This window comes from Salvia hispanica, chromosome 2 (assembly GCF_029641045.1).
Source record: "Salvia hispanica isolate PSC_SH4W2 chromosome 2, Shi_PSC_v1, whole genome shotgun sequence".
NCBI classification, from domain to species: Eukaryota; Viridiplantae; Streptophyta; class Magnoliopsida; order Lamiales; family Lamiaceae; genus Salvia; species Salvia hispanica.
Genome location: NC_142693.1, coordinates 57,289,503 through 57,405,688, shown reverse-complemented (window position 1 = coordinate 57,405,688; position 116,186 = coordinate 57,289,503). Strand labels below are relative to the sequence as shown.

At 39.2% G+C, this 116,186-nt stretch overlaps 6 protein-coding genes, 1 long non-coding RNA gene, 1 other non-coding gene and 1 pseudogene across 13 annotated transcripts; 3 read left to right on the top strand and 6 right to left on the bottom strand.

Annotated features, from left to right (window-relative positions):
- Positions 1–6,327: 6,327 nt before the first annotated feature.
- LOC148932739 (TOM1-like protein 1) lies at positions 6,328–9,089 on the bottom strand. The gene is made up of 4 exons (XM_089065917.1): positions 8,951–9,089; positions 8,014–8,558; positions 7,585–7,830; positions 6,328–6,999 (listed from the first exon to the last, which is right to left on the bottom strand). Exons 2-4 carry the CDS (start codon positions 8,530–8,532, stop codon positions 6,583–6,585), a joined length of 1,182 nt encoding a protein of 393 aa, XP_088922043.1. The 5' UTR covers positions 8,533–8,558; positions 8,951–9,089; the 3' UTR covers positions 6,328–6,582.
- A 5,063-nt stretch (positions 9,090–14,152) lies between these two features.
- LOC148932738 (binding partner of ACD11 1-like) lies at positions 14,153–16,687 on the bottom strand. The gene is made up of 5 exons (XM_089063679.1): positions 16,528–16,687; positions 15,715–15,818; positions 15,527–15,602; positions 14,929–15,006; positions 14,153–14,856 (listed from the first exon to the last, which is right to left on the bottom strand). The coding sequence occupies exons 1-5, from the start codon at positions 16,531–16,533 to the stop codon at positions 14,290–14,292; spliced, it is 831 nt and encodes a 276-aa protein (XP_088919805.1). The 5' UTR covers positions 16,534–16,687; the 3' UTR covers positions 14,153–14,289.
- A 3,075-nt stretch (positions 16,688–19,762) lies between these two features.
- Positions 19,763–22,201, top strand: OTP81 (Tetratricopeptide repeat (TPR)-like superfamily protein). Its single transcript, XM_089064720.1, has one exon. It carries the CDS (start codon positions 19,870–19,872, stop codon positions 22,069–22,071), a length of 2,202 nt encoding a protein of 733 aa, XP_088920846.1. The 5' UTR covers positions 19,763–19,869; the 3' UTR covers positions 22,072–22,201.
- Positions 22,202–22,814: 613 nt separating this feature from the next.
- Positions 22,815–26,504, bottom strand: LOC148932736 (heat stress transcription factor A-1-like). 4 transcript variants are annotated; one of them, XR_016135519.1, is made up of 4 exons: positions 26,126–26,504; positions 24,031–25,365; positions 23,641–23,704; positions 22,815–23,106 (listed from the first exon to the last, which is right to left on the bottom strand). XR_016135519.1 is itself a non-coding variant. In XM_089064721.1 (3 exons), exons 1-2 carry the CDS (start codon positions 26,351–26,353, stop codon positions 24,067–24,069), a joined length of 1,527 nt encoding a protein of 508 aa, XP_088920847.1. In that variant the 5' UTR covers positions 26,354–26,504; the 3' UTR covers positions 23,451–23,704; positions 24,031–24,066. The 4 variants fall into 4 exon arrangements, 2 of the variants coding, with proteins under 2 accessions (XP_088920847.1, XP_088920848.1); XR_016135518.1 differs by having other exon boundaries at positions 22,815–23,090; XM_089064721.1 differs by lacking the exon at positions 22,815–23,106 and having other exon boundaries at positions 23,451–23,704.
- Positions 26,505–55,899: 29,395 nt separating this feature from the next.
- On the bottom strand, positions 55,900–57,069 carry LOC148932735 (uncharacterized). The gene has a single exon (XM_089065215.1). It carries the CDS (start codon positions 57,067–57,069, stop codon positions 55,900–55,902), a length of 1,170 nt encoding a protein of 389 aa, XP_088921341.1.
- Positions 57,070–58,238: 1,169 nt separating this feature from the next.
- LOC125194660 (uncharacterized) lies at positions 58,239–60,653 on the bottom strand (annotated as a pseudogene).
- On the top strand, positions 60,154–60,260 carry LOC148932734 (small nucleolar RNA R71). The gene has a single exon (XR_016136097.1). It is a non-coding gene; the product is annotated as a small nucleolar RNA R71 (small nucleolar RNA).
- A 41,750-nt stretch (positions 60,654–102,403) lies between the features above and the next one.
- LOC125197831 (uncharacterized) lies at positions 102,404–107,945 on the bottom strand. 3 transcript variants are annotated; one of them, XR_016135313.1, is made up of 8 exons: positions 107,826–107,945; positions 107,648–107,747; positions 106,330–106,412; positions 105,871–105,970; positions 105,679–105,778; positions 103,832–104,084; positions 103,009–103,715; positions 102,404–102,709 (listed from the first exon to the last, which is right to left on the bottom strand). It is a non-coding gene; the product is annotated as an uncharacterized LOC125197831 (long non-coding RNA). The 3 variants fall into 3 exon arrangements; XR_016135312.1 differs by having other exon boundaries at positions 102,404–103,715; XR_016135314.1 differs by having other exon boundaries at positions 102,404–103,715; positions 103,832–103,892.
- A 2,443-nt stretch (positions 107,946–110,388) lies between these two features.
- On the top strand, positions 110,389–114,132 carry LOC125219266 (histone acetyltransferase MCC1). The gene is made up of 6 exons (XM_089063776.1): positions 110,389–110,570; positions 112,180–112,402; positions 112,531–112,675; positions 112,822–112,921; positions 112,999–113,227; positions 113,637–114,132. Exons 2-6 carry the CDS (start codon positions 112,281–112,283, stop codon positions 113,821–113,823), a joined length of 783 nt encoding a protein of 260 aa, XP_088919902.1. The 5' UTR covers positions 110,389–110,570; positions 112,180–112,280; the 3' UTR covers positions 113,824–114,132.
- Positions 114,133–116,186: the final 2,054 nt, after the last annotated feature.

Below are 116,186 nucleotides of genomic sequence, written 5' to 3'. Positions count from 1 at the left end.
ATTAGTCTCTGTAAAGTTGCTACGAATAAATACAGAAATTATTTAGTAATCATTACCAGGACGATTGCTTCCCATTGATCGTCATCGCATTCAATCCGGTATTCATTATCAGAATTGAACCCCACTCCACTCCTTCCGAGTATAGCTCTCATGCTACCGTAGTTCTTCTTCCAAGCTTGTAGTTTAGAAGTTACATGAGGATTGCCTTTGATGTCGGTGTTTGGAAATTCCTTCCGGATAGCATCCTCGATCTTTCCTAAATACCCAGTCCGGAAGCCATTGTCACTTTTCCATCCCCTAGAGACCAGATCCAGCAAACATGTAGCGAGGATTTCTTCCTCTCGAACGGTCCAAATCCTACGAGATCGGTCACCTTTACGATATTTCCTTCGAGAAGGTAGAGGGATACCTAACTCCGAAGTTACAAGTCAACCAAAATACAACAAGGTTCATGTCAAACTTTCAGATACAATTCCTTGAAACCATGTATATCTCTGGATTAATGCAGCAACTTACCTTCTGAGGGATTTCCGGTTGAGCGAACAGAATGTTCTCTTCCACTCTCGGCCATAACTCCTACAGCAAACAAACAGCACAAATCGTTTCAAGCTCAAAAACATCATTGTAATAACTAACCGTACAGTCTATTCCACTGTCGATTCGAAGACATAAAACCCAAACTACACCAAAACACATCGTGCATCTTATTCAACCAACAAATATTTGGAAAACATCGATTCACGGCACAAGTATGACTAAACGTCGCCTAGGAAGAGTATTTACCTCCTCTTGCAGCTCCTTTTTATTGAAGGGTGTGGGTATAGTGCTTTACGCAGTCGTGAATTTGAATAGCCAAATTTCCCCAATTTGCCGCCCATAAATTGAAGAGGCCGAGGAGTCCAATTGATTTGAATTTGTAGAGGGCATAAAAGTCATTTCGTAATATACATTGTTTATTTGTTTATACACAAAATGAATTAATGGACCAATTCTGGGCCCAAAATGAAGAAAGCGAACGCCAGAACACATTTCGGTAGTTGTGGGCCCTACACATTTAATTCTGCTCAAGAAATATATCTGCCAAACCCATATTTGAAGAACCGAACGAATCCTAATAATGCATTGATCACAACTTCCAATTCAAGGATCCAAAGGATCCAAGGGCGTGATTTGTTTGAAGCTTAACACCAAAGAGCTGTGAAGGACCCTAATACACCCCTGCAATATGTATAACACACTTATATATTTTGTGACCAAATTAGTTGTCAATAAGAATGCAGACGAGTATTTAATATAACAAAATTAAGGTCATTTGTCACCTTTATGTTTAATAGTATAATTGTTCATACATGTGTAATGGTAAAATAATATAAAAATGAAACTATATAATTATTCCTAATTTTGCATAGTTAATATAATGCCACTTGAATTTTATTTATAATTTAACTTATAGTTACATTTTTTATTTGTGATTTTTCCCACGGTTAATGTAATGATAACTTAAATTTGTTGTTTACTTTATTTCTTATTTTATATGTATGCAAAAAATTACAAATAATTACCATTACCTTAAACTAAATCATAAACAAAATTTGTTAGCATTATATTAAACGATTATATTAAACGTATGTAACTATGATTGATTATATAGTTTCATTTTTATACTTATTTTACTATTGTTAAAGACTATATGAATAATTATATTAAATATATAAGTGGCTAATAATAAGAAAATGACATAAAAGTTAATTTTATTATATTAAATTATCATTGACATACCATAAAAAACTCTAAAAATCAAAATATAATAAGATAATTACTATATATGTTTTTCTTATTAAATTATTCTTAGAATTAGAAATATAAAAGGACAAAATAATTTTTACTAGTTCATAGTGGAAGTATTTTGGTCAAATATAAATGCATTCATTATATTAAATATAAGTGCTCTTAATTTTTGGATAGTTTCCAAATTTTATAATAATGTCCATTTTTAGAAAAGGATGAAAGTATTTAGTTGGACTTCTGTAAATCCATTTGTCAAAGTATTATTATTAGTGGGACATACCACATCACATTGTCATGTGGTATGTCTTGACCACTAAATTTTTGCTCCTAATTCTAGGTCTTAAAAACATGCAAAAAATGTTTATCAACTTGTCATGTGTCCACATGACCAATTGGCATATGAGCTACAAATATATAAGTCTAATTTAATTGTTGAATACCTACCGGTGAATTGACCTAAAAATTTATAACATTTTGACCCAACACAAGTTTAAGAAATGTAATAGAAAATGTGTTACAAAAGTTAATGGAATGTGGGGTACAAAAGATATCAATCCGATTGAAAGTCATTGTCAAAGATATCAACTGATCAACATTATCAAGCTTCCATACAAAAGATAAAGACGTTTAAAATAATGTATTCACACATATTGAAACTTCTACTCAATCCGATTGAAAGTCATTGTTAAAGATTGATATTAATCAAGCTTCCATACAAAAGATATCATCTTATGCTGTTTATTTTCTTCTTTGGTACGAAGCTTCCCGCGTTGATAATAAAGTCTTTAAGTGCTGCACCCTTTAACGGGTCCTCCTGTACCTCTTCCTCGCTCGCCCCTAGATCTTCGGGGTCCTTGCCGCCCTTTCTTGGGCAACCCTTATGTTGGGGAAAATTTTACATGCGAGATTCTCATCATTGATACAATTGCCGCAAATATTACAAAATTTCTTACTCATATTTATGAACTTTTTCCCAGTGACCTCTCATTTCTTTTGGTTTAGACAAGGCATTTGCCTTATCTCAATTATCACAATCACGGTGGTTGCAATAAAGAGCTTTAATCATTGCTTTCTTATATTCATCATCACGAGACAAATACAATCTAGAGCCTAAATAAAAAAACATCATACAACTCCAATAAGAAGTTTGACAAGCATATATCGAGAGCATACAACAGTAATGATGGAAACATGATATATAATTGACAAGCATAAATCGCGGGCATACAACAGTAATGAACAAGTGTCCATGTGACCAAGTGGCATATGAACTACAAATATATAAGTCTAATTCAATTGTTGAATACGTACCGGTGAATTGACCTAAAAAATTGTAACATTTTGACCCAACACAAGTTTTAAGAAATGTAATAGAAAGTGTGTTGCAAAAGTTAATGGAATGTGGGGTCGACTACCAAAAATGATAAAAGTGAAAGGTGACAAATTTTTAGGAACGAAAGAAAACGGAAATAGGTGACAAATTTTAGGGACAGAAGGAGTAACATTTCTCGTAATCTCAAATATCTCTATTACATTGTGTTTAGGGATAATAGTTACGCACTTCTAGATAGAGGCAATAGCGTGAAAAATGGTATTAATCCGAAGTCAACAAATGAACTTCAACATTTTTATTTAAGTTTAAATTTAGTAAAAATTAGACAAACTACAAGTTATATGTTTTATTTTAAAAACAAAAAATTATAAGTATATTTTATTTTTGCATATAATATTTTAGAATCTCTTTGATATATATAAATAAAAAAAATTCAAACAAAGTTTGGCCCAACCCACTTGGCACCCACTTGTCAAGTGGGTTTAGGTTGGGCCAAGCTTCCCAACCCACCTCAAACATGGGTCTGGCCCGGGATGGGCTGTATAGCCCAACCCACTTGACAACTCTAACTCTGTCCACCAAATGTTGTCCGCTTTGTCATTTCAGTTCGGCCACATTTATCTTTTTTCATTTTTGGTAAGTGGACTGTGGACCCCACTTTTCACTAACTCATTGCACTCACATTTTATTATAAAACTAACATTTATATAAAAGTGAGACTCATTCCACTAGCGTTTTCCACCCTCTTTTCTTCATATTTCTTCAAATCCACACCAAGTCAGATGTAGGCAACGTTTAGTGGACGGATGAAGTAAGTATTTTCTCTTTTATTTCCCTTAGTGTATTCTCTTTTCTTTCCCTTTCTTTCTTTTTTGTCTATTCTTTATTTTAGTGAAAAATATCATTTTGAACATTATTAAAAGATTAACATTTTGTATATAGATGGGACAATGGAGAAAAATTAAAACTTCATAATTTCATTTTTCAATTTCAAAGTTCATGGACAAACCCAAATTTAACCTAACGAAAAATTATGAAATAACCAAAAAAAAATCAATTTACACGAAACATGTTATTTAGGAATATAAACTAAGATACTTAATTTACAAGATAAAAAGTTTCGACACTATATTCATGTTGGTACAAAAAAATTTAAAGTTATATGCGAATTTTGTTTATTTTAAATCCAATCACCACAATATCTTGGAATAGTTGTACTAAAATAACAAAATTAAGAATGAAAGAAGTCAATAAATTTAGTCACAAAGAAGTGAACAATAAATGGTGATATTAGAATTGAAGTATCTTTAATACCTCCTACTACATTTGTTTGATCTTTCACATACATACATAAATTTAAACATATTTGGAGGAAAACTGAAGTTGTAATTTCAGCTCAATGTAGTACAACATACCTGCCTTGATAGGTGATAAGGATAATCCCAACTTTTCCTAGGAATTGCCCAAAAAGTTTTGTTTATGAGCATTTAGAGTTTATAACTACAAACTTGTTTTTTCTGTCTCAGCTATTCAGATCCCCTCCGCTTGCTAATCCTACTCTAGTTCTTGGTGTTTTCTGCAGCATTGGAGTCCGATGTACTTCCTCATCTATTGCACAACTTGGCTCCGAAACCTCCATTAAGAGATGGCTGCATCTAGACAGTATATGCGCAAAGCAAGAGCTGAAGAGTTGTGATTCTAGCCGCAGTTGCTGTTGAATTTTCTTGTGCATACATTTGAAACAACCACTTCCCAATCAATCTAGAGACAAACAAAAGTAAGCTTTAAGATTTGAAAAATAAGAAATGACATCAGTAAAACTCAACATGTAAAATATTAGCGATTTCAAGCTGATCTTCGAGTGCCAGCATGCCATAAAAAGGGTACCTTTTATTTTGTATAGAGAGAAATAGCCTAAGTAAGGATGTGTGATATACGTCACAATCGACAATGCTGTCATGAGCCTTTCCATTCAAATGGAAGTGTCTGAAAGATGGCAGATTTAGTACAGCGACATGGCAGGAAGAATCTATGAGCCTTTTCTGCAATGACAAAAGGTAAGTTCCTAAAGAAACTGCAACCGCATAAATTTGGTGATATGATCGACAAAATATTCTGTCCTGTCCTGATACTTTTGGTCTTTTAAAAGGTCATCAGTTATTGCATATATGAACAAATTTATAGTATAGAGCATGCTACAAACATTCAGAAAGAGAAAGAAGAACCACTATGTTTATACATATATATTTTTCAAACTAAGAAGAATATATTCTTTGGGATGGTCTACACGACACAAGCAAAGGTGTGTGTTGTGAAATCCAATTCGATTACAAGAGTTGACACGCGAGATATGGGTGTGTTCAAACTTCTTCATAAAGAATGGACTGAGTACGCGCGTCTTGGGCGGTGCTCTGAGACGCAGCTATGTCACCTTCGAAGGCAGAGTGTGTGGGGCTGGCCTGCGACATGGTTGCAACAGAGTCAAGAGGGGCATGTTCGTGGCCCTCTTTTGCCCTAGACAGGTCGCAATTGTGCTTTTGCTTCTTTTATATTGGGTTGAACATATGAGCTTTAATCCTACTTTCTGCCATTTAGTAGACCTGTAGCCGATGCATTGAGGACATCATCCGTAGCCATCACCAATACTTGCTCACGATCGTGAACATGGTCCAAGCTCGTGGGATTGTGAAAGTGAGGACGTAATTCGGCATACATACTCCACCAAAGCAATTGGACAAACACTAACCTTGACTTTCCAAAAAACAACTCGTCGATCTCTTTCCGGTGCAGGTGCTGACTTGTACACCACAAGTCGGCTTATATGGCGGGAGAATAGAATTGAAATTAGAATTGGAATTGTTTCAAGAGATTTAGAACATGGTGTTTGACATTGACATTTCCATTCGTAAGAGTCAGTTTGCCATTATTTTCATAACCACACCTCAACCAAACAATGCTTTAGATTTTTTCATTCCTAAAATAACATCTACCAAACTCTCAAACCATGGGAAAAACAAATTATCCATACAACTATGAAAAGCCCCAATGCATGTTTACAAATTTTCTGTTAAATGCATGTTTACAAATTTTCTGTTAACTGTCGGTTAGGTTCTAGTAGAAATTGTTGCAACACACTCGGAACATTTCGAAAATGAGTTTGAAATGCCAAAACAGACCAAAACTAATGATTATGTAACAATCAACTCTTAAAAATAACCTCTTCATATAAATCATAAAAGATCAATGATAGGCAAATTACATCCAGTGTAGCTCCACTACAAATAACTAGCGTGGATACCAATAAAGTAGACTCCCAGCTTTCAAAATATAAAAGATTAAGATTTAGAAAAAGAAAAAGAAAATAGAGTGCACAGTGGTATATCGTTCAAGGTGAGTCCAGTATATCAGATGTCAAAAGTATCAACAAACCCAATATCAATCATGTTTTTAAGTAATCCAACTTAGAAGGAGATTAGATCGTCTTTGGGTGGCTGCTGTTTCTTTGCATCTTGCGCCCCGGCCTCCGACGTGCCGCCAGACTTCTTGCCGAAGATCATCTCATCTAGATCGTCCATCATCTCGTCGTTGTTCCCGCCGTTGCTGCCCGACCGAGGCTTTCTGACGAGGGATTCTTCTTTGCCGGCTGACGGTGAATCATCGGGCTCAGCAGCGACCGGGATCATGGCAGGCTCCGGCCCCTTTGGCGACCCTGAGGGCGTCTTCATCTCTTCAAATTTGGATAGAACTTTTTGAATCTCGTCGTTAACATTCAGCGCTTCGAAGAGCACTGCCTCGTTGTCGCCACCTGTTTCGATTATTTTCTGAACCGTGTAACGGGACTCGCGGCATTGGTGTAAAAGGGTGGTGGTCAATTCATCCTACATAGAGTTTGTACATTTGAAAATCAAGTAGAAATATGAGCACTGATCAATAACCATTAAAACTAAAAGATAGAAGAATATTAGAGACGAAATACAGCAAACCCCAACTTTCTATAAGCTCATGCGCCTCTTTCAGCATTGTGATCTACTCATTTTTGTATTTTATCAAGCAAATCATGCCGAAATTGCCAAAACTATGATATGATGTACTGATAAACAGCTTGAAGTTGGCTTTACAGATTAAACTAATCTTTGAACAAAATTGTAAGAAGATAATGCCATCACTAATTAAGTCCCTAAACAGTGAAATGATGTAAATTTAAGCCCCCCGAACATTTTACTGATGGTCCAATAGAATGGAGAACGCGAGGAAGGCTATTAATCAAATTCTGCACTTATATCCAAAAATTTCTAGAGAATCTAAAGACATGATGATTATGACCCGAAAAAGAATTAAGATAATGGTAATTGGAATGAAAGGAAAGCTAAATCAGAAGCAAATGCACTCCTGTACATGGCATCAAGAGTGAGGCACAGTCGAAATGACAATTATGATATGCAAATATAAAAGTGGTTTGCTACCTCGAGAACATCTTGCTGTGGGGAAGAGGATAAAACGGTGCTTAGAAGCTCAATACTGTTTCTTGCCACATCAAATGCTTCCTTTATCTGTTCAGCAGAAAAGCTCTGCACAGGGATATCATAATGGAGTTGCTGTCCAGCTGTGGCATTAGGTGCTGTTGCTTCCACAGATCTTGCAGGAGTAAATATTGGAGCCAGACTCTCTTCATCACGAGCAGGAAATCGAACTCCTCTTGATTTCAAACTCTAAAAGAGAGTAGGAACACAAATAGGAAGTTGGTTAACGATTTCTCAAGACAAGGAATAATTTAAAGGAGATGATAATAAAACACAAAAGGCTAACTTAATACCAGTTCTTAATTTCAACAACAAGCAGCAATGAACAAAACAATATTGGAAATTCGGACCTATTCAGAGAAGCAATTGTACCTTATATGTTTCTTCAAAAACAGGCAGGTAACGAAGTTCATTACTGGACTCTCCCCACGATTCAATCAATATCAGAGCCTTATTCCGATTGTTGACCACAGTCTGCGGATCATCAATCAGCTTCACCATCTCATCCAGTACCCTCTCCGCCGCAATCTCAGAGAACGCCTTCTCACAATTCTTCGCAACAGTTTCAAGCAACACAAGGGCCAAATACTGAATCCTAGGGCTTTTCAGCACAATCCTTTTCTTTATTCCCCTGATCAACTCAACACTGCTGACCCTCTCATGATTGATCATATCACAAAGTTCGAGATTTGTGGCCCAATCAGGCTCGTCAAGAGTCTCGGCAGTTGCTTCTTCGACAAGCTTATCAGCCTGATTCGGACCGTTGAAGAACTCCTTCATCTTGAAACTAACAGAGCTCACGCCAGCAGTAATCTTCTGCCCCACCTCAGATCCCCCAATTTTCAAGCGCTCACCAAAGGCGCTGACTTTCTCCATCAAATTGTCACTCATATTTTCACAGAACGATCTAGAAAACCCTGAAACGGTTTTGATATTCTTAAGCAATGGCAATTTGGATCTAAAATGAAGTCTAGTTTGCCAAATCTTTTCAATGAAATGCTCAAAAATATCAGATAAACCCAAACCCTAGTCAACAAACTATTTGATCGAATAATTCAGTTCAAATTCAAAATCCTATACTATCCAGCCACAGACCACATAACAAAACCCAAATCCTTTACAACTTAAAACTCAAACTCCAATATTCAAAAGGAAACAACACTAAACCCTAAATTGTACAAGACATAGAAATGATACAAATTAACAGCAAAAAAAAAAAGGCAAAAACAACCAATTAAATACAAATTTCAACAGATCATGAATCAAAGCATAAGTGGTAGATCGAGAAAAAAGGGGCTAAACAGGATACCTTAGAATTGAAGGAGAAAAATCTTGGAGAAGAAGACTTGGTTAAAGTGAAGGTTATTCCGTTTGAAGTGTGACGACTCTTTGGGTTTTAATATATAGACTTTTTTGGAGGCTTATTTCCACAGCGGAATCTTCTGAGCTGCAGGCTACCGTCAAAGTTATATACTCCATATAATCTGAATTAATTAATAATTGTAAATACATTAATATTAGTTTTATCAAAATAGATTAATAGCTCAGGTAGTTGAGTTTATCCTTATCTCAACTTAATTGGGAAATATTAGTATTATGTTGCACGTGTACCGACGCTCCAATCAGATCGTAAAAACAATTATGTTTTCACCAAAACAAATTATGTCTTTTAATCTATACGTATATAAAAGGCGAGTTTTGACCATTATTTTGAATAATAAAAAAATTTAGATAAGACTTTAAATATTCAATAGTTATGGGCGTTTAGAAAATAATAATGCACAATTAAAGCAATTTAATATTGTCACCACACCACAATCGGTTACATAATTTATTGGTGCATTTGATTTGAAATTTTAATAGAGAAATGAACGTTAAAATAAATGTCAATTGACCATAATTGATTGATATTATTGCAGTATGAAATACAACATAAAACAAGTCTCTATAAATACTCATTCACAAGACGTCTTCTTTCAACGAAATTCCAACAATAAAAGTAAGAAGAAATGAATGTTGGCGAGTGCTCCAAAGTCCAAACTAACATGGAATGCAAATTGCTGAATTTGATTTTGAAATACACTATTTTGTGAAATTTTACTGTCCATGATTTTTTATAATATTGTGATTTTCAATAGTGGACTTCTTGCATAATTTTATATCATGGAACTCTTGTGGTCACACAAAGTTACAATATAATATATGTGATTGATTTTTGTTTGGAGTTCTTACCAGCGAATGGAAGCAAACTGACTGGATGAAAAAAATGACGCTAACGTATGACAATGGAAGTGCTAGAAAAGATTACCAAAGAAGATGAAGGTTAATCAAATAATGGAGGCGGAAAGAAAATATTGGAAGAGAAGATAAATAGAAACGTATTAGAGCATATATAAGAGAAGATAGAGGGGAATTCTTTAGCCTAATTAAATATATTTTTTTCTTTGTTTTTTGATTAATGGTTTATTGTTGATTGATTTTAAGTGATGGAATCATGGAACTAATTGAATATTAGTAGCATGGAAAGTCTACCATCATTTATAATATTTTAATTTTCACTTAATAATATTGATATCATTGGGGTAAATATATACCAATTGGAAGAATTAGATTATTCCACTTCCAAAATTAACCAAATATTAGATGTATATTAAAATATTATTATATTATATGAAATTGATTTTTTTTTTCAACCAGTTGAGCATACAATCATGGGGAATACGTTTTTTTGGGTAATTAAGATGAAGTGCTGAGATGTGTAATCAGTTTAAAGATGAATAGAAAGTATAATTTTTAAAAGTGCTAAAAATAATCAACAACAAAATTCACTCATGGAAAGCTAAATTTTCGAAATTACCAAAATAATAAACATAATCAATTATAGAATTGATTGGTCATTAATGAGATTATTGATATGAATTGCTGAGTGAGATTAATGAGATCATTTTGTTAAAATGCTTTTTATATTTTTGTCATTTATTTATTCTGAATAATTAATTAACTTTTGTTAATATTTTATTTAATTGGATAGTTAAAAAAGTGATTCAAAAATTATTATAATATTTGTAATGAAAATTTTGATCCATCAACCAAGCATTTCAAATTAAGATTATCCTAAATATAACGTAAGCAATCAAACAATTTATATAATTCAATACTATTAATTTAGTCATACAAAAAGTTCATTACCGTACAAAACTCTAACTGAATTCTTAATTAGCAATAGACTGTGTAACTCTAAATGAATTCCTAATTAGCAATAGACGGTGTAACTCTAAATGTATTCTCAATTAGCAATAGACTGTGTAACTGATTCTAATTAGTTGGTCCAATTATTTAATTAAGAGTTTAGATCCATGCTCATAAAAGATAGTTACATTTGTGGGACGACACGAGATTTTACGAGGTTTTGTTTTCTGTATAAAGTAGAGAAAGAAAATATAATATTTATATTAATGCGAAAAAACTTTTTCTAAAAATGAAAATGAACATCTTTAAGAACAAAGTGAAAAGGAAAGTGAGACATCTTATATTAAGGTGATCATACTAAGTAAAATATATATTTATATTAAATATATTTTACAAAAAGAAAATTTGCAGCATCGTGAATTGTAAAGTAGCATAAAAAATAGTATAGATGTTTCATATTTCAATAAGCCACGTTTAAAAGTACAATAAATAAAGATAAACGTTACAACATTCAAAAGGGCTATATTATTCATAGTGTTAATTCAATCAATTAATGTAATATTTTGTGTAGTTTATCATTTGAATTTTTTTATGGTCATAATTTTGACGTTTTGAATATTATGAGTTATCGATTTATTATTTTGTTAAAAGTGTGATTTACATTATTTTTAGTTGAGATATATGAAGGATTGTTTTAAACATATTTTTAAATGTGTCTAACACTTGATATAGTCTCTTCGTCGTTGTCCAAATAATTGTATCTGCCTTGATTCCATTTCAAATATGTTTAACTTTATGTCTCTAGGTGTAAAATGAACCGAGGAGCATATATTTATTGGATTGTTATTATATAGTATATTTTTCTTTTTTTTTAAATTTTATATAGTTATATTTTCGTTTTTTAATTAATCAATTAACAATTTAAACATTTATGATAAAAAAATATTATGTCGTGCATCGCACGTGGGCTAACACTAGTTTCATTTTAACACCCACATTTCAATATATTATTATCTAAAACTAAAACAGAAATTTTAAACTTTTTTGTTGTTATTCTAAAATAGAAGTTTAATACTCTTGATCCACTAAAAATAATACTCTTTCACATTTTAATCCATATAATACATTATTCAAATAGTAATATAGTAATTTATATTTACATTATTTAAGTTTATTTTTAACTACAAACTTATAATCATTTTATAATACTGATCTATAACACAAAACTTCCAACATCTAAAAAAGAATAGCAGTAATTCATTTTTCGTTTATGCATTTAAAGAAACTTTTTCATCACTTCTTTTCATTCTTCAACTATTCTTTTTCTTTCTTATTCTACCTCATAAATTGTGCATTAAATGCACGAGATGCACAAATAAGACTATTTTTATTGACGGAGTGAGTATTTGATAGCTTCAGATCCTAAGTACTACGAATTAATACATTTTGTCTCTAAATTGATAGTGTCGTTAAATGAACCGTTAAAATTAAGTATGTCTAGACAGATATCGGGTATTGAATACCCAATATTCACCCGAAAAATTGAGTAATTGGATACCCAAAATTCAATTTTCGGATTTCTAATCAGGATCGGGTAGTGAGATTTTTGGATTATTGGCTATTGGCTATTGGGTTATCCGATACCCAATCGGGTATATCCGAATTATTCAATTTTTTAAAAATTAAATATAACCCGATACACACACAATTGGATATATCTGAATCATTCAATTTTTTTAAATTAATAAACTATAACTATTTATCATGATTTTTAAAAATTTAATTAATTAAATAATATAATTTCTTTCTTTATGAGACCTAAGTAGTAAGTCACATTTAGTTGGGTAACCCCAGAAATCAAGCGCTCATGCGTAATTAAATGTAATTTCTTTCCTTACGAGACTTATAAATTTTGATAGTTATTGACTTATTTTAAATGGATGAAAAATGTTACTAATATTTTATTACTATAACTTATAAATTTTATATTTCTAATTTCTCTTAAATTTGAACTACTTATTTCTAAAAGTTTGTAGTAATTTTCTCTTAAATACTACTTCAAGTTTGTAATAAATTCAAACTACATGTTTGAATTTTTAAGAGTTTATAGTTATTTTTTTAATAAAGAAATTAAAATTAAAATCGAGACTAGATACCCGATTTTCCGGGACAGGATACCCGAATCGGGTAATTGGGTACCCAAAATCAAATTCGGATCGGCTATCGGGTATTAGGTTTTGGGAAATTCGGAATTTGGTAGCAGAAATTTTCTGATCGGGTATCCGCGGGTACCCAATTTGACAAGCCTTAAAATGATTTTAACTCAATGGGAAATTTTTTGTCATTTTGGTTCATTCCTTAAAATTAGTCCACTTTTATTTTTTGACAAGTTTTTGTTTCTTATGAGATGACTTATTTTCCACTAATAAGACTTCATCCTTTTCTATTTCTATCTCATACTTTACTAATTTTGCACACTTTTTGCTCCTTACATAATACTTACTCCCTCCATCCGCCATTAGGAGTCCTGATCACTTTTGCGCACTCGTTTTATAAAAATGATAATAAATAGTTAAAGTGGAGAAATGATAAAATAAGAGAGAGAATAATGTTGAGCATGGCGCACACACACAATAGACGTCTAAGCATATTCAAGTTCTAATGCAATGACCATATAGTATTTCATCTGCATTTTTTTTGGTCTCTTCAAAAATTTCAGCAATTGAACTGAACACCTGATGTTACCTCTTATATGTAATTACCCAACCCAACAAGCATTTTATTCTCTGTCGACACAAGGCAGAGTTGTAAATTCAAAATACTGTACTTAGCTAAATAGAAATATTATTTCTCATTTAGTTATGCGCCTGAGAATGTGCCACCACAACTAATTTAAAATTATTACTCTCTAGTACATAATTTTATTATATAGATATGTAATCAATTGGCCGACGCTGACGAAACAACCAATTAAAAAAGCAAACTTCGAATGGAAGATTTGGTAATTACAATTATAATTTAAAATATTCTCAAAATTTCTTGTCTTAGATGATGAGTGAAAATAAAATGAGTAAAACTTTTCTTATAATCGATACGTAAATCAGACTAGCAATACGTCATTTGAAATAAATACCTATATATGTTAATCCAACCACAAGTCCTTTTAACTTTGCAAATCAATGGTGCATAAAAATGAGATTGGTCAAGTGCACCCTAAATACAAACATTACCTTAGTATAAAGCTATAATGCTACATAAACGTACTCTATTGATCTGCTGTTAAACAAAAGATGTTAAATGCATGTCAACGGCTCAGTATATATAAAGTTATAATTACACATCTTATTCAAAAGACAAGCACCAAATATTCAAACGGGGAGCTAGTATCTAGCTAAATGATTCGAGCTTCGCAAAGCATGGAGTATAATATATACACAAATTACTCTCACCTCATATAATTTATAGAATCACGCCCTTTGGAGAGTCGGATTTTTTGTCGCTTGGAGTTGGAGCATCTTTTGGTGAATCAAATGAGTGAAGCTGAGTGTAACCTTGAGCTTCATTTCTTCCCTGCTCTTCCTCAGCAACTTTCTCCATTGTTTTCTGTCCAACATCCCCGGCTGCCTTTTGAACCCGGCTGAAAGCACCGGCAACCCATGAAGTGCCAGTTAGGATGTATCGGTTTTTCATGATGGCAGTTCCTGCGCTACTCACAGTCTGTTCTGCAGCAGCAAAAGCTGTTTTAGTCTTCTCAGAAACCTGGAACTTCTGGTCTACTTCCTTCACTTTGTCGTTGACTATGGTCGCTCCAACAGTGATTTTCTCACTCAGTCCAATCTTTTGATCCAGCGATGCTACTTTGGCTGAAGCAGTTGATATGAGTTGGTGCCTCTCATCGAAAGACTTTGCCCTGTTAAGTGCGTCCTTCCCTAAAATAAAACCCTTGGCCAACATGCCGCTAACAACATCCTCTGCCTTCTGTGCAGCAGCTGCAACACTACCGCCTGCATTATCGCTTTGTGATGCCTGTAAAAGAAAGCTGTTAAATAACTCCCCACGAGAGGTATTTCAAAAGTGAAAAAACAAAAGCTTCCATACGGTAGCTGCTGCTGTTGCTGGCAGTGTATAGTTTGGTTCAAGAGCAATGGTTACTGACTGGTCCACTATTGTAGCTCCCTGCAAAATAAGATTGCTTAAAATTTTGCCTTCTACGACAAACCAAGATTTTGTTCCTTTATTTCGCCTTTCTATAGTTCAACCAGAATAATAATTAGACAGAAATAAACCAACATTCAACTGGAAAACAGACCTCAGTAACGAGTAGAAAAAAAGGAAAGCAACAAAAGGGGGAATTGTGATGCACTTTCCTATGGAAATCACTTATCGACCTAAACAATTAAGGATCAAGGAAAGGAAAGATATTCAACTTTAAGGAGAAAAAGATACTAAAATTTTTACTGTATGGAATTGATCAACTTCTGCCTCAGCCAAAACCATATGTCAATTATCATGGCAAAACAAAAATGTAAGCAGTTAGTACAAAGTTTGGATTTGTGAGCAGTTACAAACTAAATGGTATGGATTTGACAGAAATATAACAAACACATCTCATTTTCCAAAAACTGAACAACACCCCACTCCCAAAAATAGGGTGCAAGCCCAACAACAGATAGAGAGAGAGTATTGAGAAGGATACCGAAAGAAGAACAGCAGTTTCTGCACCCTGAGCATCGTTGAAAGTGACATACGCAGATTGAGATCTCTCACTTTCACTGAAAACAAGCAAGCAATAGATGAGTCCAAATAACATTGCTAACCACCATAGAGCAATCATCCGAGACTTGAATCATAAAGGAGAAACAATCTAAGGGTCAGTGACCGAACCTTTTCATTTCAACATATTGGATCACCCCAGAAAAGGAAAAGAACTCCTGGATGTCCCGCTCTGTTGCACTGAGTGAGACATTGCTCACTTTCACAGTCCTGGTCTGCCATGAACAAAGAGTGAGAGGATTTTCAAATATACAGTTTCAGCACAAAGTTAAACGGATTTATCCTTGATAAATGATCTCATCCAACTTAAATAACTGAATAGAATAACATCCAAATATTGGTCCAAATCCAAACCCCCCCTAATTGAAACATTCTTATTCAAAAACAACAAATTGAATCTTAGCTCGAACAATCATGTTACTTTCCATAATTGTCAATAATCCAGGAGAAACAAAGAATAACTCTAGGTCTTGAGCCACAGTACAAATTCAGCTTAGTAGCTCTTGTTCCAGATATAATCATCATCTCATCTATTACGTTATAGGCGATCAAACGTTTTACTATATTATATCCATCAACACACTCACATACAAATAATAGACATATAAATTCCTCAATTCAGTTTAGTTATTGACATCCTCATTTGGAAAAACCAAAAAAAGCTCAACAAATCGAAAATCAATCAGGAAAAATAGCTATAATCTGCATCTCAATCCACTAAAGCAGCGATATCACAAAATCGAAACCAAACTTATTCACGGAAACCTAAGTTTTTAACAAATCTTGTTCGAGGTAAAATACTGCGAAAAGCCAACAGGGGAGAAGAAAATTGAAAAATATCTAACGCTACTAAATAAATTTGTGTCTAACAACACTGAAAATGAAAAAAAAAAACAGTGAAAACTAAACCATGGATATACTTACAGTCATTGCCTACGAGTGCGCGTGATTACAGGAGAGATGCGAGAGAAATTTGAATCTGTGAATAAACTGGAGTAGTTTGTGTGAGATAGAGAATTGGATATTTGATGATCAATTTATGAGTCTTGGAAGTTAAGGAAGAAGTGTGTGGACCCGTGGGGTATGCAGTTTGCGGTTACATTAAAATTGCAGATGCGACTCTTAAATTTTAGGCGGATCACAGCGAATTGGACTGAACCGCACTGGAGAGTACCCGCGTTTTTAGGCGTCACACGATTCGCATCGGCGTGGAATATCAAATTTTCAGGTGACAGTTTATTAAAATCTGCCCATTCATGAAACAAGGCAAATTATTTTTGGAAAATATGGTAATATAAATATGAAAGGTTCGATTTTAATTTAACTATTTTCACAACAATTAAACATACTTACAAAAATTGATAGTTAAAATAATACTATACGAAAACTAATATTATGTGAAATACTTGGTATAAATAATATTGTAGTACTAAGAATTATAGTTTGCGACTAAGTTTCATGGTGTTTTTTAAACTACTTAATTATATTATTGATTATTTTTAAAATATTTTGAACTTAATACTTCCTCGGTCCTAGCTCTAAAGAAAATAAAGTCGTATCCTTATCGAGTCGTCTCAAATCAGTTGAATCATTTTTTTTTTATAAAAGCCTTTAGTTTGTTTGGTATGGGCTATATGGATTGTCCCATAAAAAAATAATCTGACTCATAATTATTAAATTTCTGTGTTTGACTGATAACAAGAATAGACAGGCAAGTCATTTTATTCCTAAATTTTAAATTATTATGTTTGGTTTGATTTTTATAAAGATATGGAACGTAATCATATTCCTAATATCAAGAACTTTGATGTAAAATTGGGGATTCTTTTTCCTCCCTCTAACCTAGGAATTCTTTTCTCCTGAAGTAAAACTTTAGAACGACGCTTTTTTCATTCTAACTTTTCTTCATCATTCTCAAACTTTTCTTCCTCCATATCATTCTCAAATTTTCTTCATCATTTCTTCATATCATTCATAAGGAAAATTATTCTCATGCAATTTCATATTTTGGGTGTTTGTAGACAGTCTTCCTAACGCCAGTTCGATGCCTATTACTCCCTCCAACACTATTAATTGGCACCAATTTCATTTTTCGACTGTCCCTAATTAATTGACACTTTTTTTTATTAATTTTTGTAATGATTTCATATTTCATTGACTCATTTCATTCACATTTTATTATAAAATTAATATATAAAAATAAGACTCATATTCCAATTAAGAAAGGACGGAGGGATTATATTTGTATACACAAAAATTACTAGTATTCAATGTATAAACTTTTCTAAAACTTCTTCAATTATATTCATAATCTGTTATTAAGATTGTAGAAATTAAGTTTTCCAAGTCATGAACTCGCAATCGATATTGTTTAATTCATTTCAAATTCAGTGTTAATTTCCTTTTGTTTCTTTTTTTTTTGGTAAAAAAAAAATAGACAGAGCTGATTACAAACTAGCGAACGTAAGAAACACCTAATCTATCATGCATCAACCAAATGCTAAGACTCAAAAGAGAGGACTCTAAAACACGGTCTGAAAGTTGTATTTGTAATGTGACTAGCAGCAAAATTCCCTTCCCTATGCACGTGACGGAGCACCACTGAATCAAACTCATGTAATAAACTCTGCACTTTCTGTACTTTAAATCTGCAATTGATATTGATGGTCACTTCAAAGTTCCCCACAATCATGGACACACCAGTAAAACTATCACTCTCCACCTCCAACTTTCGAATACCCATATTCTTTGCCAACTGTAATTCATGAAATAAGCACCAAATTTCGGCAGTCAAAATAGAACAGACTCCAATATTAGCAACAAAACAATACCTCCAAGTTCATGCAGTATCACAGATGAGACCACCACCAAAAGCATATCCTGATCCCCCCTCTAGCGATGCATCAGTATTGAGCTTAAGGATATCCGGCAAAGGGGGCTGCCAACTGACAAAAGTGGGTAGTCGAGCTACACCAGAGGCTGTATTGTTTGCCATTTTTGCCTCTTCTACCGTCTTTGCTATACTAACAATCCAAGTCATGCTCTATATCAAATTCTCTCTCCCTTAAAGATGAAGCTACATCGTCTTTTCCTAATTTGCCAGCACCCTACTCCATATATCGTGCACCGTTTGACTCCACTTCCTAACAAAAATTTTTAGCTAATATATTGAATAATCCAATCTGACATATTTAAAGCCATATCAAATAAACCATCCTCTCGGCCTCTCCATATCTCATAAGTCCTTGCCATATTCTTTTCGCGTGGATGCAATCCCGTAGCATATGTAGGGTAGTCTCCTCTTCACAACCACATATGCTACGCATAGCTGATGGAGAAATATGTCTTCTTGCTCTCTCCGCATTTGTTAGGATCCCATTATTCAGGAGCAGCCAAAAAATAAGTTTTAATCCTTGTGGCTTGTACCAGCTCCAAATTCTCTTACATGGTAAGAAAATCTGTGACCTATGTCCTTCCATCAGAACTTCATAAGCAAATTTGATAGAAAACATCCCAGATGATGAAAGGCCCCAATACACTTCGTCTTTCTTATGCTCTGCTCCCGGCAGCATAATAGCAGCTATCATATCAAGCACCGATTGAGGCAACAAGTAACTGAATTTAGACCGTGCCCAAACTGGAATCTTAAAAAGAAAATTCACTGTACTTTTGTTTCTTAGTTTGAACTATTAGCCATCCATTCATTGTTGTCAATATAATATGTCAATTAATTGATACAATTTTTTTTTCAATTTAAAGGAAAAAAAGTACAGATTTTAGAATTTTGCAAAGATTAGGGTTCTAGCTACAGACACGATATCTTATTTGAGCTATTATCAATTTATTAGATTATTGCAAATAAATAAATAAATAAAAAATTATAGTTTCAGAATTTCCAAACACTGTATTTCGGAATTCATATTTCTAATAATCATATTCATAGGAATGATAATCTTAAAAATTATAATCCCAGAAATCATATTTCTAGAAATCATATCCGAGAATTCATTTTTCCTAACAACTTTTCTTTCCTATCTTATATTTTTCTTTTAAATTTTATTATATTTTCTATTTTATTTTATCTTTATTCTAACTTCTAAATATCAATTCTTAAATTTTATGATAAAGAATTTCCCAACAAAGTTAGGAGAGAGGGATAGTGGAAAATTTAGTTACGAAGAAATTCACTTTGCGTAGTTATGATTTATTAATTAAAACACCTAAGTAAAAACTTAACCAAATAGCAAAGCGAAATTCGTGGGAAGCATGGCGGCGCCAAACATCCCACTCATCAATTTCCCAACCGTCAATACCGACCGCCACTTGGCAAACCACCCCACCATCGCCCTCATCGAAAAATGCTCAAATCCGCACCACCTCAAGCAGCTCCACGCCCAAATGCTCCGCGCCGGCCTCTTCTTCGACCCCTTCTCTGCCAGCAAGCTCATCCAGTCCTGCGCCTTCTCCCAATTCTCCAGCATCGACTACGCCCACAAGGTGTTCGACCAAATTCCCCAACCAAATCTCTACTCTTGGAACGCCCTCATCCGCGCCTACGCCACCCGCTCTCAGCCCCTCACCTGCCTCTCCATGTTCTCCCGTTTGCTCCGAGACTGCGCCGAGAAGCCCAACAAATTCACCTACCCTTTCGTCATCAAGGCGTTGGCTAAGCTCAGGGACTTGGAGCTCGGGAAAGGCATCCATGGCATGGCGATTAAAGAGGGCTTCTCCTCCGATTTGTACGTGGCCAACTGCTTGATTCATTTCTACGCTGAATGCGGCTGCTTGGACTTGGCGTCGCGAGTCTTCTCTAAAATGCCTGAGAGGGATGTCATTTCTTGGAACTCGATCATTGATGGGCTCGCTAATAGTGGCCGCGAGGATGAGGCCATGGAGATTTTCCGCGCTATGGATGAGGAAGGCGTGAAGCCGAACGATGTCACAATGGTGGGGGTCTTGACTGCTTGCAGGAGAATGAAGGTGGATGTGAAGTTTGGGAAGATGGTTCATTCCTACATTGAGAAGAATGGGATAAAACAGAGCTTGATCCTCTGCAACGCGATTCTTGACATGTACACAAGGTGTGGAGGCATGGACGAGGCCAAGATGTTCTTCGACAAGATGGTGGAGAAGGATATCATCTCATGGACCACAATGCTTGTAGGGTATGGCAGTTTGGGGGATTTTGATGCGGCTAGAGGACTCTTTGACTCATTGCCTAGCAAAGACATTGCAGCGTGGAATGCTCTGATCTCGGCCTATGAGCAGAATGGTAGCCCTAAGGAGGCCGTGGCCATTTTCAATGAGCTGCAGCGGAGTAAGACGGCGAAACCAGATGAAGTCACTCTTGTTAGCACTTTATCAGCCTGTTCTGAGCTTGGGGCAATAGAGTTAGGTGGTTGGATCCATGTGTATATAAAAAAGGAAAGAATGAGGTTGAATTGTCACCTTGCAACTGCCTTGATCGATATGTACTCCAAGTGCGGCGATTTGGAGAAGGCGCTCGACGTCTTCCACTCAGTCGAGTGCGCCAAGGACGTCTTCGTGTGGAGCGCGATGATTGCAGGGCTAGGAATGCACGGGTGTGGCGTATACGCAATGGAGATGTTCGAGAAGATGTTGGAGGATGGTGTGAAACCTACAGCTATTACCTTCACTAACTTGCTATCCGCCTGCAGCCACTCAGGCCTGGTCGAGGAGGGGAGGGCGTTCCTCGACCAGATGGAGCGAGTGTACAACATTCCGCCCGGGGTGGAGCACTACGCGTGCATGATCGACATCCTGGGCCGGGCGGGGCTGCTGGATGAGGCGATGGCGTTGATCAAGGCCATGCCGATGGCACCCGGCGCCTCAGTGTGGGGGGCTCTCCTCGGGGCGTGCAGGCTCCACAAGAACGTCGAGCTGGCGGAGGAGGCGTGGGCGCGGCTCCACGAGATCGAGCCACGGAACCACGGGGCGTACGTGCTGTTGTCGAACGTGTATGCGAATTCGGGGCTGTGGGAGAAGGTTTCGGAGATGAGGAAGCGGATGAGAGAGGTCGGGCTGAGGAAGGAGCCAGGGTGTAGCTGTGTTGAGGTGAATGGCAGTGTTCATGAGTTTCTAGTGGGAGATAACACGCATCCTATGTCGAAGAAGATATACTCGAAACTGGGGGAAATCGCGGAGAGAGTGAAGAGTGAAGGGTATGAAACGAAGAAATCGGAGGTGCTGCAAATGGTGGAGGAAGAAGAGATGCAGGAGAAGGCTCTAAGTCTTCACAGTGAGAGGCTGGCTCTTGCGTATGGGCTCATTGCGCTCGAGCAGCCGAAGCAGCGGATTCGGATCGTGAAGAACCTTCGTGTCTGCGAGGATTGTCACTCTGTGTTCAAGGTTGTGTCAAAGGTTTATGGGAGGGAGATTGTGTTGAGGGATAGGTATAGGTTTCACCACTTCAAGGAGGGGTCTTGCTCTTGTAATGACTATTGGTGAAGACCTATTATGCCTTACGTTCGTTTTGTTATGGAGTACATGATAAAGATGTGATAGATATTTATTTGTTTTGAACACTAAACAAGAGTCTGGTATTTAGTATCGAAATAAACGTGATTCTGTAGCTCAATGCCTTGCGAGACGTGTTACAAAAGTATAAGCCATAATTCATCCATACATTCCTTCACTACACTAGTGAAAGTTTTGCTTCACTTTAATAAACAACACCACGACTCTATATTCTTTAACTATTTATGGATTCCACTTGTTTTTATCTTTTTCTATTTCTTTTGCTATTTCTTTTTTACTCCAAAATACAAAAATTCATTAAAATCCTATAACTACATTTTACATGTGCACAAAGAAGTAACTTTGCGGCTGATTTTTTGTTGCATGATGCATATAGCTTTTCTAGAGCGGTTCATGTTTTAGAAAATCCACCGATGGGTATTAACAATTGGTTGCTTCATGATAGATTAAGTGTTTCTTATATTCGTTAGTATTAGGTGTTTCTTATATTCGTTAGTTTCTCTTTTTAGGCATTTGCTCGCATTTATGTACCAAAAAGTTACATAAAAATCTAAGAATTACAAAGCAATAAAATACATCATCTAAATTCGAATCACTAATTATTGTGACCAAATTTCTATTTCACCAAAATCTGTTTAATTTGATAGAGTTTTTGAGTGAAAAATTTGTGGATAAAATGAAGTATTTATAGATGAATTTGTAAAGTATTGGAAGATAAAAAGAAACAAATCCACTTGATAACGGATAAATTTTGAATTTTGAGATATATTTTCAAATTAATAATAATTTTTTGTAATTTTTTAAATAAAAAAAATCTCAAATGAAGCTCGCGAGTGTGCTTCACGGCGCACATTGATTGAGTGAGGGGGGCAGGACGCGTGGAGGAACAACTCACATTCGTCCCTCGGCCAAGCAACACTGGGGGGACAGGACACTTGCAACACGTCCCTCCCTTGTCTAGTCGTCCCCCCCGGGAAGTGACGAAATGCCTGCGTTGTAGATGCCCTAACATACGTCAGTTTTCATGATTTGACTAAACTACCACTATTATCATCCTTTCACTTGTAGACAATGTTTACTTTGGAACCGCAATTTAGTAAGAAGATTTTGATGCATCAAATCAAATACTACTAATGTTGCAAATACATTCAAACAAATATGAAATCATACGGTATATAAAATCTTATCTCATATTGCCTAGCAAACGATTTCTTTGATATAATATTTTCTACTTATCGTGAGCACATTATAACTCAATTCACCTTGACTCAACACAGTCAACAAGGCAGACTCTATTTACCACAGGGAATGCAGTTAGTATAGAGAAATCAAAAGAAAAATGGTCCCAATTTTGCAAGTACACGCATTATTAAGATGAATAAAGAGCATAATCAAGTTTCGAAGACATTATTTCGAGACTCAATGATGCTGCAGGCGTGGTATAGCAGCAGTTCACACATTTTGCATCGAAACATAGTCTCTACATAAAAGTTTCAAAAAACAGGATATCAGACGAGTGCAGCAGAAAAGGCTTCTCACCGCAACAATTCGTCCACACTATTTGATAGAGTATCTTTGTATCCAAGCCTGATGGTACACCCACCTGAAGAAAGACAAAAACTTCAATTTTCCACATTATTTTTCACAAATCCGACACTGAAAATTCTTATATACATGTACTGCACTAATCCGTTGATTTTCCAACACATGACAATTGGACCATATTCGTCAACTTATACCATCTTCCATAAAAATGATGGGTCCAACTGCCACATGTTGTACAATCAATGGACTCGTTTGTCAAAAACATTGGCGTTGTGTATGTTTGTAGTCATGCAATTATATTAGGCATATATAATACATACACACTGAAGAAGGTGGTAAAATGGGCTAAAACTAATCTCTAGTAAACTGAAGATAAATTATTACCTCTGTAAGGGGTGGTTTCTATGGACTGATGCTTTGTTAACCGATCTTCGCAGATGATGTAAGAAGCCCCATCTGTTCAGTAAGATTATTCAAACTCTTCAGCCTGTCCCATTCGCTTTCTAGTTCAATCAATTGATCCGTGTTCATCTCATGTCCAAAATCAACAGTATTTATCTCGTCTGTTATCTCAGTATTGGGGGTCTCAGGAAGAAACTGTTCCCAGAATACATCGTTTATACTCGGAAGCCTATGAATATTGTCACTAATACCCGGCAACTTATGGATATCATCACTTATACCCAACCGCTTATGAGTATCATCATCCATACCTACCAGCTTATGAATGTCATCGAGCAAGATGTCAACGTCATAATCTTCCAAAGGCTCATCTGACGGAGGAGGTATAGGGGCATCAACAAACCCCGGAAGTGCATCAACAGAACTGAAATTTATAGGCTCCGGCCCGAACGGTCTATTAGGAAGGTCGGCACTATTTCCTGGACTGATTACTTGTGTTGGAATAAAATCAGGTACCCCTGTGCTTGCCTCTGGAAAGTGGGTATTGCAAGCACTAGCATGCGTCAGACAAGAGGGAGATTGGACCTCAGACAGGGATGAGGTATTGGGTACAACCTCTGAAAGAGTCACTCCTGATATTCTACTGGATGAACTACTAGTACTATCTAACAAATCAGGGGGAGAATGTGCACTATCAATCAAGAGACCATTAGGACTGCTCAGTTTAGACTCGGACCTATTTGATGCATCCATTTTCATGATTTGTGTTAGCATTGCCTTCGCAGCTTCATTCATCAAAGGCTGGTATTTGACAATCTGTCCATCGGGCGATGTAATACTCAACTTGCGAGCTAAAATTTCTTCATCCTGATTCGGTAGCCTCCTTTTCTTGTTAGCACTAGAAATATGTCTACTGCTGTCGTTCTGCTGATGCACCAGCTGTGAAACAAAGCCAGGACTTTGCATAGCTTTTGCAAGGAAGGACATCATTTGTGTCTGTCGTTGCTCCATTACATGAACACGCTGACCAACAGTCTGCAATTGACTGTCGGTGGTTTGTTGCTGCTGCCTCAACCTAACAAGTTCCTGCATGAGAAGATTCTTATCTCTCTTCAACCTCTCAACCTCTTCCTCCATCCCAAATTTACCGACCTCAATGCAAGACGGGATAGGGGGATTCTGAACTTGAACATTTTGTTGCTGGCTTTGTGCATGGGATGTTTTACGCCTGTTTATGGTTTTCAGTAAATGCTTGTGACCTTTAAGAAAACCCTCATTAGCAAACTCCCAACGATCAGAATCCACTTTTCTGAAGCCCTGTTTGACAACAGAAGAGGGCAAACTATAAAGGAATTACTGAGGCTCGACATACACAAAAACGCAAGATGGTAGGAGCCTAAATCCTTAAGCACCAAATCCTATAGCTTTATATAAACAAAATAATAGCCCTCTTCAAATGCTTCCACAGCAGTTTCAAAAACATTTTGCAAACTGGAATCTAAAATAGCCACTAAAATTCTTTGTTCGACTATACATGATGCAACCTTAACCAACATGTATGTTAATGCATCTACAGACTACAATAAACCGCCAAAAAGGGGGATCTGCTTGGTCACAAAGTCGAAAGCAGAGCTAACAATCTGATACTATGATATTCTAATCACTGAGCTTAAACAAAAAATATCATTATCAATTTCCAAATTTTTATATTTGTTGCAATTCTAGAAGATGCTTATCTAAATAAGTTTTGCAAAAGCAAACCTAATCATCCCTATCTCGCAATCTAGCAAGAAATACTCCGTAAATAGTCACTTTTTGTTTATACATCAGGCAACCTCAATCAACATAAAAATACTAGCTCAACACTAAACCGCAAAAAACACAGCAGAAAGCAGAACTCACACTCTAATGTCTTTAACACAATGAGCTCAAACACCCAAAATCATCATCAATTTCCAAAACCTGGATCAAATTTCAGAATTCTCGTAATTATAAATGCAAAATACGCATTTTCTACGCATCTAACTTTAATCTAAAACACTAGAAGCCAGGTAAAACAGTAGAGAAAGAAACTAACATAAGTATTGAGCTGGCGAACGAAGCTGGAGAAATTATTATGCTTGAAATACTTAGGCAAAAGGTCTCTGGCGAACTCCGGCACATTCCAGACGACGAAGCTGTTGTTGTTCTTGCTCCACGATACCACCGCATCCGTCGCCGGATCATCCACCATGTCGTAAGTCTTACTCAGAAACGGCGGAGGAGACGCCGCCGCTGTTGAAATTCCTCCGCCTCCAGCCTCCATTTCTACCGAATCACAAACTAGAGAGAGGGGGGAGGGATTGTACGGGATAGAAGAGAGAAGAAAGCGCTAGAGATGTGTGTGTGTGTGTGTGAGAGAGAGAGAGAGAGCCCAGGAGACTCCATAAACTGTTCATTTGCGCCACTAATTATCATAATTATCTAACTAAAATTAAATACTCCATTTATATATAGTACTATATGGATTTCGACTACTGTTACCAAATTCCCTGCATACATTAAGTTTCATTTCATGATCAAATTCAAAGATGCTGATATCTAGATAATTAAATTGTTATTATAGACTATAGTTAGATTATGATATAAAATTGGACACCATCAATCAATTTTTTGTATGTTTCAAAATCATTATACACGATAATAAATCTGTGAGTAATGTTGGTTGAATAGTTACAGTTTTTCTGAGTAATGAATTATTGTTAACTTGGGAAATAAGATAAATAAACCTATTGTTAAAATTTAAAAATTAGAAACGCCCGTGTTTAGATTAGCTGATCTTATTATTAATAAATCAAATTAAGATCTTGTTAATAATAAATCAAATTGCAATGACGAGAACCAATAATTAATAATATCGTGAATGGATAGAGTTACAAAATAATACTATAAAAAATAGTATCAGGTGTACATTTTAAGAATGGTCAGAAATTGTATTATCGATATGTCAGTCATTTTCGATTATTAACCCAGAAAAGAAAACAAAAAAACAAGATTAATCTTCCATGCATTAAAATATATCCAAAAGGCCCCCTCAAAAGAAATATTTTAATCCACTGGAGCAAGATAGTGATAAACTTTTGAGTTCTACCTCAAAATGCTAAAATAAAATCAGAGCATTGAATTTTATATTAGTCGTAACTTGTAAGACTAGAAGGCCAACAAGTAATCAATAGATAGATAATTTCAATAAATTAATCATTTTTAGCAAAGGATTAACGCTACATATGATTGAGTATTCCAAGGATTACTAATGGAATCATTTTTGTAACAATTTTTTTTTAGAGTAATGGCAAGGGGCAGGGGCAAGGGCAAATGCAAGGGCAAGGGGAAAGACCCGGCCTCTTCCTCGCGTACGGGGGCCGAGGAGGATGTGGAGGAGAGGGGAAGTAGGACCATCTGGACCGTGGCGGAAAACGTCGCGCTTGCGAAGGTCTGGATCGGTGTACTCGAGGATCTCTACATCGGGAATAACCAACATATCGATAGAATGTGGTTTCGCATTAGTCAAGGCTACCTCAAATGGAAACCGACTGAAGGGAAGCCTCACGGTCCCGAGCAATGCCGGAAACAGTGGGAGCGGTTGAGGCCTAAGCTTAGTCGATTTGCCGGTCTCTACCAAGACAACCTCCACCAGCAACTAGCGGTATGTCCGAGCAGGATATGAAGATCCGTGCCATGCAGCAGTACCCGACAGGTCGTTGAAGTTCCGTGAATTCGAGCATTGAGAGGTCTTTCTCGTGGTGAAAATTTTCCAAAAGTTTTGTGCGGGGGTAGAAGCGAGCTGGCCGAAGCGGACGAAGATCAGCGTTTCCGGCGAGTACAGCAACAGTGCCGGTTCGCACGAGCTCCCCGAAGCCGAGACAATGATCCCGACCCCTCAATCATCTTCCCGCCGCCGTCCTTGCCCGATTGGGCAAAAGACTGTGCAGCGGATGGCAAGGGGAAGCGCCAGCAGGTCCGACGAGGTCCAATCGGAGGCCCCTCCCGAGTACAACAATCTCGCCCACGCGCAGCAAATGGCTAGCCGGGTACAGACCATGCATAGGTGGCATAACACGACCGATCTTGTCTACAAAAGGATGTTGAAGAATGTCATCGACACATGCCGACGTGATTTGGGGATGCCACCCATTGGAGATGATGGTGCCGAGACTGGCGGCGGGGACGACGGCAGCGGCACTGGCGACGGGGGCGACGCGGAGGACAAGTAGTGAGCCGGGGGTCACATTTGTTGAAGCTTGGTTTTTTTTTTTATAACTATGTAATTTTTTTAATTTAATTATGTAAGTTTTTTTTTTTTTTTTTTTAATGAAGTTGTTGCATTTTCCCCGTCCGTATTCGTGTTGAAATTTTAATTTCGTAACGTAAATTGAATATTTGTGATTTTTTTTTTATTACGGGAAGTCCGCGCGGGAAGGGCGACGGGAAGGGCGGATTGTTTAGTGGGAAGTCCTTATGACGTGGCAGGAGGTGTTTTTGGAAAGGGCGACGGGAAGGGCAGAGGGACATCCGCACAATTGAAGATGGTCTAAATGAGAAATAATATTTCTATTTAGCAAACTATAGTATTTTGAATTTGCTGTAATCTTCCACATAGAAAACTGGTATTGTTGAGGTGGTACATTCTCGCTTAACTTTAACATCATGTGTTCAGTTCAATTGCTGAAATTTTTGAAGAGACGAAAAAAATACAGATGAAATATATGGTCATTGCATTAGAACTCGGATATGCCTAGAGAGGTAGAGAAAGACGCTAATCTAGGAGCTAGGACTGCGATTACAGTTCTTGAATCTGGTAAACAAGAAGAGCTGAATGCCGTTAGCCAGCAAAGTTAAATCCGAAACATGGAGAGACGTTTGAGCATCCTAATTTGTGTTCTTCTATAAAAGCATGGATGTGGATTTGGACCACTCCTATTCCTTTTTAATTCCCTATTATTCCGTAATAGCACAATAATCATAATATTAAAATGCAATAATAATATTCGAAATACTATTACAAATTCCTAAAAATAAAAAAAAATGTAGATAATTAAAATCCTTTGAGAATTTGACAGAAAATGAGATTAAGAGAGAGTTGTTAGGTGTGGTATAGATATTTTGGGATGAAATGAGAGGTATTTATAGATTAAAATGTGAAATATTGGGTAAAAAAATGAAAAAATAAATTAATAGTAGGGAAAAATGGATATATTGGGAAGTGGAAAAAATATTTTTTTATCTAAATCTGAGTTTTTAGATTTTTTGAATTAAAAATAAATTAACAACGGCCAGGCGTCACCGCCCAACCAAAAGCCACCACGTGTCCGCCTGTCGCCAAGGACAGAGCTTTCAGCGTAGAGCTCGTCCGTGCCGACGGCACTAACGCAACAACGAGCACTTCGCTCGCCGTGCCTACGGCATGTCTCTGCTGGCCAGAAGAGCATCCCGCTGCGGATGCTATTATATAGCAAACATAATATTCTTGATCAAAATCATAAAATATTATGTTTAGGAGCAAAAATAGACTTTAGTGTTACTTCCTTTGTGCAAAATTAGTAAAGTACTCCGAGATATATAAATAGAAAATATGACTGATGTATTGTTAGTGGAAAATGAGTCATCTCATGTCAGACAAAAATTGGCAAAAAATGAAAATGGACTAATATTGTGGAACAAACCAAAATGACAAAAAGTTACTAATCGAGTCAAAATCATTTTAACTAGGCCTATCAAATCGAGTACCCGCGGATATCCGATTCAAAATTTTCTGGTACCCGATTCCAAATTTCCCAAAAACTAATACTACTAGATACCTGATCCAAATTTAATTTCGGATACCCAATTACCCGACTCGGGTATCCAGTCCCGATTTTTATTTCTTTATTTTTTTTATAAAAAATTAGCTACAAACTTTTAAAAATACAAATATGTAGTTCGAATTTAATAAAAACTTGAATTACTAGTATTTATGTAAGAGAAAATAACTATAAACTTTTAGAAATACAAAAATTTGAAGTAGTTCGAATTTAAGAAAAAATTACTACAAACTTTTAAAAATACAAAATTTATAAACTATAACATATTGACATATTTCATCCTATAATCATCACAATTCTGTACATTTAATTACGCTTGGGCGCTTGATTTTTGGGGTTACTCTAACTAAATGCGACCTACTGACTTAGTCTCATACAGAAAGAAAGAAATAAATATATTTAATAGCATAAACTTTTAAAAATCAGAATAAATATATAAAATTTTAAGTAATTAAAAAAATCAGATAATTCAGGTATATTCAATCGGGTAACCGACAATCCAAAAATCTCACTACTCGACCTTGATTCGAAACCCAAAAAACTAGGTTTCAATATCCAATCACCTGATATTTTTTGGATTTAGATATCGGATATCCAATACGATATTCATTTTGATAGGCCTAATTTTAACGGTTCATTTAACGACACTACCAATTTAGAGACAAAATGAATCACTTCGTAATATTTAGGAGCTGAAGCTATAAAATACTTGCTCTAGTCAATAAAAATAGTCTTTTTTGTGCATGTCATGTATTTTAATGCACAATTGATGAAGCAAGAATAAGAAAGAAAAAAAATTGGTGAAGAAGGAAGGAGAAGTGGTGAAAAAGTTTCTTTAAATGAATTACTCCACTTCTTTTCTTTTAGAGATGAAATGTCTTACCAAAATGAAAAATGAATTACTCAACTTATTTTCTTTTAGAGATGTGTTATAGATCAATATTATAAATTAATTATATTTTTGTAAATAAAAATAAACTTAAATAATATAAATATAAATTATATTATTTGAATAATGTATTATATGGATTATATTGTGAAAGAGTATTATTTTTAGGGGATCACGAGTATTAACCTTCTATTTTAGAATAAAAACAAAAAAGTTTAAAATGTCTGCTTTAGTTTTAGATAATAATATATTGAAATGTGGGCGTTAAAATGAAATTAAAAAATTTATTCAAATGATGACTAATTTGTTTTGGTGAAAACATAATTGTTTTTACTATCTGATTGAGCGTCGGTACACGTGCAACATATACTAATATCTCCATTCTCAATAGATTATCTTGAGATAAGGATAAACTCAACTACCTGAGCTATTGAACTATTTTGATAAAACTATCCGCTTTACTTTGTGACGTTTCTCTTCAACCACTACGTCACGTTGTTTCTCGTCTTAAACGCGATCGTGGTGCTGCTGCTTGTGCTCTACCGCCACAGCGACGGCGGCGCCTCCGCCGCTGATCTCTATGACGATCTCTATAATTAGCTACTATCTCTATAATTAGCTACTGCTAATCCCTTCAAAACCGTGAATTTTGTCATTTTTCTTTTGTTATTTCATAATATTTTATTAGGTTAACTTCAGGTTTGTGTCATGAACTTTAAAATTGAAAAAATGCAATTATGAAATTTTAGTTTTATCAATTGTCTCATCTATATACAAAATGTTAATCTTTTATTAATGTTCAAAATAATTTTTTTCATTAAAATAAAAGAATAGAAAAAGAGAAAGATTGGGAAATAAAAGAGAATATACTAAGGGAAATAAAAGAGAAAATACTTACTTCATCCGTTTACTAAATGTTACCTATATCTGACTTGGTGTGGATTTTAAGAAATATGAAGAAAAGAGGGTGGAAAACGCTAGTGGAATAAGTCTCACTTTTATATAAGTGTTAGTTTTAAAATAGAATGTGAGTGTCATGAGTTAGTAAAAAGTGGGGTTCATACTCAACTTACCAAAAATGGAAAAAGATAAAAGTGGACGAACTGAAATGACAAAGCGTACGACATTTGGTGGGCGGAGTTAGAGTTGTCAAGTGGGCTGGGCCAGACAGCCCATCCTGGCCCAGGCCCATGTCTGAGGTGGGTTGGGAAGCTTGACCCAACCTAAACCTACTTGGCAAATGGGTTGGGCCAATGAAGAGCCTTTTTTGAGTGCAGTGTGTGCTGTGTGATATTCACTCGATCTAACAGGTCCAGAGGATTCGACTAGACTTCAGAGGCTAGAAGATCATGAAACTATCAGAAAGGGGTCGTTGGATGCACTCTATTCCTTCAAAAACCTCAACCCACTACACTACAACTTAGCACAGGGAAATAAAGGATCGATCTCACGAGGACGAAGGTGTTACGAAACTGCATTTGAGGATGTTTTGGGAAAAAGGGGGCCTGGCTGCTGCCACGCAATTTTGTGGGTCGAGAACTTAAAACTACTGGATCTGAGAGACAGGAAAAACTTTACTCTACCTATTGGGTCTAAGAAACGAGAGCGTACGGAACATGCATGACTTAGAAAAACTGAGATATTTTAAAGTTCTAAAACAACTGGAGTAAACTTAACTAGACAGACTTTCCTAATTTGGACAGACAAGCATAAAGCGAAAAGTAAAGACAAGTTTCCTTAAACTACCAGGGTCTGGAAAAGCATGCAGAAAAGTAAAAGGACAAAGCAGATCGTACTGACAGGGTCTAGGGGACAATGCAGAAAAGTAAAGTATATGCTGAAAAGTACTGACATAAAGCAGATCTGGTTCTAACTACCAACAACTTCATCTTCTTCGGGAATCAAACGAGAATAGCAAATAAAACAGAGTATTAAACACCATGAAAACAGAGCAAACCTTATATCTAAACTTAAAACAAGAAATTAAAGCCTAAACTAACAGATCTACACTACTGGACCTAAAGGATGCAGAAACAGAAAGTGAACAGCCATAATCATGCACAACGTAAACAGCAAACACCAAATACGCGAAACTCCAACTCAAATACACCACGTTTCAACAAATCCAGACATCTCCATACGAAAATCCCCAACCTCCATCAACAAACCAACAGATTTCAGCTCCAAACATCCAACAATAAACAAGAACGAAAGCTAAAAAGCAAGAAATAAAGATCAACTCAACGAGATCCAACAAAAACCAACATAAACTTCCATAATAAAGAGAAATAGGTTCAAATCCAGCAGATCAAAGTCAGAAACTAGAGTTGCGAACTTAAAACCAACAAGTACTAAACGAAAGCAAGTAAAAATTGTTTCTTTGCCTTCACAAGGCGGTGTTGCACAGCAGCAAAATAACAATGATGAGAACCACGGTGGCCAGAATCCTCCATCTCCAAGTGCGCAGTGGACGAAATGAGAAATTTGAAGTGTGGAACTAAAGCATGGAACGAAAGCTAGAGCTAAGAAAGTGTAGAAGTGGCCGTCTTGTTCTTCAAGGTTGAGCTCCTTATATATGTGAGGCTCTGATCCCTAGGGTATCCCTCTGGTGATTTGACGCTCTTGCCCTTGAGTAAGACTCTTTAATATAATCTGCTCTCGCTCCATTCTGCTCCTGTCGCCAACTTTTGATTCTCCCAGGTCCGAACGACGACTTCTGATTTTTACTTCAATTCCATCTCTTTTACATCTGCCAGGTCCGGTAACAGCAACTCCTAGGTCCGGCAGATTTACTACGCACCTGAACTCATAAACGCACATTAGCGCCCCAAATGCACAAAATTTTAACCCTAAACCAATGCATGAAACGAGCCTTATCAAACTGCTCACACTTAAACCATACTTGTCCTCAAGTATAAAGACAAGAAAAAGGAACAAGGCAAGTTTCGATGCATGGTTTCCCCTTAACCGACTCTACTAACAAAGAAAAAGACTCAAACTACTAGACCTAGACGCTAAAGGACTTAGACAAAGAAAACAGACAAAGATATATAATAAAACACATTGACACATAAATGCATAAACTGGTTTATTTTCTAGCAGCCATCCCCACAAGATTAAGGTCAATCCAAGAAACTACAGTCTCCGAATCTTCCCCCTCCCTTCTTCTATCTAATCGGCTTGTCAGTTTGTCAAGATAGCCTCTAACTTCACTAACTGTTGAACTCGCTCGATCACTCATTCCTCACCAGGGATGTTAGGATCGTTCGCTCTTATATTTCCATACCACTGATGCCTCGGGTCAGAGAGTTCCCATGTCTTTGCTCTTATTATAATTTTTTTTCTCCTTTCTTCTCTGGACTTCGTCCAGCTTATTCCTCCCTGGACTTTGTCCAGCTTATAAATCCATTTTTTTTTATTTTTTATTTTTTTTAATCTGGATCTTGTCCAGTTTATTCCTCCTTTTTAGACCTTGGACTTCGTCCAGCTTATACCTCCAGTACCCTTTCCCTAGGCCCGAGAGGTTATTTCTATCACCCAAAACTTTTCTCCTTCTAAGTTCTCTCCCTAAGCATCAAGTGGCAGCCCTCTCATTTTGTGTTAGTATGAAGTGTTTAAGGCTTATAACTCACTTTTATGGAGGGCTTCACAACTAGATCATTCGAGGCATCTTCTATCGTCCTTACTTCATCCAAATCGATTTTGATTTATTAAGGAAAAGGGCATCAAAGTTGACATGCATTCTCTCTTCAATTACTCTCACTAAGGGGCTTTTGCTTTCCATTTACCAGTTATGCATAAATACATAATTTCCTACTAAACGACTTACTACTAACTCCTAGACCTAGCAAACAGACTCACATGCTTGACACTAACTTGCACTAACTCCCTCCCCCCTCCCACTTCACCATGCTTGTCCCCAAGCATTTTCGGTGAAGTGGAAAACAGGGCTAAGTTAGTGCGACACTTAACAGACTCACAAAACACGTATTATATAAAAACAAACTTCTCACACTTAGACCGAGCATCGGGCTAAGTGGGAGAAGATACACAATTTAACAGACACCAAAGCATGCTATATAAAAACAAACTTCTCACACTTAGACCGAGCATCGGGCTAAGTGGGAGAAGATAGCTAACACATATATACATAAAGATAACACAAATATTCAAAGACACATATAAACAGGCATGCTTTGTAAAAAGAACTAAATCATAAATAGACATAAAAAAAAAACTGAAACTGAAATTTAAAATTACTTGGTTATGGGGGGGTCAATTCTGGCTCTGGTCCCCCGTGGGACCAGACTTCTTGGGCACCGTCTTCACTTTCTTCTGGCTTGGTTTGGGTTCATCATCTTTCTTGGCCTTCTGTTCTCCTGGCCTAGGGTTATCCTTCTTCACTGGTACACTGGTGGTGGTCTCACTGTCCTTCTTCTTCCTTTCCGACGGCATTCCCTGGACGCTGGAGGCTGGCTTCTCTGGGGTCACTCCCGGGGTCAGTTGCTAAGTTCTGTGGGCAACTTCGGGGGCATGCGCAACTGCTGGGCCCGAAGGATCTTTTGGTCAACCACGGTGACCATTCTCATCTTTGTCTCCACAGCCTGGGCCATCTTGTCAACTTGCGCAGCCATCATCCCCCTATGAGTTACCGCCTCCTAGTGCAGCTTCAGCAAAATCTCCTGTTGCTGCACCGTATTTGCGCCCAGCTTCAACATCGTCTCCTCCATTCTTGTCTGCCACCCTTCATTCGCCATTCTGTCACCACCTTCTTCTTCTGCCTTCTCGGTCTTTATCTTCACTCCATCAGCTTTCCCTACTTCGTAAAATCTCAACACGTCATCCTTCATTATCGTCAACCCTTTGTTGAAGAAGAACGGGAGATCGAAGTATCCTGGGGCGCTACACATTGGCAGGTTAGCAACTGAGTCGGCTATCTTCATTGACACATTCCTCTGGAGGTACGCTCCCAGCAAGTTGCACGTGTAGAGATGGCGGTCGGAGTGAGTTCTGACTCTCTGGCATGCATAGGCAGTCTAGTACCCGAGATGGACCTTCACATTGTTCAGCATACACCACATGAAATACAGCTCTAGAGTAGTGAGAGTTGCACCTACTTGACCCAGGAGATTGTACCCAATGTACACTTGTGCTAGGCGGAGCACTGGATCAGTAATGTGTACCCCCTTCGATGTGCTTGTCTTGAATTTGGCCACCTTTTTGTGGGCAATCATCCTCCAGGCCTCCTCAGCATCGAAGCCTGCTGTATTCTTGGGTGCGCCGATCTCTCTCTCGTTCCACGTTCCTTCTTCGTCCTCCTCGGGTGTGAGCAGCCCCATTCTCAAAACGACCACTCCCTGATACTCATCTCCATCTCCTCATTGAACAACCTGAAGGAGATTGTGTCTGCATCGAGATCTGTAGATTGTTTGAATTTGAAGGATGTGAAGAACTCCTTCGCCAGAGCCACCGGTACTTCCTCTTCGATGTGGTTGAGAAGCCTCTTGAACCCGATGCTTTTGAAGTAGGAGATGAACTTCTTCTCCACTCCCAGATCCCTCAGGTCCGAGAGGCACAACTTCTTTCCGGATTTTGCCGACTTCCCATTCGTGGCGCGGCCATCACATGCCTTCTGCAACTTTGGGTCCTCAAACTGGACCATCGCTTCCAACAACCTTTTGGTTACAAGGACCTCAATTGTTTCAAACGGGCTCTTTCCACTTCCTTCCCAACATCCTCCTCATAAATTTCCTCTCCTTCCTCTGTCTCCTTCTCAGCAACTTTCTCATCAACATCCCCACCATCCTTTTCAGCCTTCTCATCATCAATTTCCTCACCTTCTTCACCCTCTCTACCCTCACTACCTTTCTCACCATCTCTAGTTTCCTCTACACCCTTGTCCTCCGTCTCTTCCACATCCCCAGTTTCTTCTTGCTCCACTTCCCCTGCTTTATCTTGCTCTACTTCCCCTGCTTTATCACCCTCCCCACCATCTTTACCATCTCCCTTGTCTTCCTCATCCCCTGACCCAGTGGCCTCTTCCTCCAATATTTCCACTCGCTTAACCCGTTCACCCTCCTCCTCTCTGTCGGATTCCTCAGTATCCATCCTATCACCCTCCTCCTCTCCAGTTTCTTCTTTATTTACAGAGGGTTCGGCATGGGGTTCAGTTTCTGTCCGAGGAATAGTGTGTAGGGAATTCTTTTCTTGTGTTAGGGTTTCGGGTAAAATTTGGAGGTTTTCTGAGTGTGTGGGTAAGGCTTGTGCAGTGGGTGTTTCGATTAAGGTTTTGGGCCTTGGTGGAATTGTAAGTGGGGTTAGGGCAGGAATTACGTCTTCTTGTTTCCGGCATGCCTCCGACATTTTGGCGAAGAACTTGCTCGCCTTTGGCTTCTTTCCATACTTCTTCTTGAATTCCTGTATGACCTCCTCTTCGTCTAGATCTTTGTCGTTGGATTCCGCCTCGGTGGGGATAATTTCGGCGGTGGGGTTGTCTTGGCCGATGTCTGGTTGTGGTTGAACTTCAGTCGGCATGGACTACGGTGGAACTTCTGGTGGTGTGGGATTTTCTTTTGGTGGCGGTGTGGGTGTTTTCTCGGCCGTGGGAGTCGAACTCGTCGCCTCCGTTGCCTTCTTTTTGGTCATTTCTTTCGGGGGTTCTTCCCGCGGGCTGAGCGCGCCATCGGATTTCTCTGCATCTTTGTTTACGGCGGTGGTTTACGGCGGTGGTTAACAACGGTGGTTTTGATGGTTCTCGGATCTGCAGAGAGAGAAAAACAAGTTTGTGAATTCGGAGTTGTGAGAGAATAATTTTAGGTGAGGGAAGTTAATTAGTTTTTTTAGGGAAGTTATTTTTAGGAAAAAGAAAATAAAAGGAAAATAAAATAAAAGAAAATAAAAGGAAAAGAAAAAGAAAAAGGAATATCATGATTGGCTGCAAGCGAACGGTCGCGTCTCTGACGCAAACAACCGTACGCCTCGCCAGCTTTTTGAATTTCAAATTTCAAACTTCCTCCTGATTTTTCTCACTTCCCTCTGACCGGGTAATCTTAAACACTTGGTAAAAAAACGAAATTTGCTGAACGTCTGGGTCAAAGAGATAAGCTTTTCAAATTTGTGCATTTTCTCAGACGCTCAGAATTTTAAAAATCTTTTTGAGTTTTTGAACTATATATATTTTTTTGTATTTTTGGGAACTAACTGGTTCAGTCAGCTGATCGAAAATTTTACCCTATCTACCTGACCCAGTAATTCCCGAAGAATATTTAAACATGGCTTACTAGGCAATAGCAGAAGGTGTGTGGAGTGGAATTTCTTCCACTTCACACAACTCCAAGCTATCCCTAAACACCTTCACTCTATGACCATTAACAAAGAAAGGAACAGAGTTAGCATTGACTCCCTGAATTTCCACTGCTTCATGTGCTCGAATGCCAGCGATTGTGTAAGGCCCTATCCACTTGGACTTCAGCTTTCCAGGCATGAACTTGAGCTTTGACTGAAAAAGGAGTACTTTCTGCCCGACCTGCAGCTCCTTGACCCGAAGGTTTTTGTCGTGCCAGAGTTTGGTCCTCTCCTTATACCACATGGCCGAATCATATGACTCCATCCTCAATTCCTCTAGCTCCTGCAGTTGCATCTTCCTCTCTTCCTCACAGGCATGAGCCTTCATATTCATTTCCTTGACTGCCCAATATGCTTTGTGCTCTATCTCCACGGGCAGGTGGCACATTTTTCCAAATACCAATCTGTAGGGTGACATTCCTATTGGTGTCTTGTAAGCGGTTCTATAGGCCCAGAGAGCATCATCTAGACGCTTGCTCCAGTCCTTCCTCGAGGTATTCACCGTCTTCTCTAAGATGCCCTTGATTTCTCGATTTGAGATTTCAGCCTGCCCGTTTGACTGGGGATGATACGGAGTAGATAACCGATGGTGGACTCCATATTTTCTCATCAGTGCTTCAATCGTCCTATTACAGAAGTGAGTCCCTTGGTCTGAGATGATCGCTCGGGGCACGCCATATCGGTTGAATATATTGGCCTTTAGAAACTTTGAAACTTCCTTCGCGTCGCTTGAACTTGTAGCCTTGGCCTCTATCCATTTGGACACGTAATCCACAACAACCAATATATACGTATTTCCATATGAAGATGGGAATGGGACCATGAAGTCCATGCCCCAAACATCAAAGATCTCGCAGACTATTATTGGAGTCTGTGACATCTCATCTCTCATAGAAATCCCTCCGGTCAGTTGGCACCTATTACAATTCTGGCAGAACTCATAAGCATCCCTATTCAGCGAAGGCTAGTAGAAACCGCTATCCATAACTTTCCTTGCTGTTTTCCTTGGGCCGAAGTGGCCACCACACGCTAGTGCATGGCAATGATTTAGTACGTCTTTTTGCTCCCACTCTGGAATACACCTTCTTATCACTTGATCTGAACCCATCTTCCAGAGGTATGGGTCATCCCAAATGTAGTACTTGGATTCACTTTTAATTTTCATCCTCTGGGCTCTAGTGATTTCTTGTGCGGCAGGTAGTTCTCCCGTAACTAAATAATTCGCCAGGTCTGCGAACCAAGGCTCGTCATTCGGCTTGCCTTTCCGTTTCTCTGACTCCTCGGGCCTAGTTAATGCTAACACTGCTACCCATCTGATTGGTCTAGCGGATCCCCCTAAGTAATACAAGTGCTCTTCTGGAAAAGCATCGGGTACGGCTTCCTCATCTTCTCCTTGGGTAATTCTGCTTAAGTGGTCAGCCACTCTATTCTCGGTCCCTCTCTTATCTCTGACTTCCCAGTCGAACTCTTGCAATAGCAGCACCCATCGGATTAGCCTTGGCTTGGATTCCTTCTTGGCTAGGAGATATTTAATGGCTGCATGGTCAGTGAATACTATTGCCCTCGACCCCAGTAGATATGGTCAGAATTTTTCAAATGAGTACACCACAGCCAGCATCTCCTTCTCGGTGGTGTCATAGTTCTTCTGGGCCTGGTTGAGAGTCTTTGAGGCATAAAATATGACATAACTTTTTCCTTCGATCCTCTGGCCCAAAACCGCTCCTATTGCAAAGTCACTTGCGTCGCACATTACCTCGAATGGGTAATCCCAGTTGGGCGAGCGGATTATCGGAGCCGTGACCAGACGATCCTTGAGTAACTGGAAGGCTTTTTTACACTTATCATCAAACTCAAACTCCACATCATTCTGGAGAAGTCTTGTCAGGGGCTGGGCGACTTTTGCGAAGTCTTTAATGAACCTTCGGTAGAACCCTGCATGCCCCAAGAATCCTCGAATTTCCTTCTGATTCGTTGGGTGTGGAAGCTTAGAGATTACCTCCACCTTTGCTTGATCTACCTCGATGCCCCCTCTCAAAAACAACATGTCCCAGTACTATCCCTTCCTTGACCATAAAGTGGCATTTCTCATAGTTCAGCACCAGGTTCTTCTTCCTGCATCTCTCCAAAACAATATCCAGGTGCCTCAGGCAAGTCTCGAAAGAATCTCCATAAACGGTGAAATCATCCATAAAAATTTCTATGCAGTCCTCCAGTAGATCCGAGAAAATGCTCATCATGCATCACTGAAATGTCCCAGGTGCGTTGCACAGACCAAAAGGCATTCTCCGGTAGGCGTATGTTCCAAAGGGGCAGGTAAATGTGGTTTTCTCCTAGTCCTCCGGATTGACATAGATTTGGAAGTATCCACTGTAGTCATCTAGAAAGCAGAAGTATTGCTTTCCCGCCAACCTTTCCAGCATTTGGTCGATGAAGGGTAGCGGGAAATGATCCTTGCGTGTGGCCGCATTAAGTTTCCTGTAGTCTATGCACATTCTCCACCCCGTGACTAACCTTGTGGGCACAAGCTCGTTACGGTCATTCTTGACTACTTGTATTCCTGATTTCTTCCGCACCATGTGGACAGGACTCACCCACTCACTATCGGGAATGGAGTATATGATTCCTAGGGCCAACAGCTTCAATACTTCTTTTAAGACTTCCTCTCTCATGTTGGGATCGAGTTTCTTCTGGAGATTTTGATTCCTATTGTTCCAGTTGGTTTGATTTCCTTGACCTCCTTGACTCCAATTACCTTGTGCTCCTTGATTCCAGTTGCCCTGTCCCTCTTGATTCCTTCCGGACCAGTTGGATTGGTTCCCTTGGTTTCGTTCTGAGTTAGTAATCTGGAATTGAGGGTTTTGATTTCCATCGGACCACCTGAAGCATGGATTGTCCCTCCATGGAGCGTCTTTAATTTTTCACTGGTTCCAATTACTGCCCTGATTATTTTGGTTCCAATTTCCTACAACATTTATATGGGCTGGACAATCCATCCCTCCTTGAGATCCGCAATAACTGTAACCTGGACCCAGTGCTTGTTTATCTTTTTCTGTTGGATCCGGTGAATCGTTCTTCCCTAGGGCAGTTAGAATAGTCTTCTCCAGCTGCTCCATTCTAACATCCATCCTTGCATCCACTCGGGCATCCACTCTTTCTTCACTTTACACTGTTACTGCATCTGCACTCCCTCTCCTTAGGATGGTACGAGGTGAATGGTATGCCTTTTTTGCATCAATTAATCTTCCCAGTATCACTCGGCCCTCGCTCACCTTCCTCTTGGTGAAATTTCCTCCACTAGCGGTGTTCATTAAGTCTTTGGACTCAGGTTTTGCCCCTTTATGGAATAGATAGTAGGTTTCGGCTTCCATCATCCTGTGGTTTGGGCAAGCATCGAGCAACCCCTTAAATCTAGACCAGTATTGACTCAACGATTCATCATATTCTTGCTCACATTCCTGGATCTCCTTCTTAAGAGCATTCGTTTTGTTAGAAGGGAAAAAGTAATCCAGGAATATCGTCGCTCTCCAAACTCAGGTGAACTGGATCCCCTGTTGTAAGCCCCGATCTGGTGGTAACTGGGAATATCGCAACCTTGACCCGCCAACTAATCTGGGCGCTTCTCCAACCAGGTGAGTTGTTCCAGTGTCCGAACTGGTAGCTCCTGTTCATAAACTGAAAAAAGAAACAAAAGAACACATAGTAAATAAACTATTTACACCAAAACATTCGCAAACACACAAATAACACCATGCATCCCCGACAACGGCGCCATTTTGAAGAGTCAGGCTTTTTTGAGTGCAGTGTGTGCTGTGTGATATTCACTCGATCTAACATGTCCAGAGGATTCGACTAGACTTCACAGGCTAGAAGATCATGAAACAATCAGAAAGGGGTCGTTGGGTGCACTCTATTCCTTCAAAAACCTCAACCCACTACACTACAACTTAGCACAGGGAAGTAAAGGATCGATCTCACGAGGACGAAGGTGTTACGAAACTGCATTTGAGGATGTTTTGGGAAAAAGGGGGGCTGGCTGCTGCCACGTAATTTTGTGGGTCGAGAACTTAAAACTACCGGGTCTGAGAGACAGGAAAAACTTTACTCTACCTATTGGGTCTAAGAAACGAGAGCGTATGGAACATGCATGACTTAGAAAAACTGAGATATTTTAAAGTTCTAAAACAACTGGAGTAAACTTAACTAGACAGACTTTCCTAATTTTGACAGACAAGCATAAAGCGAAAAGTAAAGACAAGTTTCCTTAAACTACCAGGGTCTGGAAAAGCATGCAGAAAACTAAAAGGACAAAGCAGATCGTACTGACAGGGTCTAGGGGACAATGCAGAAAAGTAAAGTACATGCTGAAAAGTACTGACATAAAGCAGATCTGGTTCTAACTACCAACAACTTCATCTTCTTCGGGAATCAAACGAGAATAGCAAATAAAACAGAGTATTAAACACCATGAAAACAGAGCAAACCTTAGATCTAAACTTAAAACAAGAAATTAAAGCCTAAACTAACAGATCTACACTACTGGACCTAAAGGATGCAGAAACAGAAAGTGAATAGCCATAATCATGCACAACGTAAACAGCAAACACCAAATACGCGAAACTCCAACTCAAATACACCGCGTTTCAACAAATCCAGACATCTCCATACGAAAATCCCCAACCTCCATCAACAAACCAACAGATTTCAGCTCCAAACATCCAACAATAAACAAGAACGAAAGCTAAAAAGCAAGAAATAAAGATCAACTCAACGAGATCCAACAAAAACCAACATAAACTTCCATAATAAAGAGAAATAGGTTCAAATCCAGCAGATCAAAGTCGGAAACTAGAGTTGCGAACTTAAAACCAACAAGTACTAAACGAAAGCAAGTAAAAATTGTTTCTTCGCCTTCACAAGGCGGTGTTACACAGCAGCAAAATAACAATGATGAGAACCAGGGTGGCCAGAATCCTCCATCTCCAAGTGCGCAGTAGATGAAATGAGAAATTTGAAGTGTGGAACTAAAGCATGGAACGAAAGCTAGAGCTATGAAAGTGTAGAAGTGGCCGTCTTGTTCTTCAAGGTTGAGCTCCTTATATATGTGATGCTCTGATCCCTAGGGTATCCTGAAAGTACGATTTTGTGTTCACGGTGCGCACAGAAGGAAATAAACAGGTTCCCTTGGTCCAGCAAATCCACTAGATCACGCGGTCTAGGAACTCGTTGGTCGTAGGAAATCCTGGTCGTCGGACACACAGAGCACTCTTTCAAAAACCCTCAACCGCTTTACTAAACCTAGTATAGGGAAGTAGGGATCGATTCCACAGAGAAGGATGCGTAATAATCATGTTCAAGGATTTGGACTTGTTTTTGGTGTTGGCTGCTGTCATGCATTTTTCTTGGGTTGAGGAAAACAAATTAAACTTGACTTGAGAATTTTAAGACTACTACGCTAATAGCTAGACTTAGGTGAAATAACAAGAGAACGTTGCAAAGAAAATTAACTACTCAATTACCTGATCTAAGAAAACTACTCTAATTACCTAGACCTAGGAAACAAACTGACTGTGGGGACCATGACTGAAAAAGCAGGGTACGGACGAAAAGCTGGCAGAATAACTAACTCGGGTACTAACTAACAGCGACATCATCTTCTTCAACCAAATTGCGTAAAAACTCATAAGAAAAACAACATGAACGAAATCAGAGCAGAGCAAACTAAATCTAAATCAAATTGATGCATAACAACGAAGAACTAAACGGATCTACAGATGCTAGACGAAGTAAAACAGGAAACAAGCATAAAACTCAAATCCATCCAACAACTTCCTTTTCTCACTTCGGATCCAACCTCAGACGCTAAATCCACTCCGGATCCAACCTCAGACGCTAAATCCACTCCGGATCCAAGCATCCGACACAAACTCCACCTAACAGAAACACTTCATCACTTCAGATTTAAACAACAACCTCCAATCAGTCAACAAACCACAGATCTATCACCAAATTCCCATCGAGTACCACAACATCAAAATAAAACAGAGATCGACATAAAACTTGTTAAAATAAACTCTCAGCAGCAAGATCTACGTAAATCAACTTGAAATATCACAACTAAACGCAAACCAACAGAAGCGAAAAGATAACAAGTAACATCAACAGCCAAGTCGACTCCCGAAAGTGAAGTTCGACCGCAAAAGTGCAAAACAACTGAAATTAAAAGAGATTGTATCTTCGTCCACACGCGGACGGTGTTGCAACTGAGACTTTCTAAAGAAATGAACCCTTTCGTAACCCGAACTACCCCAGATCTCTCATTCCCAAGTGTGTGTTATGTGTGTGAGCTAAAAGAGAGTAAAAAAGTGATGATTTGTGCGTTGCATGCTCTTCTATATATAGGCGTTGGAGTGGGGCCCAACGAGGTATAGATAGACTTTGTTGCCCTCAGCTACTGACTCCCTCCGTCACGCCTTCTTTTCCTTTGAATTCTGCTCACTTCACTTCATTCCTTTGCTAGACCGTTTCCTTCAGCATTCCCTCGATCTAGCGATTTTATCACACACCTGGCTTAGGAAACATGTTAGACCCAGCAAATTATAACGCTTTTCACCATATAACCGATGCATGAAATTAGCCTTATCATATCCCTCTGGTGATTTGACGCTCTTGCCCTTGAGTAAGACTCTTTAAAATAATCTGCTCTCGCTCCATTCTGCTCATGTCGCCAACTTTTGATTCTCCCAGGTCCGAACGACGACTTCTGATTTTTACTTCAATTCCATCTCTTTTACATCTGCCAGGTCCGGTAACAGCAACTCCTAGGTCCGGCAGATTTACTACGCACCTGAACTCATAAACGCACATTAGCGCCCCAAATGCACAGAATTTTAACCCTAAACCAATGCATGAAACGAGCCTTATGATGACGAATATAAGAAAGCAATGATTAAAGCTCTCTATTGTAACCATTAACTTTTGCGACACACTTTCCATTAACTTTTGCAACACACTTTCTATTACATTTCTTAAAACTTGTGTTGGGTCAAAATGTTATAATTTTTTAGGTCAATTCACCGGTAGGTATTCAACAATTGAATTAGACTTATATATTTGTAGTTCATATGTCACTTGGTCACATGGACACATTACTCAATTAAATATCACGTTTCCATCGTTACTGTTGTATGCTCTCAATTTATGCTTGTCAAACTTCTTATTGGAGTTGTATGATGTTGTTTTTTTATTATTTAGGCTCTAGATTGTATTTGTCTCATGATGACGAATATAAGAAAGCAATGATTAAAGCTCTCTATTGTAACCTTCGTGATTGTGATAATTGAGATAAGACAAATGTCTTGTCTAAATGATGCACTTTTTATTAACACTAAATAAACCTGCAAGTATACAGATTATATATAGTATAACTAAAGGTTAGTACCGGATATCGAACACGGGGAAGACGAACACAAAGTGTCTATCCTCTACTAAGACTCAAATACTATCTGGAAAACAATTGGGTTTTGAAAACTTTTGAAAAACTAAAAACAATAGAAAGCATAGACCAACTAAAAAGCGAATAAAACACAGTGAAAGACGATAGAGATAAGGGAATCCCAGGGATGTGTGTTCACAGTTATGGTTATATAAAATTCCAACTACAATACCCTAGCACAGTTTATACTTTGAAAGGACGAGTCACCTAGCTTATGCTCATGCGAAACAAATGTTGATTACAAGATTAGGGTTGTCAATCCTAACACTTAACTCCAAAAAGCTCCTAAGACCCTTGAAAAGTCCTCACTCTCAATTAACAGTGCCGTTTTAAGGGAAACTAATTGTAGTGTCTACTAAGTGAATCTAACTCGCTAGAACTCTGTCACAGTTATGAAGCGAGTTATATTAAATCATACACGATTGTGTCACTCAATCATGCAGCATTGAAACTACTTAGGGAAGAAACAAAGTAAAAACAAAACGGATATTAGATAGAAAAAGGAATTTGTATAACCAAAGTCGTTACTAACACATCCCTAGAATCCTATGAGTTTAGTTACACATAATTGAATAAGCTAAAAACATAGATTGAAGGGAAGACAATTTGAACATAAAACTAAAGCAAATAAAACCCGTGGGTTGAATCCTTGTCGTTCTTGATGTTCTTGAAATCCTTCTCCAACTCCTTGCACCAATGAAGTACTCTAGGTCTTGATCTCTATGAAGTATTTTGCAAGTAGAAGTTCTCTCTCTTTGATGAAGCTTGAGGTCTTATTTATAGGGGAAAGCCATGCCTTGTTGTAGAAGGAAAATATCTCCAAAATATGGTAAAACTGGGCGCAAATCTAGGGCTTCTCGGATTCGCCGCCTTTCTCCGGCGGGCCGCCGCACCTTGGCCGGCGGTCGCCGCGTTGGAGTCCAGAGAGTCCGTTCCCTCGGCAGCGGACCGCTGCACATCTTTCGGCGGTCGCCGGACGAGACTTCTCTTCCAAGCACATTTTTCCGAGGCGACCGCTGCATTGATCTGCCCGCCGGGCGCCGGCGGTTGCCGCACACATCCGCGACGGTCGCCGGTCGCCGTCTGACTCCAGATTCCCAAACTTGGCGTTTTGGCTCCCTTTTTCGGCTCATTTATGCACATTTCTCACAAAACACGTCAAAATACCGAAATAGACAAAATATGCAAATAATGGATGTGTAGAGTGACTTTGACACAAAAAACGGACCAAATAATGGTCTTAAAACAGTGCAAAATCCGAGCGTATCAACTCCCCCAAACTTACATTTTTGTTTGTCCTCGAACAAAACAATAAAGACACAAGAATAGACGCACGGAATGCACAAGGACTAGATGTCATAATTGCCTCAAAAGATGGAAGAACAGTTTAAACATGTATTAACACAATGAAATCAAGCAAAACTTATTAGTGCACTTTCATTACTAACTCGTGGAACACCTTGAATTCAAGCCCTCGCACGTGGCTAACTTCCAAAGATGGGAAGTGTTCTCTCACTCTCAAAGTGTATAAGGATTATGTGTACATAAGCACTCAAATCATACATCATGCAAAGTTTACCATAGGCTTGCTCAAAGTCTACTCCCTCCTCTACTAAATGTGATTAAGCTTCAAAAGTCCGAAAGGTCTTTATCTTTGGTTGTAATGTAGGCTCTTTGTTAGGTGAGGAATATTTGGCTAAAAAGTGACTAAAAATAAAAATATCCCAAGTAGAGTAAAGATAACTCCACTTTTCTAAACCCAAGGCACTTTTAACACTTTATTTATCTCCTTCAACTCACTTTCCAAACCTTTGATTTTCTTTTCTTTTCACAACCTTTCACACATTTTTTCTCTTTTTTTTTTCTTTCTTACACATCCTTTCTTTTTTTTTTCTAAGATCAAGCACATATTTGGAATTTTTCTCAATTTCACAACTTGTACTTTCTTTATATTAAGCACACTACTTTTTATACTTTTCTCCTTATCTCTCCAATTCCTTTACAAAATAAGATAGCAAAAACTAACTAACCCAAGGAATTGCCCCCATTATTTTGGCTTCCAAAGAATAGGCTTAAAGGCTCAAACTTGGCTCCAAAGGGAAAATTTTTGAATTTTTGAGACGGTCAAAATTTTGGATAAAAATAGGCTAAGAAAAGATGGCCAATCATCCTCCTAAATCAACTTAAACACTATGTAAACTTAGGCAAGACTAGGAGCAAGTTCTAGAAACAAATACATGAATGCAGATAAATCACACAAGAATGAAATAATAAGCTCAAATCCTCACAAGGTATAAGCATGATTCAAGGCGAACAAGCAATTCACTAATTATGCACCTTTTCACCAAACCATCAAATCAAAACGTTAAGCCACACTTAAACATAGATGGAATGTAATATCATCGGCAACTCAATCTAAAGTGTGTCCCTAAGCATGCGTGTTTCTAAGTTCTTCATGTTAAGTTCACGACATGGATTCAAGAAAATATTTTTTAGAACACAAAATTCACCTACGGGGTTATTGAAACAAAAACAAAAACTTTAAAACAAAAAGGAAAATCCTAAACTCACGGTCCACCACTTCATCCCCCCAAACTTATTTACAACACAGTGTAAAATAAGTTTGCAGAGTCGGTAGGGACGTGAGTGAACTACTGAAAAAAAAGTACCTTGAAAATTCTTGTGGCGAGGCTTGACCTGGTGAAAGTTGAGAAACTTTGGAAAAATCGCGCTGGAAAAATACGCCCAGGTGGCGGTCCGCCGCGGTCTGTCCGGTGTAGTGATCGATAGCATCGAAGGCGGAGTCCTCATCGGCCTCAAAGATGGGGATGCGAGCCGGGATGTTCCTCTTCCTAAATTCCCCATTGACGGGGTTAGCCTCAATGGCTATTCGGTGCGCCGGGGTGTTGAGCTTCCAATTGACTTGGTTCGCCCAAACGTCGACCTTAGTCAACTTCGGGATGGGAACGGGGAAGTGATCCCCCGCCATTTGTAGGAAAATCCTTGCCCCCAATAATCGGTCTTGAAGAGCCCCACTGAAAATAGCACCTCATAAGTGATGAAGCGCTCCCCGCCATCTTCCGTCAAACCCGCGAAAGACACCTCCAAATGCTCGGCGATTGCCGTGATCAAACCACCACAACATATGACGCCGCCATCCTTCTTCGTGATCCGATCCACATAGATAGTAAAGAGGGTTCCATATTCGAATCCCTTCTTGTTGAGGAGACACCAAATCACATTTAACTCCGTTTGGGAGACACTTCCCCCGTCGACCCTAGCAAACATAAGTTGGGTCATGGCTCGGTGGAGGTACCGCAAAACCGGGTTGCGGATTGAGGAAGACTTTGCATAGCCCGCGGCATGCTGAAGAACGACACAACTAGTGTGTGGGTAGTCACTGTGTGCACAGAAAGAAAATAACAGGTTTCCTAGGTCCAGCAAATCCGCTAGATCACACGGTCTAGGAACTCACTGGTCGTCGGAAAATCCTGGTCGTCGGACACACAGAGCACTTCTTCAAAAACCCTCAACCACTTTACTAAAAAGTGGAAGTAGGGATCGATCCCACAGAGATGGATGCGTAATAATCATGCTCAAGGATTTGGGAATTATTTTTGGGTTGGCTGCTGCCACGCATTTTTTTGGGTTGAGGAAATTAAACTTAAACTTGGGATTTTAAACTGCTACGCTAACGGCTAGATCTAGGCGAAACAACGAAAGCATGCACGTAAACTAGAACCGAACAATCACTAGATCTGGGAAACTATTCTAATTAACTAAACCTGGGAAATAAACTGACAGTGGGGACCATAACTGAAAAAGCAGAGTACGGACAAAAAGCTGGAAAAACAACTAACTAAGGTACTAACTAACATCGACATCATCTTCTCCAACCAATTAGCATAAAAACTCAGAAGAAAACAGCATGAGCGAAATCGGAACAGAGCAGACTGGATTTTCACAATTTAAATGAAGAACAATTAAGAACTAAACAGATCTATGGATGCTAGACGAAGCTAAACAGAAAGCAAACCGAAAACTCAAAATCCATGCATAACTCGACTTCCTCTGTTCAGATCCAACCTCGGACGCTAAATCCACTCCGGATCCAAGCATCCGACACAAACTCCAACCAAAAGAAACATTTCATAACTTCAGATTCAACCAACAACCTCCGATCAACAACAACACCGCAGATCTACAGCCAAATTCCCAGATCGAGCACTAAAGTAACAAAAACAGAGATCAACATGCAACTTGCCGAAATAAAAACTTTTAACAGTAGGATCAACGTAGATCAACACGAAATAACACAAATATAACGGCAACTAAGAAATGCATAGATAATCAATAACATCAACAGCCAAATCGACTTCCAAAAGTGAAGTTCGAACGAAATAGAGTGCAAAAGAACTGAAAGTAAATAGATTGTATCTTCGCCCTCACGCGGACGGTGTTACGACGGAATTTCTCTGAAGAATTTGACCCCTTGAAACCTAAAACTACCCCAGAACTCCCATTTCCCAAGTGTGTGTTGAGTGTGAGCTAAGAGTGAACGAAAAAAAGTAATATCTTGTGTGTTGCATGCCTCTCTATTTATAGGCGTTGAAGTGGGGCCCAGCGAGGTAGAGATAGACTTTGTTGCCCTCAGCTATTGACTCCCTTCTTCTAGCCTTCTTTTCCTTAGATTCTGCTCACTTCTACTTCATTTCTTCGCTAGACTGTTTCCTTCAGCATCTCCTGGATCTAGCGATTCTGTCACACACCTGGCTTATAAACCGTGTTAGACCCAGCAAAATGTAATGCTTTTCACTATATAACCGATGCATGAAATTAGACTTATCACATGCTCATGCTCATTCGTCATCGCACCCCAAACCTCATCAAAATCATATTCATTATCGGTCTCGGGGTCAGGGTTGAAGCAATGGAAGATTCCGCAGAGTTCCTCCATGGTGAGCGAGTGCCATCGGTTGCCTAGGCGGAAATCGATGCTAAGCGGGATGTTTTGCCGGCGATCCTTTGTGACCTTCAACGAGCTTAGGAACTCGAGAGCATACTTACTAAACGACAGCCACTTCCTCTCAAACATGTACCGGAGGCCATTCCCGTCACCTACATCACATAATGCCCAAAAGTCCTCCGCGATCCCCAAAGTTTGAAGAGGGAAATCGTGGGGATACCGCGAAGGCGCCGACTCTCGTGCCGACAACTTCTTCCACATAGCCTTTTGCTCGTCCGAGGCAAGGCTAATGCCGTAGTTCTTCGCGTTCTCGGGCTTTCCCTTTGATCCCATATTCCTACAAACGAGAAGTACAACAATTACAAAGTATACCAATAATGGGAAAATCAAAGGTTTCCCCAAATTTGCACTCTTATAATCAACATGTAAGACATGTAAGTGCAAGCTTAGGTGTATAAAACTTCCTAGATGGTAGCGTGGAAACATATAGAACATAATTATCCAAACTAGGAAACACAAATCCATCCCCCAACGTGAATTCATCCCCCATGCAGAGACGTATCAACAGTAGATCAATACATATCAACAATCTCTATAGGATACCAAAGTATTGCAATTCATGGAAGTAATAATAGCCTCATAATGCTATGAACATGATTGCAACATAAAAACAAGTAGGAACAAGAATGAATCACTATTCACAAAGTTTCAAAACTTATCACCAAAACACAATATCACCATGGAAATTCATAAATAAGCATACACAACCATCCCCCATCATAAAATAAGAGTTTTCACCGAACAATTCATCCAAAACATGCTTAAATCCATGGAAGAAGTAGAACAAAACTCAGAAATTTAGTTAGGATGCATACTGATAAGGCTAATTTCATGCATCGGTATGTGCGAAAAAAATGTTATAATTTGCTGGGTCTAACACGTTTCCTAAGCCAGGTGTGTGAAGAAAATCGCTAGATCAAGGAAGTAATGAAGGAGATGGTATAGCGAGAGAAATGAATGAAATGAGCAGAATTTACAAGGAAAAGTGGCGTGACAAAGGAGTTTACAGCTGAGGGCAACAAAGTCATTATCTATACCTCGCTGGGCCCACTCAAACGCCTATATATAGAGAAGAGCATGCAACACAGAAGATATAGTTTTTTACTGTTCTTAGCTTATACACTTTACACACACTTGGAAATGAATCTGGGGGAATCGTGATCGGGAGGGTACTTTCTAGGAGATTTCGTGCTTGGCAACACCGTCCTAGTGAGGGCGAAGATACAATTACTTTTAATTTCAGTTGTTTTTGCTAATTTCCGCCGTCGAACTTCACTTTTGGGAGTCGACCTTGATGTTGATGATGTTTAACTGTTTTACCGTTCATGGATCTGCGTTTAGTTGTTTAATTTCAGGTCATTTTGCATATATCTCTCTGCTTTTAGCTTAATTCTTCAATTGCTATGTCAATCTCTGTTTATTTTGTTGTTAAGGTGTTTGATGTGGAGTTTGGTGACAGATTTGTGGTTGTTTGAGTATTCGGAGTTCTTATTTGTAAAATCTGACGTGATGGAGAGTTTCTTCTGTTTGGAGTTCATGTCGGACGCTTGGATCCGGAGTGGATTTAGCGTCTGAGGTTGGATTTGGCTTGTGGAAAGACAGTAGTTCAATAGATTTGTTTTATTTCTTCTTGGTTTCTATTTCACTTCGTCTAGGGTATGCAGATCTGCCAAGTTCTTCGTTTATTATGCATAAATTTGATTTCAAGTCAGTAGCTCTGTTTTTGTTTACTCATGCTGTTTCTCTTAAGAAGTTTTTTTTTACGCAAATTTGGTTGTAAAAGACGATGTCACTGTCAGTTAGTACGAGAGTTAGTTATTCTGCCAACTTTTCAGTCGTACCTTGCTTTTTTAGACATGGTCCCCACCGTAGATTTATTTCCTAGGTCTAGCTGTTAGGTTAAGTTTTTTTTAGGTTCCCAAGTCAAGTTAATTTTAATTTTCCTCAACCCAAGAAAATGCGTGGCAGCAGCCAACACCAAAAACACTCCCAAATCCTTGATTATGAGTCTTACGCATCCTTCTCTGTGGGATCGATCCCTACTTCCCTATACTAGGTTTAGTAAAGTGGTTGAGGGTTTTTTTTGAAAGAAAAAGTGCTTTGTGTGTCCGACGACCGGGATTCTGACTCGTGCTAAATTAGCAATCAATATGTCACCCACAAGTGTATGGGGTATGTAGCACGTGGCAAGGTAAAATTATCGATCCTCGGAGACTAAATGCCGGCTTGAGTACTACGATGCAATTTCGAACACTATCTAGACTAATAAAAGGGGTTTTTTGGTTTTTCTACACTAAGATCAAAGAACAAGTACGCAAGTAAGAACAAAATAGAAAATAGAGCAAGTAAAAGGGTAGTTTTCACTCAAATTGGAAAGGTAGGGATATGGATCCGTTGGTATGGATCACGGGTGTTCACCTAGGGATCATGCTCATCTAAAAAGTCCTATGTGTGGCTAGGAAGGTCGGGTTAATTGGTTAGACCCCCTCTCGGGTGCACCTAACGCGTTGATCGGTCTCTAATGTCGGAGTCTCCTCCCTACACTTCGGAACCGACTCCTACAACCTACGGACCCAAGCCCTCTCTCTAGCTATGCCTCTCTCGAGCACATACGATGCACGGAGTTGTTGGCTATTTTAAAAATCTAATCAAGCATCTTTCAATGACAAAAATTAGACAAAACATATCAAATTGGTAGCTAATCAATTAGATAATGAAAAAGCACAATAACCAACAAAACCACCACAAAAGGCATAGATAAGCATAAATCAAGGTTTATCCCATGGAATCCATACAAACTTCACCAATATCCCTAAATAAGAACTTAGCTACTCATAATGGAAGCTAAAACAAAGGAAAATACAAGAACAACAAAAGAAAACATAGTATGAAAAGATAATAGAACTCCCTAAGGTGGACTTGATGTTGGGGAGGATCTTTCTTCTTCAATCTCTTGAAGATGAAGCCTCCTTGCCTTCAATCCTCTTGAATCTCTCGATTTTTCTCTCAATTTGTGGTGTGGGGAAGTTAGGGTTCGAAAATGAAGAAGAACCCCTTTTATACTTGGAGAGAAAAAGGGCAAAAATGGATACTGCGTAAAAACGCCCGATCGGGCGTTAGGCAATAGGTAAAAACGCACGATCGGGCAACACGGAATTGTCGCGCTGTGCCAAAACGCCCGGTCGGGTTTTTTCTCGGACGGGAAACGCCCGACCGGGTTTTCTCTCTGGAATCCAATGCTCTTCAAAACACCCGATCGGGTTTTCTCTCTGGACATCAATGCTGCGTCAAAACGCCCGATCGGGCGTTTCTTCGGATGAAAAACGCCCAATCGGGCGAAGTCTCTGGAATCGTCCATTTGCTCCATTTTACTCCGTTTTAACCTGTTTTTACTTCAAAACTCCAACAAACTCATTATTTCATCTAATTAACGACTATATGGGTGAAAACCTCTTATAAACACCTTAATTCAATAAAAACATGGGTTAAACACCTCTAAAACCATATGAAACTATGAGTTTGTCAACTCCCCCAAACTTAAACACTTGTTTGTCCCTAAACAAGAAGAAGAAAATAAGAAGACAAACTCATGTAAGGATGTTGGAGTGTCATCATTGCCTCAGTAGAAATAAAGTAATCAACAAGTATCAATGGCCTCGTAGACAAGTGTAACATTATAAAGTATTGCTTCAAGCTACTATCATGTACTTAACCTTGCCAATTTGCCCTCACAAGGAGAAAATGCAATGTGCATTTTAGAAATTTCACTCACTCTCAAAGTGTATGGCTCATGACATAACTCTCAAATCATCAAATCATGCATCGTTTACCATATGCTTGCTCGAAATCTACACTCTCCTCTACTACGGTGTGGTTAAAGATCTAAGGTCCGAAAGGTCTTTTCTATAGGTTGTAATGTAGGCTCTTTGGATAGGTGAGGTAATTTTTGGCTAAAGTGACTTTAATCCCCAAGATATGACATATTCAACTTCACCAACTTTCTTCCCCAATCTTAGCTAGTACTAGGCTTTGCCTAGACTCTTCTCATCTACCAACATTCCACTTTTGTTCAATGCTTCTTTTTCAACTTTCAAGGCATCCTTTTTCACCCAATGTCAATTATTCACCATTTTTTTCTTTCATTTTTCTTTTCTTTTCTTTTCTTTCCCTTATTTTTCTCTCTTTTTTTTTCTCCATGCTTTGCATGGTATCATCACTATTTTTTTTTTCTTTTCTCTTTTTTTTTTTCTAGCTCAACAAACTTGTTTTTCATTTGCCAACACCACTTCCACATTTCTATTTGATTTTTCAAAAGTACCACATGGCAATTCCAACCCCTCGGTTTGTCAAAGAAAAGGTTTATAGGCTCAAAGTGGGCTAACAAGGATTAATAACATAGTGGGTGAAACTAGGATTTGGCTAATAAAAATGGCCTAACATCCTCCCTTATCTCTATAGCCACTATGTAGACTCAAGGAGATCGCGAGCAAGTTCTAGAAACAAATGACATGTTTGAGATAAAACACACATTTAGTGATAGTATAGGCTTAATTCTCACAAGGTCATTTTGGCAAAAGACAAGGCACCATGCAATTCACTTTAGGCAATTTGAAATGAAAATTACATGTTACTTAGCCATATCAACAAGATTTTCAAAAAATTTTGCACAAAATCATCATTGGCAACTCCTCCAACAAATCCTCACACTCGTTCGAACATCACTTTCTCTCACCCGACTAGCATTCTACCCAAGGGAGATTATTGAACACACAAAGAAAACAAGCAAAGCAAACCTAAAAACATAAACGCAAAAAAAAACACAAGAAAAACAAACCTAAAAACATAAGTGAAACAAGGAAAACATTCACCAAAATCCAAAAACAAAGAACAACATTAGTTAAGGTTACATGCCTAAACATCATCATCAAATATAGTCAAAATAATAGGGGTACAGGCCGGGGTATCACCAAATCAAAGCAAAGATAGCATAAACAAACCACGACAAAAAGAGAGAGGTGAAAAGGGAATCCACTAGACACCCCCCCAAACTTATCCCAAGCAAAGCTAGGATAAGTTTGAAAGAGAGTGGATCTCCCATGGACCTTCATTGCGGAGGAGGGGGCGGATGCTGCCAGTAGCCTCGGAACTCATCGAGCCGGGCATTGAGGTTGGCCCATTGTGTGTTGTTGAAGTCAGTGAATTGATTCCAGCTTGTCTCATACTGACTCCAACGAGCTTCATTCTGAGCCCAGTACTCCTCCTATCTGACCTCCAGCCGAGCCACTCTGTCGATGAGAGAGCTCATATCCTCATCCTCTCGCTCTTGTCGATCGCATCTCCTCGGATTGCTCGTGCCAGCCTCATCGTGGCGGGGAACCTCCTCTTCATCATCATCCACTTCTTCATTGTCCATCTCCTTAACTCCAACCATGTGATCTGGGAGCTCCACATAGGGGTTGTCATCAGCATACTGCGGACTAGGGTCATATGACTGCCATGGGAGAACGGGTGGATTGTTTGCCTTGCAAGCTCTGTGGGAATCGGCATTCATGCTCCAGTTTATCGTATAGTCGGGACCGTTCACATATGTGTTCAACACGTCCGGAAGGGGGTAGTGATCATCATCTCTCTGACAAAGATAAGCCCGCCGGCGTCGGTCCACTGTAATAAATCCCGTTCTTCTCAGATAATTGAGGTCCATCAAGGACTCCCCAATATCCCTAACTAGGTCCTCAGTGTACACTCCCAGGTGGAGTGCAATGGACCCTATGACACCCCCACAACACAGTGTGCCCTTATCCTTCTTGGACGCTCGCTCAAGGTGTTTGATCATGTAATGAGCAAGGTTGATTGGCCGCTTGTGAAGAAGACTCCATAATAGAAAGAGCTCATCCCGTTGCACGCTGCCTTGTTGTGATCGGGCAAACGGGTGGCCTACACACGCCTTTTGAATCATCCTCAACACAGGGTTCCGGATCATCGATGTCTTAGCCCTGTTGGCTTGAAAGCTCTCATTCAGCCCGGTGATCGCCCTCCAAAATGCATTTTTATCAAAATCATTCGGCTCTCTATGATCATCTGCTGTGAACCCATGCATCCCCTTGAAGTCCTCCATAGTCAACTCATATGGTTCGTTTCTCATCCGGAACTTCATAGCTCTAATCCTCCTTCGATCCGTGACCACCTCCAAAGTGGAGAGAAACTCTAGCGTGAGCACTTGATAGGAATTAATATTTTCCCCGTTGAAGAGCACCGTCAGTTGGCCCCCTTCACAAAGCTCGTCAAAACACTGTGCCAAGCCCAATTGAGTGAGGGCCTCCTGGCATGGAAATTTAGATACTCTATAATCGAGCTTTGCAAGTGCCCGCCACCTTCTCCTTTCGTTACTAGAGTGTAACTCCACATCACAATCTTCGGCTCTTAGTACCATTCTTACCTACAAAGAAAATGTGACAAAATTTAGGTCTTATTTGTAACCAAAACATCCACATTTAATGCATATTTCCCAAAGTGAAGGTACTCCCCCAAACTTGCCCTAAATCATAACACTTATCACATGTATGCACAAAAGAGTACCCTTCACTATCCAATTCCACATAGATAGATAACAAGCGTAGGCATTATCTCCAAATCGTGCATATGCATCAACAACCAAAACATACAAGCACAAAATCCAAAAGTGAAACTCAAATGATGCATATATTTGCCCTACAACTTGGTTTAGCATGTAAATATCAAAAATTTCACTCTATGAACCACAAATTCATCACTTCACACCAACAATTTACTCCCAATATCCAAATAATAGCAACATATGACAATTCAAACCACAATCACCCACGATTCCTCAACTTTACTCCAAAGTTTAGCATGTATTCACAAATCATCCAATATCACCACTTAAATCATATACAATGCTATTTAACACAATTAAACCAATAATAATCAAGATTAGACCCCATGGGTAAGTGAAAAAGGAGGAGGAATTCATACCTTTGAAGCTTAAAAACGAAAATCCCCAATTTTTTCTTCACACCTTGAACTTGTGGGAAACACTTAATTACTCCGATTAAAATTCGAAATTGAAGTGCTAGTGTGGTATTATGAAGATATAACCTGAATTAGTGGAGAGAAATGGGTGGAATTGGCCGGAAATCGGAAATTAGGGGTAGGGTTCGTCGAGGTCGGGCGCAGCTGAATGGACTGCCTCGCGCGAATTTATACTGCGCAAGAACGCCCGATCGGGCGTTCTGTCAATTGACAAACGCCCGACTCGGGCGACTTTTCTGACTCGCGATTAAAACGCCCGGTCGGGCGAACTTTCTGCCTTGAGTTCCGACTTCGCCCGTCTACAGTTTTTCAACCCGTTCATCCCTATTTTCCTGTTCCAAAAACTACAAAACAAACACATACCCAACTTGAAAGTAATATGGGCATTAAACATACTTAAAACGATACACCAAAACAACCACTAAGAAAACTTCTAAAAAAAACGAAAGAAAAACATAAAAACTCAAATAAAATTGTACCTACTAGGGGTTGCCTCCCCTATAGCGCAATTGTTTAACGTCGTTTGCCCGACGGTCTTCAAGCTTTCACTTAATGATCCAAGCTCACTTGGATCACCTCATCGGGGCCCGTCCTAGCTTTTGCGGCCAAATAAAGCTTGTTTAGCCGCTTTTTCCACCAAATAGGCTTGCCATTTTCTCCAAGGTCAACTCCATGAGATTTACCATTTGCCCATTTTGACACCTCTTTCTTTTGCTCCCCCAAACTTGTTTCATTCTCAAGCTCAAAGAACCAATTAGGAACCAAGATTTCCTCCAAGGGCTTTTCAACCTCATCATCCTTAGCTTTTATATGTGCAACATTTATCACCTTGCATTCTTCTACCTTCAAATGCACTTCTTCCACTCTTTTGGATTCTTCCATTTCATGGCGTTTCATCTTATCCAACATGGAAAGGATGGCCGTCTTGTTCCCATGCCTAAGGGTGAGTTCTCCCTTGGTGACATCAATTAAAGATTTCCCGGTTGCAAGAAATGGCCTTCCAAGAATGAGAGGAACATTTGGATCCTCCTTCATATCCAAGACAACAAAGTCCACGGGGAAGATAAAATCATTCACCCTTACTAAGACATTTTCAAGGATCCCATTAGGGAACTTGACGGACTTATCCGCCATTTGAAGGGTGATGGTGGTCGGCTTTAAGACACCAAACTTCAACTTCCGGAAGAAGCTTAAAGGCATAAGATTTATGCTTGCCCCCAAATCACACAAGGCCTTAGTTTGCCTATCATTCCCGATCACACAAGATATGTTAAAGCTTCCCGGATCTTTCATCTTTGCCGGCATCTTTTGTTGGATGATTGCACTACAATTCTCGGTCAAGCTCACGGTTTCATAGTCAACTAACTTCTTCTTCTTTGACATAATCTCCTTCAAGAATTTGAGATAGCCGGGCATTTGTTGGAGTGCCTCAATGAGAGGTATATTGAGGTGCACCTTTTTGAAGATCTCAAGGAACTTTGCAAACTTTTCATCTAATTTCTTCTTGTGTACCACTTGAGGAAATGGTATTTTGACTTCCATGGGCTTGGGAGGAATAATTGCCTCGGGTTGACCCTCGGATGGCATATTAGGTGACTCCACCTCTATTTCCTCTTCTTCTTTCTCTTCTTCGGGTACTTCCTTAGCTTCCACTTCGGGCATAGGATGACTCTCATAACTTGTCCCACTCCTCAAGTAGATTGCCTTGCAATCTTTCGGATTTGGAATTGTAGCACTTGGGAATTGCCCCGGTTGGTGAATTTTCCCAACGGCTTGAGCAATTTGACTCACTTGATGCTCTAAAGCCCCCAATCTTGTGGTGACCTCCACTACCGCCGTCTCAACTTTATCAATCCTCTTGGTAGAGTGTTCCATAATCCCATCGGTCTTCTCCATTATAGCTTTTAGAAGCTCATTAGTAACATCACTTGAAGACTTTGAAGTGCTAGGCGCATTGGTGGCCCCACTTGATGCTCCAAATCCAGGAGATGGAGATGGTTGGATAGCATTACTCGGATTTCCATATGAAAGGTTCGGATGCGCATTAAAGGGTGGGCGGTAGCCTTGATAATTACCACCCCAATTGTTAAGGCATTTATTATTGAAATTCCTTGGATTACCCCCTTGGTTTCCTCCTTGGTGTATATAATTGACATCTTCAACGGGCGGTTGAGGCTCTTCAATGGGTGCCGCCCCCAAACTAAGGCTATCCACCTTTTGATTAAGAAACATCATTTGTTGGTTGAGGAGATTGAATGCATCCGAATCAACAACCTAAGCCACCGGCATAGAACCATCTCGACCCGAGCTCCAACTCTTGCTAGTGTATGTAAGTCTTTGAAGCATCTTCTTGCACTCATCGACCCCCTTGTCTAAGAATGATCCCCCCGAACCAAAGTCTAGTTGACTTTTGATAAATTCCGAGCATCCATTATAGAAAAGGCTCACTTGATGGCCCGGAGATAGCCCATGGTTAGGACACTTCTTCAACAAAGCGTTAAATCTCTCCCATGCTTCAAACATAGACTCTTGGCTCTTCATTTTAAAATGGGAGATCTCCGCTTGTAAGTTGAGAGTAGAGCTAAGAGGGAAGAACCTCTCCAAGAACTTTTTGGCTAAGTCGTCCCAACTTATAACCGAGCCCGGCTCAAGGTTATCAAACCAATCTCTAGCATATCCCGTCAATGAGAAAGGGAATAGCCTAAGCTTGATTGTATCTTCGGGAACCCCATTAAGCTTGGTAGTGTTGGCAATCTCCAAGAATTTGGCTAAGTGCATATTAAGATCCTCCGTGGGCCTTCCCGAGAAAACACGTTGCTCCACAAATTGGATCAATGCCGTCTTCAACTCAAAGTTGTTGGCATTCACTCTCGGATCAATGGGTGGCATTGGGATATTAACATTCCCAAATGCATTTCTAACCGGTGCCTCTCTTCTCCTTTCCTCCTCTCTTTCCCTTCTCATCTCCTCCATTTGTTGTTGTAGTTGGAGGATGATTTGGTCTTGATTAAGGAGAGGTGGAGGTGGAGGTGGTACTTCCTCGTTGTTCCCATTTGGATTTTCCATTGGCTCAACTAGATGTTGAGCTCGTGCTCTCCTCCTTCGTCCTCCTCTTCTTCTATTGGCGGCTTCTATCTCTAAATTAATCGGCTCAAGGGGTAGATGCCTTGAGCGCGTGAGCATAAAAACCTACACAACACAAAAGAGGAAACAAAGGGAAATTAGAGCTAAACTAGAAAACTAAACTAAATAAAGCAAGTAAATGTCTAAACTAGTATTCTCTATTTTATCACAATATCAAACACAAAAGCAAATTAGTCCCCGGCAACGGCGCCAAAAACTTGACTTGTGCTAAATTAACAATCAATATGTCACCCAAAAGTGTATGGGGTATGTAGCACGTGGCAAGGTAAAATTATCGATCCTCGAAGACTAAATGCCGGCTTGAGTACTACGATGCAATTTCGAACACTATCCAGACTAATAAAAGGGGTTTTTTGGTTTTTCTACACTAAGATCAAAGAACAAGTACGCAAGTAAGAACAAAATAGAAAATAGAGCAAGTAAAAGGGTAGTTTTCACTCAAATTGGGAAGGTAGGGATATGGATCCGTTGGTATGGATCACGGGTGTTCACCTAGGGATCATGCTCATCTAAAAAGTCCTATGTGTGGCTAGGAAGGTCGGGTTAATTGGTTAGACCCCCTCTCGGGTGCACCTAACGCGTTGATCGGTCTCTAATGTCGGAGTCTCCTCCCTACACTTCGGAACCGACTCCTACAACCTACGGACCCAAGCCCTCTCTCTAGCTATGCCTCTCTCGAGCACATACAACGCACGGAGTTGTTGGCTATTTTAACAATCTAATCAAGCATCTTTCAATGACAAAAATTAGACAAAACATATCAAATTGGTAGCTAATCAATTAGATAATGAAAAAGCACAATAACCAACAAAACCACCACAAAAGGCATAGATAAGCATAAATCAAGGTTTATCCCATGGAATCCATACAAACTTCACCAATATCCCTAAATAAGAACTTAGCTACTCATAATGGAAGCTAAAACAAAGGAAAATACAAGAACAACAAAAGAAAACATAGTATGAAAAGATAATAGAACTCCCTAAGGTGGACTTGATGTTGGGGAGGATCTTTCTTCTTCAATCTCTTGAAGATGAAGCCTCCTTGCCTTCAATCCTCTTGAATCTCTCGATTTTTCTCTCAATTTGTGGTGTGGGGAAGTTAGGGTTCGAAAATGAAGAAGAACCCCTTTTATACTTGGAGAGAAAAAGGGCAAAAACGGATACTGCGTAAAAACGCCCGATCGGGCGTTAGGCAATAGGTAAAAACGCCCGATCGGGCAACACGGAATTGTCGCGCTGTGCCAAAACGCCCGTTCGGGTTTTTTCTCAGACGGGAAACGCCCGACCAGGTTTTCTCTCTGGAATCCAATGCTCTTCAAAACACCCGATCGGGCTTTTTGTCGGATGCGAAAAGCCCGATCGGGTTTTCTCTCTGGACTTCAATGCTGCGTCAAAACGCCCGATCGGGCGTTTCTTCGGATGAAAAACGCCCGATCGGGCGAAGTCTCTGGAATCGTCCATTTGCTCCATTTTGCTCCGTTTTAACCTGTTTTTACTTCAAAACTCCAACAAACTCATTATTTCATCTAATTAACGACTATATGGGTGAAAACCTCTTATAAACACCTTAATTCAATAAAAACATGGGTTAAACACCTCTAAAACCATACGAAACTATGAGTTTGTCAGATTCCTCGCGACCCACGAGTTCCTAGGCTGAGTGATCTAGTGGATTTGCTGGATCTAGGGAACCTGTTATTTTCTTATTTGATCAGCCATAGCACAAAATAACCCTTTCAAGTGGCGCCGTTGCCGGGGAATGGATGGCGTTTGTTGTTATTAAGGATTTGGTGTAAATATTTTAATTTCTGTTATTTTCTTTCTCCCTGACAGTTTATGAAAGCGGGCTTCCAATCTGGAAGCTGGGCAAGCTCATCTGGATCAGGGAGTGGCCAGTGCGAGTGGTGAATCAAGGAATCTACATCTACCATCACTACTAGATCAGGATTGAGAACGGAAGATCCATTCCCGTTCGAGTCAGAAAGTGAAAAGGAGTGGAATTCATCGACAGAGGAGAACCTAGGGACATCAACCGAACCAGAGCATTCCGAGACCGAGGAGGAGAAGGACCCAGATATGGCTCACCTACTAGACCCCGATCCAGAAATAGGGTCGCTCACCGCACATCTTGATGGTGAACCCGCTCATACTATAGTCTCGAACCCACGACGGAGGTCGATTGACATCAAGACGAATGTACTTGGAGTTCTACCTACCTTCTCTGGGCGGAGGAACGAATGCCCTTATGAATTTCTGAACGAGTTCAGTAAACTATGCAGCATTCAGAAGCGGCCCAACGAGGCAACAGAAGAGGACTACCGTCTTCGAGCAATTCCGTTTGCTCTCAAAGGGGAGGCGAACACTTGGCTGCTGAGGCTTCCACCGGACTCGATCAACACGTGGAAGGATTTTAAACTGGAATTTTTGGATTACTTTTTTCCATCTAACAAGACGAATGCCTTGAAGAAGGAGATTCAGGAGTGCAAACAAGAATACGATGAGTCTCTAAGTTTTTATTGGTCCCGCTTCAAGTGGCTGTTGGATGCTTGTCCTAATCATCGGATGATCGAGACAGAAACTTATTATCTGTTCTATGAGGGTGCAAACCCTGAATCAAAAGACTTGATGAACTCCTCGAACGGGGAAAATTTTACCAAGAATAAGGCAAGTGAAGCTCGGGAAACCTTAGGGAGACTAATTGAGGCAAAGAAAGCCTATGATAACCCGCGAAGCATATTGAGGAGAGGATCAGCTAATGCAGTGATGGATCAAGTGTTAGGTTTGGTATACTGAAAAGCATGTTTCGAGCAAGTTTCGCTTGAATAGAATCTTGCTTGTATACGTAAAACTCTAGAATCCACTTTTAACCCGATTTAGTATTATTCGAGCAGTCTCGCACGAATAGAATCACTATTATTATTACATTGTGTTTGCTTGTGCATTTATAAGATGTTTTACAAACATTTAAATGCATAAGAAGTAAACAAAGTCTAAGTCTTTTGCTTAGTAGACCGGTTGTGGGCGTCGTCCACTTTAAGGTAACACGGTCAGATCTATGCAATGCTTTGCAAAAGAAAAAGAAGAATTTCACAACCTAGATAGGCTTTGGCTACCTATCGTGAAAGGTTGCAATGTCAGTCCGCATATTTCTAAGCCTTACTGAAATAATTTGACATTGGTGTGGTATAGCACTGAACGGATCTAATAGCAAGACGTGTCTTTATGCTATCTACTGAAAGACTAGGTTTTGATAAAATGTTATTTCTTAATCTACATATGTTAGCATTGAGCATACGGCATTGATTATGCACTACTTTGACTTATCAAATGGTGCGGGTTTTTCGCAACCCAATAATCCTGATATATTGGGTAGTGGTGATTAATATCTAGCGGTGCTAGGATTGCTATTATGTTGAAACGTGCACGAGGTGAGTCTCGTTTGATAATGTCCTCAAGAGGAGCTCGAACAAGGTTTTATTATTCGAAAAACTGGCCAGTTGGAGTTTTATTACTCTATGAATAATAAATAAATGTTTCTTGCTAAGTCCACTCTTGAAATTAATAAGATATTAATTAACTAAGTCCATAGCAGACATTAATTAATTAATGGACATTTATATCTTAAGCGCGGAAAATAAATAATAAAAGTGGAAACCCGGATTACTTGTAATTTCGGATTTGGATGGGGAGAGTTCAATATTACTTCTGTAGTGGCTGCTCGTAATATTCCAATATAAGCTTGTATTAAATTGTGGGATCAATTTAATTAGTAAAAAGCTAATTGGGCGAGCCCATATCCAAAACCTTCCATAGATCCCTGTCTGGGCCCAAAAGGAACTTAATATAAATAGGAGAATAAAGGAGACAGAATTATAACAATTTTCATTACTGAAATTTTCGAAAATATCAGCCCCATCAGCTGTAGGAATTTTCGAATTCTACTCCTTTTCCCAAAAGGATTTCTTCTGTCTTCTTTATTCGAGTCCTAGTATTTTGATAAGATCAGCCCACCCTGATATCGAGATACAGTTCGGGAACCAGAGAGAAGATCCGTGGTCTAGTATTGAAGATCATCACGTGGAGAAGGCGCGAGCAATCGACGATTCTTTGGAGAATCAAATCGGTAACTCTAAACCGTAGAAATCATGTTTAGGATTTATTTTCTATGAGCATGAATTATTTGCGTTCTAGCATGCAATTATCTGTTTAACATGTGAATTGATTAATCGCATAATCGGTCAAATAGATCCGTGTCTGATTTATTTGTTTTGTACAAGTCTTCCGCTGTGCAAGGGGCACCAAACCCCAGCAATTGGTATCAGAGCCAATTTTTGGCTCTGATTATGTGGATTAATTTCATGTTATGTGAATTGCTTGATCGCATGAGTTCTTCGTTACATGTTTTATTTACTTTTTGTACGAATGAACCAATTCTCTATGATAAGAGGAGGCTGCGTAACTTCAACAAAAGGCACAGATCACGTAGAATCATGTCACGAAATTACTTGAGTAATTGCCAAGTAATCATTACTTGGTGTATTTACAAAAGATTCAATCATTACATGGATGATGATTGTTTTAATCTATTCGTTCGTCCATGTTGCAATGAATGAATGAACGTGATTTCGAAGTCGTGGTATTATTGCGACAACCTACGCGGATTGAAATCAGGGCGTCGTGTCCCAATTTTGATGGGTAGGAGGGCGACAAGGAGATTTCAGGCAGCGCCTCCGGCTGTGTAAGCAGCAAACAGACAGCAAATTTCCGGCGGCAACAGCTTTTCGAGTGGGAGCCCTTCTTGGGCAGTTTCCGGGCTCGGAGGAAGCTGTTGTCGCAGCCGCTGCCAAGGCGACGTCGCAGCAGCGACGACGCGGCAACAGCAGCGGCAGTGACGCAGCGACGGAGGAGCGACGTCGACGCAGCAGCGTCGGAGACGTCAGGCTCGGCGAGCTCGCGAGACGAGTGGGAGCCCAGCAGAGGCTGCGGTTCAGTGGGAGTACGACAACGCAAGATTAGGGTTTCCCTATGTGTGATGTCGTTTTGTCTCGTCTCATGACTTCACTTTCCAAATTTAAATTAGGATTTCCTAACCCTTGGAATTAATTTTGGAAATAATTCAAGATTATTTTGGAAATTAGATTTGAATATATCTTGTGGATTTTATATATTATATATGATTTGATTTTGTATTAAATCATGGATTAATTATAGATTTTATCCTTATTTTATGGATTTATAGGGATTTAATTCCTAGATGAATCCTAGTTAAATTAGGATAATGACAATCTAATTTTTTATCTATGTCCTATGGATTAATGTGGATTTATCCCTAGACAAATCCTAGTTGGATTTAGATAATGACTAATATTATTTTATTCTTATCCTATGAGTTTATATGAATTTATTCATAGATAAATTCTAGATGGATTTGGATAGTGATAATATAATATTTTATTCTTATCTTATAAATTTATATGGACTTGTTCCTAGATAAATCTTGGATAGATTTGAATGATTATAATATAATATTAACTTATTCTATGGATTTGTATGGATTTATTCCAAGATAAATCCTAGATGAATTAGGATAAACATTTATATTAATTTATTTTAACCTATGGATTTGAATAGATTTTATTCTATTAAGACAAATCCTAGATGGATTAAAATAAGTATTAATCCAATTTATCCTTATCTTTTAGATTTATATCCTAGAAAGATTAGGATGTTAATGATATATAAGAAAATCCTTATTTAATTGGATTTAGATAAATTTATTTATCCAAGAAATCCTAAGTAATGTTTGATGTATTCTGGATTGTCTATTCTAAATAGAATTAAGATTTTTATAAATCTTGGTTGATAAGATTTTATTTTTATCTTATGGATTATGATGGAAATGTTTCTATCTAGTAATATCCTAGTACGATTTAAATAATGATAATCCTAGATCAACGTTATCTTGAATTGTAGGATTTGATTTTATCGAAATAAAATCTAGAATAATCCTAAGTGGATTTAGATAGTTAACTCTATCTTGATAAATCCTATCAGTAATTGGATAATTATTATCCAATATAAAACTTAATTATTTAATTGATTCTCCCTTGACTAGATTAAATAATTGTCGTTAATTATCATGTGTGTTTAAATGTCATGCATTAAATGGATTTATCTGTTTATTTGGTGTTTATCTATTTTAAGTGGATTATCTGTTTTATCTGCTTATGTGATAATTATGCAAAAACCATACAAAATATCTAAGTGATGATTACAACAAGTGCGTTGTATATGGTCTCCATCGATCGGACTGCCAAATTTTGTGAAGCTGATTTTCTAATATTATCGCCACCTACAAAGTAGGGACAATAATCCTACGAAAACAGTAAGTTCATAAGGGCGGACTTCTCACATAATAAATAGAATGAACTAGAAAGTGGTTCCCAATATTATTGCCACCTGCAAAGTGGGGACAATAATCCTAAGGAACTGCGAGTTTCAGGGTTCAATCAGAATTTATGAGATAGCTTGGTTTTGTTATCAGCACATGAACATTGTTATGGGAGTGTGTTGTAGAAATAAAATACTGTAATGCTAAATCTGATGGTCGTGCTTAGGCAGCATTAGGCGTGTTGACCTCCAAAGGAGGAAGATATTGATGCGTCGGTGTTGTGACCAGTAAAATTGTCAAAATTTTAATGCGTATTAACCTCCAAAGGAGGATACAATTTATTAATTTTGCTGTTGTAAGATACATAATTGTTTTGTGGTTATTTGTGATTATGTATTTTTTTGAGCATGAGTATGTGATAATAAGTTTATTTGCCAAATCTTCATTATGTCATTTAATATTTGTCTGCGATCCTTAAAGAAAGAAAACTCGAATGCCTAAATTATGTAGACCGGAAACGAAAATGGATAAAATTCTCATCGCTGAAAGCTTGGAGTTTATACTCAATGATTCATGTCCTCCATCTCCTCGACATAATTCCACGAAGAATGTTCAAGAATGCATTATGCATGTACTTGACAAGCTCTTTGAGGAATAAGGTCAAGCTATTTTCCTTTAAGTAGCTCGACAAGTCTTGGTAAATGACAATGAAAGATGGATATCAATAGAATCTGTCAAGATGATTCGATTGGAATATCCTAAAGTGACAGAATGTTTTGAGGATCTTTTGATCACTTAAATAGTTTCTGACACAAGTCATCGCCTAAAGTAACAAGAAATGACTATAAGAAGGTTTAACTGAAAAGTAGAAAATCTTCAGAATAATAGTCATTGTGTTACTATTAGAGGAAAGTAACATGATAGATGACGAATTCATAAAGGCTGCAATTTTCTTAAGTCCTAGTTCATTTCAACAAAAGACTAGATATGGAAATGGGAGAGTCTGGATTGTCATCGAAGTTTGTTTAAAGCGAGAAAAGATGCTTTGTGAGTTGGATTGACCTATTTTATAGAAGGACAATGACTTACATGACAATGCAACTTCTAAGTAAGAGATCTTGATCCAGTTAGGTTTTTGTTGCAGTGGGAGCTATTAATGCTCAACTATTGTTTTATGGTTGATGCTTAAGGCATCATAGTATTAAAATAATATAAGTGCGACAAGGTTGAGTATTCAACAACACATCAACTTCTTAATCATTGAATGATAAAGTATTTATGGCTCTTAGCCTTAAGGCCAAGAAAATACTTAGAAATTGTTCGAACTGATCTAGACTATCAAGATTTTAATATTTCGTTAAATAGCTTGACAGTTGATAAAGTCTGTTTAATGCACTATGAGTTAGAATCATTTGATTTTTCAAGATATTCAGAATACTTATAGAAGTGCAACATAGAAAGACTAGCAAGTCTTAATGGTTTACACCATAAGGAGACGAGCAAAGGGTTATGATCAGTAGTGAGAGTCTAATCTCCATTAACGAATCCAAGCATTCATCTAATGAATGGGATAGTTATGTAAGAAGGAATCGATGTCTTTCTAAGACAAGTTTCATTATGTGATGAGTTGTACTCATTAAAATCTTATCATTGATGGGATAAACATTAAAGAAACTACCAACATCAGTACCTTCTACAAAACACGAGTTGTGGACTAGAACGTCTCTAGTCTAGCACATCTCAAGGTGTAATGTTGTTCCAACACGTGTTGGAAAAGTGTCCAAGAAATTGGAGTTGTGTACTGCGACATGTTTTAAGGTTTGTCCCAAATGATGTAAGGTTATAAGTTCTGTAATCTTCAAAGATATAATTCTTGTATGAAGATCTAGAGATGAACTACAAGCCTAACAGCGTGATAACTCTCAAAATAAAGAGAGAGATATCGGATTTTCCACATTACCAAGGAGTCATACCATTAGAAACTTTTGCACTAATAAAATCAACTTCAGTACCTAAGATTGTAAGAACCATATCGTAGTGGGAGCGTTCCACTGGAACACAACAAGTTCTTGGGTCTAAGAGTGTCGTAAGACTCGGTCTTAGATTAACTTGAACATAATCCCTTTAACTACAATGTAGTATTGGTTAATTTGGATAATCATCTTTGAACAGGTGATAGATTCCATATTACAATCTAAGATAGACAACATGTTTTACAAGACTTGCAATACTACCTACAGGCTGTGTCAGTCAGTGGGAGGAAGTATCTTTGCAAGTGTAAATATGGATCTCAAATGGCTAGACAATGACAATGGGTTATGCCCAAAGAGAATTATCTTCTCGCTATCGTTGTGCCAGGATTTATTCGATCATATTGTCTATTAGAACTTACATAAAGAATGTATGTATTATGAGTGTCAAGACAACCTTCTATAAATAGAAGTCTTGAGGAAATCATCTACTAGAACATTCTAATGGGATATGTAATTAAGGGCAAGAAACGCATGATTGGAAGCTTATATAGGCCTTCGTGGTCTTAGGCAAGCATCTAAATCAGAGTATATGTGTTTTATCAAAATTGTCAAATATTTGGAATTTGACTTGTGTCCTTAACAATGCTGTAAGCACAAGGAAGTTGAAAGTGCATTACATATCGTATTATTGGTACTCTACTATGATGAAATCTACAAAAGTTGCAAACAACTAAGATTGGCATCTGGCGTAGGAAACTGGTAGTCTACCCAGTTTAAGTTAAATGATTTAAGAGAAACTAATTACATTCTTAGCATCTAAGCCCTTTTAAAGATCGCTAGAAAGAATGTTGAGATTCTCCTAGGAATCCTATATCTATATATTGCTTGGAACATTTAAGCATTAGAAATTCCATGAAAAGGTTTATACCTCTCAAGATGGAATTGTCTTGTCTCTAGTCAAATGTCGTTTGACGCTTAGTGAGATCAAGAATTATGAGACTAGTTTCGGAGATAGTTGTCTCATGTATGCTATAATGTGTACTAAGTTTGATATTAGTTGTGCTTATACATAGCAAGTATATATCATATTAACCATGGCAAAGGATTTTGATTGAGGTAATGAATATACCCTAGTGCTTGAGAAAGACTAGTAACTATATTCTAGTTTACCAGTCATTCATGTAATGTCCTTGGGGTTACACTGTCTTAGTTTTATGACTAATCAGTGATCGAGTAAGTCATCCTCTGAATATGTGTTTACCTTAGGAATATCTTCCTAATAGCTTTAATCGTAAGTTTGAGTATGCCTATGAGTATTATTTTTTTTACTACTCTAGTGAAGGCTAACTCAAGGGACACACGAGTTTATTAAGCTAAGCAATCACATATGGGGATGAAATTAATTAAAGATCAAGTACGCAGCAAAGACATTATGGTGAAAAAGATATTATCAGAGAACAACCAAGCAGATTTTTCTTTCACTTGGTGAAATGAATGGTAGTTCGATATATCTAAAATCAATACCTGCTTTGTGTATAAGTGGGAGAGTTTTTGGCAGTGGGTATACTCGAAAGCATGTTTTGAGTATAAGTGGGAGATTGTTAGGTTTGGTATACTGAAAAGCATGTTTCGAGCAAGTTTCGCTTGAATAGAATCTTGCTTGTATACGTAAAACTCTAGAATCCACTTTTAACCCGATTTAGTATTATTCGAGCAGTCTCGCACGAATAGAATCACTATTATTATTACATTGTGTTTGCTTGTGCATTTATAAGATGTTTTACAAACATTTAAATGCATAAGAAGTAAACAAAGTCTAAGTCTTTTGCTTAGTAGACCGGTTGTGGGCGTCGTCCACTTTAAGGTAACACGGTCAGATCTATGCAATGCTTTGCAAAAGAAAAAGAAGAATTTCACAACCTAGATAGGCTTTGGCTACCTATCGTGAAAGGTTGCAATGTCAGTCCGCATATTTCTAAGCCTTACTGAAATAATTTGACATTGGTGTGGTATAGCACTGAACGGATCTAATAGCAAGACGTGTCTTTATGCTATCTACTGAAAGACTAGGTTTTGATAAAATGTTATTTCTTAATCTACATATGTTAGCATTGAGCATACGGTATTGATTATGCACTACTTTGACTTATCAAATGGTGCGGGTTTTTCGCAACCCAATAATCCTGATATATTGGGTAGTGGTGATTAATATCTAGCGGTGCTAGGATTGCTATTATGTTGAAACGTGCACGAGGTGAGTCTCGTTTGATAATGTCCTCAAGAGGAGCTCGAACAAGGTTTTATTATTCGGAAAACTGGCCAGTTGGAGTTTTATTACTCTATGAATAATAAATAAATGTTTCTTGCTAAGTCCACTCTTGGAATTAATAAGATATTAATTAACTAAGTCCATAGCAGACATTAATTAATTAATGGACATTTATATCTTAAGCGCGGGAAATAAATAATAAAAGTGGAAACCCGGATTACTTGTAATTTCGGATTTGGATGAGGAGAGTTCAATATTACTTCTGTAGTGGCTGCTCGTAATATTCCAATATAAGCTTGTATTAAATTGTGGGTTCAATTTAATTAGTAAAAATCTAATTGGGCGAGCCCATATCCAAAACCTTCCATAGATCCCTGTCTGGGCCCAAAAGGAACTTAATATAAATAGGAGAATAAAGAAGACAGAATTGTAACAATTTTCATTACTGAAATTTTCGAAAATATCAGCCCCATCAGCTGTAGGAATTTTCGAATTCTACTCCTTTTTCCCAAAAGGATTTCTTCTGTCTTCTTTATTCGAGTCCTAGTATTTTGATAAGATCAGCCCACCCTAATATCGAGATACAGTTCGGGAACCAAAGAGAAGATCCGTGGTCTAGTATTGAAGATCATCACGTGGAGAAGGCGCGAGCAATCGACGATTCTTTGGAGAATCAAATCGGTAACTCTAAACCGTAGAAATCATGTTTAGGATTTATTTTCTATGAGCATGAATTATTTGCGTTCTAGCATGCAATTATCTGTTTAACATGTGAATTGATTAATCGCATAATCGGTCAAATAGATCCGTGTCTGATTTATTTGTTTTGTACAAGTCTTCCGCTGTGCAAGGGGCACCAAACCCCAGCATCAAGAAGACAAGAAGGTGGAAGATAGGATCGATAAACTGGAAAAGGCCTTGCTAAATGCGATCGAGAAATACAATCCGCATGCTCCAGTGGAAAATGAGAAATCCCCTGGTCAAGAAGAAAGGCAACTGCAACCATACTACAATCAGCCCTGCGAAGGGGAGTGCCAAGCTCAAGCAAATTCGATGGGAAGTTGGAATCCCGATGGAAGTTAGAATCAAGGAAGACAGAGGGACGCTCCATGGAGGACTCACCCAAACTTCAGATGGACTGACCATGATCAAAGCCAGCCACCTCCCTTACAGCTCACGAATTTTGCACAACCTCCGGAGAGGCAGTCCAACTGGTCAGGGAAAGGTCAAGAAGGACAATTGCAGCTGGGGTATAGGAATCAGGACCAAACTAATTGGGGGAACAAAAATCAAAACAACCCAGGAAACTCCTATGTGCCACCTCACCAAAGGAATAACCAAGACAATTTTCAGAATTCCCAACAGAACCACCAAGGGAATCAAGGGTCTGGTAGCCAGTACAATAGTCAAGGGTCAAATAACCAAAACAATAATCATCAAGGAAATTTTCGTCAGAACCAAGGTCAAGGACAAAACTTTGGTCAATCCAACTTCAGACCACAACGGAGTTTGGGTGACATGGTCCATGATCTAGTGAATTCACAGCAGTTCATGCAAGGTAACCTACACTCCAACAATGACATGGTGCATAAATTGCAAGATGCTCAGTCAGAACAAAAAGCCGCCATGGACATGATGGCGAAACAACTTTCCCAGATCGCAGTTTCCTTGAATGAGATGCGAGGGAGTGAAGGCAAACTTCCTGCTATTGTCAAACCGCCAGACCGAGCAAACATTAGTCAAATCACCTTGAGATCTGGACGGGGTTACGAAGGGCCGACGTTGGAAACTAAGGAGGAAGTGCCTATGCAAGCTAAAGAAGGGAAACAGAGTCAGAAACAGCAAGAGGGAGGTGCTGGACCGAAGGAGATCATTGTTCAGAGAGACCTCCAGAAGGAAGATGTAGGGGGATGTCTACCTCGATCAAGGGACCCGTTTTTCCTAGACCCCGAACCTGAGGAAGAAAGTAGGGAAGGAAACAAAGCAGTTGATGAAACCCAGGCTGGGACTTCCACAAATGCAGTCAAGCGAGCAAAACCATTTCCATATCGAGGGGAGGCAAAGAAAAAAAAGGATGATAGATCTCATGGAGATTTTCAGCAAGTTGGAAATCAACTAGCCATTCTTGCAGGCCTTGAAAATGCCCACCTTCAGTAAGTTCATCAAGGAGTTTATTGCAGGGAAAACCAAGCTAGATGGGAAGATTGTGATTGGAGAAACTGTGTCTGCTGTGATACAGAAGAGAAGGATGCCCTCGAAATGCACCGACCCAGGTATGTTCACATTACCCATCTCTTTAGGGGATATCAAAGTTGAGCATGTCATGTGTGATCTAGGGGCGTCAATAAATGTTTTGCCACTTTCGATCTATAAGAAGCTAACCGGGGTAAGAATGGTTGCTACCAAGGTAGTAATCCAGCTAGCAGATAGAACTTGCATTTGCCCTGAAGGAGTGTTGGAAAATATTATAGTCAAAGTACATGAATTTCTATATCCTGCTGATTTTTACGTGATCAAGATGAATGATAATGAGTCTGTTGAGTCTAGTGGGGTACTTTTGGGGAGGCCATTTTTGCGTACGGCTAAGACCATTATCGATGTGTTTGATGGAACAATTTGCTTGGACTATAATGGGGAAAAATATACCTTTAGCATAGATGAGGGGATGAAAAGACCTTTAGATGTCGAGAATCTCAACGCTATTGATGTTATTAACCCTTTAGTCGAAGAATATCTTGAGACAGAATTGATACAGGAACAAATCGACAACTCAGAGTTGAGCCATTCGATTGACAAAGAGGTTGTGGGATGGTGTGCAGCAGTGAACACAGAGGAATTGACAGATGAAGAGCTCACAGAGGCCATTATGGAATTCTGCAGAAACCCGGAATCAGCTAGGTCCAGGGGATCGGTTTATGTGGCCAGTTTGGAAAAATCTCCTGGGTCGGGGAAAGAGACTTTACCGGAAAATTCAGAAAAAAAATCCCTTGCCCCAGGAGACTAATGGAACGAAAAAAGAGCTAAAAACACTTCCACCAGGCCTTAAGTACGCTTACTTGGAGAAGGACGAGACATTTCCAGTAATAGTCAATAGCAACTTGACCAAGGAACAAGAGAAGGAGTTGTTGGAGGTCATCAAAAGGAACAAGAAGGCAATAGGATGGACTCTCTCATATTTGGTGGGAATAAGTCCAGATCTTTGCATGCACCACACCCGTTTAGAAGAAAGTGCAAAGGCTCATCGAGATGCACAACGGAAGCTGAACCCGAACATGCGAGAGGAGGTCCTAAAGGAGGTATTGAAGTTGCTTGCTCTAGGAATCATTTACTCAATTCCTGACAGTGAGTGGGTCAGTCCTGTCCATATGGTGCCAAAAAAGTCTGGGATACAAGTTGTCAAAAATGAGAAGAATGAATTGGTACCCACCAGATTAGTGACGGGGTGGAGGATGTGCATCGACTACAGGATGTTGAACGAAGCCACAAAGAAGGATCATTTTCCTTTACCATTCATCGATCAGATGCTGGAGAGATTGGCGGGCAAACAGTATTTTTGTTTCCTTGACGGATACAGCGGCTATTTCCAAATCTACGTTGATCCAGAGGATCAAGAGAAGACCACATTCACGTGTCCTTTTGGTACATATGCATACCGAAGAATGCCATTCGGATTGTGTAATGCACCGGGAACTTTTCAGCGATGTATGATGAGCATTTTTTCGGATCTGTTGGAAGTGTGCATTGAGATATTCATGGACGATTTCACCGTTTATGGGAACTCATTTGATACTTGTTTAGCCAGCCTTGATCTAGTGCTGCAGAGATGTCAGGAAAAGCATTTAGTGTTGAACTTCGAGAAGTGCCATTTCATGGTGACTGAAGGCATTGTCCTGGGTCACGTGGTTTGAGCGGGGTATCCAGGTAGACAAGGCAAAGGTGGATGTGATATCAAAATTACCATACCCCACGAACCAAAAAGAGATAAAAGGATTCCTAGGCCATGCAGGGTTCTATAGGAGGTTCATAAAGGATTTTGCAAAAATCGATCAACCACTCACTCGGTTGTTACAAAATGATGTTGAATTCGTCTTTGACGAGGGATGCGAGAGGGCGTTCCAGCTGCTTAAGGACAGGTTAGTATCAGCACCAATAATCAGGGCACCAGACTGGAACCATCCTTTCGAGATAATGTGTGATGCAAGCGATTTCGCTGTGGGAGCCGTCCTAGGACAAAAAATTGATGGAAAAAGCTATGTGATTTTCTATGCTTCCAAAACACTAAATCAAGCTCAGAAGAATTATGACACCACGGAGAAGGAAATGTTAGCCATTGTGTATTCCTTTGAAAAATTCCGACCCTACCTTCTTGGGTCAAAGGTAATAGTCTTCACGGATCACGCAGCAATAAAGTACTTACTGGCTAAGAAGGAGTCGAAGCCAAGGTTAATCCGTTGGGTGTTACTTTTACAAGAGTTTGATTGGGAAGTACGAGATAAAAGAGGAACAGAAAATAGGGTAGCAGATCATTTGAGCAGAATTTTCCAAGGAGAAACAGAAGAGGCCATCCTCGATGCCTTCCCCGAGGAACATTTATACCTTTTGGAGAAATTTCCTAGACCGCCTGACTGGGAAGCAGTCTTGGCCTTGACCGGTCTATGGGAATCGGATAAAGGGAAGTGCACGCTGAATGCAGAACCGTGGTTTGCTGATCTAGCCAACTACTTGGTCACGGGAGAGATGCCGATTTCAGAAGAAGTTTCCCGGGGCCAGAGGATGAAGATTAGAAGTGAATCCAAATTTTATTTTTGGGATGATCCTTACCTGTGGAAAATGTGCTCAGATCAAGTGATTAGGCGCTGCATTCCCGAATGGGAACAAAGAGATGTGTTAAATCATTGCCACGCATTAGCATGTGGAGGCCACTTTGGGCCAAGGAAAACAACGAGGAAGGTTCTAGACAGCGGATTTTATTGGCCAACATTGAATAAGGATGCTTTCGAATTCTGCCAATGTTGTGAGAGATGCCAGCAGACAGGGGGAATTTCAAGGAGAGATGAGATGCCTCTGATCCTAGTAATTGTGTGCGAAATTTTTGATGTTTGGGGAATGGACTTTATGGGACCGTTTCCGTCATCATGTGGGAATACCTACATATTGGTGGCAGTGGATTATGTATCTAAGTGGATAGAAGCTAAGGCCACCACAACTTGCGAATCGAAGGAGGTGGCGAAATTTCTCAAGGATAATATTTTCAATAGATACGGAGTTCCTAGAGCCATCATCTCACACCAAGGAACACATTTCTGTAATCGCACCATCGAGGCTTTGATGAAGAAATATGATGTACACCATCGAGTGTCAACTCCTTACCATCCTCAGTCCAATGGCCAGGCAGAGATTTCTAATCGCGAGATCAAGGCGATATTGGAGAAAACAGTTAATCCGTCAAGGAAAGACTGGAGCAAAAGACTCGGAGACGCATTGTGGGCCTACAGAACTGCTTTTAAGACACCTATTGGGATGTCACCTTACAGACTTGTGTTTGGTAAGATGTGTCACTTACCTGTGGGTATTGAACACAAGGCGTACTGGGCAGTGAAAGAAATGAACATGAAGCCGATAGCTTGCGAAGAAGAGAGAAAGTTGCAATTGCAAGAGTTGGAGGAACTTCGGCTGGAGTCGTTTGAATCTGCCATGTGGTACAAAGAAAGAACGAAGTTATGGCATGATAAAATTCTCCGGGTCAAGGAACTTCGTGTGGGACAAAAGGTGCTCCTTTTTCATTCTCGGCTTAAGCTGATGCCAGGGAAACTGAAGTCTAAATGGATTGGCCCATACACCATCGTAGGCATCCGAGCAAATGGAGCAGTGGAGATCCAGGGAAGTGCTCCAAACTCTGTTCCTTTCCTTGTTAACGGTCATAGAGTGAAAAATTTTAGGGATAATTCTGAGTTGTGTGTAATGGACGAGATTCCACTACACACACTCCCTATTATTGCCTAAAAAGACAGGGGTAATTTGATAATTTGATACAACATGTAAATAGTTTAATTGTTCTCTAAAAAAAAAAACTTATGTATATATATTTTCGAAGGGATATGTTGATAATTTTGAAAATTCACAACTGAACCAGGGAATCTCGGAAATACAACATGTAAATAGTTTAATTGTTCTCTAAAAAAAAAATAAAAAAATGAAAAAATAAAAAAATAAAAAAATAAAAAAAAACTTATGTATATATATTTTCGAAGCACCAGACTCCAAAGGGAACCCATATTTTATGCCCTAACCTCGACCTAGGGGTCTGGAACCTTCAATTTTTATTTTGTAGGGCATGGTCGAGGGGATTATCCAGGAGGAGAGTCTGAAGGAAGGAGTCAAGGACGGAAAAGATATTTTGAATTTCAAATTCTGGCCGATAATTATGGGAGACGTACGGTTGCTTACATCACGTCTGCAACCGCACCATCCTTTCACCAGAAAAAGCAACCGTCGTTTTTCTCTCTCCATCATTCCTAATTAGACAAATATTTGTGTTTGCTCTTCCTTCTCTTTTCATTCACTCTCTCTCTAAAACACGGACGAAACTCTAACCAAAAATCGCCCAGTTTTTTCATTTTTTCAGATCTACACCGATGGATTCTACCAAGGGCACTGAGTATGACCCAACCTTGTTGGCCGAATTGACACAGAAGTTGGGAAGTTTAGAGAAAGCGAAGGAGGTGTATGCCCTATTCGCCGCCAGTCTGATGTCATCTGCGCCGAATGCACCGTCACTGGAAATTCCGGCGGATTCGGCTGCGAAACCGGCAAATCTCTCCGAAGAAGGATCGCTAGTCGCAGAACCACCGCATGCAGAGGTCGTTTCGCAGGAGGCGGAGGAAGAGGGGGCATTACAACAACAGTCGGAGGATGGTGAACCGACACATGACGAGACCTTGGTGGAGACAGAAGGGAATGAAACGGAGAACCCTAATCTTGAGGGTGGGGAAATGTGTGAGGGGGAAACCCCTATTACTATTGAAGTTCGTGAGGGGGAAACCCCGATTTCTGTTGAAGTTCGTGAGGGGGAAACCCCTGTTTCTGTTGAAATTGTTGAGGGGGAGACCCCTGTGTTTGAGAAGGTTGCTGAGGGGGAAACCCCTAATTTGGATCGCTGAGGGGGAAACCCCTATTCCAGGAGATGACAGGGGGGAGAACCCCATTTATATCGAGGGGTCAACCCCAATGATGGTTGAAGAGGGGGAAACCCCAGAAAAGCTTTTGACAGAGTCAGATCTACATTCAACGGTAGTACCGGAGCCCGAGGAAGGGCTGAAACTGATCGTGGACCTGGTTGATGACCAGGAAGAAAGTGCGCCCAAGGTTGATGAGAGGGCAGAAAGGAGGCGCACTAGGAGAAGCCTCCTTGACGAAGTCGATGACTTTATACCTGACGCGACAGAGACAGAGGCGCGCTTGGCCAAGGAGAAGGCAAGAAAAGGAAAGGCGCTGGCGACTACATCTACCCGGTCAAGGAAAGCTCCCTCCGTCCAGGAGGTCGAGGAGACCCTTTCCCCTGTGACCGAGGAACCCTCTGTCGAGGAGCACGACGAGCCCATCCCTGTGTTGGTGCACGCAGCGGAAGAGCATGTAAATAAATCACATAATAATCAGATCTATTTAGCAGATTATTTAGACAAAATCTATTCGCGTAATTATCACATGTATCATGCTCATAACTAGAATTAATCATGCTTTAAGAATATTGAAAACCTAAAACATGCTTTTCTACGGAGTAGAATAATACCTAATTAATTCTCCAAAGAATTGAAGATGGCTAGCGACTTCTCCACGTGTAGCTTTAAGTACTAGACCACAAATCTTCTCTCTGGTTCCCGAACTGTACTCTAATATCAGTGTGGGCTGATCTTACTAGAATACTAGGACTTAAATAAAGAAGACAGAAGAAATCCTTTTTGGAATAGGACTCAAATTCGAAATCTCCTACAGCTGGGAGAGATCGAAATTTTCGAAAATTGCAATATGAGATATTGTGTATTTTCTGTCTCCTTTATTCTCCTATTTATATTAAGTTCCTTTTGGGCCCAGACAGGGATCTATGGAAGGCTTTGGATATGGGCTCATCCAATTTACTTTTTACTAATTAAATTGAACCCACAATTTAATATAAGTTATAATTGGAATATTACGAGCAGCCACTACAGAAGTAATATTGAACTCTCCCCATCCAAATCCGAAATTATAAGTAATCCGGGTTTCCGTTTATCTTTCATTTCCCGTGCTTAAGATTAATATGTCCATTAATTAATTAATGTCTGCTATTGACTTAATTAATTAACTTCTTATTAATTCCAAGAGTGGACTTAGCATGAAACACTCATTTATTATTCATAGAGTAATCATACTCCAACTAGCTAGGTTCCGAATAATAAAACTTAGTTTCGCGCTCCTCTTGAGGACATTATCAAACGAGACTCACCTCGTGCACGATTCAATATAATAGCAATCCTAGCACCGCTAGATATCGATCACCACTGCCCAATATATCAGGATAATTGGGCTACAAAAAACCCGCACCATTTGATAAGTCAAAGCAATGCATAATCAATACCGTATGCTCAATGCTAACCTACATTGATTAAGAAATAAATATTTATCAAGACCTCGCCTTTCAGTAGATAGCCCAAGGCAAGTCTTGCTGTTAGATCCGTTCAGTGCTATACCACACCAATGTCATCTTATTTCAGTAAGGCTTAGAAATATACGGACTGACATTGCAACCTTTCTCGATGGGTAGTCTAATTCCATCTAGGTTGTGAAATTCATATTTTTCTTTGTTTAGAACTGACCGTATTACCTTAAAGTGGACGACGCCCACAACCGGTCTACTAAAACAAAGACTTAGACTTTGTTAAGTTAACTTATACATTTAAACATGCATTAACATCCATTAAATGTAAAACATAACAACATTATGACAAAAATAATCTGTTTTATTCATTGGAAAATAAAATAAGAGTTTTACAGTATTCAATCACTCGAAACGTGATTTCTAGTATACAAACTCTAACAATCTCCCACTTATACTCAAAACACTTTCGAGTATACAAAATGTGCTAACGTCTAAATCTCCCACTTATACTGAAAGCGGATTGAGGTCTTGAATTAGTCGAACTCCCATTCCTTCAACATGGCTTTCATACGGCTTTACCGCTAACGCCTTCGTGAAAGGATCTGCCAGGTTGTTTTCTGACTCAATCTTGACCACTTGTATGTCTCCTCTCTGCACTATATCTCGAATGATATGATACTTCCTCTCTATGTGCTTGCTCGCCTTATGAGCCCGTGGTTCCCTCGAATTTGCCACAGCACCAGAGTTATCACAATAAACGGTGATGCGCTTGGGCATATTCGTAACCACACCTAAGTCCAGAAGGAAGTTCTTAAGCCATACAGCCTCCTTTGCAGCCTCCGAAGCGGCTACATACTCGGCTTCCATGGTAGAGTCTGCAATGCATTTCTGCTTTACACTCTTCCAAACTATAGCTCCACCTCCTAAGGTAAACACATATCCGGAAGTTGATTTTCTCGAATCCAGATCAGCCTGAAAGTCTGAATCTGTATATCCTAAAGGACAGAGCTCGGCTGCATTGTAAACTAGAACATAGTCCTTAGTCCGATTAAGGTACTTGAGTATGTTCTTTACGGCAGTCCAATGTCCTTGGCCGGGATTTGATTGATATCTTGCTACCATGCCAACAGCAAAGCAGATATCGGGTCTAGTACAAAGCATAGCATACATGAGACTACCAACTGCCGAGGCATATGGTATTCTTCTCATCTCTGCTATCTCAGATGCTGTCTTAGGACACATCTCTTGAGACAACTGGATGCCATGTCTAAAAGGTAGGAAACCTTTCTTGGCATCTTGCATGCTAAAGCGTCTAAGTACCGTTTCGATGTAAGATTCTTGGGATAAGCACAACATTTTCTTACCTCGGTTCCTAAGAACCTTGATACCGAGAATGTGTCCCGCATCACCCATATCTTTCATCTCGAACTGGCTGGACAACCAAGTTCGCACTGATGACAACATCTTTTTATTGTTTCCAATTAGAAGAATGTCATCTACATACAAAACTAAGAACACAACATTTCCTTTTTCAACCTTCTTATACACGCAGCTTTCATTAGGGCATTTTTCGAATCCAAACTTTTGAACAGTTTGATCGAAACACTGGTTCCATGATCTAGATGCTTGCTTGAGACCATAAATGGCCTTCTTAAGCTTCCAAACCATGTGTTCCTTGCCCTTCACTACATAGCCTTCGGGTTGTTCCATGTAGATGGTCTCCTCAAGACTCCCGTTTAGAAACGCAGTCTTAACGTCCATCTGCCATACTTCCCAATCCATGTAAGCTGCTATAGACAAAAGTATACGGATCGATTTGAGCATGGCCACTGGGGAGAAGGTCTCATCGTAATCGATACCTTCCTTTTGGGTATACCCCTTAGCCACTAGTCTTGCCTTGAAGACTTTAACTCGTCCATCGGGTCCACGTTTACGTTTGTATATCCACTTGCTCCCAATGGCAGTACAGCCTTCGGGTAGGACAGACAAATCGTAGACGTCTTTGTCTAACATAGATTGTAGTTCCGAATCCATTGCTTTCACCCATTCGCAATGATCGACATCAGCCTGCGCCTCTGCAAAATTCCAGGGATCCAGTACATTGCTGTCCGAGGAGTGATCCATACACTCACCCAAACCAATGTATCTATCGGGCTCATGAGAGACCCTCCCACTGCGGCGCGGCACTACAATATCTGGAGTATTAGTTGAAGTTTCTGGAATTGTTGTTACACTTGGTAATTGTTCTTGGTTAATGGAAGTTGAAACTTGAGTTAGCTCTTCTAGAGCAATCTCACTGCTGGACTTATGATTCATTACATAGTCTTCCTCTAAGAATGTGGCATGAGTGCTCACAATCACTTTCTGATCTCTGAGACTATAGAATTCATAAGCTTTCGTTCCTCTAGGGTATCCTATAAACACGCAAACCTCAGTCCTAGATTCCAGCTTAGTTGGATCCTTTTCCAATACATGAGCCGGACACCCCCATACTCTGAGATGTTCTAGATTGGGCTTACGCCCATTCCACAACTCATATGGGGTAGTAGGAACAGATTTAGAAGGTAAGACGTCTAAGAGATAGTTTGCAGAAAGCAAAGCATGACCCCAAAACGAAACAGGTAACCGTGCATAACTCATCATCGATCTGACCATATTTAATAAGGTCCTATTCCTTCTTTCAGCCACGCCATTCTGCTGGGGTGTGCCCGGCGCAGTCGTTTGGGATTCAATCCCAGCTACCGATAAATAGTCCAAAAACTCGGCACTTAGGTATTCGCCTCCGCGATCAGATCGCAGGCATTTGATACTCTTACCATGTTGCGTCTCTACTTTAGCCTTAAACTCCTTGAACTTGTCAAAAGTTTCAGACTTGTAGCGCATCAAATAGATGTATCCGATTTTCGAGTAGTCATCTGTAAAGGTGACGAAATATCGAAAACCGCCCCTTGCCTCGGTTGACATTGGTCCACACACATCAGTATGAATGAGCTCAAGTACTTCTTTGGCCCTATTCCCCTTTGATCTAAAAGATCTCTTAGTCATCTTGCCTTCGAGACAGGACTCACACTTCGAAAACGGTTCCTTCTCAAGACCTTTAATAAGATCTTGATCAACCATCGCATGAATCCTTCTTTCGTTGGCATGACCAAGTCTAAGGTGCCATAAGTACGTTTCATTCATTGAAGTTGAAGGTTCTTTTCTTTTCTTAGAAATTTTCGATGTAGCATTGAGTTCTGATTTACGTTGATTAAATTGTGTAGAAGTGATCGTGTACAGATTGTTTTCCATGATACCGCGACAGATATAAGAACCATCTTTCTTAATAACGCAATTGTCATTAAAAGAAATCGAATATCCATCATAAGACAATTTAGAAACTGAAATTAAATTTCTTCTAAAAGAGGGTATCAACAAAACATTCTTCAAAATCAAAAATCTATCACTAGAAAAACGTAAATAAACGTCTCCCACTGCAACGACCGCCACTTTCGTAGCGTCGCCCAGCTGGACCTCTATCTCACGATCATGTAGCCGTCTTGTCACCTGCATCAAGTCAGGATCAAAACATATATGATCAGTTGCTCCAGTATCAATAACCCAAGTATGAGTAGATGTCAAAGCCAAACATGACTCGACTACTAGAGCATGGTGCATACCTGTAGCCTTGCCCTTTTTAGGACAATCTGGCTTCCAATGACCTTTCTCTCCACACTTGAAGCATTTTCCAGTTTGCTTCTTGTCACCCCGCTGTATCTTCTTTCCCTTAGCATTGTTGACTGCTACTTGGTTCGGTGCCTTTTTCTTTCCTCTTCTAGCCTTAAAGCCAGAGGAATTAGGCGCGATACTCATCATAGCTACTTTAGCTTGAACCATAAGGTCCTCCGCCGACTGAAGTTCAGTCAGCAACTCTGCTAAAGTATAATTCCGTTTGTTCATCTCAAAGTTGAGCTTGAACTGCTGGAAGCTAGGGGGAAGACTCTGAAGGATTATAGTAACCTGGGACTCGGGATCGATCGTCCCTCCCAATACCTCAATCTGGTTGAGGTGACTCATCATCTCGAGGACGTGTTGCCTCACAGACGAGCCTTCCTTCATAGACTTCGTCATGATACTCCGAAAGGCTTGAGACTTAGCCGTTCGATTCTGAGTACCAAAAAGATTTGCGAGATTTGTCATGATCTCGGCGGCAGTTTCCATGGCAGAATGCTGATGCTTGAGTACTGATGACATAGAAGCCAACATGTAGCACTTAGCCATCTCATTCGCCTTATGCCACCGTCTATGCGCATCTCGCAATGCTTGGCTGGCACTAGCAGCCGGGACAGCTGGGCGTGGAGTAGTGAGTACGAACTTGTACTCTTCTGCTGTGAGAACGATATCCAAGTTTTGTTTCCATTCGATGTAATTTTGGCCTTCGAGTTTGTTTTCTTTGAGAATGGCAGAAAGAGGATTAAAAGACATCTTGACGAATTTTATTGCACTGCAAACAGAAGATTTTACTATTTGTCATAAACTTATGTAAGGAAATTGAGTAGATTAACCATAAAACTTTTCAAAATCTTACAACAGCAAAATTAATAAATTGTATCCTCCTCAGGAGGTTAATACGCATTAAAATTTCGACAATTTACTGGTCACAACACCGACATATCAATAGCTTCCTCCTCTGGAGGTTGACATGTCAAATGCTTCCTAAGCACGACCACCTGGTTTAGCATTACAGTATTTTATTTCTACAACACACTCCCATAACAATGTTCATGTGTTGATAACAAAATCAAGCTATCTCATAAATTCCGATTGAACCCTGAAACTCGCAATTCCTTAGGATTATTGTCCCTACTCTGTAGGTGGCGATAATATTAGGAATCACTTTCTAGTTCACTCTATTCATTATTTGAGAAGTCCGCCCTTATGAACTTACTGTTTTCGTAGGATTATTGTCCCTACTCTGTAGGTGGCGATAATATTAGAAAATCAGCTTCACAAAATTTGGCAGTCCAACCGATGGAGACCATATATAAACCATTAGTTCATAATTATCGCTTAGATATTTGGGTTATGGTTTTAATTAATTATCCTTTAGCCTTAAGGCAGATTAAGACTAATTAAATTCTGTTGGTATTTAATTTACTGGATAATTAAATCTTTTATAATCTTTAATATCTTAATATAGAAACTATTAATCTAGAATTTAATTCTCATTCATGTCTTACTATAAGATATATCTAAAATAAAATACATTATTTATAATCTTAATTAGACATGAAAAATCAAATTCATATAATTTCCAAGTTCAAGATTAGGAAGAATATCAATTATATTATTTAATGTATTCTTATATATATCATATCTTATAATAGATTCTAGATATATATTATAATTAGGAAACTATTAAATTATTCTTATCTATATCATCTAGGATATAAAATATTCATAGATATAGAAAATAATCCAAATATTCCTAAAATCTAGGGAAATCTTCCCAAAATGTTTTATTTCATTAAATAATATTATTTTTAATGATATCTATTAATTAAACAATTAAATAATCATTAAAATAATCTTTCGTCAATTTCTAGAGATTCGAGGTTGGCACGAATCTACACAACGAAGATACGAAGATATCCCCGGAGATTCTCGCCGGGACGGCGTGTTCGCCCCCCGACGACCGCCGGAAAACCCGCGCCTTACGGCGCGCTCTTCCTTCTCCCTTCTTCCTCCCGGCGGACAACCGCCGAGATTTCACCCTCCGTCGTCGTCGAGCCAGAAGGCGCAGCCAGAGCCACGACCTCCCGGCGATCTCCCACTGCCCGACGAGCTCGCGCGCACCAGCAGCCGGCGGCTGCTCTCGGTTGCGCCTCGCTAGGGCTGGGTCGGCTAGGGTTTCGGTATTAGGGTTAGGGTTAGGGTTTTGCGAAGAAGACCGGCGCCTCGGTGGTTCTCGGACGAGCCACCGTGCCAGGCTTCCTCCGTCCGACGCGTCTGGTGCCGCCTGGGCTCGCGGTCTCGATCGGCGGCGCGCGCGAGCCCCTGCTCGCATGCGCGTCGCCGCGTGATCGCACGTCCTCGGCTCCTGTCGCGTCGCATCGCGTTTGATCGGGGCCGGCTAGGGTTTGGCGGGCTTGGCCGGTGGCGCGCGCGAGCCCTTGCTCGCCGGCGCGTCGCCCCATGCCCGTCGCCCTCGGCTCCCACTCGATTGGCAACCCTCTTCGATCGATCATAGCGCAATTCGTCCCGGCGCAAGCGCCGACGAATCGCACATCTAGTTCGTTCGAATAATTCAAGTTCTATGATTCGAATGTTCTTGAGTTCAACATGCATAAACAAAAAAAAATAAAAAACACAAGAACATGCTTCGTAATCAATCAAGACATGCATACATGAATTTCGCGAAATTTAAATCCAAATAATCAGAGCCAAAGACTGGCTCTGATACCAATTGTTGGTGCACGCAGCGGAAGAGCATGTAAATAAATCACATAATAATCAGATCTATTTAGCAGATTATTTAGACAAAATCTATTCGCGTAATTATCACATGTATCATGCTCATAACTAGAATTAATCATGCTTTAAGAATATTGAAAACCTAAAACATGCTTTTCTACGGAGTAGAATAATACCTAATTAATTCTCCAAAGAATTGAAGATGGCTAGCGACTTCTCCACGTGTAGCTTTAAGTACTAGACCACAAATCTTCTCTCTGGTTCCCGAACTGTACTCTAATATCAGTGTGGGCTGATCTTACTAGAATACTAGGACTTAAATAAAGAAGACAGAAGAAATCCTTTTTGGAATAGGACTCAAATTCGAAATCTCCTACAGCTGGGAGAGATCGAAATTTTCGAAAATTGCAATATGAGATATTGTGTATTTTCTGTCTCCTTTATTCTCCTATTTATATTAAGTTCCTTTTGGGCCCAGACAGGGATCTATGGAAGGCTTTGGATATGGGCTCATCCAATTTACTTTTTACTAATTAAATTGAACCCACAATTTAATATAAGTTATAATTGGAATATTACGAGCAGCCACTACAGAAGTAATATTGAACTCTCCCCATCCAAATCCGAAATTATAAGTAATCCGGGTTTCCGTTTATCTTTCATTTCCCGTGCTTAAGATTAATATGTCCATTAATTAATTAATGTCTGCTATTGACTTAATTAATTAACTTCTTATTAATTCCAAGAGTGGACTTAGCATGAAACACTCATTTATTATTCATAGAGTAATCATACTCCAACTAGCTAGGTTCCGAATAATAAAACTTAGTTTCGCGCTCCTCTTGAGGACATTATCAAACGAGACTCACCTCGTGCACGATTCAATATAATAGCAATCCTAGCACCGCTAGATATCGATCACCACTGCCCAATATATCAGGATAATTGGGCTACAAAAAACCCGCACCATTTGATAAGTCAAAGCAATGCATAATCAATACCGTATGCTCAATGCTAACCTACATTGATTAAGAAATAAATATTTATCAAGACCTCGCCTTTCAGTAGATAGCCCAAGGCAAGTCTTGCTGTTAGATCCGTTCAGTGCTATACCACACCAATGTCATCTTATTTCAGTAAGGCTTAGAAATATACGGACTGACATTGCAACCTTTCTCGATGGGTAGTCTAATTCCATCTAGGTTGTGAAATTCATATTTTTCTTTGTTTAGAACTGACCGTATTACCTTAAAGTGGACGACGCCCACAACCGGTCTACTAAAACAAAGACTTAGACTTTGTTAAGTTAACTTATACATTTAAACATGCATTAACATCCATTAAATGTAAAACATAACAACATTATGACAAAAATAATCTGTTTTATTCATTGGAAAATAAAATAAGAGTTTTACAGTATTCAATCACTCGAAACGTGATTTCTAGTATACAAACTCTAACACCCTGAGCCCAGCTATAACTCTGAGGAGGTTGAAGAAGAGTCGATTCCCGGACGCCCGGTGATTTGGCTGACTAAAAGCTTGTTGGAGGAGATGAGACAGTTTGACGACCAGAAGAGGATCGCGATATACAAGGAGAGATGTAGCGCAGGGAAGATGGCCAAGTCAGGAAAACAGTATAGCAAGAGAGAGCTCAAGATGATTGCATGTGATAAAGAATTCCGCGCCTATATCCAAGCAATAGGGTTTGAGTGGCTGTTGCAGCACAGCCAAGAGAGGGTACCAGTGGATCTAGCAAGGGAGTTTTTCTCCACTTTTCGTTTGAAGAATACCACTGACCTGGACGCGGATTCTATCACATTCAGGCTTTTCAATCAGGAGCACGAGTTGAGCATTAGGGAGTGGTCCCTACGGATGGGGTTGTTCACCAAGGAAGAAGATGAAGAGGGGGCATGGAACGACAGGATGGTGGGGATGCCAAAGAACACGCCTGGTTTCAAAGTACAGACAGCATGGGAACTGGTCACGCACTCTAAATCAGGGGCGTTTAAATCTAGCTACTCCAAGGCTTCCCACATCGAAGACCGGAACCTCCGTTTTGCTCAAACATTTATCAGCTACAATTTGATGGGCAGTGCGAATTCAGCTCTCACTACTACCGATCTCTACTTCACATGGTGCATGGCGGAGGGTGTTAAGGTGCACCTCGGATATTGGATGGCGCAGGCATGCCATCAGATGACGAGCAACCCGGGGCGTCATATGTACACCTGCCACCTCATCGGCGCTTACCTCCAGAGAAATATTGAAATGAGAATTGCCAAGGCCGCTCCGCTAGTAGTCATGTGCAACCCTCCAGAGGTGTTTAGTGTTGATTATTTCTTCAACAAGGGGTTGCTGCAGACTCAAGGCACCAAAACTCTCTTCTATTCATTGGGAGACAAGGTGAAGGCAGAGACGGAGGAAGCCGAAGAAGCCATGCCGAGTGAAGAGATCGAGGAGCTGCGAAAGGAAGTCCAGGACGTGAAAAAAGAGATGCAGATGATGAGGAGAGATATGATGAAGGAACTCGGTGGGATAAGGAACGAATTGATGGGAAATCGGGAGGCAGTGCAGACCCTGAGGGGAAATATTGCTGATTTGGCGGTGAAATGTGCCAAACAGAATGATAGGATGACGGAAGCGGTGGAGCTTTCAATGAAGATGTTGAAGTGGATGCAGCAGACACTCCCCTTGACCCAGTTGAGGACAACTCCTGGGTCCAGCAGTGAAGTCAGGCAGCCCACTCTGAGCAGTCCCTCCGTCAAGCGACCACAGCAGTCGCTTCAGTTGATCTCCCCGACCTTTCCCGTGCAAGTTCCAGCCCCACCAAAATCAAAATCTATCGTGAGGAAGCCAGTACCTGAACAAGTGACCCAGGAGGAAGGAGAGCTGGAGCAGCCAGCTAAGAAGAAAGTGAAAGTGACCCGACCCGGAATCCCACCCCAGTCTGGCTCTCGAGGGAGCCAGTCCCAGAAGTGATCCATCGTCTCTTGACCAAGTAACTTTTATTTGTCGTTCTTTTCATTTTTTTTTATTATTGTTTACCTGTTATATATGTGTTTAACATTTGTTATATCTTCTCCCACTTAGCCCACTGCGTGGTCTAAGTGTGAGAAGTTTGTGTTTTCTGTTGTTTTATTTGTTTTCCTATGTTTTCTATGTTCTTTCTCCCACTTAGCCCATTGCTTGGTCTAAGTGTGAGAAGTTTTATTATTTTGTTTTGCATTGATCTCTCTGTTCCCCCCTTCACGACGATGGCTTAGGGACAAGCTTGAGTGAAGTGGGAGGGGGAGAGGAGTCAATGCATTATCCGTGTTGCATATTAAGAGTCTGTTAGTCTTAAGTGTGTCACATGAGCCAGTGGATATAATACGGCATGATTCCCTTAGTGAAAGTAATTGAAGATAGGAGGCATTTCAACTTAGAAGCTTTCCTTAAATAAGCCTAGTTAATTTGAATGAAGCGAGAACGACAGAGAATGCCTCTACTTACTTAGTTGTGAAGCCCTACTATATAGTGAGTTATAAACCTCAGATAACTTTGAGCTAACACATGTTTAAGGGCCACCACTGAATGCTTAGGGAAGAAGAGCTATGAAGGAGAAAAATTGGGAATTGGGTTATGAAGGTATAAGCTGGACGAAGTCCAGGGAAAGGTGTTATAAACTGGACGAAGTCCAGAAAAAAGGAAAAAATGGAGGAATAAGCTGGACAAAGTCCAGAAAAAAAAAACAAAAAAAAAAAAGAGGAGGAATAAGCTAGACGAAGTCCAGAGGGGGAATGGTCTAAAAACAGGAATGATAATAGCCTGACCCAGGAAGGAGAAACTCTCATAACCCAACGCTTCAGTGGTGTAGCATTAACTTAAGAGAGAATCGATCCTAACATCCCTGGTGAGGAATGAGTGATCGAGTGAATCTAACAATTGGGTAAGTAGAAAGCTATCTTGACAAGCTGACAGATTGGCTAGGTAAAGGAAGGGAAAGGGCCTATTTGGAGGAGTGCAAACTATTGGAATGACCTTAATATTGTGGGGACAGATGCCTAAAATTGAAACTAGCTCATGTATATGTGTTTTACGTGTTTGTATGATTTTCTTATATTTTCTTAGTTTTTCTTGTGTCTAGGTCTAGGAGTCGGTCAAGAGATAACCTTGCTTGAAATTTGCCTTATTCTTTTTCTTTTCTTGTCTTTATACTTGAGGACAAGTATGGTTTAAGTGTGAGCAGTTTGATAAGGCTAATTTCATGCATCGGTATGTGCGAAAAAAATGTTATAATTTGCTGGGTCTAACACGTTTCCTAAGCCAGGTGTGTGAAGAAAATCGCTAGATCAAGGAAGTAATGAAGGAGATGGTCTAGCGAGAGAAAGGAATGAAATGAGCAGAATTTACAAGGAAAAGTGGCGTGACAGAGGAGTTTACAGCTGAGGGCAACAAAGTCATTATCTATACCTCGCTGGGCCCACTCAAACGCCTATATATAGAGAAGAGCATGCAACGCAGAAGATATAGTTTTTTACTGTTCTTAGCTTATACACTTTACACCCACTTGGGAATGAATCTGGGGGAATCGTGATCGGGAGGGTACTTTCTAGGAGATTTCGTGCTTGGCAACACCGTCCTAGTGAGGGCGAAGATACAATTACTTTTAATTTCAGTTGTTTTTGCTAATTTCCGCCGTCGAACTTCACTTTTGGGAGTCGACCTTGATGTTGATGATGTTTAACTGTTTTACCGTTCATGGATCTGCGTTTAGTTGTTTAATTTCAGGTCATTTTGCATAGACCTTGTGTTGATTGAGAATTGAATGAAGAACTCTAAACTTGAAGAGAATTGAGAGAATTATGGTGTGGGTGTGTGAAATTGGTGATTTATAAAGGTGGGGGTTGTGTGCAAGGAAGGAATTTGAGAAGGAATGAGAGAAAGAATGGGAAACTTACCTTTTAAACTGCATTTCCGTCTTCTGGACTGCGCGCGGCGGTCGCCGCATGCTGCGCGGCGGGCCGCCGCACGGGCGTTCTAAAACAGCGATTTCTGGCGGGCCGCCGCGGCCTATTCAGCGGTTCATCCGGCCCGCCCTAAGCCTGCCCTAAGCCCGTCCTATCCTGCACATGTGAAAATACGTGTGGCGACCGCCGTGTTAAATGCGGCGACCGCCACGCGTTGAATTAATTTATTTTTTTTTATTTTTTTATTTTTTTTTTCACGAAAACGAAAATGAAAAAATAAAAGGAAATAACTAAATCAACGAAAAATTGGGTTGCCTCCCAACAAGCGCTTTTTTTTTAGTCGTTAGCTCGACTTGAAGTGGCCCACTAATTGGGCGGATCAGCGACCCTAGTGTTGAAAATGGGCCTAGGGAGCAACTTGGTCCCTAACTTCTTCCACCACTTGTATTTCCCCTTATTTGTTTTGATAACATAAATCTCGGGGTCCTCCTTGGTTGCCTTCTTCCTCTTTTGCTTTTGTTTCTGCGGGATAGAGGTGGAGGGGTCAGTATCGTCCTTTTTGGGAGAACGTTTTACCTTGTTGACAATGTATATAGTGGAGGTAGTAGGATCCTCCACTTCAAAGGGGTCTTGAGGTTTGGTCAAATCCGTGACCATGATTGCCCTACACTGCCGTTACATCTTTGCCTGCTTTGCTTCCTCAAACTTGAGCATCTCGCTTTCGATCTTATAGGTGGATTGGCTATTGTTATCGCTAATTGTGATCTCGTCACGACCTACATCAATCAAAGCTTTGCAAGTAGCGAGAAAATCTCTCCCTAAGATTAGAGGGACATTCTTGTCTACTTTCATGTCAAGCACAAGACATCCTCAATCATACCAAAAGTTTTTATGGTCGAGTTATTGGCCAACCTGAGTGTTACGTCTGAAGTTTTGAGTAGCCCAATGTTGAGCTTTTCGTAGTACATCAGCGGCATGAGATTGATGGAAGATCCTAGATCACATAGGGCCTTGTCAACCTTTTCGTCTCCAATCCGGCATCGGATAATGAATTGGCCCGGATCTCTCTGCTTCACTACATTCTCCTTTTGGATGATCTCGCCGCAATGATGTGGTAGCTTAAGGTCGGCTTTTGTCGGCTTTCTCTTTCTCATTACTGTCTCCCTTAGTAGCTTCGCATATTTAGGTATTTCCTGCAACGATTCAACTAGAGGAATGTTAGTATGAACTTTACAAAACATGTTCAAAAAATGTTTGAACTGCTCTTTGAGCTTAAACTTCCTCTTTGGCTGGAAAGGTAGCACAATCCCATTATGCCGCACGAGTCCTTGCTGAGCGGGTGCTTCTGCCTTCTCTGTGGCGGCCCGCAGCGTAGTGTGCGGCAGTCCGCCGGCGGCTGGGCAGACTCCATTCTGGGCTTCAGTGGCGGTCCGCCGCGTGGTGTGCGGCGGTTCGCCGGCGTCTGGGCAGTCCCCAATTTTCTGCTTTGCCACCCACTTTTTGTTGACGTCGTCCACTAGTGCGGCTGCCTTTGCCCTGTCCTCATCTAACTTCTTTTGGATTTGCTCCATCTGCGTGTTGATGTTGGTTATGGCAGTCGAGATCGTGTTCATTCCCTGCTCGAGGTTGTTTATTCTGGCTTCAACCACTCCGATCTTGGTGTCATTAGCCTTCCTGTCTTGCGCGATTACCTCCAAGATCCTTGTGATCCCTTGTTCATACTTTTCCTCCTTCTTGAGTGTCTCAACTACTCCTCCCTTGCTAACATTAAATCCTGTGGGGGGTTGCAAGTAATTATTGTTAGAATAAGAGAGATTAGGGTGAGGTCGGTTTCCATTATAATTATTGAAATTACTGCCCCCCTGGTTAGGGCGATAGTTGTTGTTGTAATTTCTATTGGGGCCGCCTCCTTGCATGTAGTTGATTTCTTCCACTGTCGGGGTAGGAGTTTCAGGCTTAAAGACTGCTATAATGGAGGTTGGTGGAATCGGGTCCTCCTTCCTTGATGAATCCATTTGGTCCACCCTAACTCGAAGCTCGGCCAATTCCTTTGCAAAGGAGCTTTCATCGGCTTCTTCAACTACAGCTATCATTTTTAGGCTATGCCTTTCTTTCGACCACGCCCTGCTGTTGGTGGCGAATTCCTCTATCATTGCCACGGCTTCCTCACCTGACTTCCTTAAGAACCCTCCATTTGCACCTGAATCAAGCATAACACAAATTTTCTCGTTAAACCCATTATAGAGAATCCCTACCTGGTGGTCCACGGTGAAACCATGGTTAGGGAACTTTCGGAGAAGGGCTTTGAAATAAGCAAACGCCTCATAGAGGGGTTCGTCCTGACCTTGGATGAATTGGAAGATCTCGCTTTTGAGCTTCAAAATTGTGCCCGGCGGATAATACTTGTTGAGGAAGGCAGCTACAATGTCCTTCCGTGTGGAGACCTTTTCTCTGGGCATACATTCAAACCACTCTTTAGCAGAATCAGTTAATGAAAAGGGGAAGAGTCTTAACCTTATGGCATCGTCGTCGACACCGTTCAGTTTGAGAGTGTTTGCGATCTCCACAAATTTGGAGAGATGGCGGTTAGCATCCTCCGTAGCCCTACCTGCAAAAGGAGTTTGCTCGACCCTTTAAATAAGGGGCATGCGTAACTCGAAATTATTAGCATCAATACGAGGCCCTTCGGGAAAGGTAATCATATTCCCATGATTGAACATGTTCATCACGGGTTATATCTCCTGATTCTTCTTTTCCAGAGCCTCTCGGGTCGCCCTTTCCGCATCTCTCTCATCCATCAGTAGCTTCACCATTTCCTGCAGTTTCTCGATGTCCGTTCGGTCACCCATTGTTCCTAATCCTTTTTCACTTCTTATTTTCCTACGAGTTATCTCAAGTTCTAAATCGAGCGGTTCTAGGCTGTCCTTCCCAGAGCGCGTTCGCATACAAAACCTGCAAGAACCAAAAACAAAAATGAATTAAAAACTAAAATTAAAAACTGAAAGAAATTAAATTCCAAAGTAGCAAAATTATCCGTTTGAAGATATCACTACAAAGTGAATTGTCTTCCCCGGCAACGGCGCCAAAAACTTGATGCACTTTTTATTAGCACTAAATAAACCTGCAAGTATACATAGTATATATAGTATAGCTAAAGGTTAGTACCGGATATCAAACACGGGAAAGATGAACACAAAGTGTCTATCCTCTACTAAGACTCAAATACTATCTGGAAAAACAATTGGGTTTTGAAAACTTCTGAAAAACTAAAAACAATAGAAAGCATAGACCAACAAAAAAGCGAATAAAACACAGAGAAAGACGATACAGATAAGGGAATCCCGGGGATGTGTGTTTGTTAGCACAACAACCTTGAATACAAATCAAGATATGATCAAGGTGAAGGAAAAGAAGCATGATATTGCTCATGCTAACAAAGAAGTGGCAGAGTGTGCAATGTCATCAATGAATTCTCATCCAATGTATCCTACGTGGAAAGAAGTGTTGACTAAAGGATCCTAGCTTAAAGATAAAGAGCTCCTGCCATTTTGTACTGCATTGCATTAAGTTTTCAGTTACTCTAGTTTGGCATTTAGCTGGTTTGTTTGGTAGCTTATCTAGGGTTTAGGATGAGCTTCTAGTCTCTTCCAAATCATAGTATATATAGAGATGTAAATAAAACTCATTTCAAGTAATCTGAAACATCATCAGTCAAGCACTATATTCAGAGCTCTCATATTCTCCTGTTACATTAAATTTTGTAGCTTAATGAGTTTATTGGCTACTTCTATCATGGTATCAGAGCCTAGGATTTGATCCTAGGCTCTCACCCTCTTCTTTCCCTTTCTCTTTCACTCTTTTTTATATCCTTATGGCTGAAAGCGACGAATTTGGATCTGGAGAGCAACTATACAACAACTCTAATGTTGCATCTCTGCAAGTTTTTCCCCAAAATCATCCCATGTCCATAAAGTTGTCTGAGGATAACTACCTCATTTGGAAACAACATGTCTTATCCGCTGTGCGAGGGTATGGACTTGAAGGTTATCTAACTGGAGAGCAGACTCCACCTCCCAGAATGATAACTCCTGCCAGATCCACTCAAGCTATCTTAAATCCAGCATTTATCAACTGGAATATGCAAGATCAGAGGCTATCCCATTGGCTTCTATCATCTCTTTCAGAAAGCACAATGGTGATAGTAGTAGGTCTAAGCTCAAGCAAGGACATCTGGGAAGCTTTGGAAGCAAATTTTTCAAGTCAGTCTAAAGAAAAAATCATGCAGTATAAACTGCAGCTTCACACCGTTAAAAAGGAAGGTTTGTCCATGAGAGCATATCTCAACAAAGTTAAAACTTGTTGTGATCTTCTTGGTGCAGCAGGTTGCAGAGTTTTGCAAGATGATCATATCATGCATATCCTATCTGGGTTCGGAACTGATTATCACCCAGTGATAGTGGCTATCACCTCAAGAGCTGAGGCTTGTTCACTTCAGGAAGCTACTTCAATCCTTTTGAGCTTTGAGAGCATGTTAGAAGGCACAAGCTCGAATACCACAAATTCTGATGGTTCTCTCCCATCAGCAAATCTTGCTCAGTCCATCAACCAAAGGAGAGATTCTAATTTCAGAGATGATGGTGGAAGAAACTTCAGCAACAGAAACGATGGAGGGAGATCTTCTAGCTTCAGGGGAAGGGGTGGACGAGGTGGCCGAGGAGGTGGCAGATCTGGAAGCAACAAGCTCACCTGCCAACTGTGCCAAAAACCAGGTCATGCAGCTGATAAGTGTTGGTATAGATATGATAATGCTCCTTCTCAACAAAGAACACAACCAAATCTGTCTCATTTTTCCAACACCCCTGCTGCTCATGTTGCACACACCCGAGGACAACATGTGTTTCAGAACACCTCTTCTCATCATCCTCCCTCTGAGTTTGGAGCTGATGCATCTTCAACATCATCTTGGTATCCTGATTCTGGAGCAACAAACCATATCTCCAATGACTACTCAAATCTGAATGCAGCTACAGAATACAGTGGAGGTAAGCTCTTACATTTAGGTGATGGTAATGGAATTCATATTGCTCATATTGGTAATTCTACCCTTAGGTCTGCTTCTAATCCAGCCTCTAGGACTTTATTCTTACATAATCTTCTTCATGTGCCTCAAATTTCCAAAAATTTGTTGAGTGTATCTCAGTTTGCCAAAGACAACAATGTCTTCTTTGAATTTCACTCTTCTTTTTGTTTGGTGAGAGATCAGGTATCCAAGGAAATCATTCTCAAGGGCACACTTGATGGTGGTCTATATCACTTTTATCTCCAGAAAACATCTCCAAGTATCAAGAGTCCAAGAAATCTTCCTGTTTTTCAAAATAAGAGCCAAAGTAGTGTTCCTGCTTCTAGCTCATCATGTTCTGATTCTGTATTTCATTCAGCCTTTGCTGTTTCTAGTTCAACCATCTCTAGCTTAGATCTTTGGCACAAACGGTTTGGTCACTGTGCTATTGATGTTGTTAAGAAGGCTCTTAATCATTGTAATATCTCCTTTCATCCAATGAAAAACTCTACTACTTGTCTTCCTTGCTCAGTTTCAAAAAGTCATAGATTACCATATATGGATTCCATTACTCAACACTCTAAACCTCTTGAGCTTATTCACAGTGATGTGTGGGGACCTTCTCCCATTATTTCAAGAAATGGATTCAAATATTATGTGACTTTTATTGATCATGCTAGTAGATAGACTTGGTTATATTTGTTGAAATCCAAAGGAGAAGTTGAACAAGTCTTTAAACAATTTAAAGTTATGGCTGAGAATCAGTTTGACACTAAATTGAAGATCTTGCAGAGTGATTGGGGAGGAGAGTTCCAAGGTTTATCAAAGTTTCTACAGGAATATGGAATTATACATAGAGTATCATGTCCCTATACTCCACAACAGAACGGTCTTGCTGAAAGAAAGCATAGACACATTGTTGAAATGGGCTTAGCTTTACTAGCTCAATCAGGTCTTGCAAAATCATTTTGGGATGATGCTTTTGTTACTGCAGTCTTCATCATAAATAGACTTCCAACTCCAGTGTTGCACTCTATCTCTCCTTTTGAATCACTCTTCAAAACAAAACCAAATTATCTTGAACTCAAGCCTTTTGGTTGCCTCTGTTATCCTTTCATCAGGCCATATTACAAGCATAAACTTGACTTTAGGTCTGCACCCTCAACTTTTCTTGGATACAGTTCGTCACACAAAGGATACAAAACTCTTCTTCCAACCGGTAAACTCATTGTTACCAGAGATGTTGTATTTGATGAGTCCATTTTTCCTCATAATACACCTGCCTTAAATCCAATTCCTTCTTCTCCCTCATCTGATCTCAGTCCTATACAAATAGTTGCACCGGTTCTTTCTTCAATACCACCACACACCTCACAACTCCCGGTTTCTTCCTCATCCCCACCAAATTTGCACAGGCCTGATACTTCTCTCACATCTGCAGCTGTAAGATCTCCTAGTGCTCAATCTGAATCTCCCCTCCCATCTTCCTCATCATCTACTGCCCCATTACCCATTGATCCACCTTCAACTTCTTTAGATCCAGTTTCTGATGTTGTCAAACCTTGTCATCAGATGACTACTAGGAGCAAAGCAGGAATTTTTAAACCAAAAACATTCCATATCAGTCTGGATTGTATTCCAAAATCAGCCCTTGTTGCTCTTCTAATCCCTATTTGGAAGGCTGCTATGCTTGAAGAATTTCTTGCACTTCTTAGAAACAAAACCTGGATCTTGACTAAACTTCCACCTGGCAAGAATCTGATAGGAAATACATGGATTTTCAGGATTAAAAAACATGCAGATGGGAGTATTGCAAGGCATAAAGCTAGGTTGGTAGCACAAGGTTTTTCTCAAGAGCCCGGTTTTGACTTTACCGAGACATTCAGTCCAGTAGTTAAACCCACAACCATCAGATTAATACTTTCCATCGCTGCTTCATATGGTTGGAATATTACTCATCTTGATGTTAACAATGCCTTCTTACATGGTGATTTGAAAGAGGATACTATATGAGGCAGCCATTAGGATTTGAGCAAGGAGATCCCACCCTTGTATGCAAATTAAATAAAGCTCTGTATGGCTTGAAGCAGGCATCAAGATCTTGGTTTTCAACTGTACAAGCTGCTCTTTTGGTTCTTGGTTTTTCCCAATCTAAAGCTGACACATCCTTGTTTTTCAGAGTTTGTGGAAAAGAGGTTACCTATCTTCTAATCTATGTTGATGATATGCTCATCACAGGCTCCTCTTCATCTGCTATTAAACAAGTAATTTCTCAGCTCAGTCAACAATTTTCTTTGAAAGATCTAGGGGAAGTCAAACATTTCTTGGGTGTTGAGGTGGTCTATACAGCTCAAGGTCTTCACTTGAGCCAAGGATCCTATATCAGAGAGCTATTGGAAAAAGTGCAAATGCTTGATTCAAAACCATTCCCTACACCAATGCTGACCAACCTCAAACTGTCCAAGAATGAAGGAGATCCTTTCTTAGATGGAAAATTGTATAGAAGCACAGTTGGAGCATTGCAATATGCTACGATCACCAGACCCGAAATCAGTTTCAGCATAAACAAAGTAAGTCAATTCATGGCTTCTCCTCTTGATTCTCATTGGAAAGCTGTAAAAAGGATACTTCGATATCTAGCTGGAACAATGGACTATGGCCTTCATGTGCAAAAGACAGAATTCAAATTGGTGGCTTTCTCTGATTCGGACTGGGCAGCAGACATGGATGATAGAAGGTCAGTAACAGGGTATTGTGTATATTTCGAAAATAATCTTGTATCTTGGTGTTCAAAGAAGCAGGCAGTGGTGTCGAGATCAAGTACAGAAGCAGAGTATAGAAGCCTTGCTCATGCAGTTTGTGAGATCAGCTGGATAAAGTCTTTACTTGATGAACTTCAAGTGAAACTTTTGGAGACTCCTATTGTCTGGATAGATAATATGAGTACAATTGCATTGGCAAGTAACCCTGTTCTACATGCTAGAACAAAGCATATCGAGCTGGACATCCATTTCGTGAGAGATAAGGTAAAAGAAAAGAGATTGGAACTCAGATATGCTCCAACTTCAGACCAAATTGCAGATGTGCTTACTAAAGCCTTAGGGTATCAATTTTTCTCGCGTCTAAGGAACAAGATGACCATTTGTCCTTCATCCACGATCGAATTGAGGGGAAGTGTTAGCACAACAACCTTGAATACAAATCAAGATATGATCAAGGTGAAGGAAAAGAAGCATGATATTGCTCATGCTAACAAAGAAGTGGCAGAGTGTGCAATGTCATCAATGAATTCTCATCCAATGTATCCTACGTGGAAAGAAGTGTTGACTAAAGGATCCTAGCTTGAAGATAAAGAGCTCCTGCCATTTTGTACTGCATTGCATTAAGTTTTCAGTTACTCTAGTTTGGCATTTAGCTGGTTTGTTTGGTAGCTTAGCTAGGGTTTAGGATGAGCTTCTAGTCTCTTCCAAATCATAGTATATATAGAGATGTAAATAAAACTCATTTCAAGTAATCTGAAACATCATCAGTCAAGCACTATATTCAGAGCTCTCATACTCTCCTGTTACATTAAATTTTGTAGCTTAATGAGTTTATTGGCTACTTCTATCAGTGTTCACAGTTATGGTTATACAAAATTCCAACTACAATACCCTAGCACAGTTTATACTTTGAAAGGACGAGTCACCTAGCTTATGCTCATGCGAAACAAATGTTGATTACAAGATTAGGGTTGTCAATCCTAACACGTAACTCCAAAAAGCTCCTAAGACCCTTGAAAAGTCCTCACTCTCAATTAACAGTGTCGTTTTAAGGGAAGTTAACTGTAGTGTCTACTAAGTGAATCTAACTCGCTAGAACTCTGTCACAGTTATGAAGCAAGTTATATTAAATCATACACGATTGTGTCACTCAATCATGCAGCATAAAAACTACTTAGGGAAGAAACAAAGTAAAAACAAAACGGATATTAGATAGAAAAAGGAATTTGTATAACCAAAGTCGTTACTAACACATCCCTAGAATCCTATGAGTTTAGTTACACATAATTGAATAAGCTAAAAACATAGATTGAAGGGAAGACAATTTGAACATAAAACTAAAGCAAATAAAACCCGTGGGTTGAATCCTTGTCGTTCTTGATGTTCTTGAAATCCTTCTCCAACTCCTTGCACCAATGAAGTACTCTAGGTCTTGATCTCTATGAAGTATTTTGCAAGTAGAAGTTATCTCTCTTTGATGAAGCTTGAGGTCTTATTTATAGGGGAAAGCCATACCTTGTTGTAAAAGGAAAAAATCTCCAAAATATGGTAAAACTGGGCGCAAATCTAGGGCTTCTCGGATTCGCCGCCTTTCTCCGGCGGGCCGCCGCACCTTGGCCGGCGGTCGCCACGTTGTCCAGAGAGTCTGTTCCCTCGGTGGCGGACCGCCGCACATCTTCCGGCGGTCGCCGGACGAGACTTCTCTTCCAAGCACATTTTTCCGAGGCGGACCGCTGCATTGTTCTGCCCGCCGGGCGCCGCACACATCTGCGGCGGTCGCCGGTCGCCGTCTGACTCCAGATTCCCAAACTTGGCGTTTTGGCTCCCTTTTTCGGCTCATTTATGCACATTTCTCACAAAACATGTCAAAATACCAAAATAGACAAAATATGCAAATAATGGACGTGTAGAGTGACTTTGACATAAAAAACGGACCAAATAATGGCCTTAAAACAGTACAAAATCCGAGCGTATCACTAAACCAAAAGAAATGAGAGATCACTGGGAAAAAGTTCAGAAATATGAAGGTAAGAAATTCTGTAATATATATGGTAACTGTATCGAGGATGAGAATCTCGCCTGTAAAAGTTTCCCTTACGTAAAGGATGCCCAAGAAAGGGCGGCAAGGACCCCGAAGATCTGGGGGCGAGCGCAATGGCAAGGATCCCTTCGCATCCGCCACTGCCGCGAGCCCGGCCGCCACAGTCGCGAATACTCTTACCCACGAGCATTATGTTCATCTTACCCTTATTGTGAGCTCGGTTGTGGATGTGTTTAAAGAGGTGCACAACATTTCTGATTATGTTGAGGTCGACTTGGAGAAAGTCACCTCAACATTTGAGGCTGCCTTTTTACAGATGATGAAGGAGGAGGGGTTAGGGTCTTCAAGGTGTTCAGTGCAGTATTCTGTTGGGTCCAACAGTACTCCGGGTTCCAGTGTTGGAGGCCCGACTCCGGTGAAGATGGAGACACCAGATCCAGATTTCGGCATCGAAGCGTCGGAGGCCGCCGATTTTGCTTCGGTCATGGAAGCATCGGATTTTGCTTCGGCATCCAACATTGTTGCCTCTCTCTCTCTGTAATGAATCTCACGGTAGCGGCGCCTCCCTCTCGGCCTCGACATTGTTGTTTTAACTTAGTGTGTATTGGGTCAGGCCCACCATATTTTCTCATCTCATTTCATTTCATATTTTTTCTCGAAATACGAATGATTATAACATGATGAGAAAAAAATTGATAACTTAATTTGCTTGCTTATTCAAAATTTCAACATTTCCAACCCGGCAATCGTTCTTCTAAATAAAATACTCTAAAATTTATTTTGTTGCATTTCATATATATAAAATAAAAAGGAATAAGATGGAAGATATAGTAAACAAAATACTCTACATAACATGTCATCCAAACCGATTTAATTTTTGTTATTATCTCAACCAATCATTTTTATACTAGCATTTGTTTCCAACTATTCATATGGTCAAAATTTTCTGTTTTTGACGAAGATGATATATAGTCTTTAAGCAAAGTGGAAGAAATCCATTTTAGATTAATCAATATATATCCAATTTCCAGTTTTCCAACTCCCCCTTTCTCTCTAGAACATAACATGGAGATTTGACTTACTCCTAAGAAAGGAGGTGGTGGTGATGACAACCATGGATGATCGCATATGGTTGACTGTTGACCATTGTTCACTTCACGAATTTTCCCCTTTCATAACCAATTGTTGTCTCATCATTGAATGCACTACTCAGCATGACCAATCTGTAAATTATTTGATAATAGGGCAGACTGATTTTGATCCTATTGGCAACTAGTGATCCTCATGGGTGCGTTTCCCCGGCCCAGACGAGAATCACCACCAGAAGTGCCCTTCTTTGCCTGACAAATGGAGCTGTGGATTCAGGTGGTTTTCTTTCACACCTCAGCTCTATGCTTCTACATAAAAACACTTCAATTTTGTTTCATATGCTATAGATTCGAGTATATTGATACTTGATATGGAGATGTATACCTTTATTATATCAGTAATTCAGCATATTTTTTAAATCTACGGAGTAATGTAAACGAAAGAATTGAGTTCGGAAATGAAATCTAACTATATGAAAAACTAAGGATCTTGTATAAGTAGACAAGCATGATTTACTGTTTAGGGCTTGAGAGAGAGTGTCAAGCCAAACCTCGGGGTTTTTTCCATGGCCAAGGTGTCGAAACTGCCATAAATGGTGAGGAGAGATTTGGGCGAGGGCAGCAAAATGGCCGTGTTTGTTGAGCTTTGCCCTCACCGTTGTGTGTGGATCGACTGCATAAGAGAATCCTACTATTAACGTGTTCTCGTTCGTTGAGAATTTTCTGGCATTCTCGCCCATGGCAGCCCCTTTATTCAGCTGATCTAGATGGCGCAAGTACGACACCCACTTTGTCAAACCTAGAAGTAGTAAGCAATAAGAGATGTGCCATTTAGCACTGATGATTGTGAAAATTCAAAGATAGGTAAGGCAGATGACAAGATCGTGGAGGACTCAGCCTAACATAGCCAATTTTGTAATCAAATAACTCAAACCAACTTCTGCTACACAAATGGTGCCATGGAATCAAAATACAGCTGAATTGATTTGTTCATAACACATGTTGAAATCGCGTCAAAATGTGCTATCAATTTTCAGAAGTTAAAAATCTATTTCAGTTAAAGCAAACGAACTTAACTACACCAGAGAATAGCAGATACAACAGCATCGGATTTCTTCAAGCTGAATCCAGCATTGTACTTTGGAACCATATAACTTGCTTCTGTACCGAAGGCTACACTAGGGGTACCTATAGTAGCTGAAACATCAATAGCAATTGTACTTGAAATTGCATGATCGTGTAAATATTGAACTTCAATCTGCAAAACCCGAAAGATTATCAACACTCCAGTACATAGCAGGTCACACATTAGAAAATACATGTAGATGGTAAATCCACAAGTCATCATAGTTTTAAATAGCATTATATTAGTACCTTGCCAGAATTATAATCTGGAAATCTGCATGAGAGAATTGTCCTATATTGTTGTTGATATCTACATACACGAGGTTATATCAAAATGAATGCATGCTAGGATATAAAATAACAAGGTTATGCAACTAGTGTGGGAATACAGAAATGAACATAAATTTGATGCGGTATCAAACTTGACATCAATTGCGCCATTTCTAAATGCGAATTTTGCAGCAACATCTCTACCCTTTTTCGCTAGAGTCGAACCTATGGCCTGGAAAATGGTTTCAAGTAAATATAATTATAGTTATGACAAACAGAAGCAACTATTACCAAAAACAAAACTAAAAGTATAAAGATCTTCTTAGGTTTGCATGGAAAAATTAGTAAAGAAAAGCACTAGAGCTTCACAGTGTAGAATGTAGAGAGGCATATCACTATAAAAAACATACGGACAAGGACGCTTTTTTAGTTAATTCGGGATGCAATTTTTTGTTTCTAAATACTTCACCGACGCGTCCTATTGGTGGTGTGCCAAACAAAAATAAGGACGCAAATAGCAAGTGTTGGTGAATTAATTTGGAGATGCTTTTTAAAAAATCACCTGATATGGGTGGAACTTGGAGGGTCTACGGCCGTGGCAATAGGGAAGTAGTTTGGCCCACAAATCTTGGTTGATTCGGTCAAGAAGGGAGAAGAAGTGAGGAGAGAAGAATCGGTATTGTTGCTTTCAGTTCCTATTCTTGTTGCCTTACTCTCTATAAATAATGAGGACCTCAGAGGATACAGATCATCTTGGGAAATCAATAGTTGGACGATTTATCGTTGGCCTCCAGCGTGAGGATTTGTCTTTCCTTTTTGTCTCTTGTTCTGCTCGTTTATTTCGAGTTATTAAGTTCTTCATCTTCTCATTCTATTATTGTCATTATCATGGAGTTTATCTTGCACATCTCGTGCTTATTTATTATCCGCAACCTTTACTCTTAACAGCACCTCTAAATGCTTAGAGACACTTTTTAAAAAAGCGTCCCTAAATGCTTAGAAACGCTATTAAAAAACATTCCTAAAAACACATAGAGACACTTTCAAAAAGCGTCCTAAACACAACTTCACTAAAGAATATCTTATGATTGTAACATCAAAATTATTCTAATGCTCTATTTTTTCTCTAAACTTTTGTTTCTAATTTATTTCAACACAAAGTAGTGAATCTCACTAACCAAACATTTATGCGTAAATTTTCCAGAAAAAGTGATTACATTGGAGTTGAATACCACCTCATAAAGAAGGCCAATACAGGCAAAACATAAATGTGATATTAACATACAAAAACCAGAAAAGGGGTGATATTGCTAACTATTAAAGTTGCTAACTCTGCTAACTCATCAATGCAGTGTATTAAAAATGTCAACACGGTGTCACTAAATTGTCAACATATAACATCAACACATTATATTGAAGTTCAACAAAATCATGTGTTGACATTTTAATGTCATCGTGTTGAGTACATTGCATTGATGAGTTAGCAACTTAAGAAAGTTAACAATTGATCACACCACAACCAGCAAGTATGTCTGATATTCGGATTTTATTCCTAAGTCCTAAATCAGGGAAAACATATAAAAAGATCCACACCCTTCACAGGACGGAGACAACATTCCCTCTCTATATCATTTGTTTCTAATGCTCTTTAGATCCACGAAGCAAAGTAGCTAACGTTTCTTGCTCCATAGCATTTTTGATGAACAAAAATTTGACACTTGAGAGTAACAATGAAAAATTAACATCGTATTCATCACCTAAAGGAGTATTTTTTATGAACAGTCATGTAGCTAAAAGCAACAAATGGAGTCAAGCAAGACACATACCAAATACAAATAATAATTTTGTTGAAGTCCCAATCTCCAACCCATCGACATACTGCGCACCTTTCTGTTGTCCATTTTGCGCAAACAGGTTCATAGTGCTCTATCATGTCAAAAAATAACTAAGTTATGATTCATGCTGTAGTGAATAGAGGGTTTAGGGGAGATATTTAGGGTTTAGGGTTAGGGGAGAACCTTGTACGATATGAAGCAACTTGTGCTTCAACCTGTGTGCCATTTCCATTTACCAAATGCCTGCTTCTCCATTCCGCAAGATCCAAACTTGCAAACAACTCTGCAACAAGTAAAAAGATGGCAATGTTTCTTTCAGGAAATGAAAGGATATATAATGTGTCCAGATTAGATGAAACTGGAAAAGTAACCAGTATTTACAAATGAAGACTTGGAAAGTAAATTCCCTCAACACCACATCAAACAACAGTAACTTTGTCATGCAGTGCAACTTTACCATTCTTTTTTCTTGTTTCTGAAACAAACATCATGATTCTCAGTAGTTAAGGTGATACAAAGATTTTGAATTGCAGACCATACAAAACAAATAATACATTAGAAAAAAACAGAGTATCTCCCCGACATCCACATCACCAATGACTCCTAGATTAAACAATAATTCGAAAGCAAACACTATCACACCTCTATATATGTGCTTGATTGCCATTCATTTCCATGTAGATCCTTAGCAATCAACCCATGTGTTGAGTTTGATGGCTCATATCCTGATAAGAGAACAATCATTATCCACCATGTGTACACATATAAAATGAACCAGGTATCCCTTTACAACAATCATTTCCAAAATTTGACTTATATGTAACAATTTGCTTTGTAAATTCAACCATTTAACTAATAGAAATGGAGATTGTGGCCATAATGGTGCCATGGATCAATCTGCTCGAAACCAAATTCAAGTAAATAGTGTTCATATTCAGGTGAACCATGAACATTTGATCGGTAAAGTTCCTACTTCCTTCACTGTGTCCAAACTTGATGTAGATGAGGATTTCCATGATACCAATAGCAAGTGAGAGCCAGCAAAAAGTTCATGCATTCACTAATTTTATGCTCACAAAGCAAAAAATCTATTAGTCCCTTGGAAACATTGAACCTTCCTATTAATGATATTGTGCATTCAAGAAATGAAAATTATATTGGTTGTCTCTAACAAATTTAGTCCCCCAAATACCAAATATGATGGGTGATTGTATTGAAAGTCTATAAATATGTGTGCGCGTGTGTGTTAGTCAGTGAGTGTATGAGAGAGAGATCTTACATGTTAACTTTAATAATATGCTCAAACTTATTAGAGGCACAATTAATACTATAGCTTTAAAATATGAAAATTTTTCAAGCAATTCAACCATAATCACAAAACATACAAATGGCTTTCTTCAACCAACATGCCTCAGACTGCCTAAACTGAAAGTGAGTGATGAAATTAGTTTAACATGTTAAAAAAATGTTTCAGTTTAATAATTGAATCCAAAATGAAAACTAAGAAACATATAAATAGAAAACTTGTACTTCTTCTGTCCCACATTACTTTAGTCATTTCTTTTTGCACTCGTTTTGAAAAACTAATAATAAATAGTTAGAGTGGAGAGAAAGAAAAGTAAGAGAGAGAATAACGTAGAGAAAAGTCTTAATATAATATTCTCTTTTTTACTTTATTTTTTCTCCACTTTAACTATTTATTATTATTTTTTCAAAACGAGTGCGAAAAAGAAGTGACTCAAGTAATGTGGGACGGAGGGAGTATTAAAAAAAAACAATAAAAATCAAATTCTAGATAATTTATAACTAGATTCGTGCTAAATTGGATATAGCACCGGACTAAATAACGATGATCCAATTGAATGGACATAAGCATTACATTTGAGATATTGAGGGGCGATTTGGCCAAATTAAAGTAAGTAATCAAAGGAGAAATTGTTTGCATGAACATAGGGTTTACCTTGAGGAGCGGAGGAGCTGCCTCGACAGCTTCAACATCTTTCTTCACGGAACCAGAGGGAGAGGTGGAGAGAGAGAATTCCACCACTTGATCACTTGATCTAATTCAATAATTCTTAATCGATCAAATTGTAGAATGTTGAAAAAGAAATGCAGATGATTAAATTGATTATACAAACCTAAAAGATATACTGATGTTGAAAAAATGTACTGAAAAGGGGTCGAAGAATTGAGCGGGGAGTTGAGTGAGTTTAAGCACTTTTTAGTGAAGAAAATGGTATGACCGCTTAACTTCTAATTGAGCCACCAAATTAAAATTTAAAACGCTGTTAACGCTAATTTTAACATTTCTTTTTTAATTTAAACGCTAACTTTTGCGTTGCTAATTTGGTGTCTTTAGATAAAGGATTTGTTGTAATGATAGCATCAAATAAAGCTATACAACAAGGTTCATTATTAACACCATTTTCTCCTAAGCAGTTTGTCTCTCTGACACACATGATAAAGTAAGCAAATAACATTATCCCAATTCGTTTTATCTATGATAAAGATCAAATTAAATGCACATCGAGGTGAACATAATCATGGAGAAAAATAAATCAAATTCAAAAAATGTTTGGCAATTTTTTGGGAAGAATTGAAGGAGAGAGATTCTCTTATTAACAATAAATAAGTTACTCGATGCAAAGTGAGATTGCTACTCATAGAAGATGATAAACTCGATATGAATTGAAAACGTTACATATATGTCAAACCAGATTACAATTCTAAGTTATGAAGTTCCACATTTGAAGTACCCGATCTCGTCTCAGCCATGACCATCCAATTTTAATTTATTTTAATTTAATAGTAGGATCAATAATACTCGTGTTGATTAGTCTTAATAAAACGTACAAATACTAGTAAGATGTACTCAATTGATGTAGTGTATTTATTTAAGGGCAAATTAATAGTATGACGACATATATACAAGTAACAAAAATACAAAAAATTGATGTTGGCATCAACTAATCTTTAGTCTCTTGAAGGGTAGAGCATCAACATCAAGTGTGCCGTGATGAGCGTCAAACTGTCTCTTGAGTTTATTCTTCTTTGGTCTCTTGGGTGTAGTAGCATCATCAATCTCCATCGGAACCGGCAAGGGGCCATGATCAACACAAAGGCGTGGGGGTCTCTTGAGTTTCTTCTTGGGTGTGTTGGGACGAAGCTTGTTTAATAGTAATGGAACGAGATGAGAGGTGAAAGAGCTTGATGACTTTGTAGCCACAGGCAAGCTGGACTTGTTGGGCAAAGAGCTTGCCCATAAGTTTGATGGAATAGAAAGAAGGTAATGTAGTATCCTTATCCTTTGGGAATAAAGAAGAATGGTGTTGGTGTTGCTTAGAATGATAGTATTTGGGGAGCAGCAATTCAGCCAAATCGAGAAGCAACTCAAAGTCATAGGACAAGTCTACCAACTTGAGCTTGTTGACCAAGCAACCCCATATATGCGGACTTTATATTTCGAGAACGCACTTGTTTGGCGATCCAACGCCGCAGCGGCGGTTTTTGGCAGGAGCACAACTTCATTTTTTCCAATTTCATTAATTCCAGATATCAACAGAGACGAAGATGATGGATGGCTTGTGAATTGGGCTTTAAATTAATAAATGAAGAAGCCAAAATTAATTTAAAGCCCAATTCATTGTGCCTACTCTAATATTTTAACACAACTTCATATTTCACCTAAGTTGCTTAAATCGTAAGACACGATCATATTAAAAAATTCAATTTTTATTTGTGTTATATTTAATACACAAAAATAAACACAAAAGCGTGTCTCATATTGGTGTTATTGTAGTACATGCTTACATTCATCAAATTATTCATGAAATTGCTTTTATTATAATAAAAGTATAAAGTATGGTTTTAATATATATTTATGTTTTCCCATGTATCACAATATATTAATTTATTAGAGCTCATAGTTTCAAATAACATTCTTTTTCCGAATTAATGATTTCTACAAAAAAAATTTAGTTATAACTTGCAACAACCCTAAAAAAATATTGATAGAAAAATTTCTTAAATCTTGTGTCTAAAACAAGCGCTTCGCCCGTAGCGGAACGGATGGAATAAAAATTCTTCATCATTAGGATTATAAGAGTAAATTTGCTATTTTAAAGTTATGCCAACACATCATTGTGCTGGGACGAAGCTTGTTTAATAACTACTAATCGAACGAGATAAGAGGTAAAATCATTTCAAAATACTAATTATTTTTTTGTGTATTATTTTTATAGCTCTTTTATTTTTAGATATATCATCATGAACTGAACAGTATATATATAACAAAAACAATTTAAAATTTTCACTATATACTATGAACTGATAAATAAGCCATAAGTTATTTAATCAATCAACACTTAAACAAATCGACCAAACGCATAGGATTAAGCATATTGTTCATTAATTCGCGAGTGAACTTATAACATGAATTAGTTTGAAAACCATAGGATTATTAACAATTTCGGTAAAATCATTTTTATACTATAATTATTTATCAATAGATCTATAATTAACTTTATATTTTCTAATAAAATGACAAATTTAAGTAGGAACAGTATATAAACTAAAATAATTTCAAAAAAATATAATCAATTAATATTTAAATTTATAAATTTCATTTGAGTCCATGATCTTATTCTATTTCAGCTTAGAATAAAACGAATGCTTAAATTGAACATTAAATAGTTGGTTGACTGTTCACTCAAATTCTCAAGAATAATACGAAAAGGCGAGTCTTGATTACGCCTAAATAGGTTCGAAAGGAAAGAGGGATTTATTCCTTTTTTGCAATCGGCGAAGGAAAATTCGAATAATTGTTTCTTCTTGGTCCCGTTTCCGCTTCTATTTTTCTCCCATCTGCGCGGCCCTGATTAAAGGTTGGAACTTTGATTTGTGTTGAATTTAAAAGCTGTTATATTTTTCTTATATTGGCGGGTTTGATATGCAATTCTGAAGAGCGTTTGGTGATATGGTAGTGGTGACTTGTATATTTCTTTTGGTTTCTTTTTTTTGGTGTAGAGCTGCTCAACTGGTCTGCCTTTAGTTGATTGTAGAATGATTAGCGTATTTCGTGATTGATGCTTGTTATCATTGTATTCAATTTTTGTTTGATGAGTTTCTACAAGCTTTGTTGGATGAGTATACCTTGAATTGGTTGGATTTGGAGGAGTTTGTGTGTTAAAAAATCCTTTTGAAATGAAATTTGTATTTCTAGAGGTGGCTGAAAGGAAAGGGGTTAATGTGGAGGAGTTTGCATCCTACCTATTATAGAATGTGCTGTTGCATTTCGTCGTCTAGCTCTTTGCTTTTGATCCGATTAGGTAATACCATAATATCAACATTTATGGCTCAGCCCTTAAGAGTGTTGTACAAATTAGCTATGCAAGAAATCAAGATTGATTATTAACTAATCTCAAGTGCATTTTAACTTATTCTGTTTGTCCTGTTTCACTTTTGAAGTGGTTTGATGATCTAGTTGAAATGGCCAGTTGTTGTAAAAGGCATTTGATTTGCTCTATTGTTTGTGTTTGGGTTCTTATAGATGTTAAGAAACCCATGAGTATTGAACTTCTTATTGGATTTGGACCAAAATAAGTTTTCAAAATCTATTTTTTGGGGGAAAAATAGCCTTTTGAACCAATGGAATGGCTTTTGTCTGGTTTGTAATCAAGACTTGCATAATGATCTTTTAGGGTGGGTCATGGTTAAGTGATGATTGCTAGGATAATACTATAATCTTTGGATACAACATATTTGTTTACCCATTTGGCATGGTTGAAGATGTTTTATACTTGAGAGCTGAAGAATGAGTTTTATATACATTTGGATGATGTGTCGAGAGCCATGATCAAATGGGCTCTGAGGCCAAATCATGAGCCTCGATCCCTAGTGTCCTGCCTGTTGCATGCTTCCTGCACAGCTATTTGCACAATAGTTTTTATGGGAGCTTGGCAGTTGGCACATATCTTGTGGATCGTGCTGCCCTGGCACGGTTTTTTTGCCACATTGTACAAGCAGATAAAATAGTGTATCTTATAGGTTTCCACACCACCACCTTAATGTTATGATTCTAAAACCCATCATCCAGAACATTTTATTGTCAAGACCATGACTTTCTTCTTCTTGAGTGGCTGAAACAGCATGGTGGGTGGGTGAGCACAGGAGATCTCTCTCTCTCTCTCTCTGTGCGCGCGCACTTGCACGCGCGTGTGTGTGTGTGAGAGAGAGAGAGATTCGTTAGTGTTTTTTCCTGTAAAGAGGGAGAGAGAGCATGTTTCTTGTGTTTAAAGATTGTAACATGGGTATAGACTTCTGCATATTGAAATGGGGATAACTTTTTTCAGGAACATGGGTATAGACTTCTGCATTTCAAGTCAGTTGTTTCACATAATTTTCACTAATTTTATTTTACTTAATTCACTCCTTTTTTCAGTTTTCTGCATGCATATCATTGTGAAGAAATTAATGATTAAACATCTTTGGTAGGATTCTCAACGTTGCATGGCTGATGTAATTAATGTTGCATAAATGGAAGAGATCGTTGGCTTGTGGAGTTTCTGCATACATAAAATCTTCTCTGGGGATTGATGCTACATCCTTCAATGGTAAACATCAAAGTTCACCGCCGCCCAGTTATAGTTTATAGGCCAATACAGGCATCTGACTTGGAGATTCTTGAGAGAACTCATGGCGAACTGTTTCCCATAAGGTTAAAATAATTTCTGAAGAATAGCTCAGTTTTTATTTCTTTCTTTGTTACTATTTCTCCTTTCTTTTTTACTAAGTTACTGTTTCTCCTTTCTTTTCTTTTCTGAAAACCATTTGATGCTCCTCTAGGTATGAATCCGAGTTCTTTCAGAATGTTGTCAATGGGAAAGATATTGTGTCATGGGGAGCTGTTGATCAAAGTCGTCCGAATGAACAAAGTGACGAACTTATTGGATTTGTTACTGTAAGGATTATTCCAGCCAAAGACAGTGAGGTGAGCCTTGGTGAATTCGATTATCATTAGATACTTAGCAATCCACTTTACTTAGAAAATGTAGGTTTTGCTGCAAATTGAATAATATTTTTACCCAAACAATGCTGCGTATAAGAAGTCATTTCTCTTTGAAAATTTTCTTGCAGGTAGAAGATTTATTGAGCTTTGAGGCATCAAGAACAGATCAAACGTTAGTATACATCCTAACATTGGGAGTCATCGATTCCTACAGGAATCTGGGAATTGGTAATTATTGTTTTTCCCTGTTTTGTTAAGTAGTGTGTAAGCTTCTTTTACTGAACTCTATGATATCGGATTTTCAGCCAGTTCACTAATCCATGAGGTCATAAAGTACGCCTCGAGTCTTTCAAGTTGCCGGGCTGTTTATCTCCACGTGATCTCATACAATAACCCAGCCATACATTTGTACAAGAAAATGTCATTTCAGTGTGTAAGGCGGCTGTACAATTTTTATTACATCAACGGACAATATTACGATTCCTATCTGTTTGTCTACTACGTGAATGGTGGTCGGTCTCCCTGCTCTCCGCTGTAAGTGGAACACTATCTCTAACAGTAATTAGCAAAAAATTGTTTCAAATTCTTCTATTTATGCTTCATATTTAGAGTTCATCATCTGTTTACGGCTTAGGCTTCTTAGTAGTATAATGTAACTCTTGGAGAAGGTCTTGACATCCATCCTTAGCTATCAGTGGTTATTGAAAAGGAATCGTGCCTAATCTCATAGCTACATTTAGTTTCTGTTTGCAGTCTGAGGGCAAGAAAAACGAGACCCTCTTTCTTTTCTGTAGAGATAAATGACATAATTTTGTAAGTCAGTTAGTCAGGTTCTATTTAGTTAAGTTTCTTCGAAGGTATACACTGTTTCCTAACTTAGTAATCCTAATTTGAACGATTGGGACTGTACGTATTGCAAGTAACTCTGCCTTGCATCCTGCAGAGAACTTGTCACGCTGTTTGTCACTTATGCACGGAGTGGATTCAAACTAATGGTTGCTAAGCTGTGGAAAAACAAGGAGAGGATGATCTCCAAGTGGCCCAAGTATAAAGAATCGAGCTATCTTCTTCCTACAGTTCAGACCAAAAGAATCCTCACGAACGAGGGTTCTAGGCGCCAGTTCGTCTAAGTCCATCAACTCAGGCGACGGGTATCTAAGAACTCAACTCATATTCATTTGTCCACTTAATGACAAGCTTCGTGGCTGTTGAATCTTGACGAGTATAGATGGGTATATTTGTAACTAGATATGGCTTCTCTACAAGCATCTGTTGTAACATAGTTTTTGCATATTTCTGCTAATTGTGTTTTATGCATGCTAGAAAATGGTTTAAGTTTCAAGTTACTTGTATTTGAATGTTAGAAATTGGTAGCTTGACTTCTACTGTAAAATTTGTTTGTTGTTCTTAATCAAAGTCTTGCAAAATATTGTTTCAAATTCTTCTAACATTCAAAATTGTTTGCAAACAATTTGAAACAATTCAATTTTGACAAGATAAAATGGAAAACTTGTCTTGAGTAAATAAATAAAAAAACTTAAATAGACCAACAATACTTTCAAATGCCGCCTGACAGCAAGAAATTCAAAATGAAAACTACTCCTATATACTCCCTCTTACTCCCTCTGTCAGCCATTAGAAGTCCTATTTATGGGCGACGCGGGTTTTAGGAAATATTAAGAAAAGTAAATGGAAAGAAGTTAGTGGAATAGGGGTCCCACTTGTATATATTATAGTTTTAAATAAAATGTGAGTGGAATGAGTTAGTAGAAGGTGGGACCCTATTACCATTTATGGTAAAAGTGAATCGGGACTTTTATTCGCGGATAGACTAAAATGGAAAAACGAGACTCCTATTCGTGGACAGAGAGTAGTACAATTTGGATAAGAAAATGTATACACACATATGTTTGAGTATTCAAAGGAATTTAAAGGGTTTGGAATTGTTCTATTCATCTAAGTATATGGTAGATTAGCCTATATCTTTATTGGTTTATTAATCATACGCTCAACTTTTCAGCAATGGATATGAAGCACCTCGTGGTTTGAGCAGGGAGTCGAGTTTAACGACATGGATGCTTTTGCCACCGATGCAGAGCAGGCGCGTCAAGATTGTTGTTCTCTTCCCCACAGAGGTAGAGAAGGGGATGTGGCCAGAAGACTACTCTCTTTCTGACCATGCTCGACTCACAGTGGTGTTCTCGCCGATCAGAATGCCATGCCCCCGACTGATCACTTGATGACACCATTTGCTTTGTCACAGGACTCACACACCAACATCATAAGGACGACTACCGACGAGAAATCTTCGAGGGCTAGGGACTAGGGTTGTCGGACTGAAAAATCATTCTGTTGGGATAACCCCAGCGAATAGAACCGGAAAGAGTTCTGATTAGGTCTGCTGTATAGCTGAGCATCAGATATGGCGGTGGCTGCTTGTTAGAGGTGGCCAAACCCAACCGGCCCGCCGGTTAACCGCCGGTTCCCAACCGGCGGGTCGGAACCAGAACCGGAACCGTCGTATCCGGTTTCACGGTTATAACGGGCCGGTTACGGGTCAAAAAATACGCAACCGGAATCGGCGGTTAACCGCCGGTTCAGAACCGCCAGTTAACCAGCGGTTAACCGGGAATATGTAGCCGTCGCCGGTAGGTTCCTAGGGTTGCAGGCGTAGGGCTGAAAAAGGTCGGAAAACCGCCAGTTTGTGTCGGAAAACCGGCGGTTTTGGCTGTTTCTGACACAAAACCGCCGGTTCCCGACGGTTCAGGCGTAGGCGTAGGGTTGCAGCGTAGGGTCTGAAAAGGTGACGGAAACCGTCGGTTTTCGGTCAGAAACCGGCGGTTTTCGATCGTTTTCAAATTTTGAAATTCAATTTTTTTTTTTTTTTTAATATCAGATTTTTCCCCGATTTTTCATCTATAAATACCCCCTTCTTCATCCCTTCTACTCACCTCATTCTTGTGTTAACAAGTATTTCTCTCTCAATCTCCAATTCTCTATTCTCTACCTCATTCTCTCAATTTGCTCTCTACTTGTTTACCTAAGTTGTTCATCAATTTTCATAATTTTCTAATTGTTTCGACTTTACTTTTAATATGTTTTTTTTAAATTGTAATTTTGTATTTAAATTTTAAATTCAGGTGTATAGTTGTATTGTTATATTTTGTAACTTGTAAGTTGTAACTTATAATTGTATTGTAGAAATTTACATTCAAAGTTTCAAATCAATAAAATTGCAATTCTTTATCGTTATCAATTCTCTTTGGATTTTACTATAGAATTTAAAAGTTATAACTATAAGATTTAAATAAAATAAAAAAAGAACCGGAACCGGCCTGGAACCACCAGAACCGGATAACTGGTATCCGGGCCGGTTACGGTTCCAGCATTCGACGAACCGGAACCGCCGGTTCCGAACCGGTACCGGCGGTTTTTGAACCGTGGCCACGTCTACTGCTTGTGCACCCACATTACGCGCTCGCCCCGTTGATGA

Coding starts and splice junctions, on each gene's coding strand:
- LOC148932739 (XM_089065917.1), bottom strand. CDS start 8,532: ATGAGTGACAATTTGATGGAGAAAGTCAGCGCCTTTGGTGAGCGCTTG. Junction 7,831..8,013: donor TTTTTGAAGAAACATATAAG/GTACAATTGCTT, acceptor ACTCTCTTTTAG/AGTTTGAAATCAAGAGGAGT. Junction 7,000..7,584: donor CACAGCAAGATGTTCTCGAG/GTAGCAAACCAC, acceptor AACTCTATGTAG/GATGAATTGACCACCACCCT.
- LOC148932738 (XM_089063679.1), bottom strand. Junction 15,603..15,714: donor CAATATGTTGAAATGAAAAG/GTTCGGTCACTG, acceptor GCTTGTTTTCAG/TGAAAGTGAGAGATCTCAAT. Junction 15,007..15,526: donor AAACTGCTGTTCTTCTTTCG/GTATCCTTCTCA, acceptor CTTATTTTGCAG/GGAGCTACAATAGTGGACCA.
- OTP81 (XM_089064720.1), top strand. CDS start 19,870: ATGGCGGCGCCAAACATCCCACTCATCAATTTCCCAACCGTCAATACC.
- LOC148932736 (XM_089064721.1), bottom strand. CDS start 26,353: ATGGAGGCTGGAGGCGGAGGAATTTCAACAGCGGCGGCGTCTCCTCCG. Junction 25,366..26,125: donor TTCGCCAGCTCAATACTTAT/GTTAGTTTCTTT, acceptor GTTGTCAAACAG/GGCTTCAGAAAAGTGGATTC.
- LOC148932735 (XM_089065215.1), bottom strand. CDS start 57,069: ATGGTACTAAGAGCCGAAGATTGTGATGTGGAGTTACACTCTAGTAAC.
- LOC125219266 (XM_089063776.1), top strand. CDS start 112,281: ATGCTACATCCTTCAATGGTAAACATCAAAGTTCACCGCCGCCCAGTT. Junction 112,676..112,821: donor TTCCAGCCAAAGACAGTGAG/GTGAGCCTTGGT, acceptor ATTTTCTTGCAG/GTAGAAGATTTATTGAGCTT. Junction 113,228..113,636: donor CGGTCTCCCTGCTCTCCGCT/GTAAGTGGAACA, acceptor TGCATCCTGCAG/AGAACTTGTCACGCTGTTTG.